General features: G+C 49.6%; 5 protein-coding genes and 1 pseudogene across 5 annotated transcripts; 2 read left to right on the forward strand and 4 right to left on the reverse strand.

Moving 5' to 3' along the window:
- Positions 1-16,950: 16,950 nt before the first annotated feature.
- LOC120711597 (zinc finger BED domain-containing protein RICESLEEPER 2-like) lies at positions 16,951-23,716 on the forward strand. The gene is made up of 4 exons (XM_039997187.1): positions 16,951-17,084; positions 19,401-19,658; positions 20,583-22,743; positions 23,348-23,716. The coding sequence occupies exons 2-3, from the start codon at positions 19,403-19,405 to the stop codon at positions 22,328-22,330; spliced, it is 2,004 nt and encodes a 667-aa protein (XP_039853121.1). The 5' UTR covers positions 16,951-17,084; positions 19,401-19,402; the 3' UTR covers positions 22,331-22,743; positions 23,348-23,716.
- A 1,430-nt stretch (positions 23,717-25,146) lies between these two features.
- LOC120711598 lies at positions 25,147-26,659 on the reverse strand. The gene has a single exon (XM_039997188.1). The coding sequence runs from the start codon at positions 26,612-26,614 to the stop codon at positions 25,304-25,306; it is 1,311 nt and encodes a 436-aa protein (XP_039853122.1). The 5' UTR covers positions 26,615-26,659; the 3' UTR covers positions 25,147-25,303.
- Positions 26,660-28,213: 1,554 nt separating this feature from the next.
- Positions 28,214-30,229, forward strand: LOC120711601 (zinc finger BED domain-containing protein RICESLEEPER 1-like). Its single transcript, XM_039997193.1, has 2 exons — positions 28,214-29,256; positions 29,861-30,229. Exon 1 carries the CDS (start codon positions 28,230-28,232, stop codon positions 29,250-29,252), a length of 1,023 nt encoding a protein of 340 aa, XP_039853127.1. The 5' UTR covers positions 28,214-28,229; the 3' UTR covers positions 29,253-29,256; positions 29,861-30,229.
- A 1,430-nt stretch (positions 30,230-31,659) lies between these two features.
- LOC120711599 lies at positions 31,660-33,172 on the reverse strand. The gene has a single exon (XM_039997189.1). It carries the CDS (start codon positions 33,125-33,127, stop codon positions 31,817-31,819), a length of 1,311 nt encoding a protein of 436 aa, XP_039853123.1. The 5' UTR covers positions 33,128-33,172; the 3' UTR covers positions 31,660-31,816.
- A 2,376-nt stretch (positions 33,173-35,548) lies between these two features.
- On the reverse strand, positions 35,549-36,627 carry LOC120711602. Its single transcript, XM_039997194.1, has 2 exons — positions 36,448-36,627; positions 35,549-36,364 (listed from the first exon to the last, which is right to left on the reverse strand). The coding sequence occupies exon 2, from the start codon at positions 36,325-36,327 to the stop codon at positions 35,563-35,565; it is 765 nt and encodes a 254-aa protein (XP_039853128.1). The 5' UTR covers positions 36,328-36,364; positions 36,448-36,627; the 3' UTR covers positions 35,549-35,562.
- Positions 36,628-39,007: 2,380 nt separating this feature from the next.
- Positions 39,008-103,026, reverse strand: LOC120711603 (annotated as a pseudogene).
- Positions 103,027-144,179: the final 41,153 nt, after the last annotated feature.

A 144,179-nucleotide genomic window follows, 5' to 3' on the forward strand; every position in this document is an offset into this window, starting at 1 on the left:
AACCAGCTAGCATGCTGGCTCACTCATGTGTTGTATGCACATATACAAAATGACAAGAAGTCATTAATTATATTTAGTCAAGAAGGCTAATATCAGGGGGGAGCAAACTGGTCTAGAATTGGCTCAATATGAATTTCTCCAATTAGAAATTGGTTGACCCAACCAGAATAGATTTGCGGATAAATGAAAGGAAAAATAGACCTGTTAGTCTATTACGTGGAAAACAATTTGTATTATGGAATCAAAAATATATGGGAAATTCTTGAATGAATGAGCAATTAATTTTTCTAGAAGAAATTCCATGTAGATTATACTTTGTGTATTTATAAAATTGAAGTTTATGTTACATATTTGAAGTATATTGTATGAGTATTACGATTATAAATGGGCTAAATAAAGAAAGAAGCAAGACAATAAAAATAGTTTCGTAGACTTAGAACTGTGCAAATTATAGGTATGCCGAATATACTACATTGCACACTATTATCGAATGAATGTAGTATTAATGTTACTACATTAATAAAGTCTAGATCACTGCATATAACAAATAACCCCTATATTTAAAAGACGTGCGTGTGATTATTATTTTATTTCACCATCTTAGCATACATAAATGGGCATCAACTTGAAGTTGGAGAAATATGGATATGAATTTCCATTATATTGTGCCTATGTGGATAGTTTTGAAGTATGCTACTAATGAAGATCTAATATCGGCATTAGGGGGAGAGAAAGCCCATATGAATGCCTTATATTGGAAGCAAGAATGTTCTTCATAAAATATTCCTGGAAGCTTGAAGTGGGAATATAAACACACACTAAATCATACTCGCATGAAGCGGAGTATAATGCCAGAACAATAAAACTATGAGGAAGCCCATGGAGGGTGCCACCTGATGTGGTAAACACTTGGAGTGAAACTCCCTGAAGGAATTGATCCCAGTGAGAATATGCACATAATGAATACTCACGGGACATCGGAAATTAGGAGAAATAACATGAAGTTATTAACTAGAAGTTAAAAGCTATGTGTGATATATCCCGGGTATTTAATATTATACTCACCATGGCAAATGACTTGGTCATTAATTTAAAATCTATGGGGACGCCTGTTGGTTTTAGATAACATGAACTTGTCAAACAATTTACAGAGAATCTCCACACATTCCGAAAAGAAAAGACCTTTAAGGTTAAATACCTCACAAACCAAGAAATAATCATCATGAAGATGAGTACCTAACAGTATAAAGCGCGCGCAATATTTTGTGTTGGGATGAGCAGATAATTATCCTGAAGATATGGGAGAATTAAATGAATGTCGACAACACTACCTCTAGAGTTGTAAATGTTTCTCTAAACGAGAACATGGATCCAAGACTAAAGTCCATGGCAGAGTTGCATGAAGCACTCATATCGGGTCAATGAAAGAAAGCAATTGAGGTTGGACCATGAAGAAAGTATTTGAATCTAGAAGTTCAAACTATACGAGTCATTGTGAAATAATGATATGGTGAAATGGAATGGTTCATATGTTTTTCAAAAGACTAGTAAACTCCCATTATGTATGAATAAATATTTTGCGACATATCTGGCAAATGGCATGAATGAAAAGAAATATTATGCAGTTAATCATTGGATTATGAAAATCCATGAGAAAGGATCCGTGAAGGACTCATTTTCCTCGAAGGAATAAAGTAGCAAGAAATATAATTAAATCTCATACTAAATATTAAAATGTCTAAGGTAGATAATATTCTTGAATGAACATTTAAAGTCTCAAGAAGAGCATATCCTAGAAGGAATAGATTGTGTAAATTACTTCTATCTATCATGAGAAAATTTCTCATAGAAGAGAAATATTATTCTTGAAGAATTGAAGATTCCTGAAGAAAATAGTCAATGAATGACTTATCAGTCAATTACTGAATAAACACCAATAATCCTAAAGATACAAGCGAAGACTCTGTAGCGCATCTAGGCCGATAGATGCTAATGGTAAGTTTCCGTGATTCATGACAACCGTATGCGACTAACGTGTGTTTTAAAGGAAAACTCAATGACTGGATTAGTCTCATATGAAATATGAAAGGAGACCCCTCGATTCGAAACAATCATGCGAACCAAGGACTTTATTTTTAAAAGATTAAGGACCTTTCTAGTCTCAAGTGTCACAAGGAGATGAAGGACACTTGATTTAGCTAGGTTTCATAGTTTCTAGTTCTTGATCGTACTATTAAGAGGGGTTCATGAGTTAGTAGCTTGATCAAAACTAAGTTGGCCTTAGAATCTTGCACACTCACTCAAAAACAGCAAAAGATGGTCAATAGAAGTTAACACAACTCTTGGAAGAAGAAACAATCAAAGTCACATTCGAATCCAAGTCAAATCAGATGAAAACAAAGAAAAACAGCAGCACCGGTTGAACCGGTGCCCTAGCGTCGGAGCATCCGATGCATGGCGGAAGGACCGATGCCCTGTTGGTCTATCTTCTTTGGAAGCAGGCAGGAATCAAGTCAAAAACTCTATAGCACCGGTTGAACCGATGGTCCCAAGAAAAGCACCGGTGCATTAGAAGTACTTTGTTCCAGAGAGCATGTTTTGGTGGACTTCAACTTCTCTTCAGCACCTGTTGAACCGACGATTCAGAATCAAAGCACCGGTGCATTGGATGTACTTTGTTCCAGAACGCTTGTTTGAGTTGATCAGTGAACCTCTTTAGCACCGGTTGAACCGATGCCCCTAAGGTGCATGCACCGGTGCAATGACGCAAGCGTGGATACTGTGTCAGAACTCCAACGGTTACTAATTGGACACAGAGAGACCGGTTGAACCGATGCCTATACTTTCTATCCCGTCGGTTCTTCCGGTGGTCACGGTTTTTTTGCTGAAAACTTCCAACGGCTATGTGACCTCCTCCACTCTATATAAGGGTACCCCCTGGCTCATTTCAGTTGCCTTTGACACCTTGAAAACCTGAGGCCACCCTTGAGAAGAAGAGAAAGAGCTTTGAGCAAAAGAGAGAAGATCTAGTGCTTTGTTTGTGCTTCAACCTTGAAGAATTCATCCTTTGCAAGTGTAGCAAGTGTGCTTGAGCTAGGGCCAACTGAGTGTAGGTCAAGTGAAGGCTTAGGAGCTTGTTACTCTTGGTGATTGGCAGCACCTAGACGATCTTGGTGATTGAAGGTGTTTCTTTCAGAGCTTGCCAAGGATTGTGGGAGCCCGAAGAAGTTTGTACGTGGCTTAAGCTCCACCACGCCGGGATGGTGAACGGAGACTCTTAGTGAGCGCCCAAGTCTCGGTGACATGGGAGGTGACAAGACTCTTAGTGAGTGTCACAATGTGGATTAGGGGTGTGTGCCAACACATCGACACCACGGGAAAAAATCCGGTTGTCTCTTGGCCACTCTTTCATTTCAAGCATTTACTTTCATGCAACTTTTCATGTGCTTGACCTTAGAGATCATAGCTTAGCTCTACCTTGCTTAGTTTCTTTTCTTTAGTAGCTTGTGTAGTTTGCTTAGTTAGCCGGTTGGTGAATTGAGCCGTACTAGCATTGCATAGGTTAAGGTTGTTTTAATTGCTTTAGAAATTTGAAAAAGGCCCAATTCACCCCTCTTGGTCCATCGATCCTTACAATTGGTATCAGACCAAAGCCAACAAACACCGCAAGCTCAAGATGGTCAAGCAAGAATCAAGCTCAAGCAATGAAGAAGAAGATCATCATGAGAGCTCATCCGATGAAGAAGATGATGGAGAACTTGCTCTCATGATGAGAAAGTTCACATGCTTGAATGACAAGATCAACAAGAAGGGTTTCAACTTTGACCCCAAAAGAAGAATGTTCCGGCCATGGGGAGATGTCAAGAACAAAACTTGTTACAATTGTGGAGAAAAAGGTCACATCTCTCCCGATTGCCCCAAGCCAGACAAGAGAAAGAAGGACAACAAAAGCAAACATCGCCATGAATCAAGCGATGATGATGAAGATGAGAAGAAGAATAAAAACAAGAAATTTGGGAAGAAGAAGAGCCATGACAAGAAGACCAAGCTCTTCCCGAAGAAGAAGAGCAACACCAAGAGAAGCTTCTTGGTAGAAAAACAAGAGTGGGTGACCGATGTCTCATCAAGCGAAGAGTCAAGTGATGAGGAAGAAGATATCGTCACCATCGCCCTCACCAATGAAGAATCATCGCTACCTCCACCTCCCATGTGCCTCATGGCAAAAGGTAAAACAAAGGTATGCGAGGAGGATAGTGATAGTGATAATAATAGTGATGATGAGCTTGACCCTTTTGAGTTTACTAACCTCATTAATGAGTATACATCCGTTATCAAGAGGGAAAAGGGCAAAGTCAAAATTCTTGAGAGCACTCATGCCAAGTTAGAGCTTGCCCACTCCGACTTGCTTGGCAAGTACAATGACTTGCTCAAAAAGCACAATGAGTCACTTGTACTTGCTAAGCAAGTTGAAGAGAGCCACAAAAAGCTTAAACAAGAGCATAGGGAGTTGGCTCACAAATATCAAGAACTTGAATTTGCCTATGAAGCAATTGACCCAAGTCTTGAGAACTTTGCTCATGAAACTATTGAAAAGGTCAATGCTTCTACTTCATGTGATGACCTACTCATTAATGCAAATGCCACTAATATTGTGCCCGAGCTTGCTCCTTCTAGGGAAAAGGAATTGATGGATCAAGTGGCAAGCCTCAAGAGTAGTGTGGAGAAGCTCTCAAGAGGAGAATACATCCATAAGAAGATTCTCTTCAACAATGCCCGTGACTATGGCAAGAGAGGTCTTGGTTCATTTCCGGAGCCAAACATAGCTACTACTCCTTCTCCGGAGATCAAGATTAGCTTCATCAAGGAAGTTGGTTCATATTGCCAACATTGCCAAGTCACCGGGCACCACACTAGGGAGTGCACTTTACCATCACGTCCTCTTCCTAATTTACCCAAGAATTACTCATCAATGTTTCAAAATAACCATTTTCTCTTGAGTAAAGTGAAGGGCAAGGTGAAGGCCAAATTCATTGGCAAAATTACTAAGGAGTCAAAGAAGAAGCTCCCCAAGCAACTTTGGGTCCCAAAAGCTCTTGTCACACATGTGCAAGCCCAAAGCTTGTTTGGGTTCCAAAAACTCAAAAGTGAATTCTCATGTGTGTAGGTGAACTACAAAGCCGGTGGAAAATATTGGGTACTTGATAGCGGTTGCTCTCAACACATGACCGGCAATGATAGCATGTTCACCTCTCTTGAAGACCCCGGCGATCATGAACATGTCACCTATGATGATAACTCAAGGGGGAAAGTCTTAGGTTTGGGTAGAATAGCAATCTCTAAAGATTTATCTATTTCTAATGTCTTGTTTGTAGAAGCTCTTAGTTTTAACCTTATTTCTATTGCTCAATTATGTGATCTTGGACTAACGTGTACCTTTGACAAGAATGGTGTTGTAGTAACTCTTGAAGGAGACAAGTCATTGGTATTCACGGGGTTTAGGCATGGCAACATTTACTTGGTGGATTTCTCTTCAAAGCAAACAAGCTCCATGACATGCCTCTTCACCAAGTCGTCTCTTGGGTGGCTTTGGCATAGAAGAATTGCTCATATTGGCATGAGCAACCTCAAGAAAGCCCACAAGAGAGGGATGATCACCGGCTTGAAGGACGTCACTTTTGACAAGAACAAGATATGTAAAGCATGTCAAGCCGGGAAGCAAGTTGCAATACATCATCCCATCAAGACGATGTTGTCTACCTCCAAGACGCTCGAGCTACTACACATGGATCTCTTTGGTCCAACTACATACAAGAGCATTGGTGGTAACCTCTATTGCCTAGTAATAGTTGATGATTTTTCACGTTATACTTGGGTTATGTTTCTAGGCGATAAGGGTGAAACTCCGGAAATCTTCAAGACATTTGCAAGAAGAGCTCAAAGGGAGTACAACTCCCCAATTGTGAAGATCCGGAGTGACAACGACACCGAGTTCAAAAATATGAAGATTGAAGAATGGTGCGATGAAGAGGGCATCAAGCATGAGTTCTTCGCCACCTACACGCCTCAACAAAATGGAGTGGTGGAAAGAAAGAACAAGACACTAATCACTCTAGCAAGAGCAATGTTGGATGATTATGGCACGTCCGAGAAATTTTGGGAGGAAGCAATCAATACGGCGTGTCATGCATCCAACCGAGTGTATCCCCACCGACTCCTCAAGAAAACTCCATATGAGCTCATCACCGGGAAGAAACCAAATATATCCTACTTTCGAGTCTTTGGTTGCAAATGCTTCATCTATAAGAAGAAAAGGCTCGGTAAGTTTGAAAGTAGATGTGATGAGGGTTTCTTTCTTGGTTATGCATCAAACTCTAAAGCATATAGAGTATTCAATCAAACCTCCGGGTTAGTTGAAGAAACATGTGATGTGGAGTTTGATGAATCTAATGGCTCCCAAGAGGAGGTTGTTGGCTATGAAAATGTAGGTGATGAGGAGATTGATGAAGCTTTGAAGAAGATGTCCATTGGAGATATAAAGCCGGAAGAGGTGCATGAAAGCAATGATCAAGGGGGAGGACCTTCCTCATCTACACCAAGCACCTCTACGGCACCCCAAGTGGATGAAGATCAAGAAAAAGATGATCCACAACCTCAAGAAAATGTGCCAACACCAACACCCCAAGTCCAAGAACAAGAAGAGCAAAATATTCCACCACAAGCACAAGTCACCAATGATCCACCCCAACAAGCATCCACGCAAGCACCGCTAGTGAAGCATGGTCGCATCTCCAAGGATCATCCAATTGGTCAAATCATTGGTAGTCCTTCCAAGGGAGTAAGAACTCGCTCCAAGCATGCTTCATTTTGCGAATATTACTCGTTTGTTTCTTGTATTGAACCCACTAGCATAAAGGAAGCACTTGAGGACTCAGATTGGGTGATGGCCATGCAAGAAGAATTAAACAACTTCACCCGCAATGAAGTTTGGGTCCTCGAAGCTCCTCCGAAAGACAAAAACATCATCGGCACCAAGTGGGTCTTTCGAAACAAGCAAGATGAACATGGGGTGGTGATACGCAACAAAGCTAGACTTGTGGCAAAAGGGTTTTCTCAAGTCGAAGGTTTGGATTTTGGTGAAACTTTTGCTCCGGTCGCAAGACTTGAAGCTATCTGCATCCTTCTTGCTTACTCTTCACATCATAACATTAAATTGTATCAAATGGATGTGAAAAATGCTTTCTTAAATGGTGTTATTAACGAACTTGTTTATGTTGAGCAACCTCCCGGGTTTGAAGATCCGAAGAATCCTAACCATGTTTATAGGTTGCACAAGGCACTCTATGGGCTCAAACAAGCTCCAAGGGCTTGGTATGAGAGGCTTCATGACTTCCTAATCATGCAAGGCTTCAAGATCGGGAGGGTGGACACCACATTGTTCACAAAAGACGTCAACGGGGATCTTTTCATTTGTCAAATTTATGTTGACGATATTATCTTTGGCTCAACTAACGATTCACTAAGCCATGAGTTTGCTACCATGATGTCTAGGGAATTCGAGATGTCCATGATTGGCGAATTGACCTTCTTCCTTGGTTTTCAAGTCAAACAAATGAAGGAAGGGACATTCATTCATCAAGAAAAGTATACTAAAGATATCTTGAAGAAGTTAAAGATGGATGAGTGCAAGCCAATCAAGACACCCATGGCAACCAATGGGCATCTCGACTTGGATGTGGATGGTAAATCGGTTGATCAATCCCTCTATCGTTCTATGATAGGGTCTTTGCTTTACCTTACCGCATCTAGGCCCGATATAATGTTTAGTGTGTGCTTGTGTGCCCGCTTTCAAGCTAATCCAAAGGAATCACACCTTTCGGCTGTGAATAGGATCCTTCGGTATCTCAAGCACACCCCTAGCATAGGCTTGTGGTACCCCAAAGGCGCTAGCTTAGATCTCTTGGGATACTCGGATTCGGATTTTGCCGGAAGCCGTGTGGATCGCAAGAGTACCTCCGGGGGTTGCCACTTGCTTGGGCGTTCTCTAGTTTCTTGGTCGAGTAAGAAGCAAAATTCCGTGGCTTTGTCCACCGCGGAAGCGGAATATATAGCGGCCGGTGCATGTTGTGCCCAAATCCTATATATGAAGCAAACCCTTTTGGACTTTGGTGTGAAACTAGATAGGATCCCACTCCTTTGTGACAATGAAAGTGCCGTAAAAATTGCCAAAAATCCGGTTCAACACTCTCGCACAAAGCACATTGATATTTGCCATCACTTCTTGCGTGATCACGAAGCGAAAGGAGACATATCTCTTCAAGGTGTGAGATCCGAGGAGCAATTGGCGGATATTTTCACAAAACCTTTAGATGAGAGTACTTTTGTTAGGCTAAGGAATGAGCTCAATGTATTAGATGCGGCAAACATCATGTAAGTTGCCTTGTCATATAGAAAAATGCATACATATAGGACACTTGTCTAACCTTGTCAAGATAGTGATGAACATGGGTCTTGCATGAGCTGGTGGTCTTTGTTTCGCTCATGGCATGAAGAATGGTTCATCATGAAGAAGCTTGCTAAGGGTTCAAACTTGACAAGATAGATTTAAATTTGTGCAATGCATGTGCTTGTCATATATAGAATGCATCCATGTTTAATTCTAAGCTTTGCATTGGCATTGCATCACGTTAGTAGCATCACAAGGGAGCAAATCACACTTCGAGAAAGATATTCATGCTAAATATGAAATATCATCTCTACAAGGGTGATAAGATCAATGTTGCGCTTTCATGCCTATTGAGTCACGTCCTATCGAACTTAAAGTTTCAATCTCTAAGTTCATAGGCAAAGTGGCTCATACATTTGGTTTTTGTGTTTAAACCTCGCTTGGATCTTATTTTGCCTAAGTTAATATAAAAGCTTGCGAGCACTTAGTATGAGTGTTTGAGGGGTGAGGTTGTCTCTCGAAAATGGTCCAAATTGAGTGTTTATGGCTATGGTTTTGAAAATTTGGATCAGAAGTAGAGTTTGTAGTTCAGCAGAAATTTTTCTTAACCACCGGTTAAACCGTCACCCTGTTTTTACCTTCATCGGTTCAACCGGTGATTAAGCCTTCGTGGCTCAGTTTTTGCATCATCTCTGGAACAACCTCCGCCTGTTACACCGATGACCACCGGTGCATCCGATGGTTGGCGGATGAACCGACGCCTCAGCATCGGTTCAACCGGTGCCACTGCGTGGAGTTTTGGCCCTTCAGTGTCTCTGGACCTTACTCCTACCATTGCACCGACGCCCATCGGATGTTCCGATGCCTCAGTGGCGGTTCTTCCGGTGCCTCTGTTGACCACGTTTTCAACTCTCAATCAGATCTGGTCAAACTTACACCGGTGTTTACTCCGATGCTCTTTTATCTGAACCATCGGAACTTTCGATGCTTTAGGGTTAGCGGGCCCAAGTGTCCTGTTTCACTTATCCCGCCCGTGGGCCCCGCTTGTCAGCCTCTTTTCCTCCTCTTCTCCATGCGAACCGCCGCGCTCGGTCTCTCTCTCCACCACCCGCACGCCGCCGCCGCCGCGCCAGTGCTCACCACTCCTAACCGCCGCCGCTGCTAGTCCCCTGCGCCGCCCGCAAGCGCACCGCTCCGCCGCCTCACGCGCGCCGCTGCCGCGCCTCGCCCGCTCCCGCGCCAGGCCAGCGCCTGACTGCTCCGTGCCTGCACCGCCCGCAAGCCTGCGCCGCCGCTTGCCTGCATTGCCGCCGACCTGTCCTCTTGGATCTCACGCGAAGTAGCCCCTCCTGCTCCACTCCACGCGCGAGGATTAGAGCCCTATTCTGAGCTCTCTTCACCCTTGTTTTGGGTGCACTCAAGGTGTTCGAGGGATTGCCTCTTAGGCTGTTTCTTCGATTTCTTCCCTGATTTGCAAGGGTATGACCTACACACTCGTTGGCATGTGAAGTTCTTTTGGTTCATCATCTTTTGCACACATGCACATATCACCCTAAACCCTAAGGATCACTCACATCTAATCTCGTCACTTCAATAGTCCTTTTAGAGTGTTAGTGAAGTTGTTATCCACTAGATCTCACCGTGTTAGGCTCATATCATTCCATATTATGCCTCTTTGATAGATGGCTGGTGACAAGAAGGGCAAGGGCAAGATGGTTGTGCAGAAGAAGAAGAAGCGCACCCGTGAGGACCGCGAGAGAGAGAGCAGGCTGAGGCAGTTGCAGATGCTGCAGACAGGCAGGGATCACTTCGGATCAGGGATCCTCAGACTCAGGGGGAGCCACAGCAGCAGTTACGTCGTTCAGGACGTACTCGTCAGCCAGAGACGGCACAGACCACTCCTGAGTCCCGCTCTCGTCCACGGACTCGAGGTGGTGGTACTCAGAGGGGAGCAGGCCATGCACAGCAGCAGCACACCGGCAGTGGCACTCAGATAGGAGGTCAGGACAGTGGTGAGGAGCTGCCCGAGGTTGAGCTATTCGATCTCAGGGGTATTCCAGGACCTAGGGTCAAGAGACTGCGATATGTGACCCCGGAGCAGTGGTTTCCCGAGCAGAGGGATGTTGGAGTTGATCGTCGCTTTCACACTCTGCTTCAGGAGTCTTTTTACCATGCCTACTGCGAGTTGGATATCAAGATCAGTGAGCACAAGATGCTCCACTAGGTGGCTATGCGTGTGGCAGCAGGAGGGATTCCAGTGCTTCCTCTCTTCGAGAGATATGATGGATTGCCTGCTCTACTCAGTGAGAGGTCCAGATACATTCGAGAGTGGGTTCGAGTCTTCTACGCCACGCTGTTTATTGAGGAGGACCGACAGTTTATTGACTTCATGTTCCTGGAGAGGCACTATCGTCTGACTCGAGCACGTTTGGCTACTTTACTTGGAGTTCAGATTGCCGAGGAGCCACACTACTTACACTACATGACCTATGGAAACACGGTGCCCCCTTGTCGCCCTCACGAGACTCTCTTCCCGTCTGACGAGGAAGTCAGCATTCTCTTTCAGCAGCCCTTCATACCTTGCACACCGAGGACTCCGGACAGGCTGACTCCAGTGGCACACTCTATCCACTTAGCTTTGAGGAAGAGTCTGTTATACCGGATTGGATACAACGAGGGGATTACAGCTCTGCAGCAGTGGCTCTTACTCTACATCATGACAGGTCGTGACTTTGACCTTGTCGACTTCTTCATCTGCGAGCTAGAGGACGTGATCATGGATGGGATGACAGTTCACCGTCGTCACCCCTTTGCTCATTGGATCTGCTGGATTCTTGCTCAGCTCAGTCAGAATGCACACATGGATGAGCTTGCGCAGTCGAGGACATTCTTCATCTTCTATTCACCTTCTACTCCTCGAGACAGCCGCCGTGGTCCGAGAGGCCAGCGCCGAGCACAGCGGATTCTAGATGAGCGTGTTTTGGCTGAGGGCACAGTTGCAGATGATCTGACAGCAGCCGAGGATGCCTCACTCGCAGCAGCAGAAGCCCAGCTCCCACACTATCTAGTCACAGACTCAGAGGACTCGGAGGATGACGAGGAGTATATACCCTCTGTCTCTGTTCCTCGTGGTGCTCATGATGATGAGGCAGGATCCTCCCGTGCAGCACGGGCCCCTGCTCCTCCAGTTACCACTGCACAGGTCACACAGCCAGATTCTCTTGCAGCTATACTTACTCGGCTATCAGACCAGCAGGACCGATTTGCTGCAGCTCAGCTGAGTATGCAAGCCAAGCAGGCTCGCCAGCAGGAGGCTCAGACATTAGTGCTTGAGGGGATTCGACAGCAGCAGGAGGCCATGAGACTTCAGCTACAGCAGCAGTCCCAGATCCAGCAGCAGATGTTCACTTTTTTCTCGGGATGCTTCGGTCAGCTATACCGTCACACTGGACTGCCTGAGCCTCAGCTCCCTACACCCCAGCAGCTCCAGTTCGACCCCACAGCTCCTGCTCCACCTGTTGGCGGTTTCGTGCAGACACCCTTGTCATCCTTCCCGATGTCACCACTCCTTCAGACCGGGTTGTTTGCCAGTCCTGTTCCTACTGCTGCTCCGGCTCCTGCTTCACAGCCTAGTGTTTGGACTGTCGAGCAGCGTGCAGAGTTTCATAGGCAGCAGCAGATCCTACACCAGCTCCAGCACTCCTCGGCTCAGTCCCTCACTTTCGAGTCACCTTCACAGCCTGAGGTGCTCCGTTCGTCCGTCGTTCGCCCCACTCAGCCAGATCTGACTCCCGTCACGTCTACTCCTCCGACGGACTCCACGGTCATCGCCGAGCCAGCTTCTACCGCTACACCAGCTACTTCTGCTGTTCCGACGACTCCGGTCGAGCAGAAGTCCTCTTCGGTCGACGACGACTGGACGGACGACGACGCCGACGACACCGCCGCTCAGTTTTCCACCGGACCCAGCCTGAAGACCCCGCCTTCTCCAGCTCAGGATTAGTTTGCCTTCCTTTTTGGTGCTTTGTTGCCAAAGGGGGAGATAGATAGGGGGAGTAGAGATAGGGGAGCTTGGTGGTTTGTGGCGTGTTTGGATCTTCATGGATTTTGTGTATGGACATGTTATTTGGATATTGTGTATGCTCTGTGTTGACATGTCCCTACATGTGTTTTATTTCGAGTATTGCATGCCTGTTTATCGCTTTCGATTACATATCTTGTATATCTCTACTTTGTGTTGTCATCAATCACCAAAAAGGGGGAGATTGTAGCGCATCTAGGCCGATAGATGCTAATGGTAAGTTTCGGTGATTCATGACAACCGTATGCGACTAACGTGTGTTTTAAAGGAAAACTCAATGACTGGATTAGTCTCATATGAAATATGAAAGGAGACCCCTCAATTCGAAACAATCATGCGAACCAAGGACTCCATTTTAAAAAGATTAAGGACCTTTCTAGTCTCAAGTGTCACAAGGAGATGAAGGACACTTGATTTAGCTAGGTTTCATAGTTTCTAGTTCTTGATCGTACTATTAAGAGGGGTTCATGAGTTAGTAGCTTGATCAAAACTAAGTTGGCCTTAGAATCTCGCACACTCACTCAAAAACAGCAAAAGATGGTCAATAGAAGTTAACACAACTCTTGGAAGAAGAAACAATCAAAGTCACATTCGAATCCAAGTCAAATCAGATGAAAACAAAGAAAAACAGCAGCACCGGTTGAACCGGTGCCCTAGCGTCGGAGCATCCGATGCATGGCGGAAGGACCGATGCCCTGTCGGTCTATCTTCTTTGGAAGCAGGCAGGAATCAAGTCAAAAACTCTATAGCACCGGTTGAACCGATGGTCCCAAGAAAAGCACCGGTGCATAAGAAGTACTTTGTTCAAGAGAGCATGTTTTGGTGGACTTCAACTTCTCTTCAGCACCGGTTGAACCGACGATTCAGAATCAAAGCACCGGTGCATTGGATGTACTTTGTTCCAGAATGCTTGTTTGAGTTGATCAGTGAACCTCTTCAGCACCGGTTGAACCGATGCCCCTAAGGAGCATGCACCGGTGCAATGACGCAAGCGTGGATACTATGTCAGAACTCCAACGGTTACTAATTGGACACAGAGAGACCGGTTGAACCGATGCCTATACTTTCTATCCCGTCGGTTCTTCCGGTGGTCACGGTTTTTCTGCAGAAAACTTCCAACGGCTATGTGACCTCCTCCACTCTATATAAGGGTACCCCCTGTCTCATTTCAGTTGCCTTTGACACCTTGAAAACCTGAGGCCACCCTTGAGAAGAAGAGAAAGAGCTTTAAGCAAAAGAGAGAAGATCTAGTGCTTTGTTTGTGCTTCAACCTTGAAGAATTCATCCTTTGCAAGTGTAGCAAGTGTGCTTGAGCTAGGGCCAACTGAGTGTAGGTCAAGTGAAGGTTTAGGAGCTTGTTACTCTTGGTGATTGGCAGCACCTAGACGATCTTGGTGATTGAAGGTGTTTCTTTCGGAGCTTGCCAAGGATTGTGGGAGCCCGAAGAAGTTTTTACATGGCTTGAGCTCCACCACGCCGGGATGGTGAACGGAGACTCTTAGTGAGCGCCCAAGTCTCGGTGACATGGGAGGTGACAAGACTCTTAGTGAGTATCACAACGTGGATTAGGGGTGTGTGCCAACACATCGACACCACGGGAAAAAATCCGGTTGTCTCTTGCCCACTCTTTCATTTCAAGCATTTACTTTCATACAACTTTTCATGTGCTTGACTTTAGAGATCATAGCTTAGCTCTACCTTGCTTAGTTTCTTTTCTTTAGTAGCTTGTGTAGTTTGCTTAGTTAGCCGGTTGGTGAATTGAGCCGTACTAGCATTGCATAGGTTAAGGTTGTTTTAATTGCTTTAGAAATTTGAAAAAGGCCCAATTCACCCCCCCTTCTTGATCCATCGATCCTTACAGACTCGTACAGACCCGAATGATTAAGAATGAAATGGAGAATAAAATGGCTTTGACTGTGCCATACAAGCACCTGCATGTGCCCATATAGCTGCTAGATAGCACTGAATTGTAAGTATCCTCAAATACCATAGAAGGTATATTGGTGACTGGCAAATTGAATCATCCCCTTCAAATGCCAAATGAAGACCGATTATCTATAGTGGAAAATGCTAAATAAAGATCTACTGAATAGATCATTGTCTAGACTTTGCATACACTAAAGAAGTAAGGATTGAGTTGCTGATGTAGTATTCAATTTCAAACACTGAGTTTTGAAAGAGTAATACCTAGAAGGTATATAAATTTGCAACTCATTGTCCCCATATTATTATGAAAGGATAAAATATTTATTTATATTGCATAATTACATAAGTGGTTATTACTGCTAGAAGCATAGCTCCTAATCGTAGTCTAGAAGTTTCTGAAAGACTAAATGTATTGTATTAATTAAATATTATTACTCATACGCAATTATTTTTGAACACCGAAGTTCAAAGTATGTCGCTATGAGGGGGAGTATATTTTTCATTGAGTATTACCTTGAAGGAATCAACTTAATAATTAATTTTTGATTTACCATGAAGGTGTACCACTTGATTGTTTAAGATCTTGTAGATCATTGTTGCAAGAACCATGAAGTTCATGCATAATCTTGAAGATTGATCCCTATTCATGAAGAATAGTAAATATAGAATTATATGTAACCAAGAAGGTTTATTGTTGTGCTCTTTTTCCTTTTGGTGAGTTTTTACTTGAAGTTTTCTCACGTAAGGTTTTTAACGAGGCAACATATGCAATACAATTGTGGTTGATATGCACTCTTTTCTCCAATGACCATTTTTCTCGCTGGGTTTTCTGATGGAGTTTTTAACGAGGCATATGCTTTCGCGGTAATCGCCCAAGGGGGAGTGTTGTAAAACAACCGGACTGCATATAGAAGGAAAGGAGGACTAGAAGTCCTAGTCCATGTCCGGTTGCTTGTGGGCTCTTACCAAAACTCTAGTTATAGGTCGGAGTATATATATGAGGGAGACCTTCATTGTAAATGATCAATACGAGGAATAAAGAGAAGCTCCACCTACATTGTATCTTGTCTACTTGTGTTCTTGTGCTTATCGTGAGAGGCGTGAGAGGGAGAAGATCCAACCGTTGACGACATGTTTTACAACAATTCTCTCTTCCTTCCCATGTTTCCCAGGGCTGCAGCAGCTCCAGGGGCGCTCCAGCCCCCCCCCCCCCCCCCCCCCCAGTACGTTAAGCCTATATTATACTCCTGTTTTCAACACTACGGTCATTTAGGTTTGCTTTCGTTGTTGATCCAAAGCTAAGGGACCAAAATGCCATTGCAAAACATTGAGTCACGCTCCAATTTAATTTCTTAGTACCAGTAGAGGGGCATTCTCTTAAGCTGAGATTAGAGAAGAAACAAAGGAATGTTCTTTCATGACGAAACAGATTCATTCTGTGTCCAAAACAAAAGACGATCATTACTACCCCCTTTCTATGAAGGATAACCTGAAAGATTAATTCAAATGACGAGTTTGTGGATACAGAAGTACTAAAACTTAATTCTTCTGGACTTGTGTTTATGGTGCCCAATGTGTTCCTTTGACCGTACTTTTTTCTAGTCAAGGTGATAGTCTAGTCAGTACATGTGGAGCCAGGAAATAGCACTTCATCACAACATTGCACTGATCTACCACTTCAATTGTTTTTAGAAGCTCCGAGTTGATACGATCTCAGTTTTCCATTGTGCTCAATCTCATACCTCACATGATTCACTAACTAGTTCAGTCAAAAGTTTTTTTAAGAAAAAAAAGGTTATATATGGTTATTTTGGATGCTCAATTACAGGATGCCCAATGCTCGGTAGCATAGATGATACCATACTAGGGATGGCAACGGCCACCTATACCTGTACTCGCTAGAACTAAATTTTACCCGTCGCGTTAACCGTACTTGCACACGGGTAGAAAAATGTTTCCATACCCGTTCCCGAAAATATACCCAAAAATTACATATAAATGTTAGACATTCACACACAAAATAAATCATTCAAAGCTTTATTGCCACAAACTAATAGAAATATGGTAGATGGCTCATTGGCTCATCATCCCAACGAGCTAATATAAATTGGATTGGGCCAAATTCATGGGTCATATGGGCCAAAATCAGTTAGGCCACACTTAGGCTAGCTTATTTTTTGCGGGTATTTTTTACCCGCGAGTAGGCGGGTATAGTTAATATACATCCACACCCGTACCCGCCATACCGATGGGTATAAAATTTTACTAGAATAACGTACCCATGGGTAGAAACTCATTTCATACATGTCTTCTTATCGGGTAAAACCCGTTGGATACTCGAATTTCGGGTATCCATTACCATCTTGATACCATACCCATACTGTCTGTCACGGGGTGTTTCCTCCATAGGCCCAAGTAAGGCCCGACGAATCCATCCAGCATCCCTCTAGCTCCCCACGTCCAACCCACAAACCCGTCCAGCTCCATGCCCTAACCCACCCCGAATTCTCTTCCCCTTGTGTTCCTCACTCTGTTCGGTGCTCGCCATTCCGAGTAGCTGGAGTGCCCCAGCTGGTCTACTCGTCTATTTCTCCGATGATTTCCCTTCTCTGAGTTCTCGGCGAGCATTATCTAGTAAGTGATGCTACCTACTCGTTCTTGGTCTTTTTTTTTAGTAAAATGCACAGTAGATCCATGAACTTGCACAACTGTGCCAAATAGATCCATCAACTACCAAACCAGGTATCCGGCCCCTCAAACTTGCGAACCCATTCACTCCAGGTCCGAATGCCAAAACCAGCCCAGTTTTGCTGACATGGTCTTCCTGTCCCACATCAATCTTGAAAATAGAGTCCCTAGTTGTGAACAGGAATAGAGCACAGGCACGGGACGGCTGTGGAACTCGCCAATGGCTGGGGTTCCAGCATAGTAGCATCGACGGCAAAAATGGCGGCACAGTGGTGGCATACGGCGGCACGCTGGCACGGCATGGCGGTGAAGCCGCGTGGCCGGCCATATCCGGCTACGAGGCGGACCTTGGCGGAGGGCTAGGGTTTAGGCTAGTGCGCAGAGCGGTGACAGTGAAGCATAGCCGCACATGGCCGAGCGGCACACAGGATGCGACGGCGATGCGGACGCGTCCCGGCAGAGCGGCGGCGGAACAGCTCTCACGAGCGGCAACACTAGCTTGGCCACCCCTTGGCGACGCATGAATGCGAGAGAGAAGGGACTGAGCGGCAGCGCCAGCGGCTGGCCACGACGAGCTGCGAGCTCATTGGAGCTATGGCGGCAGCGGCGCGACCAAAAACGCCCAAATCGGGCTCTTACCTTCGTTGAATGGCACTGCGGGTGGTGCGGTGAGGTTGAGTGAGCAGTGGCGAGACGTGTGTGTGATCTAGAGAGGGCGGTGCTGCGGTAGTGGTGCTCGAGCGGCGGCACGGTGGTGTTCCGGCGAGCTTGCGGCAATGGCGTGCGGCCGGATCTCGCCGACGGTGAGCTTTCCGATGGCGCGAGCACCACCATCACACTCCTCTCGATGACACGAGTTCGATGTCCTAGCTAATGGCGGCTATCAGGGTGCCTAGCTATGGCGGCGGCGAGAGAGACGGCACGGCGGCGCGGTGCGGTGGCGGCCTTGCCGTTCCCGGCGATGGCGAGGTCCGGCGTGGCGCGCGTGAGCATCGCGGCAATAGGGCGAAGCCCAATCTAGGGTTTTCGTGGCAGCGGCGTGAAGCAGAGCAAGCTAGCCGCGCATGGCGGCGCAGCGGCGAGTGCGTCGATGGCGAGCCTACGACCGGAGCGGTGCCTTTAGCTATAGGAAGAGCACCGGCATGGCAAGGCGAATACGGTGCGCACAAAAGGGGAGAGGAAGGAGGTCGGAGCTATGCCGATGGCGGTGAGGCGTGGGGTTGCCAGAGCTCAGCCAGCGGCGGCGATGGCGAAATCGCCGATTAGGCGCTCACTTGGGCTCGGCTTCAGCTTCCGGTGGCGCACAGAGATGGAGCGGGTGGTGGCGAAGCTCGATGGCGAGGAGAGGGAGAAAATGGCCGCGGCGGAGGCGGTTATCGCGGTGGCGCGGCAAGGAGCAGCGACAGCGTCGCCCTGCTCGCGCTGGAGAAGAAGAAGGGCGAGGAGGAGATGGGAAATGAGGCCGGCGAAGTGGAAATGGGAGTGGGGATGTCGGGGCAGCTCGCCCACGCGGCTTAAGACGGCGAGGAGCGCACAGGAGGCGAGAGCCACTCGGCCATTGCATGCTGCGGCCGCCGGCCGACCATTTTCAAATTGATGCTTTCCTAGGGGTGTAATTGCAAAGTTTGATGTGGGACAGGAAGACCACGTTAGCAAAACCGGGTTGGTTTTTTCATTTGGACCTGGAGTGAACGGGTGCGCAAGTTTGAGGGGCCAGATACCTGGTTTGGTAGTTGATGGACCTATTTGGCATAGTTGTGATTTGAGTGATCTACAGTGCATTTTACTCTTTTTTTTACGTTTTGGTTTCGACGAATCTTCACCAAGTCTGAGTGTTGTTACTTGTTCGTGGCTGGACTGCAGTTGCAAGAAATCAGATTATATCAGCATTATGGGGTTGGGTTTAGTTGGTAAGCAAAAGGTCATGGAATCGATGCCCTAAACCCTAGGTGTATGACAAAACAATCCAATTCGAAAAACAAAAAGTAATGTTGGATCGAAGTATCGAACTCATGGTGATCAATTTCACAATCAAAGTCTTCACCTTTTGTTCATTTATGCAAAATGCCGCTTCTAGTTGGTATTCCATCTGTAGGTGACCCTGGTTGTCTGATATGTCCATGTTTCTGTAGAGATTATTGCCATCTTTTGCATATTGTGAACTGTGAAGCATTGTCTTTTTGGTTTGTATTTATCCAGTCTGGATTTTATCTTTGCACGAAGACAGTCACTTATGATGTATTGTTGCCACTTTGTCAGCAGTTATGGATCACTTGGATGATCATGATAGTGATGACATGGAAGCAGGGGTACCAAGATTCCGAAATAAGAAATCATCAAAGATTTCGGACATGTACAAGCGTGTTGCCACAAATGGAGGGATTCGCATGATGGAATGCCGCTCCTGCCATGCTAACTTTAGTTACAAAGGTGGCCAGTTGTGGAAACACCAACAAAGTTGTAAAGCCAAGGAGGCTCTGGGTCCAAGCCAGCAGCAACAGAATGCGGACTTTCGACTTGGTATGCTCTAGTTACTGTGTAGCCCTTAAGCAAGAGGCCAAATTTTATCTAAACAGCCTAGAACTGTAGAGCGTAGACCCTGCATGATTTTTTAATATATTTATTGTATTATTAAGGCTCACAAGATTCAGGAGCTTATGTGGAAATTTTGAGTATTTTTTCTTTATTCGCAATCAGTATGGGAACTTCTAGACCTATTGCCATTGATTTAATTACTCCCTCTGTTTAGCAATATCTGTTCATTTGTCAAGGGGAGCATCATTTCAAAATGATTCAAGGAATTAAGAATTTAATTATTACAATGTTTCAACTGTCCATCAGTACTGTAATGCTGTGCGAGAGATTTGTCAAGGAGTCCTTTTCTAGTCATATTAAAGTCCTTTTCATTTCCATATGTTGCCCTCATGGGTCCATATGTACTTTGTAAGCTGCATTTATGTATTTGGTAAAATGTGCCAGATTGAGAATCAGATGCTATCATTTTTGTGGAAGTTTATAGTAATTTTCTTAGCATTCTTAACTAGTGTGTGAGCTTTTAGGCCTTTATGATTAGTTTGCATTACTCTCTGCACTTGCCTGTTTTACAATGTTTGTTCGCTCATCATGGGAACTGTCATTTCGTGATGATTACCATTTGAAAGATCAAGAATTTTGTTACATTTGTTGACATTTAATTCTCTACCCCCTACATTAGTTTTGTTAAGGGTATTTGGTTAGTTTATGTCTCCCCAGTCTGTTTGCTTGGTGGACTTAAAAAAGAAACAATGCGAAATGGAGGTGCATACAATTATTTTGCTTTCTCATAAATTTCGTTGTTTGCTAGTTTTTATGCTGTATGAAGCTATGTTCCAGTTTCTAGAAAATTGTATGTCTTTCATATTTTGTGCACATTCTGACTGAACTGTTCATACTCTATACATATAGTGGTGAATGAAGTAGATCCAGTGGACAAAATTCTTCCAGATTCACTTGATGAGATAAACTTGGTGACCCGTAGTGAGAATAGAAAATTCAGGTCAGAGGCATGGAAGGATTTTACACCAGTCTTTGTTGGAGGGACAATCCACGCAGCAGACTGTGTCCATTGCCACAAGCGAGTAAGTGCAGATAATGGTAGAAGAAATTTAAGACGGCATACTGAGTCTTGTATGAAAAAAGGTGGAACTAGTGTAAGTAATCTTAAGGCAAGGAAGCGCAAGAATAATTCCGCAAATTCTTCGTCCAATTCACAATGGAGTCAGGAAGAACCTAGTCTGTTGTTCCAGTCCAGTGTAAGAACTTCAAAGTCTAGGGTCCAAAATGAGGTTCCCTTGGCAAATGGGAAGGTTCAGACTGCAGAATATGATAGCAAATTCCACAAGGGATGCTCTGGTGATAGGACCCCTGTGGACCAAGACATTCTAGCTTCACAGCAAAGGGACAAAATGGACCCTACAGAACAAAATACCTCAACAGCTCAAGCTAATCCAGATGTTAACACGAAATTTGACCAAGAATCATCATATCAGGAGCTAACTAGAATGATTATCTTAAATGGATATCCCATGTCAATTGTTGAGCATGAAGAAATGAGACGTTTTGTAAAGAGCCTCAATCCAGAATTTAACATGCCTTCAAGCACTGATATTGAAGAGTTTTCAACTGTTTTGTTTCAGGAAAGAAAGGCTGACCTTAAGAAGAAAATTGCTCTTTCATCACATCGGGTTTCTTTATCAGCATGTTTGCGGACTCCTCATGGATCGGAGGCCTCAGTGAAGTATCTCTCTTTGTCAGTGCATTTTATTGATTCTGGCTGTAAAATTGAAAAGAGAATAATCAAATTTGGTATATTTCAATCATCATGCACTAATTTAGATAGAATGATACATTTTAAGGGGGATTGTGCCCTAGATTCTGAGAGTGGGCCATTTAATGCCATGTATGAAGCTATAAGAGATTGGAATCTTGATCAGAAGCTTTTGAGCTTGACATCTGTCGGTGAAATTAGAGACGATGTGCGTACCTCAGAGCTGAAGGACTTTTTGATCCAAAAGAAATGCCTTCCTATTGGTGGTGAGCTATTCAATATGGCTTGTCTGGATGATATGCTTAACAGCATTGTTTCGAAAGGGCAGCCTATGCTTAATCTTGCTGGTGATATACTAGACAGGTTTATCCAGGCACATATGTCCTCGCCACTGGCTAAGCAGCAACTTATAAAAGTTATTACAAATATGAAATTGAAATGCCTTGGGGAAGATGCAAAATGGTGGCACAAAATTTATTTTGGGCTTGAAGTTCTTTTGGATTTCAAGAAGGCTTTTCCCTCTAAAGAGTTGTTACCTGCAGAAGACACTAAAACTGTTGACTATGTTTGCAAGATACTGAGGGCTTTTTATCACGCTGTTGAAGTAATATCTGGTACTGTTTGTCCGACGGCAAATATGTACTTCAATGAGCTATGGATGGTTAGAGCAACTTTGGAAGAACAAGCATCTACTGATTATACTGAACTTTCTAGCATGGTTTGGGAGATGCAGAAAGCTTTTGATGAGTTCTGGAAAAATTCGTACGTGTGGTTGTCAGTACCTGTTGTTTTTTATCCCAGATTCAAAATTGCTTTTATCAAGTTTCGTCTGGAACAAGCTTTCGGCAGCAAAGCATTTATCTGTCATATCATGTACGATCCATGAGTTGTTTCTTGAGTATTGCAGTTCTGTTGGTAAGCCAAGTGTCGACACATCAAATTGTGAAACTCCTGATGTTGAAGTGGGTGGATTTTACAGTTATTCATTAGAAGATTGGGATGAGCATATTAATGCGCAGATAAGGAGCCAGGTATCGACAGAACTTACTACCTACCTTGATGATGGTCTTGTTCCGAGGGATGATGATTTTGATATTTTGAATTGGTGGATGAGTAATGCTACAAAGTATCCAATCCTCTCTGTTATGGCACGTGACATCCTAGCGATGCCTGGTTCTGCTGTTCAATGTGAGGCAGCATTAAGCAGTGAAGGACCAGTGATTAATAAGCAATGGAGTAAATTGAATATCAACGCAATTGAGGCTCTCGTATGTATCCGGGAATGGATTAAGTAGAATGGTAAAACTTCACTTTCATTGCTCTCTTGTTTACTTAGTTGCTTATACCAATTCCAAAAAGTAAGCATGTGTATTGTGATTCTCGATGAAAACTGCAAGGTTCACAATTGGATTGCCACCTCTCGTGACTGCTTTATATTTATTAGCTAGATGACTAGTAGTGATTTGAGAGTCACAGCATCCATTCTTTCTTTGTCAATAGTTTCTGAAAGCAAACAGGAGTGGATCAATAGGTTTTGCAGTAACTTATAGCCAAACGGTTTGCTCTCCGATACCAATAATGATTGGAACTGCTTTCTATCATGATAGATATGAATGATTATATTATATGCATCATGGGTTAACTTGTGAGGTGTATGGTGCTGCCTGTATGATATTCATGATTTATTTTCTGCTGTACCTAAATGAAATATTTTCCAATGTTTTTGTTTATTCGAGATAAATTGTGTTATGACATCTTCGGATTATGGCTATAGTGAAAATATGGAGAGTAAAATAAAGCAATTATTTTGTATTGCATTGCATTGAAATATGTTCACCAGTGTGGCTGGGCTATCTTGGGGGTAATTTTCTAATCCGGGCAGTTCCCATGAATAACTTTGCAGGCTACTTGTCATGCCGCTGTCAACTACCAACACTAATCGTGCTTCATTATCAGTAGAGGATTACAAGCACTCAGGCAGTAGATACTGATAATATAACTCCTAGGAGTACTGGGTGATACTGCAGGGGCCACATTGCCTATCTGTTTTGTGGCGTTAGACAACCTGCAGCTGCTAGCATGTCTGAATATTTCTGCTATTTCCCCATATGTGTATGTATTAGTCAGGCACCCTTCGTTCTAGGTGTTTCGTGTTTACATGCATTTCCTGAATTAGGACATGGACTCTGGTTCAGACATGCGCCATGCCAATGATCCACTGTCTTAACCTGGTCTGAAGTTATTTCTCTGGTCTATTTATCGATGTTATTAATCTGTGTTTTGTACTGGTAGCATTTTGCCTGCCTGTGGGAATCTTACCTGTCCTGTTATCTCCAAGGATGAAAGTTACAAGTGGGCCCTCCAAGTCAATGTGGGAATGGGGACGACACTGAAAAAAGAAATCGCACAATAAGTCCCAGTTCTCTTAACCTATTGGCCACTAAACTGTAGGCAACCAAATCCTGCGTCTGCATATGAACAAAGGTTTGTCTTGCTGATCGGGCATCTTGCAAGTGTGAGTAATTCGGCTATTTTCTTATTTTCATGTACGCACGTGTATCAACTATCATTTAGTGAGGAACCCTTAAGTCATGGAAGCTTTGAAGATCGAAAATTCTTTTCAGCTAGCCCCCTCCAAGGAACGAAAAAGAAGTTCTTCAGTTCAAAAAACAAAAGGGAACAACATTCTGCCACTCTGAACTGAAGGTTAACCTGAAATTTCTTTCAGATAGAAAGTTTGTGGGCACATAAGTATCATCAAATATATTGTGGCTGACTGCTGACCATACAGCCCATGTCAGCAATCAGGAAGTGCATGCAGATTTGGGCAAGAAACTGATCTGACATTTGAATTTGTTCTCGAAAACTTTGAATCGGCAGTTCAATTCTGCACTCGCAAATTCACAACACGTAACAAGTAACACCCCGTAGAATAATACATGCCCTGCAGCCCGAAAGCCCACGTACAACTCTGAAACGATGGTGCTCTGAATCTTAACCTCTGTACTACCTCGCATGGTGCCCTAACTGGTTCGGTTCCCTCACAAGCTTATTTTGCTTCACCTTTTACATGTTCACACAAACAGTTTACTAGTACCAGCAGCCAAACCTGGCAAAGGTGACCCAGCTGGATGGATGCTCAGTTCAGGATGCCCAAACATCGGTAGCACTCGATGCTGTCCCGGAGGGTTTCCTCCATAGCTTCTGAAGCTTCTCCGTGTCATATGTGTTGCCGCCTTCAAATTCCATGAAGCTGAAAGCCATTGCATTGCAATGGAGACGGATAATTTGCATCCAAATTTCAGTGACTAACTTTCTTTCAGATCAAAAGCAAAGGTTCAGTGAGTAAAACAGAAGGGAAGGAAGAACATGGTGAACATGCATTCAGTGACTGGCTAAATATAAAACACCATCGACATAGCAGCTATATACTCCCTCCGTTCCAAATTATAAGTCATTTCAAGAATTTTGGAGAGTCAAACCATCTCAAAGTTTGACCAAAACTATAGAGAGAAATATAAAGATTTATGACATCAAATAGGTGCACTATAAAAATATAGCTAACAAAGAATCTAATGATACTTAATTGGTATCATAAATGTTATTATCTTGTCATATAAATTTGGTCAAACTTGAAAAAACTTTGACTCTCAAAGATTTTTTGGAATGACTTATAATTTGGAACGGAGGGAGGCGCAAGGGTAAAAACATACTTATGCAAAAAATTAAAAATCCCATATTATAAAAATAAAGCTGTAGCAGGAGGAGAAGCAGGAACCACCACCAATCCACAAGGTACAGGAGCCATTTACGCCCCCTTTCGCCACTTTCTCTTCACCCTCCACTGCTTCCAGTTCCCCTAGTGGATTATCTGTCCTTTGTTCCAGTGCTTACGAAAGCAGCAGGTGAAAATATGGTAAATGATGCTGCAAGGACTTAGAAAAGCAATCCCTGGTGTACATCCATCTGATGCTGCCGATAATGTGCCGCTATTGAGATGGTATTGAGCAAGACAATTTTTCCCTGGATGGAAAACAACAATGGTGTCAGCCACAATGGCAGGAGACGCCTCAGCGCTGACATGCAAACTCCTCGTCCTAGAAAGGAAGAGGGTGCTGCCACCGATGCATCCCAGCGGGATAGTCCTTTCCTGCATCAGATCAGCTAATCTGTAAACTGAATATTGCAATCTGTAAACTGAATCTCTGTAAACTGAATCTTGCTCCTGATCTTCGACAAGTCTTGAGGCGAGCACCAAAATCTCAGAGTTGCATTCCACCAGATCATACAAAGGGGGAGCAAATTCTGTTCTTGCTGGACACTTGGCAATCAACTTGGGTGGCGGCAACGATGTCACATCTTCCTGCTGGGGTGGGTCGACCTGTAAGACCTCTGGTTCATCACTGCTACCTTCAGGACGATGCAACATGTAGAGCTTTCCTTGGAACGGCAATGGAGCACACCAGTACGTGTCACGCCACCAGCTTGAGATCCTCCATTGCTGATCCCCAGAGGTAGCAAAGCAGAAGTTCTTGATGCCGGGTAGGGACATCATCACCGTGACGACTCCATCTGCACCCACGCTGATGCAGGCGGCGCGGATATCTCTGAGATAACCCCACTTGTTTCCCCGCAGCCACGGTTCCACATGCGGCAGGAGGGTCTCCAGCGGCGGGAACTCGGCGACGTCGCCGGTGAAAGGGTGGAGGAGCGGGACGGCGGTGTCGCGGTCCCGCTGGAGGAGGAGGACGCCGTCGACGGAGTCGAGGACGCAGTGGTCACTGAAGAGCGGGAGCCGGGCGCGGACGAAGGCGCCGGTCGAGAGGTTGAAGAAGCGGACGCGCCCGCCGAGGTCGACGTGGCCCGGGTGGAGGCCGTGGCCTTCGGGGAACAGCATCCACCGCCGCGGGTGGAAGCGCGGGTCGGCGACGCCGCGGCCGCGCGGGGAGGCGGCGCTGGAGCGCCAGTGGGGGCACGCCGCGCGGAAGCGGACGTAGTCCCGCAGGTCGCCGGCGAGCACTCGCCACCCGACCTGGCTGACCAAATCCTCGTGGAGAGACGCCCAATCCCGGGCGGCGGCGGCATCGGCATCGGCGATCTTCCGCCGCCGCCACGAGCTGCTGCACGCAGCCGAGGCGGCGGCTGGGCGATTCAGTTGGCTCGATGACATCACCAAACAGCAGATCTGGCAGGCGATTACTGGCGGCGGAAACGTGGATCCTGACGAGGTGCAGCATTTGCACGCAAATCCCTGATATATATGGTAGTCTACATTCTACAGAGGCAAATCTCTTAACCTATTGCTATTGGGTACAACTGTAGGCAACCAAGGCAAATTTCTTATTTTCATGTACACACGTGTATCAGCTATCATTTAGTGAGGCACCCTTATGTCATGGAAGCTTTGAACATAATAAAAAAAAATCTTTTCAGCCCTCTCCAAGGAAAGAAAAAGAAGCCCGTCAGTTCAAAAAACAAAAGAGAACAACATTCTGCCATTCCAAACTGAAGGCTCTTTCAGATGGCAAGTTTGTGGGCACATAAGTATTTTTTTTCATGACCGTATCTGAGCCCGTTTTTCTGGGCACACAAGTTTGTGGCAAATATATTGTGGCTGATCCCTGACCATACAGCCCATGTCAGAAATCAGCAAGTGCATGCTGGGCAAGAAACTGATCTGACACTTGAATTTGTTCTCGAAAACTCCGAATCGGCAGTTCAATTCTGCACTCGCAAATTTACAACACGTAACAAGTAACGCCCCGCAGAATAATAAATGCCCGAAAGCCCACGCACAACTCTGAACCTTAACCTCTGTACTACCTAGCAAGGTTCACCTTTTCGTTTTTCTACCGAATCCCGCCCACTCCCGGAAACGAAATTTCGGCCGAAATTTCGCTAATTCCGAACGGAAAGAGAATTCAAATTCAAAAAACGAAATTTCGGTGAATTCCGACCGAAATTTCGGTGATTTCGACCGAAATTTCGGTTTTGTCACCGTAAAATGATGCAAATTAACAGAAAATGATGTGTATATATGGAAAAATTGAAAATTTTGGCAAAATTTCCCCTGATTATGTGTATATTGACAGTTCATAATGCATAACATATATATAACTCGACAAAACAATGACAAATACACCATTTAACACATAACTCATGTCCAAAGTCCACACATACAACGTAATACATCCAAAGTCCATTAGAATTATTACACATAACTCATGTCCAAAGTCCACACATAGAACGCAATACATCTAAAGTCCCTTAGAATTATTACAATCCAAAGATACAACAGAGGCAAAGACATAGTCCAGAATAATCCATGTAGCATATTCTCTGCATTTAAATATTTATGTGAAATAAATTGAATAAGTAGAGGAAGCAAAACGTATAGATAAGTTCTGTTGATAGGATAAGTACCTGCATTCTTCAGTCCTCAAATCTCTCTCCCGGTGGTCCCTCATACGGCTCGTCTGTTGGTGGCAAATACACGTACGTAGGTGGGCGATATTGCAACTGTGGAGCTCCATATGGTAGGTAGCCGTGATAATCCAAATAAGGCAATGCTGCAACTGCCTGCGGAAGTGGCGGGTTCACCACCCCTGGTGGTGGCCACAGAAAGCCCCTGCACTGTAAGGGTCGTAGTACTGACCACTGGAGGCAGAGTTGGAGCTATCTTCATCATATGCAAGTGGGGCCTGTCGACCATGTCGACGTGTCGATGTTGTTTGTCGTTGTGAAGTAGGTGCTCCATGATCTGTATTGGTGGTGAGCTATTCAATATGGCTTGTCTGGATGATGTGCTTAACAGCATTGTTTCGAAATGGCAGCCTATGCTTAATCTTGCTGGTGATATACTAGACAGGTTTATCCAGACACATATGTCCTCGCCACTGGCTAAGCAGCAACTTATAAAAGTTATTACAAATATGAAATTGAAATGCCTTGGGGAAGATGCAAAATGGTGGCACAAAATTTATTTTGGGCTTGAAGTTCTTTTGGATTTCAAGAAGGCTTTTCCCTCTAAAGAGTTGTTACCTGCAGAAGACACTAAAACTGTTGAGTACGTTTGCAAGATACTGTGGGCTTTTTATCACGCTGTTGAAGTAATATCTGGTACTGTTTGTCCGACGGCAAATATGTACTTCAATGAGCTATGGATGGTTAGGGCAACTTTGGAAGAACAAGCATCTACTGATTATACTGAACTTTCTAGCATGGTTTGGGAGATGCAGAAAGCTTTTGATGAGTTCTGGCAAAATTCATACGTGTGGCTGTCAGTACCTGTTGTTTTTTATCCCAGATTCAAAATTGCTTTTATCAAGTTTTGTCTGGAACAAGCTTTCGGCAGCAAAGCAACAAAGCATTTATCTGCCATGTCATGTACGATCCATGAGTTGTTTCTTGAGTATTGCAGTTCTGTTGGTAAGCCAAGTGTCGACACATCAAATTGTGAAACTCCTGATGTTGAAGTGGGTGGATTTTACAGTTATTCATTAGAAGATTGGGATGAGCATATTAATGCGCAGATAAGGAGCCAGGTATCGACAGAACTTACTACCTACCTTGATGATGGTCTTGTTCCGAGGGATGATGATTTTGATATTTTGAATTGGTGGATGAGTAATGCTACAAAGTATCCAATCCTCTCTGTTATGGCACGTGACATCCTAGCGATGCCTGGTTCTGCTGTTCAATGTGAGGCAGCATTAAGCAGTGAAGGACCAGTGATTAATAAGCAATGGAGTAAATTGAATATCAACGCAATTGAGGCTCTCGTATGTATCCGGGAATGGATTAAGTAGAATGGTAAAACTTCACTTTCATTGCTCTCTTGTTTACTTAGTTGCTTATACCAATTCCAAAAAGTAAGCATGTGTATTGTGATTCTCGATGAAAACTGCAAGGTTCACAATTGGATTGCCACCTCTCGTGACTGCTTTATATTTATTAGCTAGATGACTAGTAGTGATTTGAGAGTCACAGCATCCATTCTTTCTTTGTCAATAGTTTCTGAAAGCAAACAGGAGTGGATCAATAGGTTTTGCAGTAACTTATAGCCAAACGGTTTGCTCTCCGATACCAATAATGATTGGAACTGCTTTCTATCATGATAGATATGAATGATTATATTATATGCATCATGGGTTAACTTGTGAGGTGTATGGTGCTGCCTGTATGATATTCATGATTTATTTTCTGCTGTACCTAAATGAAATATTTTCCAATGTTTTTGTTTATTCGAGATAAATTGTGTTATGACATCTTCGGATTATGGCTATAGTGAAAATATGGAGAGTAAAATAAAGCAATTATTTTGTATTGCATTGCATTGAAATATGTTCACCAGTGTGGCTGGGCTATCTTGGGGGTAATTTTCTAATCCGGGCAGTTCCCATGAATAACTTTGCAGGCTACTTGTCATGCCGCTGTCAACTACCAACACTAATCGTGCTTCATTATCAGTAGAGGATTACAAGCACTCAGGCAGTAGATACTGATAATATAACTCCTAGGAGTACTGGGTGATACTGCAGGGGCCACATTGCCTATCTGTTTTGTGGCGTTAGACAACCTGCAGCTGCTAGCATGTCTGAATATTTCTGCTATTTCCCCATATGTGTATGTATTAGTCAGGCACCCTTCGTTCTAGGTGTTTCGTGTTTACATGCATTTCCTGAATTAGGACATGGACTCTGGTTCAGACATGCGCCATGCCAATGATCCACTGTCTTAACCTGGTCTGAAGTTATTTCTCTGGTCTATTTATCGATGTTATTAATCTGTGTTTTGTACTGGTAGCATTTTGCCTGCCTGTGGGAATCTTACCTGTCCTGTTATCTCCAAGGATGAAAGTTACAAGTGGGCCCTCCAAGTCAATGTGGGAATGGGGACGACACTGAAAAAAGAAATCGCACAATAAGTCCCAGTTCTCTTAACCTATTGGCCACTAAACTGTAGGCAACCAAATCCTGCGTCTGCATATGAACAAAGGTTTGTCTTGCTGATCGGGCATCTTGCAAGTGTGAGTAATTCGGCTATTTTCTTATTTTCATGTACGCACGTGTATCAACTATCATTTAGTGAGGAACCCTTAAGTCATGGAAGCTTTGAAGATCGAAAATTCTTTTCAGCTAGCCCCCTCCAAGGAACGAAAAAGAAGTTCTTCAGTTCAAAAAACAAAAGGGAACAACATTCTGCCACTCTGAACTGAAGGTTAACCTGAAATTTCTTTCAGATAGAAAGTTTGTGGGCACATAAGTATCATCAAATATATTGTGGCTGACTGCTGACCATACAGCCCATGTCAGCAATCAGGAAGTGCATGCAGATTTGGGCAAGAAACTGATCTGACATTTGAATTTGTTCTCGAAAACTCTGAATCGGCAGTTCAATTCTGCACTCGCAAATTCACAACACGTAACAAGTAACACCCCGTAGAATAATACATGCCCTGCAGCCCGAAAGCCCACGTACAACTCTGAAACGATGGTGCTCTGAATCTTAACCTCTGTACTACCTCGCATGGTGCCCTAACTGGTTCGGTTCCCTCACAAGCTTATTTTGCTTCACCTTTTACATGTTCACACAAACAGTTTACTAGTACCAGCAGCCAAACCTGGCAAAGGTGACCCAGCTGGATGGATGCTCAGTTCAGGATGCCCAAACATCGGTAGCACTCGATGCTGTCCCGGAGGGTTTCCTCCATAGCTTCTGAAGCTTCTCCGTGTCATATGTGTTGCCGCCTTCAAATTCCATGAAGCTGAAAGCCATTGCATTGCAATGGAGACGGATAATTTGCATCCAAATTTCAGTGACTAACTTTCTTTCAGATCAAAAGCAAAGGTTCAGTGAGTAAAACAGAAGGGAAGGAAGAACATGGTGAACATGCATTCAGTGACTGGCTACATATAAAACACCATCGACATAGCAGCTATATACTCCCTCCGTTCCAAATTATAAGTCATTTCAAGAATTTTGGAGAGTCAAACCATCTCAAAGTTTGACCAAAACTATAGAGAGAAATATAAAGATTTATGACATCAAATAGGTGCACTATAAAAATATAGCTAACAAAGAATCTAATGATACTTAATTGGTATCATAAATGTTATTATCTTGTCATATAAATTTGGTCAAACTTGAAAAAACTTTGACTCTCAAAGATTTTTTGGAATGACTTATAATTTGGAACGGAGGGAGGCGCAAGGGTAAAAACATACTTATGCAAAAAATTAAAAATCCCATATTATAAAAATAAAGCTGTAGCAGGAGGAGAAGCAGGAACCACCACCAATCCACAAGGTACAGGAGCCATTTACGCCCCCTTTCGCCACTTTCACTTCACCCTCCACTGCTTCCAGTTCCCCTAGTGGATTATCTGTCCTTTGTTCCAGTGCTTACGAAAGCAGCAGGTGAAAATATGGTAAATGATGCTGCAAGGACTTAGAAAAGCAATCCCTGGTGTACATCCATCTGATGCTGCCGATAATGTGCCGCTATTGAGATGGTATTGAGCAAGACAATTTTTCCCTGGATGGAAAACAACAATGGTGTCAGCCACAATGGCAGGAGACGCCTCAGCGCTGACATGCAGACTCCTCGTCCTAGAAAGGAAGAGGGTGCTGCCACCGATGCATCCCAGCGGGATAGTCCTTTCCTGCATCAGATCAGCTAATCTGTAAACTGAATATTGCAATCTGTAAACTGAATCTCTGTAAACTGAATCTTGCTCCTGATCTTCGACAAGTCTTGAGGCGAGCACCAAAATCTCAGAGTTGCATTCCACCAGATCATACAAAGGGGGAGCAAATTCTGTTCTTGCTGGACACTTGGCAATCAACTTGGGTGGCGGCAACGATGTCACATCTTCCTGCTGGGGTGGGTCGACCTGTAAGACCTCTGGTTCATCACTGCTACCTTCAGGACGATGCAACATGTAGAGCTTTCCTTGGAACGGCAATGGAGCACACCAGTACGTGTCACGCCACCAGCTTGAGATCCTCCATTGCTGATCCCCAGAGGTAGCAAAGCAGAAGTTCTTGATGCCGGGTAGGGACATCATCACCGTGACGACTCCATCTGCACCCACGCTGATGCAGGCGGCGCGGATATCTCTGAGATAACCCCACTTGTTTCCCCGCAGCCACGGTTCCACATGCGGCAGGAGGGTCTCCAGCGGCGGGAACTCGGCGACGTCGCCGGTGAAAGGGTGGAGGAGCGGGACGGCGGTGTCGCGGTCCCGCTGGAGGAGGAGGACGCCGTCGACGGAGTCGAGGACGCAGTGGTCACTGAAGAGCGGGAGCCGGGCGCGGACGAAGGCGCCGGTCGAGAGGTTGAAGAAGCGGACGCGCCCGCCGAGGTCGACGTGGCCCGGGTGGAGGCCGTGGCCTTCGGGGAACAGCATCCACCGCCGCGGGTGGAAGCGCGGGTCGGCGACGCCGCGGCCGCGCGGGGAGGCGGCGCTGGAGCGCCAGTGGGGGCACGCCGCGCGGAAGCGGACGTAGTCCCGCAGGTCGCCGGCGAGCACTCGCCACCCGACCTGGCTGACCAAATCCTCGTGGAGAGACGCCCAATCCCGGGCGGCGGCGGCATCGGCATCGGCGATCTTCCGCCGCCGCCACGAGCTGCTGCACGCAGCCGAGGCGGCGGCTGGGCGATTCAGTTGGCTCGATGACATCACCAAACAGCAGATCTGGCAGGCGATTACTGGCGGCGGAAACGTGGATCCTGACGAGGTGCAGCATTTGCACGCAAATCCCTGATATATATGGTAGTCTACATTCTACAGAGGCAAATCTCTTAACCTATTGCTATTGGGTACAACTGTAGGCAACCAAGGCAAATTTCTTATTTTCATGTACACACGTGTATCAGCTATCATTTAGTGAGGCACCCTTATGTCATGGAAGCTTTGAACATAATAAAAAAAAATCTTTTCAGCCCTCTCCAAGGAAAGAAAAAGAAGCCCGTCAGTTCAAAAAACAAAAGAGAACAACATTCTGCCATTCCAAACTGAAGGCTCTTTCAGATGGCAAGTTTGTGGGCACATAAGTATTTTTTTTCATGACCGTATCTGAGCCCGTTTTTCTGGGCACACAAGTTTGTGGCAAATATATTGTGGCTGATCCCTGACCATACAGCCCATGTCAGAAATCAGCAAGTGCATGCTGGGCAAGAAACTGATCTGACACTTGAATTTGTTCTCGAAAACTCCGAATCGGCAGTTCAATTCTGCACTCGCAAATTTACAACACGTAACAAGTAACGCCCCGCAGAATAATAAATGCCCGAAAGCCCACGCACAACTCTGAACCTTAACCTCTGTACTACCTAGCAAGGTTCACCTTTTCGTTTTTCTACCGAATCCCGCCCACTCCCGGAAACGAAATTTCGGCCGAAATTTCGCTAATTCCGAACGGAAAGAGAATTCAAATTCAAAAAACGAAATTTCGGTGAATTCCGACCGAAATTTCGGTGATTTCGACCGAAATTTCGGTTTTGTCACCGTAAAATGATGCAAATTAACAGAAAATGATGTGTATATATGGAAAAATTGAAAATTTTGGCAAAATTTCCCCTGATTATGTGTATATTGACAGTTCATAATGTATAACATATATATAACTCGACAAAACAATGACAAATACACCATTTAACACATAACTCATGTCCAAAGTCCACACATACAACGTAATACATCCAAAGTCCATTAGAATTATTACACATAACTCATGTCCAAAGTCCACACATAGAACGCAATACATCCAAAGTCCCTTAGAATTATTACAATCCAAAGATACAACAGAGGCAAAGACATAGTCCAGAATAATCCATGTAGCATATTCTCTGCATTTAAATATTTATGTGAAATAAATTGAATAAGTAGAGGAAGCAAAACGTATAGATAAGTTCTGTTGATAGGATAAGTATCTGCATTCTTCAGTCCTCAAATCTCTCTCCCGGTGGTCCCTCATACGGCTCGTCTGTTGGTGGCAAATACACGTACGTAGGTGGGCGATATTGCAACTGTGGAGCTCCATATGGTAGGTAGCCGTGATAATCCAAATAAGGCAATGCTGCAACTGCCTGCGGAAGTGGCGGGTTCACCACCCCTGGTGGTGGCCACAGAAAGCCCCTGCACTGTAAGGGTTGTAGTACTGACCACTGGAGGCAGAGTTGGAGCTATCTTCATCATATGCAAGTGGGGCCTGTCGACCATGTCGACGTGTCGATGTTGTTTGTCGTTGTGAAGTAGGTGCTCCATGATCTGTATCTTGTGTTGCATGGGTGAAGTCCTCCTCCCCAGTGAACCTTATACTAGGAGATATACGATAACCACCACTTTCGTTACCATCATTGCCATCACCTTCACTGCTACTGGAATCATCATCATCATCATCATCATCATCATCATCATCATCATCATCATCATCATCATCATCATCACCAATGTCCTCACCACCACTAGGCTCAGGTGTGGTATCGTCACTACCTAACTCATCCTCAGTGCGTGATTTCTTTCCTTTTCTCATTTCGGAACCAATCTTAGTCTTCTTTTTTCCCAGATGTGTGTCCCCAATTGTTTCTTCGGCCCATGTCTCCACATCTTCATCGTGACCATGAGAAGAGCCTATGTCAGTGAACATCTGGCTCGGCAATGGAGTGTCAATGAAGTCAGAGTCTTCATCAAATGCTGGGTCTCCATTGGACCTTGATTGCTTCATCCAATCTTGAATTGCTGATGACTGCCGGTACAAAGAAAGATCCATGAAACTGCTAACTGGATCATAGTCATATGGATCGACCCCCTCTAGTAGCACGTTGCAGACGCAAGCGGAGGTTGTAGTTCACAAAGACCAATTTGTCCAATTTCTGGTGGCTCAACCTATTGCGCAGTTTGGTGTGGATGTAAGCAAAGGTGCTCCAGTTCCTTTCACATCCACTAGAGGCTGCACACTGCGACAACAAGCGTCGGGTGACCCTTTGCAACACTGGTGTATCTCCCCCAAATGTAGCCCACCAAGCAGCTGGTGAAGTTTTCCGGTCAATGGCCATTCGGCTAGCAATGTCACTAGAGAACTCACCTTGCTTCGTCCTGAATATTTCAAATTCCTACAATGCAATTGCTGCTGAATTAGTATTCAACATTTTCTCCAGACCATTGCGCATTACTGCCATGACTGTCTGTGATGTGCCCAAACTGTACTGCACGTAAGGGTTAAGAGCACAAGCAGTGGCCATATATGTGCCTGACATCACTGTGGTCATCCTTGCATCTATCACAGCCATGATCTTTTCAAACCGGGGGTAGTCACTGCTGAACTTGCTGGCATATGTCTGCCTCATGTTTTGATACTCCATTGTCATCTCACTCAAATTAGGTGTCTTGTCTGTGTCAGCAAATCTCAGAAACATGTACAGAGGCTCAACATCATTGATCACATACTCCATATTCGCCCACCATTTAAGATTTGTGATGCATTCGTAAATGTACCTTCCAGTTTCACTTTTGAAGTGGCGGGACCGTCGGAACTCAGGTGACACTAACCATGTCATGAACTGGTCCTTCTTCTTATACATGCTTTCAAGGAACATGTAGTTGGTCCCAAATCTTGTTACATTCCACTTGACCAACTCTCCACCGATGGCTTCCCTCATCATGCTGTGTAAACTGTTGGAGTTGTAGAGCCAGCTGCAAATTCGTTGCGCGCTTCGAATACAAGCATCATGCTCCGGCCACTTCCCTATGTCCTTCAGCATAAGGTTGATGGTATGGGCAAGGCAAGGCTGCCATGCAATGGTAGGGAACTCGTGACAGAGAATTTTGCAGGCTTTTTTTGTAGTTCGAACCATTATCCGTGACAAGCTGAACCACATTGTGAGGCTCCACTTTCATGACCACTGCTCGTATCTCCTGCACAACATTGCCAATGTGATATGCGTATGGTACTATATTTTATGCCAAGGTGAGAACAATACATCGATACATGGACTTACCTTCAACAAGTATTGATGGTCCTGTATTTTGTCGGACGCATTGATGGACTTCAAGAAATACATGGTGCCACCGCTATACACCAAGAAATTAATGACCGAATTACGCATAGGCCCCGTCCACGAATCACACATGATCGTGACTCCACATTCATCCCACTCGTTCTTCCACTTCTCTCTCTTTCTCTATCTCCTTCACATTCTCATCCAAATATTTTCCATCTATCTCCCTCCCTGATGGTATTTTGATTCCAACACGTGCGGTCATAGAAGAGAAAGCATTAAGATCACAATGAAGGATATGTAATGTAGCTCAAAATATACATTGTTACCTTGTTTCTAGGTCTCCACGATCGCAGCTTTAAAGTATGGGTCATCGACTTTCCGGCCGGGAATACCGACAGCATGGCACGCCTTCGCCCATGCCCTCCCTAGAAGCTCTCTTGATGTCCTCCCCTTGACAGTCCATGGGCCGGTATCAATCCTTTGCTGTCGTGGAGCACTGCTCAAACCTAGGTGGTAGTCCCTAACCCTCTCGGGGACTTGTGATTGACTCCTTCTGAACATCGAAGGCTGTGGTCCACCACTGCCTCCAACACCACCACTTATAGATCCAGAAGCAGCTCCAGATCTGCCACCCCTCTCGTATCGTGGCCCAGCTTGCTGCATAAAGTCATACTCTTGGCGGGACTGGTGTAAGGCAGCCTGTAGCTCTGCATCCTCGTCGTGCCCCTGGCCACCCTCCTCCTCTAGGTCAGTGTGCCGCCCCCTTGCTGCTTGGTCCCTCAGCACTCTTTCTCGGGCCCTTGCTTTTGCTCTAACCTTGTTCCTGTCCAACTGCTCACTAAAGAATTGCTTAACTTCAATCGGAACCGAAGGGCAGTCCTTCACATCTTTCCCCCTATGTGCCAAATGCTCTTTGAACCGTGTTGCTCCTCCCTCACCCTTCTCCTCCCTGCAATACTTGCATTTGAAACCACCCCGACCTTTTGGCCATGCTCCCAAACTACGTCTGGCATTGTCCTACAATTACAGAAAAATAGCACGGTGTAAGTTCATGAATATCACATAGTATCTACAATTCGTGCTCTTTTTCATCATACAAACTAGCACGGTGTAAGTTCATGAATCGGCTATTAAATTCATCACTAATATTCAATACAATTCATATCCAAAATGTTTGAATGATTTTTTCTATACATTCCATGCCAAATCAACTAACAAATCCTAACATTTCCTCTAACCCTAGCTTCCCAATTTCCTTTAACTAGCATGAAGTTCATCACATATCAGCAGTAACTAACTTAGATCAACATCAACAAGCATCACCATCGCAAAATACCCTCTCATACCTTTCTTTCCCGGAGCCAGCGACGAAATCCGGACAGAAGTAACGGTTTTTCGCCGGTAAGACAGCGAAATCCGGTCGGGATGCAGCGGTATGCCGCCGCGCCTTCCCAGCAGCGGGATCCTCTACATTCCGGCCGAAATCCGGTGTTTTTCCGCCGAAATTTCGGTGCTACGCGGCGAAATCTACTGCTGGCGGCGGCGGAAGGGCGGAGGGACGAAGGGGAAAAAAGAGGAGAGCGAGGAAGGCACTGGAAGAGTGACGAGCTGCGTCGGGGCGGACCCAGGTGAGTTGGGTAGGTTAAAACGCTTAACGGGTTTATTATTGGTTAACGGGTCCGAAACCATTTAGTGATTTTAACCAACCAAATCAACTTATTTTTCAATTACTTCAAGTGCTAATTGCTCAGAAAAACACCTAGTTTTTTATCATATTTTTTACAAATTTTTTTACAAATTTTTTTGAATTTTTTAATTTTGAAACGAAATTTACCGAAATTCCACTTTCCGGTAACTACCGAAAACAAAAAAAATACCGAAATTTCACCGAAATTTTAAACCTTGCTACCTAGCATGCTGCCCTAAGGGCGTCCGCAGTGTAGCCCGCGACTTCGCTAGCTGAGCTGGAGCAGCGGAGAGAGAAAAAATATTTTTTACATCCTGTCATCTATGCATGCAAGCACCGGCCCCATGACCCTGTCTCACATAGTCTCGATACGTGTGAAATCGCTTGGCTCTTCTTTCGTCGCTGGTGAGTCTTCTCTTTCCTCCTTTTCGCACCACCACGTTAGATTTCATCCTACTCAGCTAGCGACGTTGGCTGCCGTTGCGGACGCCTTCCCTTCCGTCACCAGCCAGCAGCCAAACCTGGCAAAGGTGACCCAGTTGGATGGATGCTCAGTTCAGGATGCCCAAACGTCGGTCGCATTCGATGCTGTCCCGGAGGGTTTCCTCCATAGGCCTGTAGGTCCACCCTAGCTTCTGCATTCAGTAATCTGGTGAAAAATTCGGCAGTTTTGCAAAGTTTCAAACTGCATAATACCTTCTAAACAGCGTGGATGATGCACTAGTAACGTTTCCATTAAGGAATGATAGAACAATGCTGAAGTTTTAAGAGAAAAAAACTGGGGACAGTTTCATTTTTCACCAACTTAACTCTAGATATTCACGTTTTATGCCTTAATATTCCATCTGTGCAGAGAGTAGAATTAGAAATCACACATCATGCCAGAGAAAAAAAAATGTTTGCTGAGGAAGGGGCTTACTTTTTGGGATAAATATATGTTGGAAATGAGCTCTTTAATATATTTACAATATCAGAGACTCTTATTGGCGATGCATTGCAGAGGTACCGTCCAGATGCCAGCGGGTTTTCGTAAGCCAACAGAAGGGCGTCAGCGACATCACGAACATCCACTAGATTGTTGAATCCATTTTGAACTGTTTCCTGGTCTCCTGCATAAAACCAGCGTCAACTTCCATAGACAGAACACTTTAACTCGTACACGAATATATACACTAAATAAGGGTGCTTGATCTTGGGGGGAAATTGAGGTAAAGACTATGGGAAGTGCTTGATATGCACTATTGCTTTCTGTTGGAAACAAGCAACAGGGACATAAATTAGTATGATTTTTTCTGCACTCCTGCTCAAATAGAAAATCTTTATGCTCAGTAATGGTATTGTTATTATGGACTGGTTTTCTTTTGTCCCCATCCTAGGATGCCAATAAATCTTGAAAATCTGTAGATGAAAAAAGGACATCTTTGCATTTAGTTGAAACTTGAAAGGCAATGCTACTACATTGCATTTCCAAAAGGAAAGGAAAATGTGAACTTAGCCATACTACTCAATGCAAAAAAAGAAAAAGAAAAAGACTTGACTGGTAATAAATTAAATGCTCTCCACCTTTTTTTTTGAATGGTCACCCGGGGGTATCCCCACCTGAATTGTATTCAAAAGGTGTGGTAGACCACCGATCAAAGGCCTCATTTTTAGGGAAAATGAGACAAAACCCACATTGCTCGGTTAATTTGGGAAAACCAGGCTAAAACCTCAACAACCACCTAGCTAAACTAGGTCTAAACCAACTCCAAAGCCCAAGCACATGGGTAAATTTATGGCATAACCACAAATAGGAAAAACACGCACACCCTAGCATAAGGGTGGAAATGTGGCACAACCACGGATAGCAATAAAGCTATTGCCGGCCTTAGAAAGCTAGGGTAGTCGCTTGCGCCGTCTTCCGACGATGTACCGCACCACCACGGTCCGCTGCAAGCGAAGTCGTTTCACGAAGTTGTAGCTGCAAGCGCCGTCCATTGACGCTGCCCCACGCCGCACTTAGTTGCCATCGTGGTTTGCTGCAAGAAGCCAGCCGACAACGACGAGACAACCCCTAGCAGCCCATCCTGAGTTGGTTTTCAAGCAGCGACGCCTCCGAGGGCGGGGGCGGGGGGGGGGGGGGGGGGACGCCGCCGCCGATCGCCACGAGCCACGGCCGCAAGCTGCAACGGAACAGGTTCTCCAACTACGACGCTTCCAAGGAAGGAACGACACCGAGGGCGCCGCCGCCGCCCGTTTGAGCAAACTCAGGCAAGGTTTTCACCGAGAGAGACCTGTCAGAGAGAGGAGGGCACCTCGACAACGCCCCCAATGGGGAACACGGCGTCCACTAAACGTCGTCGCTGCCGGCCCGGCCAGAGGCCGAGCAAGACTTTCATCTGGCGAATCCCTCATCCCACAGTCGCCGCAGCTCCATGCGCCCTCTGCCGCCGTCTCCGCTGCCGCCAACTCCACGAGCCGCTGCTGCAACCGCAGTAGAGGTGGCCGCCGGCCACCATGGCCCCCGCCCGCGCGCCCACGACGGACACCCCTGCGTGGGTGATGCCGCCGCCGCCACCGCACACGGCGTCGGGGGCCCCACAACATGCCTCTGGGCCCGGGGCCGCCGGATCCGGCCGCCGGCGACCACGCGCAACCGGCCACGCGCCGCGACGGACGCTCCCGTGGTGGAAACCGTCGCCGCCGCCGCCGCTCCGTGTTGTTGGGTACCATGATTAAGGGCACCATAACCAAGGGACTAAATCACCCTTAAAATGCAAAACACGGCCCACGAAGGCCTACAGTCCCCTTCCAATCCAAAGGAAAGGAAAGGACTCAAAGAAGTCCAATTCATGGCCCAACCGAGCCCCCTCGAATCCGCGGGGCAATCTCCGCCTCGCTCGAGGGCCTCCCGCCGAGACCTTCGACAAACGCCCCGCGTCTCCGCCCCGATCGAGGGTAGTGAGCCTACCCTCGAGAGAGCGGACTGACTCCAACCACTCCTCCGCAGCATCCGGGTCAGACGGCGTCAGGCAGCCACTCCGCGCAGTGGCTGTGACCGGAGACCCGTCCGCCAAATCCGGTCACTGCTCCGCCATTCCGGACGCTGTGGCGACACTGTGGGAACCTACGATGCAGTGCAAGATGTGCTCGGCACTGCTCCAGCTACTGTGCTGCCAACTCCCCATACCTTCTTCATACTTTTCCCTCCGCGGAACCCTCGAACGGCATGGGCACGACCCTCGGAAGCGGCTCCGACCTTGACCAGGACAAGACCCTGGCCTGCAGGACCCTCGGAACGTCGCCACGCCACGCCTAGAGGACGGTACCCCCTACAGCAACCACCACGCCGCCCGCTGGAGCTACAAGGATGCCGGCGCGATCTCCGCAAGGCCAAGGATGACGCCTAGGATGACTGCCACGCCAGGCGCCATACCCCGCAGTATACTTTCTACAGTGCTCGACCACTGCACCCCTACGATTCGGGGAGAAGATGACGACTTCTCCTTTCTCCCGTACATATACACCGCCCCTCCTTGTGTCTATAAAAGGGGGAGGCGGGCTCTATCTTATGGACGTTCATCTGGCGGAACACAACACTCAGCACAACTCACAGAGCACATACACTCTTCTGAGCCCCGATATTGGCACTCGCCTCAATCAACTCCTCCTCTAGCAGAGACCTGGGAGCTTCCCTCCCTCTCTCGCCTCGCTTGTACCCCCTACTACAGGCACCCCCGGTGCAAGATAGTATAGTGCTCTCACACACCCCTTTGCTGGACGTACGGCCCCGTGGCCGGAACCAGGATAAACTCATGCGTGACTGTGTTGCCTCCTGCATCAACCATCTGGGACGAGGAACACGCAGCATCGTCACTAGTTGGGTCCGGACCACCGGGTCAGGACACCGACAGTTGGCGCGCCAGGTAGGGGCGTTGCGTGACATTTCTCTTTTGTTCCCATTTGATCTCCAGGGATGGCGAGCAGATCCAGCCCATTTACCTTGGGCGCCTAGGATCCGCTCCCAGCGGGATACAAGATTTGGTTCGGGAGTCTTGAGTTCAGGGCAACCGGCAACGGTTACCTCATGGAGTTCCTCTCGCCCAGACGCAACCCCGACGCTCCGACTTCACCAGCCCGGCGCAACAGGCGCTCGGGCCAGCGCTCGCGACAAGCGCGCATGGAGCGGCGCAGGGCGGCACGCCTCAGCTCCCCCACGTGGGTTGAGGTTGGAATGTCGCAGCTCAGCATCGCGGCCGACGGAGCCGCCACTTCGTCATCACGTGCTCCGGCGCCATCTGCGCCGGCACCACCATCGACTGCAGCCCCAGTGCCTCGCAGGGAGGGCGCGACTGCTCCGTCGCCCTTTCCCTTCGGGATGCGCAACGCTGCCACCTATGCCTCTTCATCCAGCACCAACTTCACCAAGTACGAGGATCTGCCGGGTCATCACCTCCTCTCGATCCGCAACCTCATCGTGTCATCTCCTGACGACTCCTACCCCGAGACGGTGGGCTCGATCGCCGACGACATCAACTTCTTCATTGACAACTTCACAGCCGAAGAGGCCGAGGACTACTCCGGGGTCCGAGACCTCGATGCTTTCCGATCGTTCCAGCTCGCGGCGGTTTACTGCCTCACCTGTTCCGAGGACTCCAGTGAGGGGGATTACGATCCCACTCGGGAGTGCATCATGGTCGAGCTCGTGGATGGACAGGTCGACGACGCTCCGGACGATGACGGGAACGGCGGGGCAGACGCGCAGGCAAACCAAGTGGTGGTGCCTGTAGCGAACCCTTCTTCTTCGTTAAGCTCGGCGGCGCGGCAGGCATAGCTGGCGCAACTCAAGGAGCTTCAAGCCAGGCTCGACGAGCAGCGCCGGCAGACACAGGAGCTGTGCACTGCGCTCGAGCAGCAACGTATCGCACGTGGCGCGCAGGCCCGGGCGGCGGGGTGCATCGCCTAGGAACGGATCCTAGCCGACAACGTCGACAGACCACCGGAACTGAAGACGGCCAGCGAGAAACTCGTCGCTGCGGCCTACCTACTCCAAGCCATGCCCGAGCCATCTACGACTTCGGGTCGCAACCTGCGCCACGAGGCATAGGTGCTCATCGAGCAGGCTGCTGTGCAGCAGGCCGAGAGCTCTACGTCTCGCATGCGCTTGATAGTCCAGAAGGCCGGAGGTGCAGCACACCAGGGCCGTGAGGCCTCGGTGCACTCTCCCCCGGAAGGAAAGGGCAAGGCAGCCGCAGCGGACAGTACGAAGGCACCCTCGGTTCATGACTGCATTGGAAGGACTCCCGCAAGGGAGAGACTCCACAACACGCGCGGACACGCCGGCGATGGCGACGCCCACAACATCATCAATGGCAGGAAGTACACCCCTCGACGGGGTGGTCGCTTCGACCCCGAGCACAACAGGGGCGAGTCACCGGAGCCTCCGGGCAACCATGTGTGCAGCCAGGAGATTCGTACCGCTCCCTTTCCCCCGCACTTTCGACAGCCAACCACCCTTGTCAAGTACTCGGGCGAGACCGATCCCGCGGTCTGGCTCAACGACTACCGCCTAGCATGCCAGCTGGGCGGTGTGACGGACGACGCGGTCATCATCCGCAACCTCCCCCCTTCACCTCGCTGACGCCACACGAACGTGGCTCGAGCACTTGCCCACGGACCAGATCCACGACTGGGCCAACCTAGTCAAGATCTTCGTGGGCAACTTCCAGGGCACTTACGTGCGCCCTGGAAACTCCTGGGACCTCAAAGAGTGTCGGCAGAAAGCCAATGAGTCCCTGCGTGACTACGTGCGGCGCTTCTCCAAGCAATGCACCGAGCTCCCCAGCGTCACCCACGTCGAGGTCATCAACGCCTTCCTCGAAGGCACGACGTGCAGGAACCTGGTGCACGAGCTTGCGCGAAGCCATCCCGCCAGTACCAACAAGCTGTTCGATGCCGCCACCAACTACGCCGCCGGTGAGGAGGCAGTTGGTGCCATCTTTGACAGCAAGGCGAACAAGCGCAAGGAAGATCCGCCCGTAGAGGGCAGCAGCACCAAGACCAACGCCCCCGCCAAGAAGCAAAAGTGGGGGAAGAAAGGAAAGAAGCTGGTCCCACCGAACCAGCACGGACCGGGACAGGCGGAGGACTCCGACGAGGCCTTCGTCGCTGCCCCGGACTGCAAAGGACCTCGAGGCCCCCCTCGAGGCGGTTGCGGCCTGTTCGACGATATGCTTAAGAAGCCGTGCCCTTACCAGAAGGGCTCGGTCAACCACACCCTCGAGCAGTGCGAGATGCTCTGGAAGTACTACAACTGCGTCATGCATTGCGACGAGGACAAGAAGAAAGATGCTGGCGACAAAGGTGGAGACGACGAGTTCCCCCGGTGGAAAACGCCTTCTTCATCTTCGGAGGGCCGACGACGAACATGACCTCTCGGCAGCGCAAGCGTGAGCGCCGAGAAGTCTTCTCCGTCACCAAGGCCACGCCATCCTACCTCGACTGGTCAGAGGACACCATTTCCTTCGGCCGCGAGGACCACCCCGACTATGTCCCACACCCGGGACAGTACCCGCTTGTTATCGACCCCATCATCGGCAACACTCGCTACTCCAAGGTGCTCATGGATGGAGGCAGCATCCTCAATATCATGTACGCCCACACCTTGGAGCTCATGGGGATTGGATTGGACAAGCTCCGCCCCAGCAAGTCGCCATTTCATGGCGTTGCGCCGGGGAAGCGAGTCCAACCCCTCGGCCAGAGCGACCTACCCGTCTGCTTCGGCACGGCAGCCAACATCCACAAGAAAGTGCTCACCTTTGAGGAGGTGGGGTTTCGGGGAGCCTACCACGCCATCCTTGGCCGTCCCTGCTACGCCAAGTTCATGGCCATCCCCAACTACACCTACCTCAAGTTGAAGATGCCGGGTCCAAAGGGTGTCATCACCGTCGGCTCCTTGTTCGAGCACGCCTACGAGTGCAACGTCGAGTGCGTCGAGCACGCAGAGGCTCAAGCGGAGGACGAGGCCCTCGCAGCCACCCTTGACAAGATGGCAAGCGAGACCTTGGACTCTACGCACCGGCACGTGGGCAGCTTCGAACCCGCCGAGTGTATCAAGAAGGTGCCCCTCAACCCGAATCACCCCGACGACAAGGCGTTGCAGGTCATCGCCACCCTTGACAGCAAATAAGAAGTGGTGCTCGTCGACTTTCTCCGCGCCAATGCAGACATCTTTGCGTGGAGCCCCTCGGACATGCCTGGCATACTGAGGGAAGTCGCCGAGCACTCCCTTGACATCCGACCCAACTCCAAGCCGGTGAAGCAGCGCTTGCGATGCTTCGACGAGCTCAAGCGCCGGGCGATCGGCGAGGAGCTGCAGAAACTTTTGGTGGTCGGATTCATTAAGGAGGTATTCCATCCCGAGTGGCTAGCTAATCCTGTATTAGTGAAGAAAAAGAATGGAAGTTGGAGGATGTGCGTAGACTACACTAGTTTAAATAAAGCATGTCCGAAGGTTCCCTTTCCTTTTCCGTGTATTGATCAAATCATTGATTCAACTGTAGGATGCGAACTTTTATCCTTTCTTGATGCTTATTCTGGTTACTACCAAATCAAGATGAAAGAGTCCGACCAGCTCGCGACCTCTTTTATCACACCATTCGGCATGTACTGCTATGTCACGATGCCTTTTGGCCTCAGAAACACCGGAGCTACATACCAACGGTGTATGCTTCACGTATTCGGGGACCATATCAGGTGGAACGTGGAGGCATATGTCTATGACATCGTTGTAAAATCCAAGAAGGCGGACAACCTGGTCGCTGATCTCAGGATCGCGTTCGATTGCCTAAGGGCCAAAGGGGTAAAACTCAACCCGGAAAAATGCATTTTCGGGGTACCTCAAGGCAAGCTCTTAGGTTTCATTGTCTCCCAGCGGGGCATCGAGCCCAACCCTGAAAAAGTCGAGGCCATCACATGGATGGGACCGATCCAAGACTTGAAGGGGGGTACAGAGGGTCATGGGCTGTCTCGCAGCTCTCAGCTGTTTCGTCTCAAGCCTCGACGAAAAAGGCTTGCCTCTGTACCAACTCCTTAGGAAAACTGAGCGCTTCACGTGGACCCCCAAGGCTCAAGAAGCCCTCGGCAGGTTGAAGGCATCGCTCACTCATGCCCCCATTCTCACACCACCCATAGACGGCGAGCCCCTCTACCTGTGCATAGCCGCGACGACTCAAGTGGTCAGCGCGGTGATCGTTGTCGAAAGACAAGAGGAGGGCCACGCTCTGCCTGTCCAACGACCGGTGTACTACATCAGCGAAGTGTTGTCCGAAACCAAGACACGCTATCCGCAGATCCAGAAGCTGCTATACGCGGTGGTCTTGGCCTGGTGCAAGCTGCGCCACTACTTCGAGGCCCATCCCGTCACCGTGGTCTCGTCTTTCCCTCTGAGAGAGATAGTCCGTAACAGGGAAGCCGAGGGTAGAATTGCCAAGTGGTCTGTGGAGCTGATGGGAGAAACTCTCACCTACGCACCTCGCAAGGCGATCAAGTCCCAAATCTTGGCCGACTTCGTCGCTGAGTGGACGGACACTCAGCTGCTCCCACCACAAATCCAAGCTGAAAGCTGGACCATGTACTTCGACGGGTCGGTGATGAAAACCGGCGCCGGCGCCGACCTCCTCTTCATCTCACCCCTCGGAGAGCACATTCGCTACGTAATTCGCCTACACTTCCCTGCGTCCAACAACATGGCGGAGAACGAGGCCCTCCTCAGTGGCCTCCGCATCGCCATCGAGCTCGGCGTCAAGTGCCTCGACGTACGCAGTGACTCTCAGCTTGTCATCGACCAAGTGATGAAGGAGTCTAGCTGTCACGACCCGAAGATGGAGGCATACTGCAACGCAGTACGCCGCCTCGAAGACAAGTTCGACGGCCTAGAACTCAACCACGTCCCGCGCAAGTACAACGAGGATGCCGACGAATTAGCCAAGATCGCGTCAGGGCAGACCACAGTCCCCCTGAACATCTTTGCTCGCGACATCGCCAAGCCCTCCGTCGATTTCAAGGATCCGGCGAAACCGGGCCCCTTGAACACTGAGCCCCCCGGCGGGAACCCCTCGGCGAACGAGGCCGAGCCCATGGAGACCGAAACTGAGGCACCCTCGGAGGACGAGGGCGAGGCAATGCAGATCGACGAGGCTCCACTTTCGCAAGACTGACGCGACCAGTACCTCGACTGGATCAATCGAGGGGTGCTACCCACGGACCGCGCACAGGCGTGACGCATCACTAGGCGAGCCAAGTCTTTCGTCGTGATCGACAGAGAGCTGTACAAGCGTAGCCCCTCGGGGGTCCTGCAGCGATGCATCCCTATCCCCGAGGGTAGGGAACTGCTTCGAGACATCCATGCCGGAGTATGTGTCCATCACACAGCGCCACGCACCCTCGTGGGCAACGCGTTTCGACAGGGCTTCTACTGGCCCACTGCGGTCACCGACGCCACTGACGTTGTGCGGACCTGCGAGGGTTTCCAGTTCTACGCCCGGAAGACACACCTCCCGGCCCACGCTCTGCAGACCATCCCCATCACGTGGCCGTTCGCCATGTGGGGATCCAACCTTGTCTGCCCGCTGTAGAAGGCGCCCGGGGGCTACACCCACTTGTTGATGGCAATCGACAAGTTCTCCAAGTGGATCGAGGCTCGGCCCATCGGCAAGATCAAGTCCAAACAAGCCGTGCTATTTTTTACTGACATTGTCTTCAGGTTTGGGGTCCCGAATTCGATCATCACCGACAATGGCACCCAGTTCACGGGCAAGAAATTCTTGGCGCTCTGCGACGGCTACCACATACGCTTGGACTGGTCGGCTGTGGCGCACCCACAGACGAATGGGCAAGTGGAACGTGCCAATGGCATGATCCTTCAAGGCCTGAAGCCAAGGATTTTCAACAAGCTGAACAAGTTTGGCCGGAGGTGGCTCACAGAGCTACCCTCGGTTATCTGGAGCCTGAGGACGACCCCAAGCAGAGCCACGGGCTTTACCCCGTTCTTCCTCGTCTATGTCGCCAAGGCTATGCTCCCCACAGACTTGGAGTACGGGTCACCGAGGCTCAAGGCCTACCAAGAGCAGCAGAACCACCAAGCCCGTGAGGACTCGCTGGACCAAGTGGACGAGACTCGAGACGTGGCGCTCCTTCACTCAGCACGATATCAGCAGTCCCTGCGAAGATACCAAGCGCAGAGAGTTCGACGACGAGACCTCAACAAGGGCGACATGGTGCTGAGGCTTCGACAGAACAATAGGGGACGCCAGAAGCTTTCACCACCGTGGGAAGGCCCATATATCATCGCTGAGGTGCTCAAGCCCGTCACGTACAAGCTGGCGAACGAAAACGGTGAAGTCTTCACTAACGCTTGGAACATACAGCAGCTACGTCGCTTCTATCCTTAGAATTCCAAGCAATTTGTGCATCATTTGTACTCGTATTCAAGATTCCCGAAGCGATAAAGGAGTATGCTTTACTTATTTATCTTTGAGAACTCTCCGAACCCTCGGGGGCTCGGACGCGCACGAATACTGAGGTACGCTTGGCTTTACCCTCGACAAAGCCAAGCCTCCCTCGGGGGCTACTACGGGGGGAACCCCCGAACGTCCCCGAAAATCGCCAATGATTTTTCGAAAAATTTCCGTATCTAAGTTTCTCGTATACTTAGAAAGGGCCGACGCAAGGCACAAATGACTAGGAAACGGGATCGGCCATGCCGCGGGACCGCCTACGCCTCTGGGATACGGCATCCCTACTCACCTCCCTACGTCCAGGTCGCTTGTGAATGCAATCATCCTCGCTGAGGCCTATCTAAAACGCATACGAGAACACGGAAATAAAGTAGAGAAACAAAGGCTCGAACGCACAAGGCCTCGATGGGCCACACCGTCAATATACAATAATGAATTACTTAATCCAGAAGTAGAATTATGACAAAGTACTAACTTATTACACGGGCTCTGAGGCCCAGACTTCCTACCGGTTATCATCCCCCCTTGCGGGTCTTCAACGGCATCGAATTCAGCTATGGGGGGATGTCAGCTTCAAGCTTCCCGACCAGGACGGTGGCGAACCCCTCGACGGTGGCATCGTTCATGATGGCCGACGCGGTGTCCGGGCTGACATCGGTAGGGACGACATACCCCGATGACACCCTCTGGAGGTCCATAATGTAGTGCGTCGAGGCCACGGTGAGGGCTCGCAGGACACCGAGGCAGAAAGTACTCTTGGTGTGCTTGGCGATCCGGCCACCTAGCGTTCGCAGGTGGCTGACCACCGAGCTACCAGACACGGCACCGTCCCCCTCGAGTTCCTGGCACACGCTCACAGCGGTCCGCTCTAGTTCAGCGTATTCAACCTGCGCCGCCATGAGTGCGGTGTTGACAGCCTCCTTCTCCGCAGTCTCGTCCGCCACTTTCTGCCTCAGCTCTGATCAAAGGAACCAATATAAGTTGCGATAAACTCAGATCAAACGACAATGAAATTTCGAACGCTCACCCGCGATATTTTTCTGCGCCTCTTCCTGCTGGACCCGGGCGGCCTCCTCGAGCGAGGACAAGGAGTCCTCCTTCTCCTTGAGGGTGGCCTCCGCGTTCCGGACGGCCACGTCCTTTTCCTCGAGGGCTCTGCCCTTCTCCTCGAGGGTCCCGGTCAGCGTAGCAACGGCCGCCTTCTCGCGCTGGAGCTCGGCCTCCTTGCCTTGGAGCTCGGCCTCCTTGCGCTGGAGCTCGGCCTCCTTCTGCTCGAGCACCGTCCTAACACGCTGCAGCTCGGCAGTCTGTGCCTCAGCTTCCTGAGCCTTCTGCTCCGCCGCGGCCCTCTGGATGTCGCGCTCGCCAGTGGTCCGCGCCAGCTCCTCCTCTAGCACCCGCTGGCGCGCCCCCAGGTCTGTCATCTTGGTGTTGGCGTTGATGTTCCGGAGCACCAAGTCGGTGTTGTGCTGCCCGAGCCAGTGCATCTGAGAGTACAGCCAGGTCAGCTCGGTGCTCTTTTTGCGTGAAATATCCCTCAGTCGCTGCAAATAGAAGAGCGTGAGTGAAATGCACAAAATCAAGACCAAATGCGAACGATTCCCGGGAGAGAGCCACCTACCTGACTGATCTGGAGGTCCGTCGTCCGGTGAAGCCCTAGGGCGCGGTCGAGGTGGTCCTGGATCTGAGAGCCGACCTCGAACTGCACTTTCCAGACCGGTTCCTCCTCCTGCTCACTGCGGAGAAATTCCAAGGGGACCCCGGACTGGATGATCGCCCCATGACGGGGGCCCTCGGACGTCCCTGCGCCGAGTACCTCCTCGGAGGCCGACCCGAATTCGGCGATCTTGTCGGCGGCGCTGTCCGCCGCAATGGTGTTGACCTCTCCCGAGCCCTCATACTCCTTGCTTCTCTGCGGCAGCTCCACAAATGGCACCACGTTCTCTGGCGCCGTTTGCGCCGTCGCCGCTACAACAACACCCTCGTCCCCGGCCCTTGCAGGCTCCGGGACGCAGGTTTCCTCCACTGTCGGCGTCCTTAGCGCCGACTCCTCCTCCGTTACACCCTCAACCCCAGCCCACAGGGGGCTCGGGGCGGGGGTCTCCTCCTCTCTTCGGCTAGCGGGGCACTCCAGTGCTGTAACACCCTAATTTAAATTTCAGCATTTAATGATAAATTTAATTGGTTTTCTAAGGTTTATTGTGTTAGTCTTGCATTTAATCTAAATTTTTGTTCCTTAAGTAATTAAAATTTTATCATAGGTTTAATTTTTGTGTTGCATTCATGCTGGTGCATAGTTTTAATTGTTTGAGTGTGGTTTGAATTCAAATTTTTATTTTGAATTCAAACTTTGTTTGAAATAGAAATAGGAAATAGAGTTAAAATTGGAAAAGGAAAACCAACCCAACAACCCAAACCCAGTCCAACAACCCTGGCCCAACCCAGCACCCCAACCCGGCCGGCCCACCCAGGCCCAGCTAGCTATCCCCCTCAGCCCAGCGCTATCTCCCGCACGCCCGCGCAGCCCGCCAGCCTCCCCGGCCTGCCCCGCGCCACGCGGCCCGCTCCAACCCCGCAGCGCACAGACCCAGCCCACCTGCCAGCACCTCAGCCCACGCGGAGCGCTCAGCCGCTCGCTCGCGACCGCGTCTCCCTCCCCCACTGCGCGCCTGACCCCACCAGCCAGCGCCCGGCCTGCCCCGCCCGCGCGACGCGCGACCCGCTGACGGTCCGGGCCCAGCTGCCAGCATCGCCTTCTTTCCCCCCCCGCGACCTCTGCTCCACGCAACGGCCGCGACAGTTCCGCCGCGATCCCCGCCGCGTATCGGCCGGGCACGCTCGCCCAAGATGCCCGGGACCTCTTTTAAATGGCCCCGCAGCCCCTGCGCCTCCTCATTCCACCCCGCCGCCACCCCAAAACCCTAAGCCGCGCCGCCCGGGTTCCCGGAGTCGGAGCAGAGCCCCCACGCCGCCGGTAAGCACCTCCACCACCGCATTTTCCTCGCCGCCGGTGACCCCGGAGCCCCCCTGACCCCCGTATCCTTCCCGCAGGACCGCCTTGGGTCGAGCCGTGCCATCCAGTACCCGGAGACGCCCAGCAGCGGCCGGACCCCGAGCTCCGCCGGTGCGTCGCCACCGGACATCGCCGTCGCGCCTCCGACACGCCATCTTCGCTCGATTCGGACCTAGGTGAGACCCACCTCGACCTACCCTTCCTTTTGCACCCGATATCGTGGCCAGAGGGTCACTTCCGGGGCCGGAACATCCACACCGGCGCTCCACCGCCGCCGCGCCATGGCTGAACCGCCGCTCTGCTATGCCGTAGCCCGAGCTAGGCCTCAGTGTAGTTTAGCCGTGCCTAGTAGATGCTCCCAGTGCCGAAAACCCGAGCCAAATGGGGCCGGAACTGCGCTAACGCGGTACGCCGGCGAACCCAAGCCGCCGGTCACCGCCGGCCATCCTCTCCGGCCGATGCAGCCCTTTCTTGAGCCCACCAGTGGATCACGCGCCCCGCGTAGACCCTCCCAGGCCAAACCGCATGCCAAACCGAGCCCTGGAGTGCCAGGCGGGCGAACTCCGGCAAGCTCCTAAACCGCGCCGCCGCGGAAAGTGGTCGCCGGCGTTGAGCGCCGCCACCCCCGCGCGAGAGCCACCTAGATCCGTTCGATCCAAAACCAACGCCCAGGATTAGATCGTTGTTTGGTTAGATCTGAGCCGCGGGATCGTGATCCAACGGATCAGATCCGTGCGTACCCCTTCGGCCTGGCTCTTTTTCTAAAGAGACCCTCATCTTTTGCCAAATCAACCCGCAGTCCAGGCTTATTCAAAAATATTTATAGTTAGGCCCATATTTTAACGTTTTAGCCCCTGAGTTTTACCAGAATTGAACCCGCCGTCCACCCTTGGCAGTTTTACGCGTTAGACCCTAGAACTAATGGTTAATTACATTTTAGCCCTCAGTTTTAGCAGAAAACCCCCTGGAACTTAGTTTTTATTGCAGATAAGCCCCTAGAACTTGTTTTTAGCCTAGAATATGCGTTTTAGCTCCGTTTTAGGCGTTCTTTATGTTCACGCGATCGTTGTAACGCGTAGAATAGCTTTAGACTAGTTTAGTGTGCTGTTTTTATGTATTGATGTATTGTTTCTTAGTTTTTGTTAGTGTTTGCTTGTATGCTTATTATTGTGCATTGTTTTGGCCATGTGTTCGTGAGTAGACGCTGATCCATCTGAGGAGCCCCAGTACCAGTACCCGGAACAGCCGTCTTCCGAGCACTTTGAGCAGCAGCAGGAGCAATACGAGGAAGGCAAGTATAACATGAACAACCTATCACGTTTAAATACATTTTCATACTGCATTTTAATACTGTATGCCTATAAGGATTTCCTAGCCACTTTATATCCTTTATATATACCTTTGGGTTGCATTTTGGTTAGTTGTGCTAGGTTGCTGCGCTACATCATTTTCTGGTCCTTTTTAATTAAATTGATTAATGGTTTACTTGAATTTAATTCTGAGAGTGGCACTCCTGTGTGGCTTGAGTGGCTCACTTCTCGTTAAAATTGGTTTTGTTAGAAACATGGTTTAGGGGGCCAACACGGTGCTTAGTGCTTGGTTGGCCACTCTCCATAAGGACCGGTTCATAGAGCGACAACCTGGGACAACAGCGCTACCACAAGACTGGAATGGGACGGTCTTGGCTTACTAATTAGGCCATTTTGGTTCGGGAGTAACTTACCAACGGGGCATGGGGGGTGGTGAGCTTCAATGGTGGCCAGGCTACGAGGCTGGTCTGTGTGTCTTGTACCCCCTCGAGGTGGTTACCATCGTTGCGGAGCCTGATTCCTTAGCGGTTACACCTTACCAACGTGTCCTTTGTAACGGCCTCGTAGTGAGTTTGCTAGTCATCTCACCTAAGGAAGTGTGATGAACAACTGGCGTAGCTCACGGCTTGTGGGTAAAGATGTGCAACCTCTGCAGAGTGTAAAACTGGTATACTAGCCGTGCTCATGGTTATGAGCGGCCCAGATCCTCCTTTTGATTAGTGGGGTTGTCTCCTTCCGACGAGGGAGGTGCCTCTCGGGGTTACCTTGGTGGTTTTGGTATGGTTCTCAGTAATTACATAATTAATTCTGATTAATTACTATGAAACTGGGTTAAAGGTAACTCATCAACTTGTAGTAAATAGCTTTAATAAAATTTTTGCCAACATTTAAAAGCTAATGCAGTCGAGTCAGCCAACCTAGAGCCTCATAGTTTGTGTTATACTTGTTGAGTACAAGTTGTGTACTCACTCTTGCCTCTTCTCTACTTTTTTCCTCTTGGCTACGCTACTGCTGCTCAGTTCCTGCCGACGCGAGGGAGTTCGCTCAGCGCTACCAGGACTACGAGGACTTCTAGGCGTTCGTCTCCCAGTCGACGTCCCTGTGGCGCCCTGCTTTAGCTTCGGAGAGTCTTTATCGTATATTGTACTTCGCTTCCGCTGTATCAGACATTCTTGTCATTAATGTAATAAATAACCTTCGTATATGCTTTATTATGTCTTTTTACGTGATATGTGCTATGATATACTGTTCATTCTGTTGTATATACGTGTGACTTGATCCTGGCACGTATATGATTGCTCGGTTTATGTCCTTTTGTAAACCGGGTGTAACAGGTGCGTCCCCACCAGCTCCTCCTCCTGCGACCGGCTGGGCGGCACTATCCGCGTCGCCCCGATCGGCCTCGATTTCAATGTCCAGCCGGGCGGCATCATCCGCACCGCCCCGGCTGGCCCCCTCTCGGCGTTAGCCCGAGCGACCATTACAACGCCGCTCTGGCCGGCGTCGCCCCCACTCTCTGGCGCTCGAGCCAGTTGGGCCTTCTGGGCCCCTCGAGCCATCGCCTCTTGGAGCTTCACGGCCTCCGCCACTATGCCCCGGTCTTGAGGGCCTTGGTCGGCGCAAGCTGGGCCGCATCCCTAGCGATGGCCCCTGAGCTGGGTAATCGAGGAAGAAGTGTTGATGTCAACAGGACTGGAGGGTTGATTAAACGAATGCGAAGGATAAAATTAAGATTACTTGCCCTGACCGGGCGCTCATGCTGCGCTTGCCCGTGCTGCTGCTCCGGGCCCGCGGCACACTGACACCTCCTGATGACTGACCCGAGGGTGCCACCCTCGGGTCGGCCAGGCGCCTCGAGGCTATCTGCGCGGGCGTTCCCGCGCTCGCTGCGGACTCCCCGCCGCGCATCGCAGGCATGGGTGTCCTCTCGCTCGTCGCTGGCGCGGGTGACCTTTGTCTCGCCCCCGGCTCGGACGCCATCTACCCCGTCGCGGGCGCGGATGACCTCCCGCCCGCTGCCGACGCGGGCGGCCTCCGCCCCGCCGTCGGCGTGGGCGACCTATGCTCCGCCCTTGCGGGGGACGGATCCACCAACGACCCCCACGTGAGCCTCTCCTGGCCCAACGTCACCGTCGAGCCGTCGCCGCCGGCCCCTCGATAGATCGGCGGGGAACCCGCGCCCGTCGCCACCTCGTCGTCGTCGGACTCCGTGTTGGGGATTGGACCTTCGAGAACGCGCCCGGAGGTTTATCTCAGACTCAAAAACATCTAACCTATCAACAGGGCCCCCGCATTGGGGAGCAAGAGCGGCCGAAGGATAATTGGCGCCTCTCATGACCTACGGTGAATGAAGGAGCCCACCTTTGGGTTGCCGAAGGTGGCAACGGGTCACTCGGAAGCACGAGCTTGATGGCCAGGACCTGCGATGAATGGAGCTCACCTTCGGGTGGCCGAAGGTGGTGACGGGTCACTCAATAGCACAAGCTTAAAGACCAAGACCTGCGAGAAGTGAAGGATCTCTGTAAGGAAAATGGCCCCTTTTAGGGAAATGGCCTCTCATGCCATGGTTGCCATATTTCCTCATATGTGTTTTGGTGATTTGATGACAACCCAACACTTGGACTAATGTGTGTGTTCTAGTTGATTATATACAGCACTTTAGGTCCAAGGGATGAAAACTTGAAGAAAATAAGTTGAAGAAACCGACGAAGACTCAACGATTAAAGCCATCAAAAGAAAAGCAGAACATTCCTATACATCGGTTATGTAACACCCGGTTTATAAAAGAACATAAACCGAGCAATCATATACGTGCCAGGATCAAGTCACACGTATATACAACAGAATGAACAGTATATCATAGCACATATCACGTAAAAAGATATAATAAAGCGAATACGAATGTTATTTATTACATTAATGACAAAAATGTCTGATACAGCGGAAGCGAAGTACAAAATACGATAAAGCTCTCCGGAGCTGAAGCAGGGCGCCACAGGGACGTCGACTGGGAGGCGAACACCTAGAAGTCCTCGTAGTCCTGGTAGCGCTGGACGAACTCCCTCGTGTCGGCAGGAACTGAGCAGCAGTAGCGTATCCGAGAGGAAAAAGTAGAGAAGAGGCAAGAGTGAGTACACAACTTGTACTCAACAAGTATAACACAAACTATGAGGCTCTAAGGTTGGCTGACTCAACTGCATTAGCTTTTAATCTTGGCAAAATTTTATTAAAACTATTTACTACGAGTTGATGAATTACCATTAACCCAGTTACATAGTCATTAATCAAGTTTAATCATATCACTAATGAGAAACCAAACCAAAACCAAGCCACCAAGGTAACCCCGAGAAGCACCTCCCTCGTCGGAAGGAGATAACTCCACTAATCAAAAGGAGGATCTGGGCCGCTCATAACCGTGAGCACGGCTAGTATACCAGTTTTACACTCTGCAGAGGTTGCACATCTTTACCCACAAGTCGTGAGCTACGCCAGTTGTTCATCACACTTCCTTAGGTGAGATGACTAGCGACCCACTACGAGGCCGTTACAAAGGACACGTTGGTAAGGTGTAACCGCTAAGGAATCAGGCTCCGCAACGATGGTAACCACCTCGAGGGGGTACAAGACACACAGACCAGCCTCGTAGCCTGGCCACCATTGAAGCTCACCACCCCCCATGCCCCGTCGGTAAGTTACTCCCAAACCAAAATGGCCTAATTAGTAAGCCAAGACCGTCCCATTCCAGTCTTGTGGTAGCGCTGTTGTCCCAGGTTGTCGCTCTATGAACCGGTCCTTATGGAGAGTGGCCAACCCAGCAGTAAGCACCGTGCTGGCCCCCTAAACCATGTTTCTAACAAAACCAATTTTAATGAGAAGTGAGCCACTCAAGCCACACAGAGGGCCACTCTCAGAATTAAGTTGCATATACCATTAATCAAATTAATTAAAAAGGACCAAAGCGTGTTATAGCGCAGCAACCTAGCACAACTAACCAAAATGCAACCCAAAGGCATATATAAAGGATATAAAGTGGCTAGGAAATCCTTAAAGGCATACAATATTAAAATGCAGTATGAAAATGTATTTAAAAGTGATGGGTTGTTCATGTTATACTTGCCTTCCTCGTACTGCTCTGGCTGCTGCTCAAAGTGCTCGGAAGACGGCTGCTTCGGGTACTGGTACTGGGGCTCCTCAGATGGATCAACGTCTACTCACGAACACATGGCCAAAACAATGCACGACAATAAGCATACAAGCAAACTCTAACAAAAAGCTAAAGAACAGTACATCAATACATAAAAACAGCAAGAAAAACTAAGCTAAAACTATTCTACTCGTTACAACGATCGCGTGGATATAAAGAACGCTTAAAACGGAGTTAAAACGCATAATCTAGGCTAAAAACAAGGTTCAGGGGCTTATTTGTAATAAAAACAGGGTTCCAGGGGGTTTTCTGCTAAAACCGAGGACCTAAACGTAATTAAATGTTAACTCCAGGGTCTAACTCGCAAAAAGTCAAGTGTTGGACGGCGGGTTCAAATTCCAGGAAGCTCAGGGGGCTGCGTGCTAAAATTTGGACCAAACTGTAATTAATTTTGAATGGCTGTGGATTGCGGGTTGATTTAAAAGAAACCGGGGGTCTCTTTAGCAAAAAGAGCAGCGCGAAGGGGTAAGTTTGGATCTGATCCATTGGATCAAGATCTGAGGGCTCAGGGTTGCCTGGATCGGGATCTAATCTCGAGCGCCGGTTTAGGATCGGGCGGTCAGTGTGGTCTGCGGGCGACGGCGGCGGCGGGACTCGCCGGCGGCGCGCTCCCGCGGCGGCGCACGACCGGAGAAGCCCGAAATCGGCCATCCTGGGGTCGAATCGGCGGGTTTTTGGGTCGGGAGGACTCTACGCAACATGCGTGATCCACAGGGAGGTTTCCGGGGCTTAGGGAGGCTCGGCTGGGGCTCGCCATGGCGAGGGGCGGACGGCGCGGCGGCGCATCGCCGGAGCGAGCTCGCACGGCCTCTGGGGTGCGCTACAGGCTAAAGCAGCTAGCGCAAAAGCAAAATAAGACCAGGCTAGTGCTCACCGAGGGTTGGAATTGGGGGAAAGACCGGCGCAGGGTGTTGACGGCGAAGTCCGGCGGCGGCGCTCCGGGCTGCACGCGGACAGGCCGTTGTGGGGACTCTCCGGGCGCCTGGACTCCGCGGGTCGGCTCGTGGGGCACCTGCGAGGGCGAGAACGAGGTCAGCAGGCTCGGAGCGGCAACGGCGGTGAGTAATTGCTCAGGTCAGAGCTCACCGGCGTGGCGGAGCGCGGCGGAGCGGGATGGAGGCGGCGCTAGGGTTTAGGAGAGGCGGCGCGGCTGGATGGGAAAGGCGCCGGGGTCGGGGTTGACTTATAGGGCGGCGGGGAAGGGTCTGGGCGTGCGCGCCCGTGACTATCGCGGCGAAATCCCCGGCGGGGATCGCGGCGGTGCGTTGCGCGGCGGGGCAGAGGAGGGGGATGACCGGTGGGGTCTCCCTGTCAGCGGGGCGATGCGCGCGGCGAGCGACGGAGGCGGGGCTGGGCTGCGGAGCGAGCTGGGCCGAGGCGGAGGCAGGCCGCAGGGCGGGCCGTGCGAAGCTGGGCCAAGCGCGTGACGCGGGACTGGGCCGAGCGGGGGAGTGGCTGACTGGGTCGGGCCGAGCGGGAGAAGGAGGGGAGTGGGTTGGGCTGGGTCTTGGGTTTTCTTTTTCCTACTCTTCTCCTCTTCTATTTCTAATTCAAACAAAGTTTGAATTCAAATTTGAATTTGAATTCAAACCACACTCAAATAAAATTATGCACCAGCATGAATGCAACAAAAATTTAAACCTATGATAAATTTTAATTAATTAAGGAACAAAAATTAGATTAAATGCCAACTAAACACAATAAACCTTAGAAAATTAAATAAACCAATTAAATTTATTATAAATTGCTGAAATTTGAATTAGGGTGTTACAAATCCTACCCCCTTACAGGAATCTCGTCCCGAGATTCTGGGCTGGCTAGCAAAGAGATCCGGGTGTGTCTCCATCAACTCTTCTTCCTTCTTCTGGCAAGTCCTACGGAAGGACATCCGGAAAGTCAGGCACCACGCGAATACCATCCGTGGGTCTAGCCTCCATCTGATGAAGAAAACCAAAAGGCTCTGTAGCACTGACTGTCGTCTCTCGGCCATCAGATGCTAACAAGTGAACTGTCTGCTGAGCACAATCAATACGGACTCCCCATCTGGTAAGGGTCTCAATGCCCAAAATCACATCTATCTCCGAGGAATCAATGACGGTTAAACCAGTGCGGAATTCTGCCCCCTTTATGACAATACTAACTCTGGAGCAGATAGAACATGTATGTATCTGGCCCCCAGGTGAGGTAACTACCATAGCTGACCTCAGACACGAAACTGGAATACGATGCTGCTCGGCAAATGACTTGGAGATGAAAGAATGAGTAGCACCAGTATCGAAAAGCACCATAGCTGGATAAGAGTTGACCATGAATGTACCAATAACCACGTTAGAAGCCTCGGCTGCTGACTCGGCCGTCACGTGGTTCACCTTCCCCTGTCGTGGCACCCTGGGTTGGGCTGGGCACCCCTGCTGTCCTGCCTGCCGTGGAGCCTGAGGTGCTGGACAACTTTTAGCATAATGACCTTTCTGCCCGCATTTGTAGCACATGCGGTGGCGGTGAATGGCGCTACTGCGTTGACCTCCCTGTGAACTTATCTTCACATCTTGCATTATTTCTGCTGCTTGCTCTTTGGACTCCTTGCGACCGCGTGGCTGAATCACATTCATAGTGATAGTCAACCCATCCACATAATCATGGAGAGCTTGATTCTCGACCTGTGTATCTCTAGAGCACTTAGGATCCTTTCTCTTCTGGATGGTCTGTAGCTCTTCGACCGATGGAGAGTCAAGGAAAAGGGAATCCTCTGCTAGCTGCTCTTGAGGAGACATCTTTCTCTTTGTACTGGAGAACAACCTCTGGTTCCTTCTAGTTGTGGCTTCATCTTCAATCGCACGAACTTGACGACAAGGAACACCATAGAATTGGCAACACGGGCAAGCTTCCTCACCATTCTTCGGTTGGTATGTTGTTTGCGAGAACTGATCTTGTACCGTTGTCGGCTGCTTCACGGAAACTGTTGCATGAACACTATCACCCATTGCACGGTCTCCAAGGCCTTTTTGTTCTGCCGACATCTAAGCTGGGGCAAAGAGGAAACACAGATTGGTAAGGTCAAGGAAGAACATAAACCGAGCAATCATATACGTGCTAGGATCAAGTCACACGTATATACAACAGAATGAACAGTATATCATAGCACATATCACGTAAAAAGATATAATAAAGCGAATACGAATGTTATTTATTACATTAATGACAAAAATGTCTGATACAGCGGAAGCGAAGTACAAAATACGATAAAGCTCTCCGGAGCTGAAGCAGGGCGCCACAGGGACGTCGACTGGGAGGCGAACACCTAGAAGTCCTCGTAGTCCTGGTAGCGCTGGACGAACTCCCTCGTGTCGGCAGGAACTGAGCAGCAGTAGCGTATCCGAGAGGAAAAAGTAGAGAAGAGGCAAGAGTGAGTACACAACTTGTACTCAACAAGTATAACACAAACTATGAGGCTCTAAGGTTGGCTGACTCAACTGCATTAGCTTTTAATCTTGGCAAAATTTTATTAAAACTATTTACTACGAGTTGATGAATTACCATTAACCCAGTTACATAGTCATTAATCAAGTTTAATCATATCACTAATGAGAAACCAAACCAAAACCAAGCCACCAAGGTAACCCCGAGAAGCACCTCCCTCGTCGGAAGGAGATAACTCCACTAATCAAAAGGAGGATCTGGGCCGCTCATAACCGTGAGCACGGCTAGTATACCAGTTTTACACTCTGCAGAGGTTGCACATCTTTACCCACAAGTCGTGAGCTACGCCAGTTGTTCATCACACTTCCTTAGGTGAGATGACTAGCGACCCACTACGAGGCCGTTACAAAGGACACGTTGGTAAGGTGTAACCGCTAAGGAATCAGGCTCCGCAATGATGGTAACCACCTCGAGGGGGTACAAGACACACAGACCAGCCTCGTAGCCTGGCCACCATTGAAGCTCACCACCCCCCATGCCCCGTCGGTAAGTTACTCCCAAACCAAAATGGCCTAATTAGTAAGCCAAGACCGTCCCATTCCAGTCTTGTGGTAGCGCTGTTGTCCCAGGTTGTCGCTCTATGAACCGGTCCTTATGGAGAGTGGCCAACCCAGCAGTAAGCACCGTGCTGGCCCCCTAAACCATGTTTCTAACAAAACCAATTTTAATGAGAAGTGAGCCACTCAAGCCACACAGAGGGCCACTCTCAGAATTAAGTTGCATATACCATTAATCAAATTAATTAAAAAGGACCAAAGCGTGTTATAGCACAGCAACCTAGCACAACTAACCAAAATGCAACCCAAAGGCATATATAAAGGATATAAAGTGGCTAGGAAATCCTTAAAGGCATACAATATTAAAATGCAGTATGAAAATGTATTTAAAAGTGATGGGTTGTTCATGTTATACTTGCCTTCCTCGTACTGCTCTGGCTGCTGCTCAAAGTGCTCGGAAGACGGCTGCTCCGGGTACTGGTACTGGGGCTCCTCAGATGGATCAACGTCTACTCACGAACACATGGCCAAAACAATGCACGACAATAAGCATACAAGCAAACTCTAACAAAAAGCTAAAGAACAGTACATCAATACATAAAAACAGCAAGAAAAACTAAGCTAAAACTATTCTACTCGTTACAACGATCGCGTGGATATAAAGAACGCTTAAAACGGAGTTAAAACGCATAATCTAGGCTAAAAACAAGGTTCAGGGGCTTATTTGTAATAAAAACAGGGTTCCAGGGGGTTTTCTGCTAAAACCGAGGACCTAAACGTAATTAAATGTTAACTCCAGGGTCTAACTCGCAAAAAGTCAAGTGTTGGACGGCGGGTTCAAATTCCAGGAAGCTCAGGGGGCTGCGTGCTAAAATTTGGACCAAACTGTAATTAATTTTGAATGGCTGTGGATTGCGGGTTGATTTAAAAGAAACCGGGGGTCTCTTTAGCAAAAAGAGCAGCGCGAAGGGGTAAGTTTGGATCTGATCCATTGGATCAAGATCTGAGGGCTCAGGGTTGCCTGGATCGGGATCTAATCTCGAGCGCCGGTTTAGGATCGGGCGGTCAGTGTGGTCTGCGGGCGACGGCGGCGGCGGGACTCGCCGGCGGCGCGCTCCCGCGGCGGCGCACGACCGGAGAAGCCCGAAATCGGCCATCCTGGGGTCGAATCGGCGGGTTTTTGGGTCGGGAGGACTCTACGCAACATGCGTGATCCACAGGGAGGTTTTCCGGGGCTCAGGGAGGCTCGGCTGGGGCTCGCCATGGCGAGGGGCGGACGGCGCGGCGGCGCATCGCCGGAGCGAGCTCGCACGGCCTCTGGGGTGCGCTACAGGCTAAAGCAGCTAGCGCAAAAGCAAAATAAGACCAGGCTAGTGCTCACCGAGGGTTGGAATTGGGGGAAAGACCGGCGCAGGGTGTTGACGGCGAAGTTCGGCGGCGGCGCTCCGGGCTGCACGTGGACAGGCCGTTGTGGGGACTCTCCGGGCGCCTGGACTCCGCGGGTCGGCTCGTGGGGCACCTGCGAGGGCGAGAAGGAGGTCAGCAGGCTCGGAGCGGCAACGGCGGTGAGTAATTGCTCAGGTCAGAGCTCACCGGCGTGGCGGAGCGCGGCGGAGCGGGATGGAGGCGGCGCTAGGGTTTAGGAGAGGCGGCGCGGCTGGATGGGAAAGGCGCCGGGGCTCGGGGTTGACTTATAGGGCGGCGGGGAAGGGTCTGGGCATGCGCGCCCGTGACTATCGCGGCGAAATCCCCGGCGGGGATCGCGGCGGTGCGTTGCGCGGCGGGGCAGAGGAGGGGGATGACCGGTGGGGTCTCCCTGTCAACGGGGCGATGCGCGCGGCGAGCGACGGAGGCGGGGCTGGGCTGCGGAGCGAGCTGGGCCGAGGCGGAGGCAGGCCGCAGGGCGGGCCGTGCGAAGCTGGGCCAAGCGCGTGACGCGGGACTGGGCCGAGCGGGGGAGTGGCTGACTGGGTCGGGCCGAGCGGGAGAAGGAGGGGAGTGGGTTGGGCTGGGTCTTGGGTTTTCTTTTTCCTACTCTTCTCCTCTTCTATTTCTAATTCAAACAAAGTTTGAATTCAAATTTGAATTTGAATTCAAACCACACTCAAATAAAATTATGCACCAGCATGAATGCAACAAAAATTTAAACCTATGATAAATTTTAATTAATTAAGGAACAAAAATTAGATTAAATGCCAACTAAACACAATAAACCTTAGAAAATTAAATAAACCAATTAAATTTATTATAAATTGCTGAAATTTGAATTAGGGTGTTACAGGTTAAACCGATGAAGGCAAAAGATATACGTTGGTGCAGTTGTCCAGAAGGCTGGAAACTAGAAATACACTCACCGGTTGAACCGACAATGAAGATATTGAATACGTCGGTGCAACGACAGAAGAAGACCAAGGAAAATGCATACATCGGTTGAACCGATGATGCACCGGTCAATTACGTCGGTGTAGTTGTCCAGAGAGTTGGTTTTTCGGGAACTCTGGGACAGTTACATTCACTGATTAAACCGGCCATAAAGATGCATTCACCGGTTGATTACGTCGGTTGATTATTGTAGCCATTGAAGTATAACGGCTAGTTGGAAAACTGTGTTCACCGGTTGAACCGACGATGGCTATTGGAGGAGCGTCGGATTAACCGCCGTTGGGGACTTTTCAGGCAGCTTTTCTCCAATGGCTATATTTGCTTGTGCTGCCTATATATATCCCCATGGCCGGTTGTCACACATGGTTGGAAGCCTCAAGAGCTGAAGAAAGTGCTGCCCAAGCAAAGATCCATCACCAACCATCCTAGAAGTGCTTAGTGTCATATCTAGCTTGTGAGAAGCTTTGAGAGAGTGCTTTGTGCACTTGTATAGGCTTAGTTCTTGAGAGAGCTAGCTTAAGAAAAGTCTTGCCGAGGCAAGCAAAGCATTCCCGTCGACTTGGTGTGGAGCGGTGCCGACACTTTGTATGGGGGAAGAGGAGACCCCCTCCTTGGTGGAGAAGCTCCGTTGTGGATTTCGGCCGGGTGACCGAGAGAGACGGTGGCGGTGCACGAGACTCAGTGTCTTGTGGGCACTTGCCTTTGCTTGCCGGTGCGCCTTGGTGGCTGTCGGTACCCTGTAGAAGGGATACACACTCCTACTGCAGCAAGGCAGGACTCGCGTAGTCATCGGTAACTACGCCGTAAGGGACGGAGTAGCCGGGCCCCACGGGTAAGGCTCCTACCTCACCGGGCCGACGGCCCCGTACCCGCTCCTCACTCTGGGACGGTTCCGGTGACGCCACGTGTCCCTGAGGAAGGGAAGCTCCGAGCCAATTGCGAGGCCCCGGACCCCCCATAGAGGTCCGGTACCTCCCCGCGTTTTTCCGGACCTCCCACGCGCGTAGTGCCAGCATACCGCCGGGGGGGTCCGGAGGCGCCACGTGTTCCGAAGGCGCGGGTGCGGGCGCGGGTCTTCCGCTGGAAGACTCGCCCACCCACCGCATTTAATGCGGATGGTTGAGGTGTGCTCTGCCGCCACGGCACGCGGGACAGCCTTTGTCAGGTCTCACTGTAGACCGCGTATTTCCGAGGTACGCAGTGCAACCGCCTGCGCCGTATCCGCGCAGAGCCCGTCTGCCGCATTAAATGGATATGACAGCACGACACTTTTCCATCATGCCGCCTACGCCGCAAGCTACACGGCCCGTCCAGCTACGCTGCAGGCGATGCCGCAAGCTACGCCTGTCGCCGTTTCGACAAGACAGCGCATTGATACGCTGGACGGAGGATTCCTGCGGGCAGGCAAGGAAATCCAGGAATGAGATCTCCTTCACCTGCAATGCCATAATGGATGAACGGTACATTATTTTATACTACATCATTTGGGCCCACCTGTCGGGGACCCAACGGCCATGTACGCGCCTCCCTTGAGATATAAAAGGGAGGCGCACACTGTACACTAGGAAAGGCAATACAACACACAGCAAGCAAAGATCCATCACCAACCATCCTAGAAGTGCTTAGTGTCATATCTAGCTTGTGAGAAGCTTTGAGAGAGTGCTTTGTGCACTTGTATAGGCTTAGTTCTTGAGAGAGCTAGCTTAAGAAAAGTCTTGCCGAGGCAAGCAAAGCATTCCCGTCGACTTGGTGTGGAGCGGTGCCGACACTTTGTATGGGGGAAGAGGAGACCCCCTCCTTGGTGGAGAAGCTCCGTTGTGGATTTCGGCCGGGTGACCGAGAGAGACGGTGGCGGTGCACGAGACTCGGTGTCTTGTGGGCACTTGCCTTTGCTTGCCGGTGCGCCTTGGTGGCTGTCGGTACCCTGTAGAAGGGATACCCACTCCTACTGCAGCAAGGCAGGACTCGCGTAGTCATCGGTAACTACGCCGTAAGGGACGGAGCAGCCGGGCCCCACGGGTAAGGCTCCTACCTCACCGGGCCGACGGCCCCGTACCCGCTCCTCGCTCTGGGACGGGTCCGGTGATGCCACGTGTCCCTGAGGAAGGGAAGCTCCGAGCCAATTGCGAGGCCCCGGACCCCCTATAGGGGTCCGGGACCTCCCCGCGTTTGTCCGGACCTCCCACGCGCGTAGTGCCAGCATACCGCCGGGGGGGTCCGGAGGCGCCACGTGTCCCGAAGGCGCGGGTGCGGGCGTGGGTCTTCCGCTGGAAGACTCACCCACCCACCGCATTTAATGCGGATGGTTGAGGTGTGCTATGCCGCCGCGGCACGCGGGACAGCCTTTGTCAGGTCTCACTGGAGACCGCGTATTACCGAGGTACGCTGTGCAGCCGCCTGCGCCGCATCCGCGCAGAGCCCGTCTGCCGCATTAAATGGATATGACGGCACGACACTTTTCCATCATGCCGCCTACGCTGCAAGCTACACGGCCCGTCCAGCTACACTGCAGGCGATGCCGCAAGCTACGCCTGGCGCCGTTTCGACAAGACAGCGCATTGATACGTTGGACGGAGGATTCCCGTGGGCAGGCAAGGAAATCCAGGAATGAGATCTCCTTCACCTGCAACGCCATAATGGATGAACGGTACGTTATTTTATACTACATCGTTTGGGCCCACCTGTCGGGGACCCAACGGCCATGTACGCGCCTCCCTTGAGATATAAAAGGGAGGCGCACGCTGTACACTAGGAAAGGCAATACAACACACAGTGGACGTAGGGTATTACGCTCCGGCAGCCCGAATCACTCTAAACCCGCTGTGTTCATCGTGTTCTTCCAGCGAGATTGAACTAGTCCTAGCTAACCCCCGAGTACTCACCCTCTGGGCTTAGGCGGGTGCATTCCGCCACCCGGCTGTGGTTGCCACACCACGACATTTGGCGCGCCAGGTAGGGGGCATTCATCTGATTTTAGTTCATCTCTTGCTCATCTCCATGGTTCGGGTAGACGACGTGGAGATGACAGAGGGTGTGGCATCATCCGTGCCGCACGCCTCTCGCCTTCCTGCTTCAGGGGCAACCGTGCCCGCGGAACAGCCACCATCGGCAGCGGCGCGCGCTGCACGCCGGCAAGAGTCAGGGCGCCCGTCAAGGGCCCCCTCACAAGCTGTGAGCGGCGGAGCACTGGCGGCAGCTAGGGAGTTGCTACGCAACCCTCCAGCTGCTGCAGCCTCGCCAGACGCCCTGAGGCAGTGGCGGGATGACGTTGACCGTCTCCTCCATCTGGCTCAGGCCTCCCCCAGTTCTCCATGGATTGGGCAACGACTTCTGTCTGGCAATGCGGTGGTACCCTACCACTGGCGCCAGGGCGGTGCGTCGGCATCCGTGCGCTCCCCCACAGTGAGGGGTGCGCAAATAGAAGACCTGCGGGCAGAGCTCAACCGCAGGTGAGCGGGTGAGGACGCCCGCATCTCCGTGGAAAGGGCGCGAGAGCACCGCCTCAACATTGAGGGCCGCAACCTCAATGTCGACTTGGATGCAGCGGCACCCAAGCCTCCGGTGAACGCCCGGATACGGGCGGGCACCTCGGTGGCTGGGGTGGGCTGCGCTGCGCTGGCAGATCACCTCCACGTGGTGGCATGGCCGTCCAAGTTCTGCCCACACCTGCCGGAGAAGTACGACGGTACCACTAACCCGTCGGAATTCCTGCAGGTGTACGTTACCGCCATCACAGCAGCTAGTGGTAACGATGCCATCATGGCAAGCTACTTTCACGTAGCCTTGACTGGGCCAGCCCGGACTTGGCTCATGAACCAGCAACTCCTGGGATGATACAGTCCTGGGAGGAGCTCTGTGCGAGGTTCACTGCGAACTTCGCCAGCACGTACCAGCAACATGGTGTGGAGGCTCACCTCCACGCCGTGAGGCAGAAACCCGGAGAGACGCTCCGGGCATTCATCTCGCGCTTCACCAAGGTACGGGGTACCATTCCTCATATCTCCGATGCATCTATTATCACTGCTTTCCGTCAGGGGTACGTGACGAGAAGATGCTCGGGAAGCTGGCGACACACGAGGTGGAAAGCATTACCACGCTTTTCTCCCAGGCTGACAAGTGTGCCAGGGCCGCTGAGGGCCACGCATGGCACTCAGCCCCCCAAGACGGAGACGCCAAGGCTGGTGGCTCCGGGGCTACCGCCCAGGGCGGTGGAAAGAAAAAGAAGAACGAGAACTAGAGTCGCGGGGAGCCGCAACCCGGCGGTCCAGTCGCTGCAGCAGCGGCAACAGCTACTGCGGCAGCAACTGGGGGCTAGAATGCGCATGGCAAACACTCGCACCCGCAAGATGGCAGCAGAGGTTCATGCCCAGTGCTTCCCACCGCTCGCCACAGCGCCGCTGACTGCCGTGAGATCCAGAAACTCGCGAAGCGGGTCAGTGGGCGGCATGAGCAGTCCTCCAAGGACGGCTCACCCCCTCCTCACCAGCAGTCTGGCAAGGAGAAAGCCTCCGACAGCGGTCCCGCTATCGAGGAGAAGGAGCTGGGGTACCAATCCCCCGCTCAGGAGCTGAAGGGCATGTACCACGATGACAACTCCGACTCCGACAACGACGACCGCCGCAAGAAGCTGTACGTAATGTGGGGGACATGAAGACCCTTCGCCGAGAGGGCCTTTTGGTGAAGCCGGGGGTCCCGAAGGCGGCGCCGCACCAAAGGTGGATGAACACCACCATCTCTTTTGGGCCATCTGACTGCCCGGAGAACATGGTCGGGGCCGGTGTGCTACCTCTAGTCACCGCCCCTGTCATATCCAACGTCAGGCTCTATCACGTGCTGATTGATGGTGGGGCCGGCCTCAACGTCATCAGCTATGCAGCGTTCAAGCAGCTGCAGATCCCGGAGTCCAAGCTGACTCCCTCTCGCCCATTCTCCGTAGTGGGCCCACATCCAGTGTTCCCTCTGGGGAGCATCACTCTGCCGGTCACGTTCGGGACCGAGGAGAACTTCCGCACAGAGAGCGTCCAGTTCGATATTGCGGAGGTGAACCTCCCGTTCAATGCCATCATTGGCCGGCCGGCTCTCTACTGCTTCATGGCCATTGCCCATTACGGGTATTTGGTCCTAAAGATGCCTTCCCCTGCCGGTGTCCTCACCGTCCGGGGTGACCGCACCGCTGCCGTCGCCGCAGTTGACTGATTGCATGCTCTGGCGGCAGAGGCTGCACGTTCCGAGGAGGACCCATCCACCTCGCAACCCAGGTCTCCTGCAAAGGCACCTAAGGTTCAGCCGTCTGATCCGGACAATGTTCCCGTGAAGACGGTATAGATCGGAGCGGACTCCTCCAGGACCACCCACATCGTGGGAAACCTGGAGGAGAAATAGGAAGACGCGCTCATCACTTTCCTCCGAGCAAATGTGGACGTGTTCGCTTGGGAACTGTCACAGATGCCCAGGATCCCCAGGGAAGTGATCGAGCACAATCTGAGGATCTACCCCGACACCACGCCTGTACGCCAGAAGCCTCGGAAGCTCGAGAAGGACTTCGACGCCTTGAAACTGCAACATGTTCCCCACGAACTCAACACAGCAGCAGATGATCTCTCCACGAGAGCATCTACCTGGGCATCCGTGCCCGAGGGCATCTTCGAAAGACGATTGCTGAGACCTATCGCCCGGCCTGCCGAACTTTGTGAAGGGGATCAAGCTAGCACCTCGAAGCTAGCGGTCCCGGCGGCATTCCACCTGTGGTGCCCGCCCTGGGTTGTGAGCTCTGTTGAGGATCTTGGAGACCTCATAGAGCCACTCCCACCTGCTCAGGGAGCTCCCGATGCATGGATCATCGAGATCCGGGACTACCTGAAAGACAATATCCTCCCTGATGACGATGTGTCCGCTGAAAGTATAGTACGATTGGCTAAACGCTATGCGGTGGTAGAAGGGGATCTCTACCGTCGTGGCGCCAATGGTACCCTCATGCGGTGCATTTCCCAGGGAGAGGGCCGCGAGTTGCTCGCGGAGATCCATTTAGGCGAATGTGGAAGTCATTCCTCATCTCGCACGCTTGTTGGCAAGGCCTTTCGGCATGGCTTCTACTGGCCGACAGCACTCCAGGATGCGGCTGAGCTGGTAAAGTCCTGCAAAGTATGCCAGTTCCATGCAAAGCAGATACACACACCGGCTCAAGCTCTGCAAATGATCCCGCCCTCATGGCCATTCGCCGTATGGGGCGTGGATATCCTGGGGCCATTCCCCCGGCCCGTCGGCGGGTACCGGTTCCTCTACGTCGCCATCGACAAGTTCACAAAATTGCCGGAGGTTACCACTGTGGTGAACATCACAAAAAAATCAGCAGTCGCATTCCTCAAGTCCATTGTGTGCAGATTTGGCATCACAAACTGCATCATCGCGGACAACGGGACCCAATTCAAAAGCAGACTCTTCCAAGAGTACTACGAGGACATCGGCATCCAGCTATGCTTTGCGTCCGTGGCACATCCCCGCAGCAATGGACAAGTCGAGAGAGCGAATGCAGAAATCCTCAGGGGACTCAAGACCCGCAACTACAACTTCTTGAAGAAGCATGGTGCCAAATGGGTTGATGACCTTCCGTGTGTACTATGGGGCAACCGGACCACACCCAGCCGAGCCACTGGGGAGACTCCATTCTTCCTGGTCTACGGGGCTGAAGCATGCCTTCCCCTGGAAATTCCCCTGGGCTCACCACGGGTCCAGGCTTTCGACGAATCCATGCAGGAACAACTGTGGCGTGACGATGTGGACTTCGTTGATGAACAAAGGTGGCGAGCAGCAATCCAAAATGCACGCTACAACCAGGCGCTCAGGCGCTATCATCAACGGTTCGTGCACAATAGGGAGCTCCGGGCTGGCGACCTCGTCCTGAGGCGGATCCTGAATCGAGCAGGGCTCCACAAACTCTCCCCCAGCTGGGAGGGGCCTTTCAAGGTTACAGAAGTGTGCCGGCCCGGGTGCGTTCGCCTTGCCACAGAAGATAGAGTGCCGCTGCCCAACCCATGGAACATAGAGCATCTGCGTAAGTTTTACACTTAGGCAGAGTAGGAAAATGAAATTTTCCTTTGTAATAAGATAGAATTAGCGTGCGGCCCAGAGCGGTAGAGGTCCGCCCTCGTAAACCTGGCCTCTGGCATCCATCGCACCGTCGGCTAGCATTAATGCGCGGCCCAGAGCGGTAGAGGTCCGCCCTCATAAACCCGACCTCTGGCATCCATCTCGCAAGCCATGTATATCAAGTTGCAAAGGAAAGATTTGCTCCCAGTTCTGTCTTTGTGTCAAATTTTATTTCGCTTTTCGATTCTCGAGATTTTCCCTTTCTAACCCCCGCGCGGACTTCCACTCTTGTCGCTACAGCTAAGATCTGTATTGAGTTGCTGGACTACCGTACAGGTCCAGATCCCCTAGCTGCTGGAAGAGGGGTCCGGACCCCTAGGGACCTACTCTGGAGAGGGGGTGCTCGTTTCCTGGGGTGGTCCGGAGTCCTGTGTAGCCGCTTAGCCGATTCCGTACCCAAAGCCTACATACTCCACCACCCTGTAACGAGTGCTCTAGTACCCGGAGCTGGGTAATTAGGGGCCCGGACCTCGTTCTAGCTCAAGGGTTGGCTTCCTAAGTCCTACACGGCTGGTCTAGCTGCATATCTCAAAGGATCGAGTACGACAGAATGACCTCACCCACTGCTAGAAGGGATATGGAATGACGGAGCCAGGTCCGGTAAAGTCGTGTTGTTTCCTGGAGTGGTCCGGAGCCCTATGTAGCGCCTTAGCCTAGTTCCGCACCCTAAGCCTATACACTCCACCACTCTATAACAAGCATTGAACTGCCTGGACCTGTGTATCTGGAGCTCCAGACCTCGTACTAGCCTGGGGGCCGGTCCAGAATAGGTCTCGCGGGCCTGCTACTAAGCTGTGACTTTGAGTGGTACGCAGGTCAAGCCTTGTCTGGTGGTAGCTAGCCTCAAACCATTGAGCCTACCTACCAGGGGGTCCCGACATCTGCTTTAAAGGCTTCATGCAGATCGAGGTCCACTCTCGGTGGTAGACAGACTCAACACAACTGAGCCAGTCTCCCAGGGGGCCCGGAGCATTCGCTTGAGCTAGACATCACGGATCGATTCTGCATGCGTCAAACAGCTAAGTTGCAGTATCATTACTACCATACAAGCGAATTGATTTTCCTCTCTGTAGTTTTTTCTGCTATACAGGGAATAAGTCACTCGTTCGAGTTGCAATTTATGCTACACCTATGCCCAAGGACGCTTGCTCAACCTCATACGGGGGTCCGGAGTGTCTACTTCGGCTCTGGTGGTAGATAGGTCCTAACAACTGAACCTATCTACCAGGGGGACAGGACGCCGGGGTGGTGCATACCGCAAACCAGAACAACTGACAAACAGCTAAGTTGAAATTTTCTTCTATTAAGTTTCAACAAGTACAATGTTTGTTACATAATACAAAGAAAACAAAAGTACAATGTCCAGCTTAGGAGTCTACAGGCTCCCGTGTGAAGTAGGCGGCGACGAAGTCGATGACCTCCCGCACGCTTTCCCGAGCGGTGGCCTCCGTCTCCGCCACAGGACCGTCGACGACGGGGGCTAGCGAGAGGGCTGGGTTGTGGCTCCGGAGGCAGGTTAGGATGTGCTCCGCCACCATCCGGATCAGCTCGCGGCCCTCGGCTTCAAGCTGGCCAGCAAGGATCGGCTCCAGACACCGGAGTCTATCTGAAGCAGAGTTCAGCACTGGGAGGGCATCAGCAATTGAAGCTGGCGTCCCCGCCACTTGGATTGGAATCATTCAAAGTGGCACCAACGCTGCGCTCGCTTCGCTCGCCCAGTCGACGATCCGCTGGCCCCCCTGGCACTGGTCCTCCTGCAGCTTCCGAACCGCCTCCTGGACCACCTCCTGCACCCTGGTGTCTAGTGCTGCATTGGCCGCCTCCACCTCGCGGGCCCTCTCCTCGAGCTCGGCCTTCCTCTTCGCTGCCAACTCCTTCATGGACTTGAGGGCATCGCGCTGGCGCGCGAGCGGGAGCTCCATGTTGGTGGTGAGGGATTCCCGCTTCGAAGGGACTTCCTATCCTCCTCGAGCTCCATCTCGGCAGCAGCCTGCTTGCTGGCGGTCGCCTGCAGCTCCTGGTGCCATTGGTGCAGGGACCCGGAGAGGTTGTCGAGCTCCAGCTTGCGGGCCTCGAGTCCCTGGCTGTGAGTCTCGAGCTCAGACCGCTGGGCCATGAGGCTGGCCTCCGCCTTGGCAAAGGCCTCCTCCCATAGCACCAGGGCCTTTTCCCGGCTCGCCACCGCAAACTCCCGGTCGAACACCTTCCGAAGATTGGCTCGATAGGACTCTTGGTTGGCCTTGAGTTCAGACCGAACACGCGCAGCATGGGAGGCTTCGTCCTTCGTGTGCCAGCATGGAAGGCCACCTCGGCGGTAGAGGTCACCTCCTCTATCGACTGCCAGACCCAGACCAGTACCTGGGGGAGGGGAGCCGCTTCCTCCTCCGGGGGACCCTGCGAGAGCCGCCTACCAGAGACCTCCTCTAGCTCCTCCTCTACTGCAGGTTGAGCGCTGGGGGAGGGGACATCCGGCACAGATGCCAGGACCTCAGGAGCCGAGGAGCTCGCCGTTGTTGCGCCTGCCGCCGCTATGCTCGCAGTTGCCGTGCCTGCCGCCGCTGCGCTCGCCGTCGCCAAGCCCGGTGTCGGCGCGACTATTGCCGTAGCCGGGGCCTCGGGAGCCACCACATTGGGTGTGGCTGCGCCAGGCACTGGTGCATCCGCCGCCGCCGCGTCGGGTGTGGCTGCGCCTGGCACCGGCGCATCCGCCGCCACCGCTGCGTCGGGTGTGACTGCGTCTGGCACCGGCGCATCCACCATCGCCGCATCGGGCGTTGCTGTGCCTGATGTTGGCACACCCGCTGTCGCTGCGTTGGGCGCTACCGGGTTAGCGGAAGCCGCCGCACCCGAGCTCCCCGCACCCACCGTCGCTCCCGCCATCGCCGCCGAGGCCCCGGTCGCCTGGACCCCCACTGACGAGCCAGCGGCGGTGGAAGAACTGCTTGGGCGAGGGGCCCGGGCAAACAAAGATAAGAAGCCTTCAGCAAAAAGCGGAGCATCGAGAATAAGGGGCGTGAACGGAATGACACTTACCCTGAAGTGCCGGGTCTCCAGCGTCCATGGAGGCTCGGCTACTGCTTCTGCTGCTACTGCTGCTCCTGTGGCGGCAGCGGAGGCGCATCCCGTGGCTGCTGCTGCTGCTGTTGCTGCCGGGGGGAGACATCTCTCGGCGGTGGTGGTGGCGGCGCGGCTACCCCGGAGTTCTCGTGAGGACCGGGGGCCCGGGAGCTACCCTGACCCGCTTCCTCATCGGTCCTCTGACGCTTCGCAGCGGGCTCCATAACTGGGGTCCCGTAGCCTCTGTGCAACCTACGCCGGCCCGCTTCCCCCGATGATGCGCCGGAACTGCTCCGAGCCTGGCTGGGACCGCTCATGGCGGTGCTACCAGCCACGGCCTGCTTGCCCTTCGCAGTGGGGCTGGACCCCGCGGCGCTCGGCACGGCCTGTTCCCCGGACGCACCAGGGATTCGGATCCCACGGTCCGGGTCGCCTCCAGTCTGGCGCGGCGCCAACCCACCGTCGTCGAGGGTCGGCAGGGTAGCCAGCACCGCGGTCCTCAGGCGTGAGTCCTCGCAGAGGGGGACGACACCCTGAGGAAGGATCAGGTGCTCCGGGATGAAGATCTCCCCGGTCACCGCCCGCACCAGGACCTCCAGGGCTTCCTGGGTCAGATCACTCCCCTCTCCGTGGTGAGTCCTGCTGCAGTCGTTGGGGCCGGTGAAGCTCCAAGTAGGAGGCGGCCGCTTCTTCAGAGGGGCGATCCGGCGCTTCAGGAAGTCCCCGAGGATGTGCAGCGAGGTGAGGCCTCCCTCCGCCAGCGCCCTGATCTTGGACAGCATAGAGTCGAACTCCGACAACAGGGACGGCTTGGCCCTCCAGGATTGGTGGTCTGAGGCGGGTCCCCCGGTCCGCATGACCAGGCGCTTGTTGGCCTCGGTGGTGGCGATCACCCACTCCCTGCGCCAATCCTCCCACTTCCCACCAGTGAGTCCGGGGATGTACGGCATCCGCAGGTCGCTCCTCATCTGGAAGTAGTACGCACCTACTTCGTCCTTGCCCTTCCCGGATTTCACCAGGAAGAAGAAGTGGCGGAAGAGGATGACGCAGGGCCGCACCCCCACGAACAACTCGCACAGGTGGACGAAGATGGCCGTCAGGAGGATGGAGTGCGGTGTCAGATGTTGAAGCTGGAGGCCAAAGTCTTCCAGCAGCAGCAGAAAGAACGAGGAGATCGGCAGCCCCAAGCCGGTGGAAATGTGCGAGATGAACAGCACGAATTCCCCGGCACGGAGGTTGCCGAGGGGAACCAAGCCTGCTCGAATCCCCCAGGCAGTCTCCTGAGAGCTCCACCCGAGCAGGCGGCGCACCGTGTTTAGCTCTTCCTCGGTCTGGAAACGGCGGGGACGAGCGAGGGATGCCATTTCGCTATGGAGGTGAGGAGCAATCTACGCAGGAGAGCAAGGGGAGAGGAGACTCGAAGGCAAAGGGGTGCAAAGGTTGGAAGGAAGAAGGTGAACGCGGAAAAGTAACCGCGGTATGTGGTTCGTCCCTTTATGAAGACTGATCCAACCGGCGCGCCCTGGAACTGTCGCTGGAACTCAAGAGACGCTCACGCCTGGTGTTAACCGCCCGGTCCATGACATGGGGGTCCAGGCCCGCCTGTCAGGGAGGGCGGGTAACAAACAAAGGTGTGAAAACGCGGGATCTGAACCATCGCCCGCGCGCGAAGCGAGGCGGAAGCTGAGCTGACGTGCGCGCATAAAGCGCTGGCATTTACCAGGCTTTTCGGGAACTGCGCTGGTGGTAAATATCCCGTTTACTCCGACCGCAATAATGCCGAGCGTCGCTCGCAAGACTAGGTGTACCACTATGCGTGGGGGCCACAAGTCAGTAAGCCGTTGCGATGTGATGAGGCAGTGAAAAACCCGATGGATGGTCAAAGCCGGTCAACACTCCTGCAGTAAGCATAATCTAACGCTGGAAGCTTCAAGTTATGAAGAGCTAAATCTCAGTAGTGGCCCCACCTGCGGGTTCGTCACCTCTCCCGAGGTGGGCCCGGGGGCCACTGTCGGTACCCTGTAGCAGGGATACCCACTCCTACTGCAGCAAGGTAGGACTCGTGTAGTCATCTGTAACTACGCCGTAAGGGACGGAGCGGCCGGGCCCCACGGGTCAGGCTCCTACCTCACCGGGCCGACGGCCCCGGACCCGCTTCTCGCTCTGGGACGGGTCCGGTGACGCCACGTGTCCCTGAGGAAGGGAAGCTCCGAGCCAACAGCCGAGGCCCCGGACCCGCCATAGGGGTCCGGGACCTCCCCGCGTTTGTCCGGACCTCCCACGCGCGTAGAGCCAGCATACCGCCGGGGGGGGGGTGGGGGTCCGGAGGCACCACGTGTCCCGAAGGCGCGGGCGTGGGCACGGGTCTTCCGCTGGAAGACTCGCCCACCCACCGCATTTAATGCGGATGGTTGAGGCGTGCTCTGCCACCGCGGCACGCGGGGCAGCCTTTGTCAGGTCTCACTGTAGACCGCGTATTACCGAGGTACACAGTGCAGCCGCCTGCGCCGCATCCGCGCAGAGCCCGTCTGCCGCATTAAATGGATACGATGGCACGACACTTTTCCATCATGCCGCCTACGCCGCAAGCTACTCGGCCCGTCCAGCTACACTGCAGGCGACGCCGCAAGCTACGCCTGGCGCCGTTTCGACAAGACAGCGTATGGATACGCTGGACGAAGGATTCCCGCGGGCAGGCATGGAAATCCAGGAATGAGATCTCCTTCACCTGCAACGCCATAATGGATGAACAATATGTTATTTTATACTATATCGTTTGGGCCCACCTGGCGGGGACCCAATGGCCATGTACGCGCCACAATGAGATATAAAATGGTGGCGCACGCTGTACACTAGGAAATGCAATACAACACATAGTGGACGTAGGGTATTATGCTCCGGCGGCCCGAACCACTCTAAACCCGCTGTGTTCATCGTGTTCTTCTAGCGAGATCGAACTAGTCCTAGCTGACCCCCGAGTACTCACCCTCTGGGCTTAGGCGGGTGCATTCCGCCACCCGGCTGTGGTTGCCACACCACGACAGTGGCCTAGTGCAAGACGGTGATCGGAAGAGCCTCGGTGTCCCGTGGACGTAGGCATTTGAGCCGAACCATGTTACACGACCGTGTCTACTCGGGAGTTTGCATCCCTCTTGCCCTTACCAGTTTACTTACTGTATTACGTTTCCGCATTTACTCTATCTTGCGTGCCTTTACTTTCCAAGTTAGTTTGATTAGGATTGGCTATAGGTTGCAAGTCTTTTGGGGTAAGTAGAGAGTAGCATAGTAAACCATAGTCATAACTAGCATGTGTAGGACATGTTAGGTTTATCTTATGCAAGTAGTTTGAGCCCTAGGTTAGAAAGCGAATTAGGGACCCTATTCCCCCCTCCCCCTCTAGGGTCGGACACCCTGGTGATCCTTACAATCTCACCTTCGGATGGCCGAAGGTGACGAATAGTCACTCAGAAGCACGAGCTTAAAGACTAGGACCATCAGGGCCAAGGGGATCGCCTTCGGGAACGAAGGTGACGTCTGATCGCTCGAAGACGGAACCCTCAGGGCCATGACCTCCGAAGTACCCCAAAGGGCACAACGACCTTCGTCGGGTGCAAGCGTGCGTGTAAAACGTGAGTACGTGAGATGGTCGGATTTGTACACCTCTCACCTTGTAATTTTACCCCGAAACCGGCTGTAACTGAGCTGTAAATGAGTTGGGAGGGGGCAATTTGGGAAAACCCGGCCGAGGGCTAGGGGTATAAATAGCCCCCTCTCTCCACAGTGTAAAGGGTTGAATTTTTTGGTTACTACTGGAGAATTAAGCGCCTACTCTCCTTGTCATTTTCATACTGTTCATGCTCCCTGTCTGGGCATCTAAGAAGCTAAGATCCCAACAGCGGCGCCTACCGTTCTAGCTCGAAAAACAACCTTCGATGGCCCTAGCGAAGAAGAAAGCCCCCGCCGGCACCACAAGCACCTCCACTGAGCCTGGCCATGTCCTCGACGGCTCTACACCGCAGCACGAAGCTAACCCACGAATTGAAGACGTCACCAACGAAGCTGCTCTTCATGGAGATCCGGTTGATGACACCCAAAACACCGAAGCTCATCAAACCCAATCCACGGAGCTCACAGAAGTAGCACTCAAGTTGAAGGCCCTTGAAATGAAGAAAAGGAACATCGAAGCTCAGCTCGCCACCAAAAAGAGGGCACTGGACCAGGCAAACAAGCTAGCTGAGGCCAGGCGCAAACTAGCAGAAATGGAGGCAAAAGTTGAGAATTTGCAGAGGGCATACCAAGAAATACCCGAAGCTTCTGCCCAACAAGAAAACCGCGTCATTCACCAGACAACCTTCGCTCACAATGAAGACCGAAGGCCACCACCGGTCAACCTCCCATTTGACCCGACCTCGCCACTCTCAGTCGCTCTGCAGCAAACTTCATGGCCGCTCGGCTACAAGCCCACACAGCTCCACAAGTACAATGCAACAACTGATCCAACCCAGTTCCTCATGGCCTACGAAGCAACCATCGCTTCAGCCGGAGGTGATGACTCAACAATGGCCAAGTCCTTCGTTATGGCTTGCGAAGGTTCTGTGGCCAACTGATACTCATACCTTTCCCCACAATCAATCAACAACTGGTACCAGCTAAAAGGAAGGCTCCTCCAGGACTTCCAAGGATTCAGAAGGATAAATACCAACACTGTGAAAGATTTCAAGTGCCCACAGCACGACTGTGAGCCTCTCTATGACTATTTCCGGAGGTTCGTTCAGAAGAAGGCTCAAATCCCAAACTTCCCAGAGAAAGATGCGATCGAGAAATGCATCGAAGGTCTCCTGTCTGGCCAGCTTGCTTCTCATCTCACAAGAGAGCCCCCGAGGACCCTGGAGGAGCTCTATACAGAAGCAGAGGAGTACGCGAAGTCAGACGCTGACCACCACAGAAGGGTAGAGCAAAGAAGAATCGTGTGTCAGGCAGAAAAATACAATCAGCAAACATGGCAGCAAGAGAAATAGCCAGCTCAGCAACTGATTTTACCGGTGGAACCCTCACAAGATGATGAGGAACAGTTAACCTTTGATCCCTTCATGATACCACCAGTGTCGGAACCTCAACACTCAAATCACAAGCAACCTTCGTCCAGAGCACGGGGCAGAGGTCTCAATAGAGGAAGGGGCCGAGGTCGTGGACCTTCGCATGAGCCCAAAAAATTCTTCTGTCACTTCCACGGGTCTGACTCCAACCACAGAACAAACCAGTACCCGGAGAAGAAGAAGACCCTTGACAAAATGGAGTCCGAGAAAAAAGCCAAGCTAGTTGGGCACACTACATGGCCTCAGACTCCACAAGCTCCTCAACAAATACAGTACACAAAACCTTCGTTCGTTCCACCCCCCCAATTACCGAAGCATACCGCCCACCCATGTTCAACTACAACTACCACCACAACTGGCAGCCGCAGCCAAACCCTCAAACACAACCCAGTCAACCCACCACCCAAGCTCAAACAACACAAGAGCAGCTACCTCCACCCCCAGCCCACCCACCAAAACAAGAAAACCAAACCACAAATAGCCAACTCGCGGCACTACTAACCTTCAGGATGATCATGCCCATCTCCGGAGGATCCACCCTGGACTTCGAAAACAAGAGACAGCGTAGAGACTACTTCAGGCAAGTCCATTGCATTGTCTCCGAAGGTCCAACCAAGAGAACCCAGTGGTCACACTCTCCGATCACCTTCTCCGAAGAAGATGTCAACCTCATCAGCTACACACACACATATGCTCTTGTCATCGAGGCAAACATTCAGGGCTGGAGGATTGGCAAGATACTAGTTGACACTGGCAGCTCTGCAGACATCATCTTTTGCAACACCTTCGACAAGCTGGGCATCGACCGAAGCCTGCTTCAGCCTTCGGATATCCCTCTAATGGGCTTTAGAGGAAAGAGAGTGAACGCAATCGGCAAACTATCACTCGCTGTGTCCTTTGGAGACACGGCCAACGCAAGAACAGAGCACATCACCTTCGATGTGGTAGAGATGCCCTACCCATACCGCCCAATCCTAGGAAGGGGGACAATGAACAAGTTTGAAGCTATTGTTCATCAATTGTACTTGTGCATGAAGATTCCAGCTCCCGCAGGGGTCATCACTGTCCGCGGGGACCAGCAGCTTGCGCGGGACATAGAGCGGGGATACACCCCAGGCCAGAAAAATGTCCACAACCTTCGGACTGAATCCAAGTCTGCTACCTTCAAGGAGCAGCAAAGAGACAATGAGAAAGCAACCTTCGAGGAAGACTGCGAAGTCAAGAAGGTCCCGCTTGACGTACATCTACCCGACAAAATGGTAACCATCAATGCAACCCTCGAGCCCGAGGAAGAAGAGCTTCTTGAGTTCCTCCGCAAGAATCAAGATGTTTTTGCATGGTCCGCCAGTGACCTACGGGGTGTCAGCAGAGACATCATTGCCCATCGCTTGGATATCAACCCAAACATCAAGCCAAAGAAGCAGAAGCTTCGCAAAATGGCAAATGAAAAAGTCGCAGCAGTCAAGGCCGAAGTCCAGAGACTGCTAGATGCAAATGTTATCCGAGAAGTCAAATACCCAACATGGCTGGCAAACACCGTGCCGGTCAAAAAGAAGAATGGCAAGTGGCGCATGTGCATCGATTTTACTGACCTCAATAAAGCCTTCCCGAAGGATGGCTTCCCGCTGCCAAGAATCGACAGAGTCGTCGATGATGCGGCAAATAGTCAACTGATGTCTCTGCTGGATTGTTTCTATGGATACCATCAGATTTGGATGAAAAAAGAAGATGAAGAAAAAACAAGCTTCATAACCCCCTTCGGCACCTACTGCTTCGTGAGGATGCCCGAAGGATTGAAAAATGCAGGACAGTCTTTTTCAAGAATGTCTGCGGTGGTCCTGGAGCACCAACTCAGAAGAAATGTCCTGGCTTACGTTGATGATATTGTAGTAACCAGTTCAATAAGAGGTAACCATGTGGCAGACCTGGCTGAAACCTTCACAAGCCTAAGAAAAGCAGGGCTATCCTTGAACCCCAACAAGTGCATCTTTGGAGTTCACAAAGGAAAGGTGCTAGGATGCCTCGTGTCCACCAAAGGCATCGAAGCAAATCCTGACAAAGTAAAAGCTCTCTGGAACATGGAGGAGCCCAAGTCCATCAGGGACGTACAGAAGCTCACAGGGCGGGTAGCAGCCCTAAACAGATTTATCCCTCGCTCTGCTGATCGAAGCCTACCATTCTTCAAGGTCCTTCGCAATGCAAACAAATTCGAGTGGGGCCTCGAGCAAAGCAAAGCCCTTCAGGCACTCAAAAACCATCTCCAGAACATGGTCAAAATGACCTCACCTGACCCGAAGGATGTGTTGCTCCTGTACATCGCGGCATCCTACTATGTTGTCAGTGCAGCGCTCGTGCTCGAGAGAGAAACCGAGGGAAAGAAGAAGCAGCTACTAGTTTACTTCGTATCCGAAGCTCTTGCTGGCTCGAAGCTCCTGTACTCAGAGCTAGAGAAAATTGCATATGCAGTAGTCATGTCTGCTCGGAAGCTTCGACACTACTTCGAAGCTCACAAGATAATCGTAGTTACAGATCAACCTCTGCATGACTTGTTCAACAATAGGGAGGCCTCAGTCAGAATTGCTAAATGGGCTTCGGAACTCTCTGAATTCTACGTAGACTTCGAGAGAAGAACAGACATCAAGTCACAAGTATTGGCAGACTTCATTGCCGATTGGACATCCCCAATCTTCAAGGAGGAACCTTCAGCTGAAACCTGGACCGTGCACTGCGATGGGGCCTGGTGTAACGAAGGAGCGGGTATTGCTGCAATCATAGAATCTCCTTCAGTTGCAAAAACAAGATACGCAGCACGTCTAAGCTTCGGCAACCTCGAATCATCAACCAACAACACCACCGAGTATGAAGCCTTGCTCCTGGGCCTTCGCAAAATGAAAGCCCTTGGCCATCAAAACTTCATAGTCAGAACAGATTCGAAGGTTATCAGAGACCACATTGAAAAAGACTCAGAAGCAAGAAAACCAGAGCTCATCGAGTACCTCGATGCCGTCAGAGCAATGGAAAAACACTTCAAGGGCTTCGATATCGTTCATATCCCAAGGCACATGAATGACGAAGCTGACAAGCTGGCAAACGCAGCATCAAGAAAGGAACAATTACCTTCGGATGTATTCTACGAAGAAATCACAGAACCTTCGATCAAGCCAAAGAAAGAAAAACAGGTTTCAGTCATAGTAGCTGAAGACTGGAGAACACCCATAATGGAATTCCTTCGGGGAAACAATGAACTGGCAAATGAGAGAGAAGAGAAAAAATGTTCCAAAGAGCAAGGGGCTACATAATCTCCGAAGGTGAGCTGTTCAAGTCAGGCGTCACCAGCCCATGGCTGAAGTGTATCTCCACAGCCAAAGGCATCGAGCTCCTAAAGGAAATACATTCCGGGTTTTGTGGATCCCACATTGGCTTCAGACAACTTGTCTCCAAAGCCTTCAGGCAAGGATTCTTCTAGCCAACGGCACTGAAGGACGCTCAGCACATAGTGAAAACATGCCAAGCATGCCAAATGATGGGCCTGAAGTCCACTAAACCTTCGGAGTCAACTCAGCTGATACCTCCGACCTGGTCTCTTCAAATATGGGGAATTGACCTAGTGGGACCTCTACCCACAGCTCAAGGTAATTACATGTACGCAACAGTTGCCGTTGAGTACTTCACAAAGTGGATCGAGGCCAAGCCACTCATCAACATCATATCAGAAACAATCAAAAAATTCTTCTGGCAGAACATCATCTGCAGGTTTGGGGTCCCAAGGGAGATCACTGTTGATAACGGCAAACAATTTGATTCACAACTCTTCAGAAAATTCTGTTACAGTGTGGTCATGAAGGCAATCTTTGCCTCGGTGTACTACCCGCAATCCAACGGGGCTGTCGAAAGAGCCAACGACATCATCTTCGGTAGCATCAAAAAGTGCATGTTCGATCAGAAAAAAGGCAAATGGGCCGATGAACTCCCGAAGGTCATCTGGTCACACAACACCTCCGAATCAAGAACCACCAAGTTCACCCCATTCAGGCAACTCTACGGTGCCGAAGCAATGACATCGGAGGAGCTTAAAAACCGAAGCCTAAGGGTCACCCACCAAGTTGAGGCCATCCCCTCGGATGATAAAGACCTCATGGAGCTAGAAATCCTACAAGCCTCGGAAAACCTAGAAAAGTATCAACAAGAAACCACAAAGTGGAGAGACAAGAAGGTCATGAAAAAGAGCATCATAGTCGGAGACTGGGTCCTAAAAAGAAAGCCAAACGCCGAAACCTCCGGCAAACTTCAATCCAAGTGGGAAGGGTCATTCCTAGTAATCAAGAGCAACAGGCCAGGGTCATATCACCTGTCGGACGCCGAAGGCAATGAGCTACAACATCCTTGGAATGCGGACAACCTTAAAAAGTACTACATCTAAGCTTGTAAGAAGGCCGCATCGCGAAACTATAAGCGATTGCGGACATTCGCAGACATTTTCAGTTCTTTTTGCATTGTAAAAGGGCCGTACTCTTTTCCTCATAGGGGGAAACCCCACATCGGAGGTGAGGTTTTTGACGAGGCGGACCCATTGTAAACTATCTCAATGCAATAAATTTCCCCCAAACAAAGTGTCACCTTCGCCTAAGCAGCCCAAATGGCAAGCTTCGGCCAGCATCTACACGCTGCATAAAACAGTAAGTTAGCAAAATATGCAGAATCCGCAAACTTTGCATACTTATCAAACAAACACCAAGGGGCTTCGACCTTTCAAAAGGTCCGAACCAAAACACCTTCGGCACTAAAAGCACAATAAGTGCAAAATGAACGCCAAGGGGCTTCGGCCTTTCAAAAGGTCTGAACCAAAAAACCTTCGGCACAAAAAGCACAATAAGTGCAAAACGAACGCCAAGGGGCTTCGGCCTTTCAAAAGGTCCGAACAAAAAAACCTTCGGCACAAAAACCACAATAAGTGCAAAACAAACGCCAAGGGGCTTCGGCCTTACAAAAGGTCCGAACCAAAAAACCTTCGGCACAAAAAGCACAATAAATGCAAAACGAACCCCAAGGGGCTTCGGCCTTTCAAAAGGTCCGAACCAAAAAACCTTCGGCACAAAAAACACAATAAGTGCAAAACGAACGCCAAGGGGCTTCGGCCTTTCAAAAGGTCTGAACCAAAAAACCTTCATCACAAAAGACACAATAAGTGCAAAACGAACGCCAAGGGGCTTCAACCTTTCAAAAGGTCCGAACCAAAAAACCTTCGGCACAAAAAGCACAATAAGTGTAAAACGAACGCCAAGGGGCTTAGGTCTTTGAAAAGGTACGAACCAAAAATTAACTCGGAAGAATCGAAAGATGGACGCTAGAAAGGGGGGAGATGTTTTTCCATAAGAACCCTCGGCACCCATCACTCGTTCTACCCGAAAACCAAAAGAACAAAACCCCTCGAAGACAACAGCGCGCAAGAAAGGGGGGAGACGTTTTTCCCCAAAACACAAAAATTTCCGCGCGTTGCCTCGTTAGTAAACAAAATATCTATCGAGCGACGCCCCAGACGACAAAGACCTACTTCTCGAAGGACACGTCCGGCGTCCAACAAAAGGCGATCAATTTCTACCGAAGGGAACTTGCCCCTGCAAAAAGCAACCTTCGAAAAGATCCTCCGGGACAACACGCTGGCAAGGGGGGAGACTTTTTTTTCTCCAAAAACAAAATGCCCGCGCGTCGCCTAGTCCTACATCACCTAAAAAACCTCCGGGAGGAATATACCAGAAAGAGGGGAAATGCTTTTCTTAAGACCCCTCGCACACCTCACAACAAGGCACCTCGAAGGATGCACAAAACAAGAGCACCCCAAAGGATGCACAAAACAAGGCACCTCAAAGGATGCAGAAAACACATCACCTCGAGGGATGCACATAACAAGGCACCTTGACGGATGCACACATTAACACACCCCGAAGTATGCACACGCGTAAAGCACCTCGAAGGATGCATTCCAAAAGTCATCTCGAAGGATGCACACAGAGAGGAAGCCCGAAGGATGCGCAATCACGAGAATAACATACACGTTGAGAAGAGTAGCAAAGGTCACATTCGGACGAAAAAACAAAAATTACAATGAATCACGACCGGACCAGCATAAGTATTCTGCAACGCTGCATCCGGGACGAGCAAGGCTGAAAGTCTCCTGCAACATGGGAATATTTACAAACTCACTCTAAAGCCCCCAAAACAAATCCCAACAGGCTAATCTCTAGACCTGAGACCTCGGCAATCCGTTAGCGTCGCGTCCCGAAGGAGACCTGCTGGCCTCGGGCGTCACACCAACACCAGAAGGTTGACCAGGACTTGATTCCTACACAAATAACAAAGCTTAACCACAAGAAAGCAAAAGACAAAAAACGCAGAGCCAGCAGAAAGAAAGCTTACCCATGTCGCAGCAGCCGCGAGGGTCTGGACAGCGACCTTGCCCGAAGGTTCCCAGAAACGCTCGAAGTATGCAATCTTGACATCTTGTATCCTGTTAACCTCTTCGAACAAACCCTCGTAGGGGACGTACTGAAATCCCCTTCGAGCTTAGAGAGGTCGACGGTACCAGCACGAAGAAGGTTCCCTACAAGCCCCTCGAAGGAGACGGATGCCGCGTTATCATTCGCAACGCTCATCACCTCCCGAGTCCCTCAAACTACGACAGCAACCAGTCCAGAAGCTGAAAGATAGCCTGAGAACCCTCAGCTGGCTCAGGCAAGGGCAGAGGCTCTGCTCCGAGGGCAGCAAGAGCTTTCTTGTACACTTGGTACACTCCCTCGGCTCGCGAAGCGACCTCAGCGAAGACTTGCTCGAGCTCACCCACTTTAGCGTGAGCCCTCTCCAATTCAGTGATCCTTCCCTTGAGGGCAGCCTTCTCGTTCGCGTCCCTCTCCACAGTCTTTCGAAGGCTCTCTAGAACTTTCTCATTGCCCGAAGCAGTTGACTCCAGCTTCGAACACTTGGCCTTCATTCTCTCGTTTTCGTCCTTTAGAGCGAGAATCTCCGCCTCAGCCCACCGCAGTTTCTCCGCCAGGCTCAATCTCTCAGTGGCGCTCTTGACCCGAAGGTCCGCATCCGTCTTGGCCTTCTGCATCAAAATACGACTGGCCTCGGCAAGCTTCTTGCTCAAGTCAGCAACGATGAAGGCAGCATCGGAGGTGGATGTCTCTGCCACGGCTGCATTAAACACTGAATCAAACACCAAATCACCTTCGGGGACACAAAAAATTGAACAAAATTTAAACGCAATCAGGCCCCGCCTTACCCCTTTCGGGGGGAAGAATCCCGGTCGTGCCAGGCCCGTGCATCATGTCCAAAAGCTGCTGCATCGACGCAGACACAACTAAATAGACAACAAAAAGGGAGCCCGCAGGTTACAAACAAACAAAATGCACACGCGAAACAAAGTAACGAAGCTTACCGGGTTCGTCGAAGTTCAACCCCTCCAGCATCTCCAGCTCTTTATCCGCAGGAGCCGAGGACCCACCCGGGATATCCCCGCCCCTAAGAGAGAGCAGCATCTCACCAACCAAAACCTTCCCCTCCTCGATGCCAGCCACAGGAGTAGGAACGGCGACCGCCGACACCGGTGCCTGATCCTTCGGAGCACCGGCTGTAGGCCCAGTGGGTCTCGGCTCAGGCGGCATCGGAAGGTCCGCAGGCCTGGCCCCAGTCATGACGAGGCTTTGAATCCTCCTTCGTTTCATCGTACCTTCGGAGGAACAATGAAGGTTAATCAACGCTTTCGCCACCTCAACTCGATGGCCGGAACCGAAAAGCATGGTCCCGTACTCATCGCTGTGATCAAAATGCGATCCAAAAAGCCTCCCTTCGGGAACGATGATCCCCCCGCCCACCGTCCCCATGAGTTCTTCCATGAATGAGGGCGTACCGCTATCGCCTGAAGAAACCTCCTCATCTCATGCCTTCCTCTTGGCACTCTCAGCCCTTGCAACAGAAACCCTCATGCTCGAAGGTTTCCGGCCACGCCCGCGCCCTCGCGTGCCAGTAGCCCTAGAGCTCCCCACCTCCTCCACCTTAGCTTTACCTTTAGAATTCGACCCGGGAACCTCCGAACCAACATTCCCAGGCGGGGTCATTCTTGGAATGGCCTTCGCCGGCACCGGCCGAGGCTCGTAAGCCATGCCCATCTCAGCCAAACACCGGTTCAACCGAAGGTTTACTCCACACACCTCCACCAAAGAACCATACTCCTTCTTGTTCCAAGGACCCAATATCTCCGCAGCTTGCCGCTCCAGCTCCGCCACAATAACCTAGTCGCTGGAACCTTTGGGTCTCCGAAGCCCAAAAACCGGAGACGTCACATCATACTTCAAACCAGCAAAACGCTTAAGCTCGAATCTCAAACGAGACCAGCCAGCAGACAAAGGCCAAACCTTCGCAGCCAAAAACTCCTCCACCACATCCCTACCACCACAAATCTATCAAGCCATCATGAAGGCCTCCAGGCATGATTTGAAACCTGGCCCACGCTTACTGAAATCAGGCTGATAGACGTGTTTGAACATCTCGATGTCCGAAGCCAGCAGATAGTTCTCCACATCAGAACCTTCGGGATCAGGAAAGCCAATCTTGGCGTAAAACCAATATCCCAACCAGTTCCCCTCCCACTTGTTCTTATAAGCCATCAAAAGCATAACCTTCTCGAGGCCAATCTTTTTGTTCGGCTTGCGAGGAACGAAGGTGCAACAGCCATTCTGAACCTCGCTAAGCTCAGCGTCCTCGTGCACATAGACCTTGCGAGGCTGGCAGTGCAGCTGAAAAAGCCTACAAAAGGCATCCCGTTCGGGGTAAAGTGATGCAGCTTCACGTTGAATGGCTCCAAAAGCTTCGGCACGATTGGATCCATCGGAAATCTAAGCCCCGCAGTAAAAAAATCCTTAAAAACCACAACCTCGCCGGTCTCCGGTACAGGAATCACTTCCGCCCCTGGAGGGCGACAAACACCTTCGGCGAAATAGCCTTTCGAAACGTAGAAGTCTATCGTGCTCTAAGAAACGACAGATGGCTCGAAAAGAAAAGTCTTAAGTTTCTCCGGAGCCATCAGTTCCGAAACGTCCGCGGACACTGCCGAAAGTGTAACGCCCAAATTTAAATTTCAGCATTTATTGATAAATTTAATTGGCTTTATTTAATTTTCTAAGGTTTATTGTGCTAGACTTGCATTTAATCTCAATTTTTGTTCTATAAGTAAATAAAATTTTATCATAGGTTTAAATTTTGGTGTTGCATTCATGCTGGTGCATAGTTTTAATTATTTGAGTGTTCTATAAGTAGAAATAGAAAAGAGAAAGGAAAATAGAAAACCTAACCCAAACCCAAAACCAAACTCAACCCAGCCCAGCCCCTTTTCTCTCTCTCCCCGCGGCCCAGCAAACGAACCAGCCCAGCTTGGCCCAACCCGCACGCGCGCGTCCCGCTCCACACTTCGGCCCAGCTCGCGCCGGCCTGCTCCCGCTCACCCGCCAGCTTCGCGCCGCAGCCCAGCCAGCGCGGCCCGCGCAAGCCCCCGCGTCACCCCGCTCAGCCCGCGCCGCGCGCTACGCCCGCTGACAGTCCGGGCCCAGCTGCCAGCATCGCCTTCTCCCCCCCCCCCCCCCCCCCCCCGCGACCTCTGCTCCACGCAACGGCCGCGCCTCCCCCGCGATCCCCGCCGTGATTCCGCCCGGGCTCGCATGCCGAAACCCCCAGACCCCTCCTATAATTGGCCCCTGGCCCTCTCCAGCACCCCACATCCACCCACAACGGCCCCCGCAAACCCTAGCCGCCGCCGCGCCACATCTTGCTCCGCCCGGAGCAGAGCCCGCGCCGCCGCGGCCACGCCGCTCCGCCACGCCGGAGCCCCAGCCGAGCAGCGCGCCGGCTCCGCCTCGACGCCCAGACCTTCCCCGAGCACGCTGCCTCCGACCTCGGCCCCGCTGCCCCGTGGAGGAGCTCCGCCGATAGACGCCACGCCGCCGGACTCCAACGCCGGCGACTCTGCCCGGCCTCCCAGCGCAATCCCATCCCTCGGTGAGCTTCACTTTTCCATCCCCTCCCTGTTAGACCGATAGTTAGAGCCGGTAACCCGTTCCAGCGGCCGGAACGCCACCCGCCGGCGTGCCTCCGCCGCGCGCAGCGCCGCCCCACCGTGGCGAGTTCACTGCTGAGCAATAGAACCCCGCGCAGGCCTAGTCCCGGCTTACCCGTGCGTCACACATGCACACTGACCCAGTTTTGCCCCGACCCGAGCACTAGCGGCGCCCAGAACACTCGCGCCGGCGAACCTCTGCCACGCAGACCCGCCCCTGCCGCTGCGCGAGCCATCCCGTACCTCGAAGTCCCACACAAACTGCACTGGTGGATTACGCATCCCACCCTGAACCTCCCTGACCCAAGCCCGGGTCGGATTGACCCCTGGAGCGCCGGTTTGGGCGTCTCCGGCGAGCCCTCCGCCGCAGGAGCCCCATCGCCGGCGAGTCCCGCCGCCGCCCGCTCGCCCTTTCACCCTGAGCCGCCAGATACAGAATCAACGCGCACGATTAGATCTAGGATCCATTAGATCTAGGCCGCCAGATCCAAATCCTGCGGCTGGAAATCAAACATACTGGTTCGCCTTGCACGTTTTGCTAAAGAGCCCCTTCCTTTTGTTAATATCAACCCGCAGTCTAAACCTATTCAAAAATATTTACGCAGAGGCCCTGTTTTTATCACTTTGCCCCCTGAGTTCTTTAGAAATAGAACCCGCCGTCCTTCCAGGGCTTTTTCACACATTAGACCCTAGAACTAACCTTTATTTATGTTTAGGCCCTCGGTTTTAGCAGAAAAGTCCCTGGAACCCTGTTTTTATTACAAATAAGCCCCTGAACCTTGTTTTAGGCCTAGTTTATGCGTTTTAGCTCCGTTTTTAGCGTTGTTTATGTCCACGCGATCGTTGTAATGTGTAGAATAGTTTTAGCTTAGTTTCTCTTGCTGTTTTTTATGTATTGATGTACTGTTTTCTAGTTTTTGTTAGTGTTTGCTTGTATGCTTATTATTGTGCATTGTTTTGGCCATGTGCTCGTGAGTAGACGTTGATCCATCTGAGGAGCCCCAGTACCGGTACCAGGAGCAGCCGTCTTCCGAGCAGTTTGAGCAGCAGCAGGAGCAGTACGAGGAAGGCAAGTGTAACATGAACAACCTATCACTTTAAATACATTTTCATACTGCATTTTAATACTGTATGCCTATAAGGATTTCCTAGCCACTTTATATCCTTTATATATATCCTTTGGGTTGCATTTTGGTTAGTTGTGCTAGGTTGCTGTCCTATAACACACTCTGGTCCTTTTTAATTAATTTGATTAATGGTTTACTTGAACTTAATTCTGAGAGTGGCCCTCTGTGTGGATGAGTGGCTCACGTCTCGTTAAAAGATGGTTTTTGTAGAAACATGGTTTAGGGGGCCAGCACGGTGCTTAGTGCTTGGTTGGCCACTCTCCATAAGGACCGGTTCATAGAGCGACAACCTGGGACAACAGCGCTACCACAAGGCTAGAATGGGATAGACTTGGCTTACTAATTAGGTCTTTCTGGTTTGGAGTAACTTACCTGCGGGGCAAGAGTAGTAAGCTTCAATGGTCCCTGCTCCTCCGGCTTGGTCTGTGCTTGGATTGCGCTCCTGTGCTTGTACCCCCGGAGGTGGGCCCCATCGTCGCTGACCTAACTCTCGCGGTTACGCCTTACCAACGAGATTCTTTGTAACGGCCTCGTAGTGAGTCGCTAGTCATCTCACCTAAGGAAGTGTGATGAACCTCTAGCGTAGCTCACGACTTGTGGGTAAAGATGTGCAACCTCTGCAGAGTGTAAAACTGGTATACTAGCCGTGCTCACGGTTATGAGCGGCCCAGATCCTCCTTTTGATTAGTGGGGTTAGCCCCTTCCGACGAGGGGGTGCCTCTCGGGGTTTACCTTGGTGGCTTGGTTTCGGTTTGGTTCTCAGTAGTAACATGCTTAATCATGATTAATTACTATGTAACTGGGTTAATGGTAATTCACCAACTCGTAGTAAATAGCTTTAATAAAATTTTGCCAACACTTAAAAGCTAATGCAGTTGAGTCAGCCAACCTTAGAGCTTCATAGTTTGTGTTATACTTGTTGAGTACAAGTTGTGTACTCACTCTTGCCTCTTCTCTACTTTTTCCTCTTGGCTACGCTACTGCTGCTCAGTTCCTGCCGACACGAGGGAGTTCGCTCAGCGCTTCCAGGACTACGAGGACTTCTAGGCGTTCATCTCCCAGTCGACGTCCCTGTGGCGCCCTGCTCAGCTTCCGAGAGTTTTTTTCGTATTTGTACTTTGCTTCCGCTGTATCAGACATTTTGTCATTATTGTAATAAATAACATTCGTATTCGCTTTATTATGTCTTTTTACGTGATATGTGCTATGATATACTGTTCATTCTGTTGTATATACGTGTGACTTGATCCTGGCACGTATATGATTGCTCGGTTTATGCTCTTTTATAAACCGGGTGTTACAGAAAGGCTCTCGCTGGACTGCTGCTGCTGAGGCGGCCGTAAAGCACCTGTTTCTCCGTTGGGAGCTGGACCAGAGTCTGCATGGAGAACCGCCCTCTTAATAAATGCCATATGTACATGAAAACGAAGAAAGGCGAATTAGAAAAAAGGGTTCAAATGAACCTTCGATCAATCTCGCTATTTGCTTAGTACGAGCCATGAACCACTATTTTACTTACACCGAGAAAAACGAGCAGCTTGATCACGCACGAAGCGGAACCTTCGGAAGAAACGCTTTATAGCAAAAAGCGTCGATGGTAAGCAAAGCTCAGGAGGGCACAGATTCTACTCCCCCCCTCCGCTTATATAGGCGGGGTAAAAGCAACAGTACCAACGGTAAAATCGAGGAGTCAGCCGCCCAAGCAACGCAATCGGAGCCTGACACGTGCACAAACAAAACCGACCGTTGCAGCCGACGGTTCGGGAGACATTTTTCCTCGGGAGCTTCCCGAAGGTTACGCGCAATCCTCTCCTTTAACGCGGGTTCGGACCGTCGGCTTCGGACCTCGCCCTCGAGGGGCTACTGTTGGGGATTGGACCTTCGGGAACGCGCCCGGAGATTTATCTCAAACTCAAAAACATCTAACCTATCTGCAGGGCCCCGGCATTGGGGAGCAAGAGTGGCCGAAGGATAATTGGCGCCTCCCAAGACCTGCAGTGAATGAAGGAGCCCACCGGGTAGCCGAAGGTGGCAACGGGTCACTCAGTAGCACAAGCTTAAAGACCAAGACCTGCGAGAAGTGAAGGATCTCACCCTCGGATGGCCGAAGGTGATGAATAGTCACTCGGAAGCACGAGCTTAAAGACCAGGACCTTCGGGGCCAAGGGGATCGCCTTCGGGGATGAAGGTGACGTCTGAACGCTCGAAGACGGAACCCTCAGGGCCGTCACCTCCGAAGTACCCCGAAGGACACAACGACCTTCGTCGGGTGCAAGCGTGCGTGTAAAACGTGAGTACGTGAGAAGGTCGGATTTGTACACCTCTCACCTTATAATTTTACCCCGAAACCGGCTGTAACTGAGCTGTAAATGAGTTGGGAGGGGGCAATTTGGGAAAACCCGGCCGAGGGCTTGGGGTATAAATAGCCCCCTCTCTCCACAGTGTAAAGGGTTGAATTTTCTGGTTATTACTGGAGAATTAAGCGCCTACTCTCATTGCCATTTTCATACTATTCATGCTCCCTGTCTGGGCATCTAGGAAGCTAAGATCCCAACACTCCGAGAAGTTTAGCCCACCATCTGAGGGATCTTCCTCCTCGGTGGACTTGGGTGTGGCGGGATGTGGGGCACCCTCCGCTAGTGCAATCTTGCACGCTTTAGCGTGCTTCTCCTCCCTCTCCCTCTTCCTGGCGGTGGTTTCCTTCACCGCGTCCTTCTTCTTCTTCACCGCCTCATCGCGTAGGCGGTTGGCTTCGCGTTCCTCCGGGACCAGGGGTTTTGAGACATAGCCCTTGTGGCTCACTCCCTGCAAACACGGCCAAGTCAGGAGCAAGGAGTGGGGAAGAAACAGCCCAAATCGACAACAAATTGAGACTTAAACTCACCACAGAAATGTACCCCGCCTCGGGGCGCATCTTGATCTCCCAGAGATCATTTGGGTTGTCGAGGAACTCCGCCACCGCACATTTCGCCCTCCGGGCAGCAACGTTGTGGGGGAGCAGCACGTTCGACGTCCTCGAGCCCTCTTATGAGGCCTCGGGGGTGAGATCGAAGATCGGCAGCTTCCTCTCCATAAGAGGAATCACCCTCTGCCGGTGGAAGTTTGCGATGACGGCCACCGCCGTCAGCCTCTTCCTCGCCAGACGCTGCAACGCGTTGGTGAGGACCTCGAGCCTGGCCTGATGCGTCGGGGGTGACACCCCCCAATTCCACTTCTCTGGCCTCTCCCGGAGTCCACCCTCGAGTCCACCCGGCATTGTTCGTAGTCATTCTACTGGGGATGTACAGATCTGACTTGTTCCCGCGCACATGAGGCATGAGGCCGCCAGCACGAGCGTACCTCTTCGGCTGGCCCCGCATGTTCTCGATGTAGAGCTCGCTGCGGAACAAATGGATCCACAGATCCCAGTGTGCCTCAATCTCCAAGTAACCCTCGCAGAGGGCGACGAAGACCGCCGCCTGCGAGATGGAATTGGGGCCGAAGTTGTGCAACTCCACCGCCGCCTGCGAGATGTAGCCGCTCGGGGGATTCGGCTAGACCTCCTCCGGCCGCGGGGGGATCCACACCTGCCGCGATGAGTTGGTGTTCGTCGGAAGGAGCATGTCGGTGACCAACTGCTCCAAGACTGCCGTGGTGACGGTGGACTTCCCCCACGGCAACGGCTCCTCGATCCTCGCCATCGCTTCAAGTCGGATGGAGAACACGAAAGGCTAGCTCAAGCAAAGGCCAGGGTGCGCTCTCTTCTCTCCTTCTTTCTCTCTCGCTCTTGGCTCTGGGCTCCGGATGCAGGGGAGGTGGAGAAGGCAGGGGAGACGAAGGCAAGATGGGCAGGTAAGCCCAGACGATCCCCCCTTCCCCGCTTTATCCATCAAGACGGGCGGATTCACCGCCGCAGCCCGAATCCACCGCATTGAATGCGGTAGATTTTGCTATCGCTGACAGCTGGGCCCCACTACCGCGGAGTCTCCCAGGCACACACTCGGCAATAATTATGGTGCGGTAACCGACGGGCGCGGCGCGACTGTAGCACTGTTCCATCCGTCAGCCGCCGCCCACGCCTCTTCGCCTACCCGAGGCAGCCACCTGAAAAGGCGCGCCCCACACCGCGCTACGCGTACTGGGCCATGTAGCCCACGACTAGCGGGAGACTGGCGCGCACAACCGGCGATTCCACGCTGTTTAAGAAAACTGTTATGGAATATTCCCCTCGGGGATTCCTTACCATCGAAGGAAATCAATTTCGAGGCCTTACTGATCAGGGGTTCGAAGCCTGGCCCGTCGAGGGTTCGACAGGCGCCCCAGATCGCCAGAGTCAGGGACTGCGTGGATGTGCCGTACAAGCTGCCCTCGAACGCAGAGTTCGAGACATCCTATGCAGTGTTCAAGGCCAGTCGAGGGTGCCTAGCAGGGGGATCCCATCGAACCCTCGGACCCTATCGAATGGGTCCGAGCCCCGCCTAGCAAACCTTTGCGAGCGCTTTATGTGACATGTCCACGGACCACAAGCCGACCCTTACCGAATGGGGCACAAACGTCCACTTGAACCACCCGCTAACAGCTCACTGAAGCAGCCATAGCTCGTGGCCCGGGCATGTGTAGTATGGTGCGCTTCACTCCTCCTCCCTGCGGAAGGGTGACGAGGGTCGTAAAAAAAGTTTAGGGTCCCCTAAACGCCTCCACGCAGACCAGGGCTCGGGGACTCCTCGCACGCCGCGGTTCAGGCCGCACTCTCGAATGGATCGACAGCCGTCGATTGTGAAGTTCCATGTGTTTAGCCAAAACCCCCACTCTTAACGCGAGCCCACCAGATGGTTCAACGAGACCCCGAGTCGCTGCGCCAGCACAAAAAATGCCGAGGCCGGCTGAAAGGAACGCCGATGCCGACTGAAAAGGAAGCTGAGCAGTCTCCCCAGTAAAGCAGCAAGCAGGGCGACGTTTATAGCCCTTGGACGAGTGCAAACAATCCTCCAAGGCCTCGGGGGCTACACCCGCGGGTGCGCTGACGCGCCCCCACGGAGGAAACTTCACACATTCGAGGACCAAAATCCTCTGCAGGCCAGCTCGAACGCCTCCATCAGCACCACGGCGACATCCCCAGTGGCTAAGCCATGGTGCTCGAGGCGACTATGATCTATATAAACAACTCGGAGTGGCCTCCTCGTTGCTTCTCCAACGAGAAACACCTACTTTGGATCAATCTTCTCCGACAACGCTCTCCGGAGCACCGTCGCGCCCCCGCCGGGTGAACCAAGATCCCCACAGTCAGCACCCGGATCACGCCTTCAAGGAGTCAAGCCTCTGCAGGGCTGATGCTCATCCCCACAAAGGATCGGGGGCTACTGTTGGGTACCATGATTAAGGGCACCCTAACCAAGGGACTAAATCACCCTTAAAACACAAAACACAGCCCACGAAGGCCTACATCCCCCTTCCAATCCAAAGGAAAAGAAATGACTCAAAGAAGTCCAATTCATAGCCCAACCGAGCCCCCTCGAATCCACGGGGCAATCTCCGCCTCGCTCGAGGGCCTCCCGCCGAGACCTTCGACAAACGCCCCGTGTCTCCGCCCCGATCGAGGGTAGTGAGCCTACCCTCGAGAGAGCGGACTGACTCCGCCTCGCTCGAGGCCACCCCTCGACAGGAAGGACAAACGGCCCTTCCGCTCACCCGCCCGCCGTACGGAGGCATTAAATTCCAACAACTCCTCCGCAGCATCTGGGTCAGACGGCGTCAGGCAGCCACTCCGCGTAGTGGTTGTGACCGGAGTCCCGTCCGCCAACTCCGGTCACTGCTCCGCCATTCCGGACGCTATGGCGACACTGTGGGAACCTACGACGCAGTGCAAGACGTGCTCGGCACTGCTCCAGCCACTGTGCTGCCAACTCCCCATACCTTCTTCATACTTTCCCCTCCGCGGAACCCTCGAACGGCATGGGCACGACCCTCGGAAGCGGCTCTGACCTTGACCAGGACAAGACCCTGGCCTGCAGGACCCTCGGAACATCGCCACGCCACGCCTGGAGTACGGTACCCACTACAGCAACCACCACGCCGCCCGCTGGAGCTACAAGGACGCTGGCGCGATCTGCGCAAGGCTAAGGATGACACCTAGGATGACTGCCACGCCAGGCGCCATACCCTGCAGTATACTTTCTACAGTGCTCGACCACTGCACCCCCGCGATTCGGGGAGAAGACGATGACTTCTCCTTTCTCCCGTACATGTACACCGCCCCTCGTTGTGTCTATAAAAGGGGGAGGCGGGGTCTACCTTATGGACGTTCATCTGGCGGAACACAACACTCAGCACCACTCACAGAGCACATACGCTCTTCTGAGCCCCGATATTGGCACTCACCTCAATCAACTCCTCCTCTAGCAGAGACCTGGGAGCTTCCCTCCCTCTCTCGCCTCGCTTGTACCCCCTACTACATGCACCCCCGGTGCAAGATAGTACAGTGCTCTCGCACACCCCTTTGCTGAACGTACGGCCCCGCGGCCGGAACCAGGATAAACCCGTGTGTGACTGTGTTGCCTCCTGCATCAACCATCTAGGATGACGAACACGCAGTATCATCACTAGTTGGGTCCGGACCACCGGGTCAGGACACCGACACATGTAGACCCGGCCAGGGGCTCACGCTGCCCCGGGCCGCCGCTGCCGCCTCCGGTGCGGGCTGGCGCCACCGCGCTGGCGCTCGTCCGCGAGCGGGGCCGCCAGGCGGCGTGCCGGGGAGCGCAGACGCGTCCGTGAAGAAGGCCTCGGCGGCGTCCGGCGGGGGCAGGAACACCACTCCCTGCGCGCGGCGGGGCCAAGGAAGCACGAGACACCGTCACCCGCGGCCGCCCCCCAGCGCGGGCGAGCGGGGAGGCGAGGAGGAGGACGGCGGCGGGAGCGGCGCCCTTGTGGCGCAGCGGAGGGAGCAGGCCAGGACCTTGGAGTCTCGGAGCCGCGCGAGGTTGCCCGGGCGGAGGAACCATGCCCGGCACCGCCACGAGCCCGCCGTGGGGGGCAGCCGCCGCCGCATCGCGTAGATCAGCCCCCGGGGGCGCCGGATCCGGTCCCCGGGACGCTGGATCCGCAGCCCCGGGCCGCCGCCGCCGCTGCCGCCACCGAGCCCGGCACCCGGCGCTGCTCGTCGTGCGCGGCCGTGCTTGCTCGCTGCACAGGAGAGGCCCCGCCGCCGCCTTCCCCACAGGTGCACGGGCTTCCGGCGCCCTGCTCCGGCGGCGGCGAGGTGGAGGGGGAGGTCGGGAGGGGGGGTGCGCGGCGGCGGGGGTGGGCGCCGCCCGAGTCGCCTCCGAGGGAGACGACGCGGGGGCGAGTTTCAAAACCGTATTTTTTCCAATTCCTGTTTGGCCCTCTCCACCTTTGATATAACTGAGGACGACTTTAACACTCGTATTTACTGTACGTTGCATCAGCAGTCCAATTACCAATGATGGGCAAATAGTGACAATGTCCAGCCCAGTTTTTGCTGCATAAGCAAAAGCCTAGTGCTCTGCCAGTGTTTTAGAAAGGAAATACCATTCCTGCAAGCACAAAACTCAGATGATTTATTATGCGGGATTGAGGACATGAATATTACCTATCCCATTGAAAACAATAGTCCGTGTGGTTTAACAAAGAACTTTACATTATCAAAATGCTAAACCAAACAATGATGATAGCTTCATTTTTTTTTTGGAAAAGAAGACTCCAAATTAATTTGAAATGCATGAAGGAAAAGTGTCACTCAAGTCTCAACCAAGGCCGGATGTCAGCACCATGAACAAAGGGCATAATTTTGAATGGTCCTGTGATAATAAATTAGTTGGCTAGTATATCGTAATTTTCAAGTAAAACGTGAACTGACACAGGTGTCTGTATTTCCTTAATTCATTATGTTGTTCAGACCTGAAGAGAAAACATGCTGTGTCCTAGGAACATTATTAGCACCTAAAATGCTTAACAATTTAATGGATTTGCTATGATATATACCTCATTCTTTCTGCAATACTCCTCATCTGACCAGCTGTCCCAGTAAAGGCCTTGCCCTTAGGCCAGTTTGGATTATTGAATACAGCAGAAACTGAAGACACCACGACGACTCGCTTCACTTCTGCCTCCTTGCAAGCTTTCAGCACATTCAGTGTGCCAGTTACAGCAGGAGCTATAACATCTACCTGCACAAGATGATTGTTTTTTTTAAATAAGCACAAGATGATTGTGGTAAATGAACTCTAAAGGAATAGAAGTATAGAACATCATAAGCACTGCTTGTAATTGTAAAAAGGAAAAAAAAAATCAGATAATGTCTTCAGCAATGCAACATGCTGCAAAGAGGAAAAGTCAGATAGTGTCTTCTGTTATCAGAAAGTAACAAAAACTTTGAAACATTGAGAGAATTATCACCAGTGCTATATGTCAAATTTATGTGTTGACAACCAATGAACCCAGCAAGTCTCCGATCCAGTAAAAAGAAATCTTTGAGAAAATATCATCCATGAGGACATTTTAAATAGCGCCCTTTTTCCATCCTACTGGATCACTGTGTTCAACTACTTGTGCCCCCTTGTTCTAAAAGTGAATAAAAGTAGCAATAGGCAGCCCATTAGTAACCTGAAAAATTAAGAAAAAACAAAGACCAATTCTTTTGAGCAAAATCACCTCAGGGTTGGAGGATTGGCCGGAGGGAACAGGGCTGGCAACATGGAATACACCCTCACAAGCAGCGACCGCCGACGCGACGCTGCTATAGTCCAGCATGTCAGCCTTGACCAGCTGCAGCCTCTCGCCGGCACCTTCCAGCGCCAAGAGATGAGCATTTTTGCCGTCACCTACAGCACAGTAGCACCAGACGTCATCACCAATATAATCTGTTACGAACTTACGATCCTCTTGCTCCCAAGTCCCATCATAACGAGCATTCAGGTATGCAAGACAGCAAGAACTTATCGTGAACTGCAATGGTAAGAGGACCTTTAGACTAGTTCCTGTGATGCAATAGAAACGAATTTCGTGGAGATCTATTCAACATCTGAGAAAAAAACGCATTCCTTTTTAACGGTGACCAAGATTGTTACACCCCGGTGTTAATCAACCCTAATTAAATTTGATCAGGATCATTAGTTTCGAACTTAAACAATAAACCATAAGTTAGCAATCTTCTTGTCAGCCTGGCTGGACCGGTCTGACCAGTAGGGGCAACCGGTCTGACCGGTTGAAGCTGGGTCAACCGTTTCTTGTTTGTCGTGGTGCTGCAAACCACAGCCGGGTGGCGGAAGGCACCCGCCCTAGCCCAGAGGGTGTGTACTCGGGGGTTAGCTAGTCCTAGTTCGATCTCGCTGTAGAACACGATGAACACAACAAGATTTAGATTGGTTCGGGCCGCCGGAGCGTAATACCCTACGTCCACTATGTGTTGTATTACCTTCCCTCGAGAGAGTTCGAGAGAGCTTGTGTGTTGTGTGTCCGTTCGAGCCTGTAGTGCACAGCGAGCGCCTCCCTTTTATATCTCAAGGGAGGCGCGTACATGGCTGTTGGGTCCCCGACAGGTGTGCCCAATGATGTAGTATAAAATAACGTACTGTTCATACATTATGGCGTCGCAGGCAAAGGAGATCTTTCACCGGATATCTTTGCCTGCTCTTGGAGTCCCCCGCTCAGCATGTCCAGGCGCTGTCTTGTCGGAACGGCGCCAGGCGTAGCCAGCGGCGTCGCCTGCCACGTAGCTGAACGGGTCGTGTAGCTTGCGGCGTAGGTGGGGCCTGACAAAGGCTGCCTCGCATGCTGCGGTGGCAGAGCACGCCTCAACCACTAACATTGAATGCGGTGGGTGGGCGAGTCTTCCAGCGGAAGGCTTGCGCTCGAACCCGTGCCTCCGGGACACGTGGCGGCTCCGGACCCCCACGCGGTATGGGAGGCCCGGATGGATGCAGGAGGTCCCGGACCCCTATGGGGGGTCCGTGGCCTCGGCTGTCGACATGGAGTTTCCCTTCCTTAGGGGCTCGTGGCGTCTCCAGACCTATCCCCAGGCGGAGAACAAGTCCGTGGCCATTGGCCTGGTGAGGAAGGAGCCTAGCCCATGGGCCTGGCAACTCCGTCCTTTGCGCGTAGTTACGGATAACTACGCGGGTCCTGCCTTGCTGCAGTAGGAGTGGGTATCCCTACTACAGGGTACTGACATTGTTGTTGGGCCCCACGACATTTAAATCGTTCTCTCTCTCTTCCTCATCAGTTCACCCACCTCCCTTAGCTCCCTCACGCTCTCTCCCGAGCTCCCCCTCACCCAAACCCAAAACTTCCCAAATCCTTCCTTTCCACTTGACTCCAAGGCCAAGGAAGGATCAAACTGGCGTGGGGAAGCTTCTTCTTCGTGATTCCCTCCCTGGGGAGCAGTGAATCCAAGTTCTTCGCGGGGGAAAAGATCATCCAAGGTACTTTAGCTAGGGGTGGTTCGATCTCCTTCTCTAGGCGATTTTAAGAGATTCCCTCTGATCAAACACCTTTAGGGGCGTCCCTGACCTAGTTCCTAGAAGGGTGTTAGTTTTGGTGCACGATTTTCGCCGCGCCAAGAATTCTAGCTCTAGGTCTGGGCAGGACCGGTCTGACCGGTCGGATGGACCGGTATGACCGGTAGCGAGTTTGGGTTAAATGGGACCGGTCTGACCGGTCGGATGGACCGGTCTGACCGGTGTGGCAGTGGCTGAGAGGGGTTAGTAAGGGGTTGTTGGTGCAATTAATTAGAAATTAATTGGGTTATGGGTTATTTGCAAACTTTATAATTCATGCATGCATTCTCATGACATATGCATATGCACACGTGTAGCAGCCGCGGCAGAGGAGGTGGTGTACAAGGTGGTTGCGGAGCCACAGGAGCCGCAGGGGCAAGCCCCGCACCAGGAGGTTCGTAAGGAGTTGGCCCAAGACCCAGCTGACTCTAGTGCTGAGCAGCAGACTCAAGGTAAGCCCCGGTGCACAACCTATTATTTTAAATTATGGCACCTATATATGTCTCTTTTACTTGTGCATTAGGTTTAGAAATTGTTTGGAGCCCTACTTGCATGATCCCTAGATTTCCTTGAGTTATACTAGTATGTATAGGACGATAGAAATGCTATGCTTAATGGTTCTCGGTAGAAGTCGAGTGAGTTCATGTCACTCGCGAGACATAGGATATTTAGAAGTCGAGTAATTTTCGGTTACTCGCGAGATATGAGATATATTTATGTTCCAATACATGAGCTGTTGAAATTGATATAGAATGCATGGAAATTTGAGACCGGACGAGAATTGATGATGATATATAGGTATGGCAGCAGGACAGGGTTCCTGTGTGCCTTAGTCCCGTCTGAGTCGGTTAAGGACCGTACCGTTGTTGGCCCTGCTGATCATGTTTGAATTGTACTAACCGCATGCCGGGAGTAGGAGGTAGTCGAAACCGGTAAGCCGAGTACTGCCTTGCTTCGAAAGTACAGAACTTCTACCCACCCCTTAGGGCGAGTAGAGTGGCCGCGGAGAATTAGGATGCATGAGTTTACTTTTGGTGGTCTCTCGTAGGGCTCGGTTGACTATATGCAGGTGGAGCGGTTCTGTAGTTCGAGGCGGGGAGGGGAATGGCTGGCATGTATAGTCCGACGGGGCAAATAAGTGCCGTGTTGTTTAGGTCCACCTTGCAAAGTTAAATCGGATCGATTCGCTGTCAGTCGCTCTCGGATATAAGCACCTTGATCTCCGAGTCACATCGTAGTGTTATGTTGTGAGGATAAGTTATATATATATGATGATGAATACTCTGAACTATTAATTACTGCTCCATCATGTTTGCTATAGATGGTTTATGCAAATATTAGATTATGGTTAATTTTACATAGAAGCTGGAGCTAAAATAATGAAAATAAGAAATTACTTCAGTCGTTTTTATGTAAAATAACCACCAGCCAAATACCTTTCATGTCTAGATACGTGGGCTAAGTATACCCACTGGTCGGGTAAGTATTGCTGAGTATTAGTTGCTCAGGGTTTGTTGCCACCATATTTTGATTTCAGAGCACCCAGACGTGGATTTCTGCCCCTGCTGTGTTAAATTTATCCGCCGTGATGCAGAGGGGTGTGGAAGTGGTGGATCGAGACCCCTAGGCTAGGAGTTCGTTGGGTTGCACACTTGTGGGCAGAGTGTGCAATCTTTCTGTTTTGGTTGGACCGGTCTGACCGGTCCGTGGACCGGTCTGACCGGTGGCTACGTGAGTATGACCATGCAGGTCGGTATGTTCGGTTGGGCGTACCGGTCTGACCGGTTTCATGTAGGCAGAACCGGTTAGAGTAGTATTTGTAGTTTCTTTTACATTTGAGTTTTGGCTACTCTAATGTGAAGTTTGTAAATTATTTGAAGATGTAAATTATGTAAGTTATTGTGTATTTAAACTCAGTTTGTAAAACTCTTATTTATCAATTTGTCATCCTTGTATATTTTCAAGTATTTATCGTGCTTGTACCATCTGCGCCCGCCTTCCCGTGGGACTACCGGGGTTGTTTCGATCGGGCCGTGGGTTGAGAAAGGACCGTCAAATTAAATCATTAAGCTAATGCGCCCGATGTGTTCAAATGACGGTCATTATATTTAATTTAGAGTTTTAATTTGGCGGTTCCGTCACAAATATCACTTTTAGAGCATCACGGGCAGGATCTGAATATTCAGAGAACTTCAGGGTTGGGGACATGAGGAAGGAACCGAACCCAAGAAAATGAAAATTACATCTCCTATTTAGCTGCTTCGATTCGATAGCGCGGCAGCTGCACGCTCTGGGAGGCAGGGAATCGCAGCATGAGGCTGGCGGTGATCAAGAGACATACCGGGATCGCGCACGGTGCCGCGGACGGCGTAGCGGCCGGTGGAGAGGAGGAGCTTGACGAGCCACGAGGCCACGAAGCCCCCCGCGCCGGTCACGCACACGGTGCACCTCTCCTCCGCCGCCGCTGGTGCCGCCGCCGCCGCCATGCTCGCTCTCGCTCCCCCCTGCTCAACTCAGCTCATTGGCTGAGTAGCTTATCCGATCCGTCGGTCAACTTCGCTGCCATTCTTCCGCAGTGGTTGGAAGTCAACGCCGGAGGGTTTGGCGGGTTGTGGCTTACTGACTTGTGAGATCTTTTTCTAGGGAATATATCTAGTGCAAACCACAATTTCATAAAAATTCGTATAAATCATGATAAAAAATCGTTTAAATTTTTTAAAAAAATCACACATCTAGATGATATGATGGTACACAAACTTGTAAAATATTTTTCCAAACTCGACTTCGCCTGTGAGATATAAAGAGAACAAATTTCAAGCCAGGAAGTTGTCCAAATGATTTGTTAGAAATTTGTTATTTTTATATCTCACAAACGAAGTCGAGTTTGGATAAAATATTTTACAAGGTTGTGTATTATCGTATTATCTACATTTGTGATTTTTTTGGTAAATATAGACGACTTTTTTGTCGTAATTTGCACGAGTTTTAATAAAATTGCGGTTTGTACTAGATATATTCCCCTTTTTCTATTGGGCCCTCTTCTCTGCTAGTACTTTTTCTCAAACTCCCCCTCAACAAGACGAAAAAGAAACTCCCCCTCAACAAGACGAAAAAGAATCTTTTGGAAGCTATGATTCTCAATTTTTTTGACGCCAAAATAGCAAATTAGGTCTTGTTTATCCAAAATTTGAAATTTCAAAAGAATATTGCGGCACCTGCATTGGAGAATTAAATCTAGATGAAATAAAAAATTAATTGCACAGTTTGTTTGTAGATTGTGAGACGATTCTAATGAATCTAATTAGGTCGTGATTAGACACTAAATTACTACAATAAATATATACTAATGATGGATTAATTAGACTCATTAAATTCGTTTCGTAGTTTACAGACAAATTTTGTAATTAGTTTTATGATTAGTCTATATTTAATACTTTAAATGTAAAAATAGTTTTTTCAAAAACTTTACACCGTGCGGTGCATCTAAAGGAGGCCTTACAAGTTAAATAATTTGATTTGGATGTTTGGCGATCCTAACATGAAATTTTTTCCTAAAGACAAACGAAGCGCTCCTACCTCTTGCATCATTCAACCGATGAATACGGCCAGCCCATCCTATAGCATGAACCTGAGTTTTCGCAAAAAATAAAAATGAAATATGAACCTGAGTTGGGTGCTGGTTTCATTTTTTTCTTCCTCCATTTCTAGGTCAGTCACTTGGTACCTCAAAAGTCTTTTTTTTTAAGGGGTACCTCAAAAGTCCACAAGACCACAACACTGAACTTGGATATGGCTTCGAATGGTATGCACAATTTAGTCACCGCGGATGGATAGAACTGGATGGCCAAGAGCACTTCCTTCACACACGAAATGGGGCAATTTATCGGTGGCCTTTCCCTAGTTAGGAATCATACTGTATGCGCGCGTGTTGTCGGATGAACACAAGTCCATGCACGTGACTGATACTGTGGTCATATTTGGTTTCCCCGTGAATTTTTTTTCACAAAAAGACGAATGCATACATGGAGTACTAAACGAAGTTTATTTGCGAAATTTTTTTACGGATGGGTATAACTTTTCGAGCCGAATCTAATGAGCCAAGTTCCACCATGATTGGCTACAGTAATGCTACAATAACCACATCTAATCATCCTCTAATCATGCGGTCAAATGCCTTATTAGTTATAGCACATGCTACAGTACCATAATTTTGGAAGTTATTTTGTGATTAGACTTCATTTGGCCACAGCACAACAGAGAGAATCAACCATCAAGTTGCAAACGGAAAGACGGAAACACAACTCCAACATCAACTAACATGAACTCGTATAACATTGCATTGTGCATTTGTGCTGACGACGATAGAGTAGTTTGACGAACTGTTTCAGATCAACTCAATCTTGGAGGCTCCTACCACTATTTGACAACCTCATGATGCAAGGGCAAATCTAGCAGCAAACTGTACTAACCCTAAACACTCTAGGCAGATGACACTGCTACTGCAGCTGCTGCCACCACAGAACACTCTAGGCAGGCATCGGCCAATGCAAATTAGTGATGTTGATGGACTGTATTAGAAGCAACCAGTTTAGTTTGCAAATTATGCGCTTGTGCTTTTGCGTTGCTCTGTGTGTGCACCCCAGTTTACTCTGTTCGGCATCAACTCCAACGGTGACCAGGGTGATGCCGTTTAGCAGTATAGTAAGTTGCTTAGGGGGGAGCTGCGTCCGGTAGTAGGCAATGATGTGGACGACGCTGCTTTGGCACTCCGCCAAGAAAAGTACACCTTCTTCTAGTGTATGTGTCCCTGGTTGACACAAAACAGATACTCGAACCACAATGTTCATCAAGTTATACACATGATTGCATTAGATGAAATGCTCATCGACAGTATTGTCTTGCATCATCATTCAAAAAAAAAAAGGAAAAAAAAAGTTCGGTTTACACCCTCGACCTATCACAAAAGTCCAATTTTTAACCTTCCACTATGAAAATAGATAACAGAGGTCATCCAACTATTAAAACCTGATAAATTTGGCCGGTGATTTTGCATTTTACGAGAATTAAAAATATTCAAATTTAAACTAAAAAATTCATAAGTAATTCATTTTATATCAAAAAAATATGAAACTCTTATAAATTTTTTTCTAAAAATGTAACTTATTTATTAGCATGAGTTATTCAGATCCAAATTTTTTATTCATAATATTTGGTTGTAGTTATGCCTATTATCTTTTAATAAGTAAGATTCAACCAGAGCAATAATAGATAGGTTATTATTTTGGAAAAAATTTGGTACTAGACTTTTTAAATCTAATTAGATTTTTTTATTTTTTAAAAATATAAAACTACCTTCGAAACCACTCTAAGGATCAAATTTGCCCAGTTTTAACAGTTGAATGACCTATGTTATCCGACTTGAGCTAAATTTGCTCAGTTTTAACCGTTGAATGATCTATGTTTTCTGATTTTGTAGTTAAATGTTGAAAATTTGATTTTTACGATAGTTTAAAGGTGTAAATTGAACTTTTCCTAAAAGAAAAGGAGAGAGTATGCTTACATGGCCAGAGAAAAAACAAACGGGAGTATCAGACCAAAAAAAAAAACAGAACACTTACAGTCCTGCATTATCTAGTAGCATATACAACAAGCAATAGTGAGCACACACGATCTCCGGCAAGCACACAGTGGAGTGGACAGATACATACATCAAGCAAATACAGTACTACTAGGTTTAAGAGAGGAATGATGTAGTGCATGGTTTTTTACATGGTGATATTTACCAGCAGAAATCAGGAAGTAATAAGGCACGCTGAAATGTCGAGCTAGCTATTCGCCGACAACTCCGATGGTGATGAGGGAGAGCGCAAGCAGGAGCAGAGCAAACATGCCGAAGCAGAGCACCGGACCTGCCTCGCCGGAGACCGCCGTGACAGCAGAGGAAGCTACGACGAGCCCCACGACGGCGAGGTGGCGACGCAGGAACGCTGCGAGAGCGCGCGCGCCGTCGCACGCTGCGGGGCTGTAACGAACATGTCACCATTTATGCCATTTCGAGTGATTTTGGTGATCGAATGACAACGCAATCAATGGGACTAATGGTTTTGTTAAGAGAACATTTTTAGATCCCAGGGATGAAGTAAAAAGGCCATACAAAATAAAACACGAAGAAAGAACTAAAAGAAACACTGAATTGGAAGAGTTATGCAGAAATCAGTAGCACCGGTTGAACCGATGTCTAAGCATCGGTGCATCCGATGGTTGTCGAAAGATCCGACGCCCTGGTGTTTGTGAGGCACCGGTTGAACCGACGGCGTCATGACAGGCATCGGTACATTGGATATACTATGTTTCAGAGACGATGTCAAGCGCCCAGGAGAAGATCTTTCTGCACCGGATGAACTGGTGATGCATCGGAGCAAAGCACCGGTGTAATGACGTTAGCAGAATTGAAGAAGGCCAACGGCTAGTTGAGTGTTGTGAGTGACCGGTTTAACCAACGGGCAAGCATCAGTTCAACCGATGATCACTGTGTCAGCAATCAGGAGTTCAACGTCTACTTCGGGTTTAGAGTGACCGGATGAACCGACGCTACCCTTGCCAGAGGCATCGGTTCATCCGATGGTACGCAGATTTTTGCTAACCGTTGGAGCAACGGCTCCACGACTTGGAGACCTATATATATGGTATCCCCCGGTCATTTGAAGATTGTTGGAGTTCAAGGAAGTCACATACACACCCAAGAACCACTCCAAGCCATCCAAGAGCTTAGTGTTCATATCCTTAGCCTTTAGCACACTTTAATAGTGTTGTGTAAAGGATCAGCTCTTAGTGAGTGAGTTTGCAAGGCCTTGAGCCCTTGTGATGTGGTTCTCTAGTGAACCAAAAGAAGAGCTTGGTGCGCCGGCTCCTTGGAGAAGCTCCTTGGTGGAACTCGGGGTCAAGGTGACCGTGATTGTGTTCACGGAAAAGACTTGGTGGCCGAGTAGCAATACTCTTAGTGAGTGCTACAATAACGTGGATGTAGGTGTGCCATTGTGGCTAACCGAACCATGGGATAAACACCCGCGTCAAGAGTTTGCTATCTCCTATCCCGTTCTTTAAGCTTCCGCATTTCATACTAGCAATTTGTATGCTTTTACTTTCATAAAGTAGTTTCTTGATAGAAAATGCTATAGGTTGCTAAACTCTTTTGGGATAGGGGTTTCACACTAAAACAACCATAGTTGCACATCTAAATAGTTTGTTTTAGTTTAAGTTTTGTGCAAACTAGTTGGAGCCATAGGTCTAAGTTTTAGAGTGCCTAATTCACCCCCTCTCCCTCTTAGGCTAGAGCACCCGATCCCTTTCAATTGGTATCAGAGCCGGGACTCACCTCTCTCACGAAGAAAGCCAATTCCATTGGCAAATTTGTGTTTACCGGCTCACTTGATCGGCTAGGCTTCACCGCCTACTGAGTTAGCTCTTTAAGGGAAAGGGATGGATTCTCTAGGACCTCCTCCACATTTCGATGACACGGGCTTCCAACGATGGAAGATCTTGATGCAATCACACCTCCAAGCTAAGGGCCTAAATGTTTGGAGAGTAACAAGTGAAGAAACTAAGAGCAATAGTCAACAAGAGAAGCAATATGATGCTATAGCCAAGTGTGCTATTTTAAACTCTCTTGGTGAAAATGTGTTCAACCGTGTGTTTGCTTGCGAAAATACTAAAGTTTTATAGAAAACTATTAGTGAGAACCATGAAGGCACAAAAGATATTACAAATGAAAGATATCATGTTCTCATTGATAAACTTAATAGCTTCAAGCAACTTGATCATGAAAATACCGAAACTATGTACTCACGGTTGAATATTTTTGTGAATGAGATTAACTCTTTAGATATGAAGAAAATTGAAGATTTGGAACTCATTCGCAAGATCATTCACTCACTCCGAAGGCCGGACTATAATTTGGTGACCACAATTCTATATGAAAAAGATATCAACACAATGACACCAAATCAAGTCATCAATAAGGTGATCTGCCATGAGCTACGTCATGATATCAAGCCAAGAGCGCCACCTTCTTCAACAACACATAGTACACTTGCATGCAAGCAAGTCAAAAAGTTGAAGAAGATGGCCATCAAAAATAATTCAAGTGAAGTGGAAGAAGAGGAGGCATGACAAAACTCCTCAAGTGATGATCAAGAGCCAATGAACCCCTACCTTTACAAGCAAGTAAAGAAGATGAACAAATGCTTGAAGGAAATCAACTCTATGGGGACGTCATCGACCCTCCGACTTGGTGTGGAGCGGCGACGACACTTTGTGCGGGGGACGTGGAGACCCCCATCCTTTGCGGAGAAGCTCCTTAGTGGAACCCGGGGCCAAGGTGACCGTGATTGTGTTCACGGAAGAGACTTGGTTGCCGAGTAGAAATACTCTTAGTGAGTGCTACAACAACGTGGATGTAGGTGTGCTTTTGTGGCTAACCGAACCACGGGATAAACACCCGCGTCAAGAGTTAGCTATCTCCTATCCCGCTCTTTAAGATTCCGCATTTCATACTAGCAATTTGTATGCTTTTACTTTCATAGAGTAATTTCTTGATAGGAAAGGCTATATGTTGCTAAACTCTTTTGGGACAGGAATTTCACACTAAAACAACCATAGTTTCACATCTAGATAGTTTGTTTTTATTTAAATTTTGTGCAAACTAGTTGGAGTCATAGGTCTAAATTTTAGAGTGACTAATTTACCTCATCTTCCTCTTAGGTTAGAGCACCCGATCCCTTTAAGAGGCCGGCGGCTGCGGCTGGGCCGTCGTCGGCCACCACAAGGCCGGCGGCGATGATGCTGGCGCCGGCGAGCACCCCCGCGAAGCTGATGAGCGAGCCGAATGTCCGTATGCACGCACGCAGCTTTGCCCAGCTTTGCAAGTACCAACCTGCTACGCTCGTTCGTTGGCAGCACACGATCGCCTGCTAGGAGTCCCGCTGCGTGATTGCGTCAGCAAAGCGGCCTGAATGCTCAAGTCCACCGCAACCTGCTGCTGCGCGCAGAGGAACGGGCAGGGGGCACGCGCGCGCTTCCACTTCACGAGCCGGCTTATGGAAAACGAGCGCCTCTACTTTTTATAAAAAATAAAGAAAAAAAGTTTTTTTTACCCCTTTGAATTTTGGGCCGAGTCTGTTTTTCTTTCAGAACTTTAAAACTGGCCGACCAGCCTTCTCGGACTCCCGAAACTAGTCGCACGACCTCATTGAGCTGGTTTGAGGACAGTTTTACTATTTTTATTTTATACTTATTTTAACTAAATCTTTGAAAAATCATAATAAATCACAAAAAAATTATAAAATAGAAAATAAAATTTTGTTGGACTCCACATAAGTAGATATACACAGTGAATATATTATATGATATATTTTAGTACAATATTTTTATTATATCTTTAGATATATATTTTTCTATAACTAATTTATAGCTACAGTTTTCGTCGTCCAATTATGGTGAAAATTTTATGGTAGACTAATCATTATATGATTAAGCTGTAATATAAATTTTATAGTTATTGGAAAAAAATTTACTGGTCTATAGATTTATCTATATAAATTAGATAAATCTATAGAAAAATCTAGACGAATCTATAGATAAATCTATAACTCAGTCATACATGATCCAATAATCATAAAATTTTTTGCTACAGCTCAACCATATAATGATTAGCCCATCATAAAAATTTCACAATAACTGGACGACGGGAACTGTAGTTATAAATTAATTACAGAAAAGTATATATCTAAAGATATAGCAAAAACTTTGTACTAAAGTATTCCATATAATATATTCACGGCATATATCTAATCTACTCATGTGGAGTCCAACAAATTTGGAATTTCTATTTTATGATTTTTTGTGATTACTATGATTTTTCAAAGATTCAGTTAAAATAAACATAAAAGAAAAATAGTAAAACCGCCTTCAAACCCGTTCAAGGAGGTCGTGCGACTGGTTTCGGGAGTCTGAGGAGGCTGGTCAGCCGGTTTCAAAGTTCAGGGAGGAAAAATAGAATCGGCCCAAAGTTCAGAGAGGAAAAACGGAATCGGCCCAAAGTTCAGGAAGGCAAAAAGAACTTTTTTCAAAAAATAAACTGTGAAAGTTGCCCTTTTAAGCTTTCGGTGCCTACATTGCCCGTCCATTCGCCAAGCTGGCCAACGTGCGTTGGTAATGAACATGCAGCCCACGGCCTTCTGGGCCGGCCTGAACCAAATCTAGTCGTGTGGTTCAGAAGTTTTTTCTTTTTTATATTTAAAAAAAAATTAAAATTTCAAAAATATATGTCCGTTTTCAAATATTTCAAAAATATACCCCGGTCGCCCTCCCATAGGGCGACAGGCCCAATGTGTAATTTTTTTTTCAAATTTGCAACGAAGTCCCTGGAGAGAAAAAAAAAGGCGGGGGACCTGTCGCCCCCCCAACGTGCGACAGGGGCCTGTCGCCCTCCCCTCGGGCGACAGGTCCCATTGGGGGGGCGACAGCCCCCCCTTTTTTTTCTCGGACTTTTATTTTTGCAGGGACCTATTTTGAGCTATTCGAGCGTGTATTCGTCATCATCGTCGGCAAGATCTCGGCCGCTAACTCCTACCGCACGTTACTTGTCCTTCATTAAATCACGGAAAAAAATCGCAAGAATTTCCCTTATTTCACGAGCATTATGGAACCCACAAACATAATAAGTTCACAAGAATATCTATAAAAACAAATGACAAGTAACCTACCACAATCATAAACATCGGATACAAATAAGCGGTCCACAGCTATCTCATTACAAATAAACATCATATACATCTAACCACCCCTAGGGCATCGGACCCTCTTAGCCCTCTGCTGGATGCGGACATGTCCCTCGGAGTAGGTGAGAACATCCGGAGACCTCACCTGTCGCTCAGGACGCGCAAGGGGCTGCGGTGTCTGCTGCTGAGAGATCCCAAGTGGTGCTCCTCCTAGCTGTGAATACCCCAAGACATCGGGGTCACCTTGCGCGGCAGGCTCTTCTGGACTCAAGCTGTCGAAGTCGTCTAAGGTGAATGTCTCGTTATCTGGTCGAAAGGAGGAAGAAGAAGGTCCGGCGCCCGCATCGGGGTAGAATCCTACGCAAAAAATATGGATGTTAGCGTACGCTCGTATATTTCGTAATGACATGTAGAAACCGAAATACGAAACATAAATTAACCTGTGCACGCCGGTATCTGTGGCCCCGGTACCATCCCTGGATACGGTCCGCCAACTGGTGCTGTCCCTCTAAACATTCCAGTATGGCCGAACGCAGTAGCTGGATCGTATCCTGTATGTGATATTAGTAAATATGTAGGAACACTTGATGTAATTTTAAAGAGATATGTACGTTACCTGTACTTGGGAAGAACTGCGACGTCGGCCCGTGTATGGTCGACAGACACGGGAACGACGACGACGCCTGAGACGACCCGTGGCTGTCTTCGTACTGCACACGGCTTCCGAAGTTGTGCGTTACCTGACGCAACTGATCACGCTGCCTCGACCATGCCTCTATCTGCTCAAACTGGGTCATTGGGGATCCGGCACGTACCCTCGTCAGGTAAGTCGAGCAGTCCGTCTCCATCATGTTGCAAAGGCGAAACTGCATCAATTCAGTAAAGTTACAAACACATGAATTATCTTATGAATATGATTATATATATATGCAAATATGATCAAGAGACTCACCGCGCCAGCTAGTGCCTCCACGTGGTGCCGGGCATAGCCATCCTGAGGCCTCGCCTGGTGTGGCTGCGGGTGAGTGTCAACAAAAACCAGACGAGCCCGAGTCCGGGGTAAGTACCAGGTGAGGTAAGCCCTAAAGGAGCTATCTGTGTGTGGTCCTGTTGGATGGACCAAGTGCTCGTCTGCCTGTTCCCATTGGTCCACCCACGGCTGGATCTTGGTGAGCCAATCATCAGAGCACGGTAAGCCACTCCTTGACAACCTACAAAGTGGACCACGAAGAATCGTTAGAATCGACACGAATGTATGAGCCAATTTCATTCATAATTACCTGTGGTCCTGGCGACTGACACGCTCCAACGCGGTGGGCACCGGAAACTCCTGGCGCTGCCCAAACTGTCTCCTGACTCTCCAGGGGCAATATGCCTCAACCGCGATGTCATAAACCAGGACGGCGGAAGTAAGCCACAGGCTCGCATTCGCGGAGCAGTGCGAAGACAGGCCTGCTGGTGCACGGGTAGCCACAGCCTCTGGGCTGTAAGGCTCCCAGACAACGTCCTCGGGCGTCAGCATGTCGAGCTCCGAAACAAACTCAGGATATGCGCGTTTAACCCGCGCATGTGCCCAGGACCTCTGCATTCCGAATAAGTAAAATTAAAAGTGCGCTAATACATCATGTAACAATGAATAACAAAATTAGGTTTGTTGCGAACATACCTGACGCCAGATCCAGATAGTTCCCATAGTGGGTCTCTCGTCCTCCTCGTCGCCGTACATGCCCCCGTGGTAAGGCTCGTGGCTGACCAAGGGGCGACCAACGGCTAGCCTCTCGTACGACCAAAGCTGTAGCAGTAGTGGCTCGTTGCATAATTCTTTGTCCCCTAGTCACGGCTGGTAAAAGGTATGTGTCATAAAAGCTTCTAGGATTTCTAGCAGCAACCTGGGATAACATACGAGGTAGGTTATCATATGATGCCTCGTATGTGCCGAACCGCATCTCGAACACCCTTTGTTTAGCCCGCCATGCCTTCAAATAACTGATGGTGTACTTGTAAGTCTGCTCAATGTGTCGAATAATCATTTTTGGCTCATAATTTAGGTTGTCCATAATAAACCCATACATTTGCTTTGCAACAAAGTCGCATGATATATTGCGATGCGAGGGAATAACTTCTGACAGCAAACAAGTGTGCTCTGTGACAATGGAACATTTCCAGTTTGACTTTCATTTTCCCTTGAATGCATGTACTCGCCATGGACATCCAGCATTCACACACTTCACCTCATATTCTTTACTGCCAGACTTCACGACTCTGAATTCTCGTTTCAATGAGATTGCCCATAGTCTCACAGCATCTATTACAGCTTCAATGTTTGGATATGTTGCACCTTGCACTACCTCATTCCCTCTGTACTCCCACTCCTGATTTCGTACATCTTCTGCGATATGACTGCCAAAACCATGCTCTTTCCACTCTTTTGGCAATGAGTACTACTCGTCATCAGATGAGTCCTCATATTCTTCCATCTCTATTGCGGTTTGGTCTTCTGCCTCCATCTCGTCCACAATGCTATGTATCCTCTCTCCCTCATCAGCAAGGCCCTATGGTCCCATGTTTTGGTTCTCTGTCTCTTCTGACTCATCTTGCTCAACATAATTGGTCTCTCTTCGAATACTCGGAGTTCCTTGATCTGCGCAATGTTGGATTTCATTTTGTGTCTTATCCCGGATTTGAACAAGAATGGCCAGAGGCCACCCACGCTCTAGAGCTGCTTGCATGTACTTCTGCCAGTCATCAGTGCTGTGTATCATCATTAATTCCCATAATTCACTTTCTACCTCCCAATTAACAAGAGACTGGACAGTGATCACATGTGTCAACGGATCAACATGGAACCCACGCTGCAGCCACTTACATATGGAACCAAAACTCCTTTCCATAGGTTTATCTATGCCGCTAGATGTGCGCTTAAAGGCAGAAAGATCTACTCCATTTGGCCCATACATAACATTGTATTCACCATAAAATACTTGAAACTGCATTTTGCTCGACATATCTGTATATCACATAATACTTATCGAGTTATACTCTTTACTTCACTACCTTATTCAATAATCCGTAAAAACTAAGTATGGAATTCAACTATAACGTATAAGTATTCATAACTACGTGATGACTCTCGAATTCTATACTGCATATGCCAAATTCTATTCTAAATCATAATTAATTTATAAACATGTCTCTAATAGCACTGCAATTGTAATAATAAATGCGTAGAACTAATTTTCTAAACTAATTTACTACTACGTAACTACAAACTAAAGTATCATTGAACTCCTACTTAAATGGATCTACTATAGCACTAATTAAATTAAATTACTCATATTTAAATACGTAGTACTTAAATATAACAATATTTAAACTAAATGTACTAACCTGCAGATCACAAGTGCTGAATCCGGCAGGGCTTCGCCGCTTTCCTCCTCCTCACTCCTCTCTTTTTTTTCTGGATTTTTGGTAGAATTTTCGGGCTCAAATGAGGAGGGAAGGGGAGGGCTGGGGCTTTTATAAGGGGGGAGACCCCGGTCGCCCGCGGGGGGGGGGGGGGGGGGGGGGGCGACAGGCCCCCTGCCGCGACTGTGGGCCGGGCCCAGCGGCGGTCGCCCGTGGGCCGGGCGACAGGGCTTGTTTTTTTTTTCTCCAGGGACTTCGTTGCAGATTTGAAAAAAAAAATTACACATTGGGCCTGTCGCCCTATGGGAGGGCGACCGGGGTATATTTTTGAAATTTTTGAAAACGGACATATATTTTTGAAATTTTAATTTTTTTTAAATATAAAAAAGAAAAAAGTTCCGTGGTTCATATATAACAAATTAACCCAACGCGCGACTGTAGAAGATTCTCCTCTACAAGTCCTAGGAGATGAAAGTTGGAGCACTTATTCGCTCTCCATCCGGCAGACTCCGACTGCTTGGCGTCTCCGCCAGCTTTCCCCTTCCCCTAAACCTTCCTGGGAGCCATCAGGATGGGAGGAAAATTCTCTCTTGCTTCTAGCTCGGGGGCTAGTGGTGGCTAGTTTCTCGTGGCAAAGGGAGGCAAGAGTAGAAAAGGTGGTGGCGGAGGATTGAGCAGAGAGAACTCGAGAGTGTGCTAAACTTAGATTTAATTGAGCGGTTAAATAAACAGGGCCAGGGACATTCATGTGAATTTTTGAAAACTGAAGAGACACACTGTTGACGGTCGTTAAATGCCAAATTTGACCGTCAACCAGACTCAATAATAAAGAAAAACTATACACCTTTGTAAGGATCGATGGACCAAGAGGGGGGTGAATTGGGCCTTTTTCAAATTTCTAAAACAAAATAAAGCAACCATAACCTATGCAATACTAGTAAGGCTCAATTCACTAACCGGCTAACTAAGCAAACTACACATGCTATGAAGGATACAACAAGATATGAAACTAAGTAAGGTAGAGCTAAGTTATGATCTCTAAGGTCAAACACATGAATAATTGTATGAAAGTAAGTGCTTGAATGTAAAGAGTGGACAAGAGACAACCGGATTTTTTTCCGTGGTGTCGATGTGTTGGCACACACCCCTAATCCACGTTGTGACACTCACTAAAAGTCTTGTCACCTCCCAAGTCACCGAGACGAGGGTGCTCACTAAGAGTCTTCATTCACCATCCCGGCGTGGAGGAGCTCAAGCCACGTACAAACTTCTTCGGGCTCCCACAATCAACTTGGCAAGCTCCGGAAGAAACACCTCAATCACCAAGATCGCCTAGGTGCTGCCAACCACCAAGAGTAACAAGCTAGGACCTTCACTTGAGCAAGAACCGATCACCAAGATCGGATGCACACAAGCTTCTCTCTACTCAAGTCCTTAGTCTTGCTTCTTGAATGATTGAATGATCAAATGTGTGGAAGATGAAGCTCAAGGTGGCTCTCAATAATAGTATGAGTGTATGAATGTTGCCTAGTGTCAAGAGACTTCAAAATGACCCATTGGAGGGGTATATATAGGTAGCTCACGCGGATAGAGCCGTTGGGGAAAAGCTGTCAGAAAAGAACGCAACGCCGGTTAATCTGACAGTCCTCCAAAAGTCATCGTCGGTTTAACCGATGAATTAAACTGCCCATTTGGAAAACTAGCCGTTACAACTCGGGCAGATTAACCACCGTATCATCGGTTTAACCGGTGACTGTAGTTGTCCACTGATCAACTGAAAAACCAACTCTCTGGACAACTGCACCGACGCTAACTCAAATCTATCGTCGGTTTAACTGGTGAGTATAACCTTAGAAATCCCTGGTTAAACCAACGTTCTGGACAACTGCACCGACGTTAATTTCAAATATCGTCGGTTTAACCGGTGAGTATAACCTTGAAGCACCCTGGAAAACAAACGTTCTGGACAACTGCACCGACATTAATTTCAAATATCATCGGTTTAACCGGTGTATGTATTTGTCCAGACTCTGATAACTGCATTTAATCGACGTATAGAAAATTGGAGTCGTCGGTTAAACCGGTGTATAGACTTTTCTGATTTTGCCTTTTCTGATTTGAGTCTTGAATGAAATCCAAATATTCTTGAGATATAAGTTGAAAACCACTTATTTGAACTTCTAAGAACCTGAGTGACCATAGTGTGCATCCATTTTTTATTGACTATGTCCATGCTCAAGTTACTTGGCCTTAACCCCTCTTAATAGTGCGATCTCTACAAAACTATAAAACCTATACTAACCTAAGTGACCTTCTCAACCTTGCGACACTTAGAACTAGAAAGATCCTTAGTCTTGTTACATACTTGAGTTGAATACCAAGATCGCCTTTTTGAATAATGAAATTGAGGGGCCTCTTTAACACATGATCTAATGAGCGATAATATTTCAATAAGCTGCACAAACTCATTAGTCACAATAATGGTTGTCATTAATCACTGAAACAAACCTTAAGGGCCTAGATGCTTACAATCTCCCCCTTTTTGGTGATTGATGATAACACAAAAATAAAAAATGATGAGAGTGCGAGAAAGATAAACAGGAGAAACTCAAGCAAACTCGAAAAAGAACCAAAGAGCTCAACGGCTCAAACGGAATCCATAGATATGTCTCAAAACACAGCATACGCAAGAGTCAAATGTACATATCCATGAACTAACACCAAATGAGATACAAAATATCAAAGTCCTGTAACTACGAGCTCTCTCTAGCTCTACCCTCCCCCTGACTCCAACTCCCCCTAACTCTCTCCCCCTTTGGCATCAAAGCACCAAAATGGTGAGCTACGGGTCCTGCTATCGCGGCACGGCGAGGAAGCGGTCCAGGTCGTCGTCATCGGACGGAGAACCCTCAGTGGCGGACGGGAGCTGTGAGTCTGAGCTGACTGGAGCTGTAGCTGTCATGGAGGCTCTCGTGCTGGCACTGCCTGGGAGAGGGTCCGTAGAAGTGGTAACCGGGTCAGCAGAAGAAGTGTCAACATCTGAAGTCGTGACTGTTGAAGCTACCGGCTGCGTTGACTGCGGAAGTATAGACTCCTCTCCTCCTCCTCCCCCTAAAGGTGGAGCCTGTGGTATGACGGGGAGGGCGACTGACTGAACCGCTGACGGTGAGTCCTGAAAGAGCGTAGTCGCTGGCAGTGGCGATAAGAGCGGACGTCCGGCAGACCCAAGAAGTGCGGACATCGAGAACGTGTTGTCCGGTGTCATCGAAGAAGCTGGAGCTGCAGTAGGGGCTGGAGCTGGAGTGACTACAAGCTGAGGTGCTCCAACACCCTGAAGTCCTGGCTGCTGCGGGGCGAGTCCGGTGTGAGTGTAAAGCTGTGTGATCATCCCGAACATCGCCATCATGCCCTGTTGCATCTGCTGGAACTGAGTGTCTGTCCTCTGAGAGACTCGGTCAATGAGCCCGACAAAATGCTCCTCGGCTGAAGCACGCTCTCGGGCAGCCTCCCTCTGAATAGCTGCAAGCTGAGCCTCATGGGCTCTCCTAGCCTCCTCCTGTGCGATCCGATCCTCTCTCTGCTGAGTGACAAGCTGCTGAAGGAGAGAGGTAAGCTAGGACGGCTGAGTCACCTGGGACTCTGAGACAGTAGTAGCTGCTGGTGACGATGGACGTGGCTCTCTGGACCCTCCTGCCTCGTGGTCATGACTGGCTGGTGCTTCAGGAAAGTACTCGTCATCCTCGGAGGAGTCTGACTCAAGCTCAGACCAGTGAATCTCATCATCTCCTCCGGGAAGCTGTGCCTCTACTGCTAGTAGTGCCTCGTCCTCCTCTGCCACTCGGGCCTGCACCTCAGCTGACAGCCATGCCATAGCAGCTCTGTCTGCCTGTCTGCCCCTCCTCCGGTCCTGTGGTGCAGTGGGACGGTACACTGGGAACCTGGGAGCCTCATCCTGACGGTAGACACTGCTGATGGGTGACTCAGCTGGCACGATCATAGAGCAGATGTAACTAATCCAGTGAGCATAAGGAAACTGGCGCACAACACCCATCCCGTCAGTGATCACATCCTCTATCTCAACCAGAATAAAATCCACTATGTCAAATGGCTCGTGAGCGAGGATGTGTAGGAGCAGTAACTGCTGCAGACTTGTGAACCCCTCTGGGTAGCCACTCCTCGGTAGCACGGTCCTCCGGAGTGCCATGTGAACTGCGTACGCCTCTGGGGTCAGCAAGCTGGGGACTCTGGCATACGATGCTGGAAATGGCTGACGGAAGCACTGAGAGATCGCCTCGTGAGAAGGTACAATCCCGCCAATCATCGCCCTGTGAGGTGGATCTGCATCTCCGTATACTCTCTCGTGCAGGAAGACATCAACCAAGTCGACTCCAAGGATCCCTGCTATCGTCGCCCTGGACAAACCAAAGACCTGGCCTCCAAACATGAAGTGCACGGCTCTGCGCTCGGGAGCAATCCAGGCTGTGGCATAGAACACTCTGACCCAGTCCTCAATATATCTGTTCTACTCCATCTCAAGTAGCCTGGGTAGACTCTGAAGTGTGCAAAGTGCTCTCTGACATCTGCTCCCCCTGCGGCTGTCCTTAGTGAAACCCAGTCAAGCACTCTGTGCGGAAAGATCCGATGTCCCCGCCTCTGATAAGTCTCATAGAAACTGGCCTGAAGAAGCGTCCAGAACCTACGGTCAACCCTGCTGTCACGTGTCACGGGGAACCAGTCCTCCTCTACTACGCTCCACCTAAGCCTCTTGACCTTCGCCGCATTGGCCTTGGTCAAGTTCTGGAGCAGCACACCTGGCTCCAGATGCACAACAGTGACCATACGGAACACTGCGCGCTCAGCCTCTAGGGCCTCGGCTCTACGAGCTACTACTGCTGTAGCTGTTGACCTGCGAGGCTCCTGTGGCTGATGACCTCCTCGCGTCCTCGGTCCAGTGCGATGCTCGGTCGCTGGTGAAGACTCTCCTGCTGGGGACGTTTACCGAGTGCGGCCAGAACATCGTGGAGTCGGTGACCCCTGAGTACTCTGCCCCTGAGACTGCTCTGACTGCGCTGCATCTGAATCTGCATCTGAATCTGAGCGATCTGACTCTATTGCTGCCTCAGTCGTGGCCCTGGTGGCCCTGGCACCTCGGACCCTGCCCATACCTCTGCCTCTGCCTCTGCCCCAAGCTGGCTGCTCCCTGATACTGAACGGACGAGCACGCCCCGTAGCCTGCTCCTTGGCGGCCTTGGCCACCATCTCAGCCCTCTCGGCCTCCCTCTCTGCACGGGTCCACTTTCGGACCGGTTTCTTGACCACGACCTCCTTCCCCTTCCTCTTTTCGCGGCCCATCTCAGTCAGGCAATATGTCGAACACCCTGCGAGCACTGAGCGGCGTGTAGGACAACTGCACCTCACAAGCACTAAGCGGCTGCGGCTGCGGCGTGTAGGGTGCTGCTGCGTGGGCGGTGCGTGGTGCGGCAGTGGCGGCCCAGAGCGCGTGGCGGCGGCGCGGAGGCGCACGGCGGTGGCGTTGTGCAGGTGGCGTGCGAGGAGAGCGGCGCGGGCGTGCGCGGGCGGTGTGAATGATGCGCGGTGATGCGAGGCGCGGCGGCGCGTGGAGCGTGGAAGTGTGCGTGCTGGCGGCGTAGATCGGCGACGGTGGCGTGGCGGAACGGCATGGAATCGGCGAGCAAGGGCGGTCTGCGCGGGCAAGAGACATATAACATGTGGCCCCCGTGTTTTTCCTTAACGCCGGTTAATCCGATGCTTAGGTCTCGAGCGCCGGTTGAATGCATCGGTTCAGTTCACCCGAGACTCCAGCAGAAACCCATCTGAATGCCAGTTGAACCGACGATATGAATTTTGAACTCGTCGGTTGAACACTGAAGTCATCGGTTGATTGCTAGGTCAGATATGCATTACGTTCCCCAGTTGATCCGATGCTGTGACTTTTGCATACGCCGGTTGAACGCTTGGATTTTGTTGAGCTAAGACAGAACCTAGTAATGCCGGTTAAACCGATGGTGTAGTTCCAGAAAATGTCGGTTTAACTGGTGAACCCGAAAAACCTTCACTCAGCTCACTCTTCTATGCTAAGTCCAATAAACTTATAAAATTCAACTAAACTCAAGTTAATGGACTTGCATAGGCGACTTTACCCCTCAAAATACTTAGGATAGCACACTAGCTTAATAGATTTTCTTTTGAAACACAAGGAAAAGCCGCAAAGCGAGACAAAGTGCCAAAAAAAATATATGAGCCATGTCATAGGAATATTGAAGATAGAGAGCTTCAAACTCATCATGACATGACTCACTAGGCAATAACGCACCTAACCCTTTGCTCTTTTCACTTTTCATGAACTAAGATCTTGCATATGAAACAAGTCTCATTTTCATCAAGTGATCTCCTTTGTGACCCTTACGCATGCAATGATGGTGCAAGCTATAACCACATGCGAAAGAAGAGTAAACATGAAGTGCACATCTATATGACAAGAAATGCATAACAAGAATTTAAGTTCTACTTGTCAAGTTTGAACCCACGGGAAGCTTCTTCATGATGAGCCTTTCTACAAGCCTAGAGGAAAACAAGCGGACCACCACCTCTAGCTAAACCCATGCTCATCACTATCTTACCATGGTTAGACAAGTGTCTTATATGTATGCATTTTTCTATATGATATGGCAACTTACATGACGTTTGCCACGTCTAATACATTAAGCTCATTCCTTAGCCTAACAAAAGTACTCTCGTCTAATGGTTTTGTGAATATATCCGCCAATTGCTCCTCGGATCTCACACCTTGAAGAGATATGTCTCCTTTAGCTTCGTGATCACGCAAGAAGTGATGGCGAATATCAATGTGCTTTGTGCGAGAGTGTTGAACCAGATTTTTGGCAATTTTTACAGCACTTTCATTGTCACAAAGGAGTGGTATCCTATCTAGTTTCACACCAAAGTCCAAAAGGGTTTGCTTCATATATAGGATTTGGGCACAACATGCACCGGCCGCTATATATTCCGCTTCCGTGGTGGACAAAGCCACAGAATTTTGCTTCTTACTCGACCAAGAAACTAGAGAACGCCCAAGCAAGTGGCAACCCCCGGAGGTACTCTTGCGATCCACACGGCTTTCGGCAAAATCCGAATCCGAGTATCCCAAGAGATCTAAGCTAGCACCTTTGGGGTACCCCAAGCCTATGCTTGGGGTGTGCTTGAGATACTGAAGGATCCTATTCACAGCGAGAGGTGTGATTTCTTTGGGTTTGCTTGAAAGCGGGCATACAAGCACACACTAAACATTATATCGGGCCTAGATGCGGTAAGGTAAAGCAAAGACCCTATCATAGAATGATAGATGGATTGATCAACCGGTTTACCATCCACATCCAAGTCGAGATGCCCATTGGTTGCCATGGGTGTCTTGCTCGGCTTGCATTCATCCATCTTGAACTTCTTTAAGATATCTTTAGTATATTTTCTTGATAGATGAATGTCCCTTCCTTCAATTGTTTGACTTGAAAACCAAGGAAGAAGGTCAATTCGCCGATCATGGACATCTCGAATTCTCTAGACATCATGGTAGCAAACTCATGGCTTAGTAAATCATTAGTTGAGCCAAAGATAATATCGTCAACATAGATTTGACAAATGAAAAGATCCCCGTTGACGTCTTTTGTGAACAATGTAGTGTCCACCCTCCCGATCTTGAAGCCTTGCATGATTAGGAAGTCACGAAGCCTCTCATACCAAGCCCTTGGAGCTTGTTTGAGCCCATAGAGTGCCTTGTGCAACCTATATACATGGTTAGGATTCCTCGGATCTTCAAACCCGGGAGGTTGCTCAACATAAACAAGTTCGTTAATAACGTCATTTAAGAATGCACTTTTCACATCCATTTGATATAACTTGTTATAATGATGCGAAGAGTAAGCAAGAAGAATGCGGATAGCTTCAAGTCTTGCGACCGGAGCAAAAGTTTCACCAAAATCCAAACCTTCGACTTGAGAAAACCCTTTTGCCACAAGTCTTGCTCTATTGCGTACCACCACCCCATGTTCATCTTGCTTGTTTCGGAAGACCCACTTAGTGCCGATGATATTCTTGTTTTTCGGAGGGGCTTCGAGGACCCAAACTTCATTGCGGGTGAAGTTGTTCAATTATTCTTGCATGGCCATCACCCAATCCGAGTCCTCAAGCACTTCCTCTATGCTAGTGGGTTCAATACAAAAAACAAACGAGTAATGTTCGCAAAATGAAGCATGCTTAGAACGAGTTCTTACTCCCTTGGAAGGACTACCAATGATTTGATCAATTGGATGATCCTTGGAGATACGACCATGTTTCACTAGCGGTTCATGCGTGGATGTTTATTGAGGTAGATCATGGATGACTTATGCTTGTGGTGGAACATTTTGCTCTTCTTGTTCTTGGACTTGGTGTGTTGGCGTTGGAACAATTTCTTGAGATTGTGGATCATCTTTTTCTTTATCTTCATCCACTTGGGGTGCCATGGAGGTGCTTGGTGTAGACGAGAAAGGTCCTCCCCCTTGATCATTGCCTTCATGCACCTCTTCCGGCTTGATATCCCCAATGGACATCTTCTTCAACGCTTCATCAATCTCCTCATCACCTACATTGTCATAGCCAATAACCTCCTCTTGGGAGCCATTAGATACATCAAACTCCACATCACATGTTTCTTCAACTAACCCGGAGGTTTGATTGAATACTCTATATGCTTTGGAGTTTGATGCATAGCCAAGAAAGAATCCTTCATCACATCTACTCTCAAACTTACCGAGCCTTTTCTTCTTATAAATGAAGCATTTGCAACCAAAGACTCGAAAGTAGGATATGTTTGGTTTCTTCCCGGTGATGAGTTCATATGGCGTTTTCTTGAGGAGTCGGTGGGGATACACTCGATTGGATGCATGGCAAGCCGTATTGATTGCTTCCGCCCAAAACTTCTCGGACGTGCCATAATCATCCAACATTGCTCTTGCTAGAGTGATTAGTGTTTTGTTCTTTCTCTCCACCACTCCATTTTGTTGAGGCGTGTAGGTGGCGGAGAACTCAGGCTTGATGCCCTCTTCATCGCACCATTCTTCAATCTTCATATTCTTGAACTCGGTGCCGTTGTCACTCCGGATCTTCACAATTGGGGAGTTGTACTCCCTTTGAGCTCTTCTTGCAAATGTCTTGAAGACTTCCGGAGTTTTACCCTTATCGCCTAGAAACATGACCCAAGTATAACGTGAAAAATTATCAATGATTACTAGGCAATAGAGATTACCACCAATGCTCTTGTATGTGGTTGGACCAAAAAGATCCATGTGAAGTAGCTCGAGTGGCTTGGAAGTAGACAACATCGTCTTGATAGGATGATGTGTTGCAACTTGCTTTCCGGCTTGACATGCACTACATAGTTTGTTCTTGTCAAATGTGACATCCTTCAAGCCGGTGATCATCCCTCTCTTGTAGGCTTTCTTGAGGTTGCTCATGCCAATATGAGCAATTCTTCTATGCCAAAGCCACCCAAAAAGACGACTTGGTGAAGAGGCATGTCATGGAGCTTGTTTGCTTTGAAGAGAAATCCACCAAGTAAATGTTGCCATGCCTAAACCCCGTGAATACCAATGATTTATCTTCTTCAAAGGTTACTACAACACCATTCTTGTCAAAAGTACACGTTAGTCCAAGATCACATAATTGAGCAATTGAAATAAGATTAAAACTAAGTGATTCTACAAATAAGATATTAGAAATGGATAAATCTTTAGAAATTGCTATTCTACCCAAACCTAAAACTTTCCCCCTTGAGTTATCACCATAGGTGACATGTTCATGATCGCCGGGGTCTTCAAGAGAGGTGAACATGCTATCATTGCCGGTCATGTGTTGAGAGCAACCGCTATCAAGTACCCAATGTTTTCCACCGGCTTTTTAGTTCACCTACACACATGAGAATTCACTTTTGAGTTTTTGGAACCCAAACAAGCTTTGGGCCTTGCACATGTGTGACAAGAGCTTTTGGGACCCAAAATTGCTTGTGGAGCTTCTTCCTTGACTCCTTAGTGAGTTTGCCAATGAATTTGGCCTTCACCTTGCCCTTCACTTTACTCAAAAGAAAATGGTTATTTTGAAAGATTGATGAGTAATTCTTTGGTAAAGTGGGAAGAGGGCGTGATGGTAAGGTGCACTCCCTAGTGTGGTTCCCGGTGACTTGGCAATATTGGCAATATGAACCAACTTCCTTGATGAAGCTAGTCTTGATCTCCGGAGAAGGAGTAGTGCCTTGGTTTGGCTTCGGAAATGAACCAAGACCTCTCTTGCCATAGTCACAAGCATTGTTGAAGAGAATTTCCTTGTGGATGTATTCTCCTCGTGAGAGCTTCTCCACACTAGTCTTGAGGCTTGCCACTTGATCCATCAATTCCTTTTCCCTAGAAGGTGTAAGCTTGCACAAAACATTAGTAGCATCTTCATTAATGATTAGGTCATCACATGAAGTAGAAGCATTGACCTTTTCAATATTTTCATTGATAGAGTTCTCAAGACTCGAGTCAATTGCTTCATAGGCAAATTCAAGTTCTTGATATTTGTGAGTCAACTCTCTATGCTCTTGTTTAAGCTTTTTGTGGCTCTCTTCAACTTGCTTAGCAAGTACAAGTGACTCATTGTGCTTTTTGAGCAAGTCATTGTACTTGCCAAGCAAATCGGAGTGGGCAAGCTCTAACTTGGCATGAGTGCTCTTTTCCCTCTTGATAATGGATGTATACTCATTAATGAGGTTAGTAAACTCATTAGGGTCAAGCTCATCATCACTATCATCTTCACTCTCACATACCTTAGAGTTACCTTTGTCCATGAGGCACATGGGAGGTGGAGATAGCGATGGTTCTTTATTTGTGAGAGCAATGGTGACGATGTCTTCTTCATCACTTGATTCTTCACTTGATGAGACATCGGTCACCCATTCTTGTTTTTCCACCAAGAAGCTTCTCTTGGTGTTGTCTTTCTTCTTTGGGAAGAGCTTGGTCTTCTTGTCATGACTCTTCTTCTTCCCAAGTTTCTTGTTCTTGTTCTTCTTTTCATCTTCATCATCATCGCTTGAATCATGGCGATGCTTGCTCTTGTTATCCTTCTTTCTTTTGTCCGGCTTGGGGCAATCGGGAGAGAGGTGACCTTTTTCTCCACAATTGTAGCATGTTTTGTTCTTGACATCTTCCCTTGGCCGGAACATTCTTCTCTTAGGGTCAAAGTTGTAACCCTTCTTGTTGATCTTGTCAGTCAAGCGTGTGAACTTTTTCATCATGAGAGCAAGTTCTCCATCATTTTCATCATCGGATGAGCTTTCATGATGATCATCTTCTTCATTTCTTGAGCTTGATTCTTGCTTCATCATTTTGAGCTTGTGGGATTTGTTTGCCTTGGTCTTGAGAGTAATTGATTTGCTTGAAGTTGGCTCTTCGGACATACCAAGAATACCCATTTCATGAGCGCGAATTTCACCCACAAGCTCTCCCACTTCCATCGTATCAAGATTCTTCTTTTGAAGCATAGCATTGATGATGTTGTACTTGGGCTTCGGAAGGAGCATGAGTATCTTGCGGTTGATGGAGCCACTGTCAATTTTAGATACTTCAAGAGCATTAATGTCCTTGACAATGACATTCAAGCGAGAATACATATCATTGCAATTTTCATGAGCTAGCATTTTTAAAGAATCATACTTAGCTCTAAACAAGTGATATTTTTGCTCACGAACTTTCGTGGAACCTTCATGTATTTCAATTAGCTCCTTCCAAATATCACTTGCTAAGTCCATGCCATTTACTCTAGCAAAGACTTCCTCACTAATTGCTTCGAAAATTGCATTTCTAGCCTTTGCATTCCACTTTAGTTGTTCGGGGGTGGGATTTCCGGTGAACCCAGTCTTGGTTGCTAACCACACTTCGGGGGCAATCGCATCAAGATATGCGGCCATGCGAACTTTCCAATAAGCAAAGTTCTTGCCCTCGAAGTGAGGAGGCGAACCATCCATCTTGGCCATAGCTCTAGGCGGTGAAGCCTAATGATCCAAATGAGCAACGAGGCTCTGATACCAATTGTAAGGATCGATGGACCAAGAGGGGGTGAATTGAGCCTTTTTCAAATTTCTAAAACAAAATAAAGCAACCTTAACCTATGTAATACTAGTAAGGCTCAATTCACTAACCGGCTAACTAAGCAAACTACACATGCTATGAAGGATACAACAAGATATGAAACTAAGCAAGGTAGAGCTAAATTATGATCTCTAAGGTCAAGCACATGAATAATTGCATGAAAGTAAGTGCTTGAATGTAAAGAGTGGGCAAGAGACAACCGGATTTTTTTTCCGTGGTGTCGATGTGTTAGCACACACCCCTAATCCACGTTGTGACACTCACTAAGAGTCTTGTCACCTCCCAAGTCACCGAGACGAGGGTTCTCACTAAGAGTCTCTGTTCACCATCTCGGCGTGGTGGAGCTCAAGCCACGTACAAACTTCTTCGGGCTCCCACAATCAACTTGGCAAGCTCCGGAAGAAAGACATCAATCACCAAGATCGCCTAGGTGCTGCCAATCACCAAGAGTAACAAGCTAGGGCCTTCACTTGAGCAAGAACTGATCACCAAGAACGGATGCACACAAGCTTCTCTCTACGCAAGTCCTTAGTCTTGCTTCTTGAATGATTGAATGATCAAATGTGTGTAAGATGAAGCTCAAGGTGGCTCTCAACAATAGTATGAGTGTATGAATGTTGTCTGGTGTCAAGAGACTTCAAAATGACCCATTGGAGGGGTATATATAGGCAGCTCACGCGGATAGAGCCATTGGGGAAAAGCTGCTAGAAAAGTACGCAACGCCGGTTAATCCGACGGTCCTCCAAAAGTCATTGTCGGTTTAACCGATGAATGTAAAGTGCCCATTTAGAAAACTAGCCGTTACAACTCGGGCAGATTAACCGACGTATCATCGGTTTAACCGGTGAGTGTAGTTGTCCACTGATCAACTGAAAAACCAACTCTCTGGACAACTGCACTGACGCTAACTCAAATCCATCGTCGGTTTAACCGGTGAGTATAACCTTAGAAATCCCTGGTTAAACCAACGTTCTGGACAACTGCACCGACGTTAATTTCAAATATTGTCGGTTTAACCGGTGAGTATAACCTTGAAGCACCCTAGAAAACCAATGTTCTGGACAACTGCACCGACGTTAATTTCAAATATCGTCGGTTTAACCGGTGTATGTACTTGTCCAGACTCTGATAACTGCGTTTAACCGACGTATAGAAAATTGGAGTCGTCGGTTAAACTGGTGTATAGACTTTTCTGATTTTGCCTTTTCTAATTTGAGTCTTGAATGAAATCCAAATATTCTTGAGATATAAGTTGAAAACCACTTATTTGAACTTTTAAGAACCTGAGTGACCATAGTGTGCATCCATTTTTGATTGACCATGTCCATGCTCAAGTTACTTGGCCTTAACCCCTCTTAATAGTGTGATCTCTATAAAATTATAAAACCTATACTAACCTAAGTGTCCTTCTCAACCTTGCGACACTTAGGACTAGAAAGATCCTTAGTCTTGTTACATACTTGAGTTGAATACTGAGATTGCCTTTTTGAATAATGAATTTGAGGGGCCTCTTTAACACATGATCCAATGAGCGATAATATTTCAATAAGCTGCACAAAACTCATTAGTCATAATAATGGTTGTCATTAATCACCAAAACAAACCTTAAGGGCCTAGATGCTTACAACCTTACTCATATATTTGTATCACTAACCTTTCTCCACAGTTGTTTTCGATTTTTATACATTTCAGATGAGCAAGAACGAAATAAGACGAAAACATGCAGCAGATGCCGCACAACTACGCAGAATATCGCATCCGGCATCACACACTTACAAGGAGGACCCATCTGGTAGAGCAAATGGGCGCGCCACGCAAAATGCATACCAGGAAAGACATCAGGGCCCACATGTTAGCCTGCCAGAAGAGGATGAGGACGAGAGACGGCCAGGTGGGGCCGGCCGACCCCCTGGGTCGGCCGAACCTGGCCGGACTCCCGTCCAGATGCATTTCAAGGAGGAGTAGCCCCTACGCCACCTGATCACCTTGCATACGTGCACTTGGCGAGAACCGACCTCTAAAGCTATAAATTGTGCATCTCACCCTCCCCCTCTCAACACACACACACACACACACACACACCTCTTATCCCATTTCTCTGAGGAGGCTCTCTCTCTTTTGCTCTCTTAGCTAGGTAGTGGAGCTAGGCTAGTTCTTCTTTAGCGAAGCAAGTCGTTCTCGGGGTCGTTGAACAATCCTCGGCTCCTGGTATGGTTTTGTATTCGACTTGTCAGCTTTAATTTCTATTCATAATATAGAGTTGTGTCATGGTTGCTTTACTATCTTGATAGTTTATCAATCCATACTTAGTTCGTTCATGAGTTGTGCTACTTATTTGGTTAGACCAGATGATCCGGATATGGATAGAGGTTCGTTGTGCTTTCGGGCTTGCTCTAGCGTTTTACTTGTCCATCCGAAGGGATGGAGACCCGGGGACACTAGGATAGCGACTTCATACACGAGCGTGGTGCTCGAGTATGCGAGATCCTTCGGATATGACCATGCTTCATGGTGTGACTGGGGTAGACGGTAGGTGGTGACAGCCCTGTCCGTCCGGCGTAACAGCTGTGTTGCATTGAGCGTAATTCCCTACGTTCGGGTTCGGTGTAGGAGTTCATGCAAAGAGGTAACGGGATTGGATGTACTTCAGTGTGAGACTTTCTCCCCGCTATCCCATTTTTCTGGCACCTGCAGCCCTAACCATGTCCTAACATGACCCCAGCTTTGGATAGAAGTACTAGGACACCTAACCTAGCCTAAGCTCCAGCTGACTTAACGTAGGATAGATTAGTCTTTCTTTTGTTCTTTCTATCTTTTATTCATTTCTCCTTGGGTATGGTTGTGTGTTGTGTCGCATTACCCTTGCTTATTCTTTATCATGGCTTACCCCTGTCAGAGCTCTGCCTATTGCTTGAGGCACAATGTCATGATTAATGTTAAGTACAATACCTTTGCCACTGCCATCCTTTGGGAAAATATAAATAACGATACCCTTACTCTCCGGGTGAAATGCTACAATAGTATATCCGTGCGCTTGCGGATCCTTTTGTAATCGTATAGACTATACTACGAGAGTGGCGTTCCTTTGGTGCAGTTGCTAGAAAAGGTTGGCACCCTCATTTCTAGTGATTACACTAAGGACTGCCAACAAGCATTTCTGAAGCCATTGCCGAGAACATAAAAACCTGGTAGCGATTTAAGAAATGCCAACACACACGTCAGTTAAGAAATATTCCAGGCAAAAATTAAGGGATTTGGTTGAAGGATAAATAAAACTTATCCTTTACAACAAATCAAACTTTCAAAACAAGAGGCATTGCAACTTTTTCTGGGATTACATCCCGAAAAAGACAATTAAACAAATCTTGGGTAACTAAAACTACTCAATTATCCGAGATGGATTACAGGAAATACATTAGCCAATGGTTGTTACAAAGCTTCAAATCTTGTTATTCCCAATGGGAACAAGCCTAAAACATTCAGGAACAGCAGCCACTAGCAGCAGCGGTGCCGGTGCTTGTGCTCGGCGGCATGAGCAAGAAAGCCAGAAGGAGCGGGGAGTCGATCGAGCGGGCGAGAGGCACCGGGAACAGCAACGGAGCGCAGCGTGAGGATGATGAGAAGCGTCGCGCCGTTGATCCGGGGCTCTCGCCTCGCCCACTACTTATAGGGCGACGCGGATGGAAGGAGAGCCCCGGATCCTAGAATGAAACAGGGCGACGGATCAAACAGGGCCGGGGCGACGGATGTCGATGGATCAAAACAACCGGGGCGACGGATGGCGACGGGTGGCCGGCGAGTCGCCGGCGACTCGCCGGCCACCCGTCGCCATCCGTCGCCCCGGTTGTTTTGATCCGTCGCCGCGGCCCTATTTAATCCGTAACCGGATGCAAAAAGTTTGGCTGAATACTCGTAATTGTTTTCAGCATGAGTGCTTGACGCCCCGGTGTAGCGAAAATGGCCTCTCATGCCATATTTCAATATAATGTTTTGGCGATTGATGACACACACAACACTTGGACTAATATGATTGTCAAGATAACCATTCTCAGGCTTTTAGGTTCAAGTCGAAAAGATCAAGACGCAGTCAATTTGGTATCACCGGTTAAATTGATGATGAGCAAATTGCACTCATCGGTGCAATGAACTTGGCACCGGATTTACCGACGTTGGGTATTTTACACTCGTCGGTGCATTGACTTGGAGTACACCTGGCTAGGGTTTTACACCGGTTGAACCGACGTTAAAGAAATTGCATACGTCGGTGCATTAATAGATGAAGACAGAGGACATTCTATACACCGGTTAAACCGACGCTAGATATTGGTGAACGTCGGTGCAGTTGTCCAGAGAGTTAGTTTTTCAGCAACTACACTCACCGGTTAAACCGACGCTGCATCGGTTGATTACGTCGGTTGATTGAGGTAGCCGTTGAAGTATAATGGCTAGTTGGAAAATGCACTCACCGGTTAAACCGGTGATGACAAAAATAGGAGCATCGGTTTAACCGATGATAGAGCTTTTTGTCAGCCTTTTTCCAACGGCTAGTTTGGGATGTGTGGGCTATATATATGCCACCCCACGGCTCATTTGAGAGTGCTGGAGACCATGAAAGTATACAAGAGCCAAAGATCATCTCCAACCACCATAGTGCTTCATTGTACATCATATATGCTTAAGCACACTTGTGAGAGTGCTTAGTGCTTGTAATAGGGATTAGTTCTTGCGAGAGCTCCCTTGAGAGAAGTCTTGCTGCGGCAAGCATCTTGTGATCCGTCGTGTGACCCTCCATCTTGGTGTGGAGTGGCAACGACACTTTGTGCGGGGGAAGAGGAGGCCCCCTCCTTGGTGGAGAAGCTCCGTAGTGGATTTCGGCCGGGTGACTGAGAGAGACGGTGGCGGTGCACGAGACTCAGTGTCTTGTGGGCACTTGCCTTTGCTTGCCGTCATCGCCTTGGTGGCGTAGTGAAAGACGGTGATTGGAAGAGCCTCGGTGTCCCGTGGACGTAGGCGTTTGTGCCGAACCACGTTACATGACCGTGTCTACTCGGGAGTTTGCATCCCTCTTGCACTTACCTCTTTACTTACCGTATTACGCTTCCGCATTTACTATATCTTGCATGCCTTTACTTTCCTAGTTAGTTTGATTAGGATTGGCTATAGGTTGCAAGTTTTTAGGGGTAAGTAAAAGAGTAGCATAGTGTTATCGCCATAAATTAACAGGGTTAATTTATGGGCCGAAATCAAGATGGGCTTAAAGCAAAAGACTGAAGAAGACTTGTAAATCGGCTCCTGCGTGAGCATATGGGCCACATTGGCCGTGTATCCTTAGATTTAGTTTAAGGTTAGGGATAGAGTCCAATCGGGACAAAATTAGTTTAGATTGTTTCCCAAGTCTCCGGACTATAAATATGTATCCTTTGTTATTCATGAGGAGGGCGTCATCATGTCTCACAAACAACAACAATTCTCGGCGCATCGCCACCCCTAATCCTAGGGTTTCATCCAAGTAAGTGCCATGCTGCCCTGATCGCTTCCTGCGATCAGGGCAGCGTAGTTCTTGCTTTTACCTTGGTATTACTCGTACTGAAGCGTTTTTGATGGTGAGTAATACTAGTTATTCTGATGTTCGTAGCATGGCTTTTTGTAGATCTATTATACCTTATTGCTTCTCATCTACGAATATCATGTTGTTTCTGTGCTGTCACGTTCCAATCTCATGCTAGTTCTTGTCACATAGAATTAGTTGCACAGAGGCAACACCCTGCTTCTTTTATGTCTAGTAGATCTGATCTGTTCTGGTTTGCTCTTATCTTAAGAGTTTGCGTAATATCTGCTAGGTTAGGCCTTGCAAACGGATTGGATGATCCGGTGGCGTAGTAGATGCTTTTTCTTGACCTTGATAGGGATTGTTCCGGGAATCGGCTCGTGCTAGTTCTTAGGCCTCTGTTTTGGGTTATGGTCTAGTTGTCTGTTATGTTCATTAGGCCTAGTCACGTGTAGGATGTTCCGATCTAGCAGTGAAGCTTTTACCATCGTGGATTAGATTAACTAGATTTAATTGAAGCAGCTTTACAATTATTCGCTTTATTCATCGACATCTGGATGGTTACAGATCCAATCTGACACTGGGACTCGATCGGCTCTTTAAAGCCGATGCAAGAGTCGTCCCGGGGAGCCGACCATGGCTTGGACTTACGTTTACACGTGTCTTTGTATGCAGGAAACTGTTCGGAGCACGTTTACACCCTCCTGATCGGGTATAGGTCAGGTGGCACGCCCGGTTTTCCACAAAACCTCCGGGCGCGTGACGGAATTGCAGGCCGTCGACAAGGGAGCAGTGCCTGCCAGTGCCCCAGCAACCTCCCGGCTCTTCGTGTTGCCCGTCGCTGCTCGCCGGTGGGTTTCGACTGACAACACATTCTGGCACGCCCGGTGGGACCACACTTCTCGGCGACAACGTCTACTGCAACAATGACTGGAGCTCAAGATCAAGAACCCGCTCTCAAGCCCGTCACGTATGAAGAGCTCTCTCCTGAACACAAGAAGAAGTATGATGAGATCAAAGCTCTGCTGGAAGCCGATCTCATCGGCTCTTTTGAGAGGACCCGCAACCATGGCATCAGATGGAAGGTGTTCTCGCCTGAAGGCGCTCTCGACAATGTGGACCTGTCTGTACCATCAGAGGAGCGCACCAGGGCCTTGCGTCAGGAGATGAACTACATGGTGGCTCATTCGCTTCATCGGCATTCTCAGAGCCTGATGAACGAGCTTGAGCGCATGGCGCATCGCGTCATCCAGGAGATAATCAAGAACCAGTACTCTCCATCGGGGCCAATCCTGGGGAGTCACATAGAGGAAGCTACACTGCATTCTAGGCCGCAACTGCCGTTCTCATTTGTAGCTCCCAGACCACAGAGCTCGCCGATTTATGTCGTCCACAAGATCGGCTATGATCCTGGAGAAGGCCAGTTCCTCACCGAGCCACCTAAGGAGATTCCGCAGGGATACACGTGCGCCTACATCCCTGACAGCGTCAGCCCAGCACGCTCGGCGTAGATGGTCAACCCAGGAACTTCTGGAGCAGACGCAGAGAAACAAGCGTGGCTGGCAAAGTACGCTACTGGGCCGAGTGCTGAGCCATCGGCCCCAGGAGTTCTTAGTGTGGAGCAAGTCAGTGCAATACTGAGAGACCAGTTCGGCATCCTGCCCAAGAGGAAAGCGATCGGCTATTCCAAGCCGTATCCAAGCGACTATGACTTGATCCCACTGCCACCCAAGTATCGGCTTCCTGAGTTCACCAAGTTCAACGGGTCAGAAGGAGCCAGCTCCATCGAGTATGTGAGCCGATACTTAACACAGCTTGGGATGATCTCAGTGTCGGATCCATTGAGGGTCCGGTTCTTCGGCCAATCCCTTACAGGCCCAGCTTTTGGATGGTATGCATCACTAGCTCCGGATTCGATTCGGACTTGGAGGCAGCTTGAAGATCAATTCCATACCCAGTACCACTCGGAAGCTGCAGAAGCTGGAATTGCCGACCTCGCCCAAGTCAGGCAGAAGCGAGGAGAGACTGTGTCAGAATACATACAGCGCTTCAGGGAGGTCAAGAACCGATGCTACTCGTCGCGCATCGCAGAGAAGGAGGCAGTCGATCTGGTTGTCCTGGGACTCGCTAAGCCGATCAAGGATGCGGCTTTTCAGTTGGAGTTCACGTCTCTGGCGCACCTGGTGCAGAAGCCGCACCTGGTGCAGAAGCTTACAGCATATGAGCATTACCATCCTGAGCTGTACCAGGACAAGTTCAAGCGCCATGTAAACATGGCACAAGCAGAAGAATCTGACGACTCTGGCGAGGAGCAAGAAGTAGCCGTGGCGGAGTGGACCCGGGGGACAAACCCTGTCCCGTGTAAGTGGGTCAAACGACAAGGACTTGTGAAGGGCTTCGACTTCGACGTGACCAAGGCGGAGCAGATATTTGATCTGCTCCTCAAAGAAAAACAGCTGAAGCTTCCAGAGAATCACAAGTTGCCAACGGCCCAAGAGCTGCAGGGAACATTGTACTGCAAATGGCACCACTCGTTCACTCATTCCACGTGTGAGTGCAAGGAGCTACGTCGTCAGATACAATCGGCTATCGAGCAAGGCCGATTAATCCTGGCTCAACACACGATGAAGGTTGACACCAAGCCCTTCCCGCAAGCTAACATGGTGGAGCTGTCAGCTTTCGGATCCGAGGGCCAGGACTTGGCATTCCAGATCAACATGGTGGGACCCATGCACCGCCATGACAAGCAGAGGAGAGAGGCCGTTTCTGGCAAACGGCCGCAAGATGAACGTGAGCTGGAACAACGGCATGTGACTGAAGAGCAAGTGCGTCACATCCGTAATCAGCTTCCAGCTTCTAATCAGCTTCTGGAAAAATACCAGTACCAGTACCAGCTACGCCGCTGATATGAATCGGAAGAAGACGAGTACAAGCACCGCTCAAGAAGGACATTGGGGAGGCGCCATGCTATACGCGACCACTAGCATTTCCTGTTCTTCAGGTACTGTTGGAATTCCGGCATGAGCCGATTACCTACTATAGATGATTGCTTGGAGTGCAGGCCTCCAGGACACCAGCAGGGAAAGACGTCAGTGTTCCGGCGCTTGGGGCCCGGGACGCGTCAGGATGACCACGTGAGGCGCCCATCCGGGGGTAATTCCGAGCCAGAGGAAGAAGATAGGTACCATCGCCCACGATGGTGTCCTGACGGGCTGAATCGCTCGCAAAAACGCAGAGTGCAGCGTTTGCGCAACCTGGAAGAGGCAGAAGCAAAGTATCTTGACGTGCTGAGGAAAGCGCGTCCGGATCTCGCGGAGCAAGTCAGGCGACCGCAGAAGGAAGAGAGGCGCCCCCCAAGGAAGGAGTGGCGCCCCAAGCAGACAAAAGCCGATGAGAAGCCATCGGCTGATGTGAACATGGTGTTCGTGCTCCCGTCGGAGTTTCGAGCACCCCAACTGGAAGAATCGGCCATCGCACAGCTGGATCTCGGCCCACGGCCAATCATCTTCGAGAAGCCCAAGGAGAAAAGCTACAAGCACCTGAAGGGATTGTATCTCAAGGGCCTCATCAATGGCAAGCCTGTGAACAGGATGTTGGTCGACACTGGCGCTGCAGTCAACTTGATGCCGTACTCTGTGCTGCGCCGATTGGGTCGTTCTTCTGCTGATCTGATCAAGACCAACGTGATGCTCAATGACTTCAACGGACAACCATCAGAAGCAATGGGGGTTCTTAACGTGGAACTGACAGTGGGCCGCAAGACTGTATCGACACCGTTCTTCATCGTTAACAGCAAGAGTACATACACGGTGTTGCTTGGAAGGGACTGGATTCATGCCAACTGTTGTATCCCCTCCACAATGCATCAGTACCTCGTCCAATGGGACGGCGATGAAGTAGAAGTGGTCCCTGCAGACGATTCCAGCGAGGTCTCCGTCGCGGATATGCACGCTTGGGATGCAGAAGGACAAGAGCCGATCTCAGGGATCGCCCTTGAAGACTGTGATCGGATGGAGGCGACAAAAAACGGATTGAGGCTGGTCTTATCCACTGGCCTCACAGAGTAAACGCATCCTGGCATGCCACGGGATGTAATAGAAATAGAGAGGCCGGTCCCGGCGACCGGCCCCAAAAAATAGGAAAATCCTGTTTGGGTTCGGAATTGTTACATCATGTACACATGATGGCCTGCTCTGGCAGTTGGCCACTCATCAATTATTTGATTTCGAATTATAATGGAAGTGGAGAAGCGGCCAGCCCACGCGGTTGGCCAAATAATTTTTCTTGTCATCTCCCTATGTTTGCCGCTGATCTTGCAGACAATGAAGACTCGCCTGCGTTCGCAGCTGGTTTTTCAGACGACGGCAAACTAGGATACGGGTTCACGTCAGCTGACGATTTGGAAGAAGTTGACATTGGTCCTGGGGATAAGCCACAGCCAACATTTATAAGCAAGAAGTTGGATCCGGTCTTGCGTGAGGAGATGATTGCACTGCTAAAAGAATACCGGGATTATTTTGCATGGGACTACACTAAAATGCCCGGTCTAGATAGAAGCATCGTCGAGCATCGGCTCCTGCTCAAGAAGGGATTTCGGCCATTTCAGCAACCAGCACGTCAGATGAAGGCCGAAGTCCTAGAGGAAGTCAAGAAAGAAATAGAAAAGATGTTGGATGCTGGGTTTATCAGGCCGTGCCGGTATGTAGAATGGATCTCCAGTGTGGTGCCGGTGCAAAAGAAGGATGGCCGATGGCGTGTCTGCGTCGATTTTAGAGATCTCAATAGAGCAACTCCGAAGGACGAATACCCGATGCCTGTTGCAGAGACATTAATCAATGCCGCTGCTGGCCACAAAATGATGAGTTTCATAGACGGTAATGCCGGTTACAACCAGATCTTCATGGCCCCAGAAGATGTGAACAAGACCGCGTTCAGAGTGCCAGGCGCAGTTGGCTTGTTCGAGTACTTGGTTATGACTTTTGGACTGAAGAATGCCGGTGCAACGTACCAACGTGCCATGAATTACATTTTTCATGATCTCATCGGCAGATTGGTAGAAATCTACATTGATGATGTTGTGGTCAAATCCAAATCGGCTGGGGGGCATCTAAAAGATCTGCGCCAAGTTTTAGAACGGACTCGAAGGTTTGGGCTCAAAATGAACCCAAAGAAGTGTGCCTTCGGCGTATCGGCCGGTCAATTTTTGGGATTCCTGGTGCATGAACGGGGAATCGAGATCGGCCTAAAGAGTCAAGAAGCTGTGAAGATGATGAAACCACCTACTACGAAGAAAGAATTGCAGAAGCTCATTGGTAAAATTAACTTTGTCAGACGGTTTATCTCCAATCTATCTGGGCGTATCGAGCCGTTCATGGGTTTGGTGAAAATCAAGTCCGATGATGAGTTTTGCTGGGGGGTAGAACAGCAGCAAGCTCTTGACGAAATCAAAGAATATTTGTCAAAGCCTCCAGTGTTGGTTCCTCCTCAGCATGATAGGCTGTTTTATGTGTACCTATCCGTGGGTGACACTTCCATTGCTTCGGTGCTAGTCCAGAAGCATGACGGCCAAGAGAGGGTGGTGTTCTACCTCAGCAGACGCATGTTAGACGCCGAGACCAGGTATCCTGAAATCGAGAAGCTTTGCCTTTGCTTATACTTTACATGTACAAAGCTTCGTCATATTTTGCTCTCGGCGGAAACAATTGTTATATGCAAATCGGATGTCATAAAGCACATGCTGTCGGCTCCTGTCCTGAAAGGCCGACTTGGAAAATGGATGTTTGCATTGTCAGAATTCAATATCCGATATCAGCCTGCAAAAGCAGTCAAGGGACAGGCACTGGCGGATCTTGTTGCGGACAGGATCAGCATTGATATTGCTACGGTATTTATTCATGCTTGGGCTATGTTCTTTGATGGATCGGCTTGTGATGATGGGTCCGGTGTGGGAATTCTGTTGGTCTCGCCTCGTGGGGCGACATATTCCTTTTCCATCAGAATGACCGACCCATGCACCAATAATTTGGTGGAATATGAAGCCGTTCGCAAAGGGATGGAACTACTCCTTGAAGCTGGAGCAGAAGCGGTGGAAATTTTCAGGGATTCAAAGTTGGTGAATTCTCAGCTCACGGAGGAATATAGATGTGAGAGCGAGGCTCTTTTCCCAATATGGGTGCAATGCCGTGAGTTGATGTCACAATTTAGGTACATCAATTTCCACTGGATACGCAGGACTCTGAACAATGAAGCCAATGATTTGGCACAGATGGCTTCCGGGTACAGGGAAGCAGCCGATGGAGTCGAGGTGGAGGTTCAGTTTCTTGAACCTGGAGACTGGAGAGCCGATATCTTCAATTACTTGAAGGATTCGGCTCGGGGGGCACCCAGAAGGATAAGACTCAAGGCCATGAAGTATGTTCTGATAGGGGACGACATGTTCTACAGGACCTTGGAAGGACTACTACTTAAATGCCTGGGACCTTCAGAGTCAAATCGGCTCTTGCATGAGGTACATGAAGGAGTCTACGGTACTCACCAATCGGCTCATAAGATGAAGTGGCTGATTAGGCGATCGGGTTATTACTGGCCCACTATGCTTGAAGATTGTTTCAAATATTACAAGGGATGTCAAGCATGTCAGAGGTTTGGCAAAATTCAGATAGTGCCAGCATCAGTGATGAACCCTATCATCAAACCCTGGCCATTCAGAGGTTGGGGCATGGATATGATTGGACAGATCAACCCGTCGTTTAGCAAGGGTCACCAATGGGTCTTAGCTACCACAGATTATTTCACAAAGTGGGTAGAGGCAGTACCCATGAGGTCAGTGGCGTCAAGAGATGTAATCAGCTTTGTCAAAGAACACATCATTCACAGATTTGGGATCCCTCAGACCATTACGACCGATGGAGGATCGGTCTTTATATCGGAGGAGTTCAGAAAGTTTGCCGATGACATGGGGATTAAGCTGATCAGATCATCTCCATATTATGCCCAAGCTAATGGACAAGCTGAAGCATCCAACCAGAGCCTCATCAAGCTCATAAAAAGAAAGATCGATGAATATCCTAGGCGCTGGCATGAGGTGTTGTCAGAAGCTTTGTGGGCATATCATATTTCGTGTCATGGGTCCACCAAGACGTCGCCGTACCATTTAGTCTACGGCCAGGACGCTGTGCTACCATGGGAGATCACGGCTGGATCAAGGCGCATTGAGTTTCAGAATGATCTATCTGCTGAACAGTATGCAGCCTTGATGAATGATAATGTGGAGGACCTGACAGAGCTAAGGCTTTGGTCGCTGGAAAAAATCAAAGAGAACAAAGCTAAAGTTGCCCGTGCATACAACAAGAAGGTCAAGCCTAAGGATTTCCGGGTTAGAGATTTGGTTTGGGAGGCGGTATTGCCATTGGGAACTAAAGACAAAAAGTTTGGTAAATGGTCTCCAACTTGGCATGAGCCGTACAAGGTTGATCAGGTTTTGCCTGGGAATGCATACATGCTCGAGGAATTGGACGGCGTCAAGTTTCCTGTTGCTGTCAATGGTCAGCATCTCAAGAGGTATTTCCCGAGCATGTGGGAAGGTGAGTAATAAAAGCCGATGACATCCATCTGGCTATATCATGACAGGCCAACACGTTGAGTTGGCCGCCTAAAAAAAAGAGTCATGGAAGGCCAACATGTTGAGTTGGCCAGTAAAAAAAAAGAAAAAATCATGACAGGCCGACACTTTGAGTTGGCTAGTGAAATATATGAAAAGCGAACAGCCAATGTGTGACCATCGACTTAAGATGTTTTTAAAGAACAGTTACAAATCTCAAGTTAACAGGCAGTACTAATTTCCTCTTGAGCCTATCTACTGGTTCAGGAACTCTTCTATGGCATGGATGGCTTCAGTTCGGACAGTGTCTGCTCATGCTATAATTGCTTCGTCATCTTTGTCATCGCCTGTGACTATCTGCCGACTCAAGGTGCTGATTTCTGCAAACTCTGCTTGTATCTGCTTGGCTATTTCCTGGGTTTCTTGCTTGGAGTTTGCGATGGAGGTTTCCTCGGCCTGGATGAGTTCTTTGGTGGTGCAGACCTTTTCTTCGAGTTCCGCCAGTTCTTTCTTCAGGAGGTCGAGCCGGTTCATGTTGGCAGACACGTCGGCTTTGATATCTAGAATTGCCTTCTTCTGGTTGAGGGCCTTGCACTTTTGGGTAATGTCAGCTTTCAGAGAAGCTTGAGAGCGTCGTGCTTCCATCCTTTGTTGTGCTTTACTGACTTCTATCCGAAAGAATGGGAGGTTGCTGGCTGACCAGAACTTGATTTGCAATGGCTCCGGAATTTGGGGTTCTATTTGCTCGAAGATGTTCTTTATTTTGCTGGAGTCGTCAACCAGAGCGGTGATTGGAGCAGATAGGAGATCCCTGATGAGTCGAAGCTGATGTGTCAAGTTTGCCGATTGCTGCGGAGATGATGTTTCTGCTCCAGGGACAATCAGACCTATTGATGCTGGGTCGAAGGAAAGCAAACCTGAAATATCAAAGCTCTATGGGCACATCTGGAGTTAGTGCAGGATGCATTTGTGGAGTTATCGGCTGGTTCAGAATTGGTTTTTGTAATGTTACCTGTTCTGAAGAAGAGGTGTTGGATGGTTCAGGAGCAATTGTCCTATCAAAGCTGGTGTTGACGTCAAGAGCATCTGCTGCATCGGCTTGTTCCTCGCTTGCATTTATCAGTGCATCAGGAGTTGCAGCCATCTCGTGTTGTTCCGGGCTTTCTGCATTGGAGATGTTTTCGGCTGCATCCTGAACATAGAACTGCAATCAACCAGAGTACACATGTATGAGATAAAAAAAAAGTTTCAGAGAAATGAGTTACCTGGTTGGTATTAGACTCTGATGGACTCAAAGAAGCTGGTGTTGGTTTCTTGATCACTCGCCTCGTAATCATCTTTCTTTTCTTGGTCAAGACTCGGGGGGCAACCACTGCAGAGGCTTGTCTTCGTTTGAAAGCCGACTGAAGTAAGTCTGGCTGAACAGTTATTATCACTTTCTTCATTGGTGGTGATCCTTTGCAGAAGAGTACATCAAGAGCAGTTGGAAGAAAGTGAAATGGTTCCCCAGTACTGGTCATGGGTTCTGGACCATCTTGTTGCTGCTGACAGGATGAGCAGGTTAAGCCAGGAGAAAGGAATAAAGGATTTAAAAGGATAAATGCATAGAATCAGTACCTCTTCCTCGGGGATTGTGTATTCGGGATCAATTTGCTGCAGTCGAGGACCTAGAGCTTTTCTGAAAACATGAGTTTTCCACATCTTCCACCAGGTATCAAAGCCGATTGATGAAGAAGTGAAAGGCAAATCGGCTGGTATTGGAATGTGGAGGTCATCAAACATGCTGTAGCATCTTGAACTGGTAAGACCGTTAGGCAGATCGGCTCTGCTCTCCACCAAGTGGTGAATATGGAAGTGGGGAGGGACCTGTCCTAGGCCAAATTGCCGAGCTGCTATAACTGGTTGGTAAGATTCATAACCTGGCTTGATAATTCTGTTAGAAGTGCTAATGCCGACAGGAAGGAAGCTAGGTCTAATCATCAAAGAATACAAATGCCGAGTGTTGTCGTCATCGGTAAAGCTATCTAGTCTGAAGGCAGTTGGGTTCTCAAAGGATTCAGATTCAGTAAACGAGAAGTAGAGAGGGTTGTCCAGTCCTTTGTAGAAGACTCTAAACCAGTTTGCTGCATCTGTTGAATTCAGTTTACTACCAGGGAGACTGAACAAAGCTTGGCCGTAGCTAGTACATCTAATTGGTTTGTCGCTCTCATCAGGGAAAGAGTTCTTGGTCAGGCCTTAGAAGTTTGGGATATGGTGTTGAAAGTACAGTTGTGCCCACAACTGAATAAACCACCAAGGGCCTCCAGTTCTCAGTTTCTTGTGGTTGAGCAAGTTAGATGTCATTAAATGGAGATATATGTATGTTTCTCCAAGAAAAGGTTTGCCTAGGCCGGTGTGATTACCATGGGCCAGGTGGTAGGCCAAGGGGAGATAGTTCTTAGTTGGAGCTAAAGAAGGGCCACAGAAGATGAAGTGCTCTAGCCAAAGATTTAAGAAGGCTGTGTGTTCCTTCTCAGTCACTGGACCTTTTGCTTTCATGTGCTGACTCATATAAGTACTCCAATTTGTGCAGTTGACTTTGGAAGAGAGTTTAAAGGGAACTTCTGCCATTTTGTGAGCAGCAGGATTGGGAGAGCTAATGTCTAGTCCGGTGATCATGACAACATCTAGCAGAGTAGGGGTCATGGGTCCATGACCAAAGAGGAAACAATTTAGAGCATCAGACCAGAAATAGCCGATGGTTTTCAGAAGATTTTCATCTTTGTCAAGGGGTGACAGTGATAAACTAAGTGCATCGGCTATGTTTAAATCTTGCCACAAGGACATGTGAGCTTTTGCTACTCTATTGTACCATGTAATCCAGCTCTCAGGTGGATTAGGCCAGGCTCTTAGGCAGTCGGCCCAGAGGTTCAGATCGATGTTTTGACTCACAAAAGGGATCCTATTTGCTTCACAAGAGATCAAATCTGTGGGATTTTCATGAGTTTGTGGGCCAAGACAGAAAGATTTTGGGTTGAAGGGATGCGGCAGAAGGATGTCTGACACCTGAAGTTCAGAAGTTCAGAAGTATGCGTATGGTGTCAAGTTTAAAGTTTTAGTTTCAGAAGCTTGGTAAGCTGAAGAAAACTAAAAGATTAGGCCGAATATTACCTTCAGGCCGTGGGTTGCCGCATCGTGGATTGCAGAGCTTGTCGTTTGAGCTGTAGAATCTGCCATGGTCAGATCTGTTGACTTAGGGTTTGATTGCTGGAGATTCTGATTCGAATTCCGGCTGATTGGAGAGTTATTGCTCGGATTTGTAGAGCGTGGTTTTCGAATTTTGCTCGGATTCAAGAGTTCGGTTCAGGCTGAAAGTATTACTCTATTCTTCTGCGGATTGCTTCTAGTTTGAAATCTGTCAGCTCTTGGATATTTATAGAAGCCTGATGCGTTGCCATCGGCTTTTTTGGAAGGCAATCGAACACACAAAATATAAAGGAACTCGATTTCATTAAAGGAAAGTTCATTACAAGGAAAGCCGATTTTACAAAGGAATCAATCTTTCGGCTTTGGGGTCCTATTCCTACGATGCTACCTACATCTACCAGTCGTAGGTGTCTGAACACCTACGGCGCTTCGGGCTTCGCGACAGTGCATCTCCACCATCGTCGTCGTCATCATCGTCGTCGTCGTCGCTGCTGCTGCCATCGTCCTCGGTGCTGCTGCTGCTTCGCCCGCCGCTGCTGCTGCTTCCCTCTTCGCTTCCCTCCATGGGGGCTTTGAGGAACTGATGGGGGTTTCCCCCTGCCGCCGTATTGTCGCTGGAAGAAGAGCCGATCTCTTCGGAGAAGTCGGCTCCTTCCCAGGAGAAGGCGTCTTCACTGCTCTCCAGTTCCTCTTGGAAGAGTAACTGGAGGTCTTCCTCTCCTTCAGTCATGGGCTCGTCCTCCTCGGAGGCGACCCCGAAATCGAACTCCTCTGCATCCCAGTGCAGAGTAGCCAGCACCTCATAGGCTGCTGTCGGGTCCCACTCGGGGGTCGGCTCTCGGCTCTCTGGGATAGAGTCGATGGAGGAGGCCGAGAGGGAAGAAGAAGGAGGAGAAGAGGAGGAAGAGGAGGAATCTCCAAAAGAGTTGGAGCCGGAGGAGGAGGA

Source organism: Panicum virgatum, chromosome 6K (assembly GCF_016808335.1).
Source record: "Panicum virgatum strain AP13 chromosome 6K, P.virgatum_v5, whole genome shotgun sequence".
Classification (NCBI taxonomy): Eukaryota; Viridiplantae; Streptophyta; class Magnoliopsida; order Poales; family Poaceae; genus Panicum; species Panicum virgatum.

Coding starts and splice junctions, on each gene's coding strand:
- LOC120711597 (XM_039997187.1), top strand. CDS start 19,403: ATGGATCACTTGGATGATCATGATAGTGATGACATGGAAGCAGGGGTA. Junction 19,659..20,582: donor GAATGCGGACTTTCGACTTG/GTATGCTCTAGT, acceptor CTATACATATAG/TGGTGAATGAAGTAGATCCA.
- LOC120711598 (XM_039997188.1), bottom strand. CDS start 26,614: ATGTCATCGAGCCAACTGAATCGCCCAGCCGCCGCCTCGGCTGCGTGC.
- LOC120711601 (XM_039997193.1), top strand. CDS start 28,230: ATGGCTTGTCTGGATGATGTGCTTAACAGCATTGTTTCGAAATGGCAG.
- LOC120711599 (XM_039997189.1), bottom strand. CDS start 33,127: ATGTCATCGAGCCAACTGAATCGCCCAGCCGCCGCCTCGGCTGCGTGC.
- LOC120711602 (XM_039997194.1), bottom strand. CDS start 36,327: ATGTGGTTCAGCTTGTCACGGATAATGGTTCGAACTACAAAAAAAGCC.